Source organism: Plectropomus leopardus, chromosome 18, assembly GCF_026936395.1.
Source record: "Plectropomus leopardus strain MGB_pleo_1.0 chromosome 18, ASM2693639v1, whole genome shotgun sequence".
NCBI classification, from domain to species: domain Eukaryota; kingdom Metazoa; phylum Chordata; class Actinopteri; order Perciformes; family Serranidae; genus Plectropomus; species Plectropomus leopardus.
In genome coordinates, this window is record NC_142193.1 from 5,526,161 (window position 1) to 5,660,000 (window position 133,840).

A 133,840-nucleotide genomic window follows, 5' to 3' on the forward strand; every position below is an offset into this window, starting at 1 on the left:
TACATGAACCAATAATTAATCTAATTATTTCTCATGCAACCACTATAAGTAAAATAGGACTTAATATCAAAATCAAGTGTTTTATTATGAGATATCAAAAAAGTGTTGGGGTTTGGTTTGTCTTTGATTGTTTTTATTATTATAGTTTGAAAAGAGCACCATAAATACAATGTATTGTGTTTTTAAGACCTGAAATCTTTTTTTTGACTGTGTCAGTTTCATTAATAATTTGGATTATTTGTAGTTTTACATTTCAGGGGTAAAATACAAACATTAGTAATTTCCTGTTCACATCAACTAAGTTTTGTTTCAAAAGTTGGTTGAAAAGTCACATGTTCTTCTTTAAATACATAAGTAAAAATAAATGTAAATGCTGTTTCCTGCGATTGACATTTTACATATAGAAAATAACACATTGTTATTAAATTTGTCTTCATGCTTCATATATTGATAGAGTTCTAATTAAATACATTCAAAATGTCTAAAGTGATATAATATTAATACTGTAACCCTAGATAATATTTAGGTTTTTTTGAGACCTCATACTTGATATGTTTTTGTGGGCATCTTTACTAAAAGTATTCTGTCATATCTGGTATTTAAACTTAATATTTATTTTATTTCTTGCTTTTTTCTTTTTTCTTTTTTTTTGTTTGTTTCCTTTTTACCAAAAGTTGAGTGATTTTCAGGTGATAACTTAAGATGCTGTCATATGACATTTCAATCAACTTCTCTTCTGTATCTGTTATTCTCACTGTAATACATAAGGTAAAACTGATAAAATGTATAGTCATTTAATCCTTTTAAATAATTTCTGATAAAAATGAAATTATGCTAACCACTTCTGTTAAAGTGGGTGGGGGGAGTATTAAAAAATATAGTGAATTGAAGGGTCAGCATACTGTATATCTTGTTTTCTACCATGGCAAGTTTTGAGAAGCTGCTGAAATTAACAGGTCACAGCAAATTATATTGCAGAAAATAACTAAAAAAAAAGGTAATATTTCATAGATTTTGACGAGAACTCTATGCTGATGATCCTGTCATTTATGTTGGTCTTCTTTTTAATGTTGAAAGTCGATAATGATGATGACTTTTTCTCTGTTGACTTGCAGCCCAGCCGTCCACAGATCTGAACTCCATCCACCTTCCCTCCAACCTGCTGTCACCTTTGTAAGTTACATTTATTGGAATATTTTCCATATTTGCTAAAGATTTATCAGCAATAGTCAAACAAACCAAGTCAATACTTAATAATACTAAAAGTTGTAGTCAGTTACTGTAGCATCTCTCTTTCTCTCTCTACAAGTCCTTATTTTGGACCTTTGTCTGCTTTACACTTTTATGATACTGCATTTGTATAAATCTCTTATTGGTATTGTTATTATTTATCTTCTCTGTGTCTGTTTGTAAGGCATGTGAGGAAAATATAAAATAAGGAGCCAGGTGGGGGGATAATATTCCATCTGTAGAAATTTCAATTGGATTTCTACAGATGCGTCTCTATGCTCTAGATATTTCCAAGCATTTTCTGGGTTAGTCATAATGTGACAAAAGAACGATAACATTGGCAATATGTGACTTTAATCTTAGAAATTCAGATCTTTCTCTCTTAATATTATCCCCTTCCCCTGACTCAGTTTTTTTTAATGTAAAACAGTAAAATGTCCCTATTACGCTTTCATGTATTTTATCTTTGTGCTGCTGCAACACCTGAATTTCCCCTCAGATAATCAATAAAGATGTGTCTTAAGTCATCCTTAAAATTGCATTTGAATAAAGTACCCAGAAGTACTCAAGTGAAGTACTTGAGTAAATATATTTGGCCACATGGCACCACTGCACAAATCTAAGTAGAGTTAGTATTTTCTAGGAGATGAAAACTTGGACTACAGATAACAGATTTGGACAGAAAATGTGTATAACTGTTAAACATCAGATGTGCTTTTCTTTTGTTTTCACACTCAGCTCACCTTCAGCTGATCCTTTAACTCATCGTAGACAAAGATCCTTCACTCCAACAGAAACTGGTGAGGTTCTGTTTTTCTTGTCACAAGCTTAGTTAATTATGTGCGTCGCTATCCACCGAATTATTGTCCTCAGATATTACTACTTACTACTTTTACGATTAGTACTTTAATCTAAAAATATATTTAACAATCTGCCTTTTCTGGCCCACAGAAAGTAACCCAAGTTATGAGAATCCAGTAGACGGTAAGGTTACGTTTACTTAAACTGCAACAGAAAATGCAACTTTTCCACTGTAATTAGGAAAAGGGACCTTTACTGTCACAATCAGTCATTTAGATGATAGTAACTTACATTGTAATTATTTGAATCTGCACATTTCTAGGTTGAAAATATTATAATGATGAGCTCTGTCTCTTTTTAATGGCTCTGAGAAATATTTGCAAATGTAGAAGGTAAAACCAGTGGACCTGATAGGCATATTGATCTTGTTTGTCTTAACTTGGGACTTGATTGTTGGATAATGATTTTGGATGAGATGTTGATGTGTTGCCTTCTGCAGGTCCTAACTTCACTGAGAGTGATGCAGAGGACCCCGGATACATGTAAGTGTCCTTCTTCAGACAAACCTCTGGTGTTTTGGAGTTTTTGTGGGGTTTTTTTACTTCTTCATTTTTCAACCTGGACTCTATTTTGCCATGTTTTTGTGTCAAACCGACTGATGTGATCAACATTTTTGAAATTCATCCAGTATTAACTGAGACTGCTACAATCACTCAACGCCCAAAATATAACCATAACTATCTATATGTCCAAAGAGGATTATTTTTGTGTCTCAAGTGTTTCTCGACCTTTTGCTTAATTGCTTAATGTACTGTATCTTTTTCCAATGCAATCATCTCATGTGGAGTACCACAAGGCTCCATATTAGGGCCTATTTAATTTTCCTTGTATATGATTCCCTTTGAGTCTGTTTTCAGAAAATATATCTCTTACCTTTTTATGCTGATGACACCTAGCTGTACCTCCCGCTCAAATCTTGCAATCAGTGCATTATAAACTCCCTTTTAAATTTAGAATGTGAAATCCTGGATGGCAAAAAGTATCCTCCAACTTAGCTAAAATAACACAGAGCTCTGAATCTTTGGCCAAGCAGTCGAATCTGCAACCACAATCAGTTCCCCTGGATCTTTGTCTTTTCTTTATATCATCATTATGAAGACATGCCTGACCACACTGCTTGGAGCAACATGTATTTTGTCTTGTTGTTTGTGCAATACAGTTTTTTGTGTTATGGTTGTCAAGATATTGTATGCTCATATTAATTCACTTACATTGTCCTATTTATGCCTGTATTACTTGAACTTGTGTTTTGATTTGATCATGCCTCTGTTTAATGTAATCTCTTTATGAAGCACTTGCTCATTGTTTGTTGTTTTTAAATGTGCTCTATGAATAAATCTGACATGACTTGACTAAGTCTCGCTCAAGGACAAGCTTCGTTCTGAAATCTTACAAGACTTGTACTCTGGTTTAAATAAATAGGGGCGGCCATTGAACTCATTCACATTGTCAAAATGTGTTAAATAATCATCCATGACATTAAACAATTGGACAATATCTGTTCAGGAACACAAAACACAATTTTCTCTCACTCATGTTTTCAGCATTGTCTCCCTGCAACAAGTTATGTCCTGTGAGATTTCAGAACAAGACTTCTTCATGAGTTAGACTTAGTCATAATAACAGACCGCATCAAGCAAGGAAGAGAGAGACTTTTTATTCATTTTTTGGCAATTAACCAAAAAATAAATCACTTTTAATGGACCTATACTGACATTGCACAATTGCCCCATCTGGTTTCACTGCAGTCATTACACGGCTGCAGTTCTCTCGCTAAAAATTTGACCAGTTTCAAAAATTGTTGTTTACTTTAGTCACTGAGACACAAAACAATGAAAAAGACGGTCCAGATAGAAAAATGCCAGGCCTGATTGTCTCTTCTTCTTCTTTGGTTTCTGCAGAATCGTATTGCCCGAAGGAGAGACTCCTCAGACCAATCAGAGCCGAGCCTCAACGCCAAGTTCAGGTACAAGTTTGGGAAACAGAAACAGTAATTCAGGATACAGAGTCACTTGTCAGTAGGGTAAAGAAAAGGATAAGAAAAAAACTATAAACTGGAGAGAACAGGAGAGGATAACTATATCACATAACTTGTATTATGATGCTTTTATAAAGTAATAAAGTATTACCTGTCTTTTCGAGGTCACCTGTAAATTAATCAACTGTGTAGTTTCATCCACAGATGTTCAGCACGATTATGAAAATGTCCCAGAGAAAAAAGGTGAGTTTTTAAAGGAGCATTCTGTGGTTTTATTTTGGTTTTGTCTTTGGTTAAAGTCTTATTTCATGTAACAGCCAAAAACTTCACCACATGTTGTATTTTCCTTTCAAAATATGCAAGAACAGAGTCAGTCATCAGATGTAGACAAAAAACAAAACTCCTTCTGCGGAAACTTAAAACTCCTTTAAATTCTGCAACACTATTTTAAGCACTTCTTATCAATCATTTATTAAGAGTCTTTTAACTCTTTCATTTATCTGTTGGTTTAACGTGATGTCTACGAGGGCCATGATCATGTTCTGTCAAGCGAATTCACTATAATGCCTTCAGGCCAGCACTACAAAGCAGCCCTTAGGAAAACAAATCAGTATATTTAGTCCTTTATTCCTTCTGCTATCAGGCTGCTAAATGTTGATAGCAGTCTTTTTAAATGACTTTTTTTATTTTGTAAGCACATACAGTAGTTGGTGTATTATTGTGTCTATTTTTCTTCACATGGCAGCAAGAACATAAACACTCTATGAATATATTTAAGTAATGTGCAATGCATTAGAATTTACTTAACTTATTTTACTAACTTATGTATTGAAGCATGGAATTATTTTCCTTTAATTTCTTCTGTCTGGTCTGTGTGATGTGAGTCAGTATGCACGAGAACACACCAGGTGCCAGTGTGCATCTGTATATATGTATATTTGCCCGTGTATTGATGTCTCTGACATATTATTACTGCTACTGAGTGCTGTTTGTTCCTGTTTGTCAGTTTTTGTTTGGTGTGGGTAAATTGTAAAATTGAAATAACCTTCTGGGATGAAGAAACTTGTCTAAATCTGAATCTAAACTATGTCCTTTTGATCAGTTATTTGCCTTAATTTTAACATTGCTCATTTGAATATGTATATTTATTGAGCCTCCCAAATAAACACATTTACAAAGCCCTTTATTCATTCTCTAAAAGCCCGCAGTAACTATGTCTTCTGTGTTTTCAGAGGAGAGAGGAGAGGAGAGAGACTATCTGAATGTGGAGCCACGGAACTTTCAAAGTGAGTTTTCGGTTTGTGAGTACTTGCGTGATCCTGGTGGTGTTTCACACAGGAAGCTCTGGGTTTTTTGTGAGGTCACCTGAAGGCCCAGTTTGTGCCTGTCATGTGTCAGCATTACATTCAGTCTCAGAGCTGCTCAGCATCCGCTCTCTGAAACATGCCTCTTTGGTTTAATACTGTTTAGGGCTATGATATGTGTTTTTTTGTCATTTGATTGGACGAGAGGAGTTTCGTGAGTGTTGTGCGGATTATCATTAAACATAATGTGAGGGATGAACTCACTGTGATGTTTACTTTCATGTTTTCCTGCAGGATCAACACCAGACGTGTCGGCTCAGAGCGACAGTGATGACGATGAGGGGAACTATGTTAACGTGATTGAGGGAACACAGACTGAATGACCACAGTGAGCTTTTTTAAAATGCCATCCACACTTCCTCTTCTACCTGTAACTCACGATGGTGTTTATTTAAAAGTGCTGACGGACTGAGAGCTGAAACTGAGGAGGAAGAGGGAGTCTTTCTCTCCATTTCTGTAGGTTCAGCTGAGGGAACATTTCATAAACAGGCAGAGTCTGATTTATCATCAGTGGGGGGGTTAAAACTAATATCCTGCCAGCATAGTTTTATTTCCTAAAACACCATTCAACGGCCAGGGGCAGAAAAATGTGTCTATACTGCTGATGGCAAATTTTAAAAAGCCTTTATTAACCCTTTGAAACCTCAGCAAATTGACTTGATTTCTTTTTAAAAATATGGTAAGAAGGAAATGATCAACAAAAGAAGAAATGACCCAAAAATTAAAATGTGTTTAAAAAAAACAAAACAAAGAAATGACCTGGAAAAAGTTCTAAAAAATTTAAATAATTTTGTAACTTAAAAAAAATTATTTTTGATTTAAGAGTGAACGTTTGTTTCTCTTTAAGGCATATTTAGAGTGCAGATTTTGACCTTATGCTTAATTAAAAGGTACACAAAATGATAGCTGTTACTCTTGAGAAAAACATCGGTGTCTGAACCAAATCCAACCAATTCTTCCCACAGTTTTGAAAAATATTTTAACCTGGATCAGAGACAAAGGCTGCAATGTGTAAATGTGATTGTTAAAAATGATTATATAAAGGAAAATCACCCAAAATCCAGGATGATATAACAGTAGGACAGCTGAGGAAAAACCAAAACCAAAACACAATCATTTCACCTGTCAGTCTTGTCCTGTTTCTCTCCATCTAACATCTAACTAAATCAATCAGAAGAGCTAACCTTTGTAGTTTTTTATATTTTTGTTCTTTTTTTTCCCTCTACAGTATGTCTAACATTATGAGAGGTTTTTACATACATTTCATACAGCTTTACTTTGATTTTACTGACAACTCCTGAGAACGTCTTAATTCACTTTTTTGTTTGTGGTGTATTTATGTGCTGTTACCATGGTTACTGTTGCTGCCTCTGGATCTGTTATATTCTTGTGTGAACTAGATTTTTTTAAGTAACTACAATTCAATTAAACCTTCAGAAGAACTTTCAACTCTAGTAGATCTTATTTCTCATGAGTTACTGCTACTTTCTTTTAACATCCATTTTTTTCTTTTCTACATACTTTAACATTTTATTCTGAGATCATTTAAGATGATTTATTCATTTATTAGGTGGTTGGGCAAAATATTTGTACGAACGCTATAAACTGAATTAGTATTCCACTCATAACTACCCAAATATGAACTTTGTTTGTGTGTGTGTGTGTGTGTGTGTGTGTGTGTGTGTGTGTGTGTGTGCGTGCATGCATGTAAAGGCAGACTATATGTCATAGTATAACATAAAAAAAAATAGCAATTTGTATAGCATGTCAAAAAAAAAAAGAAAAAGAAAAAAATCAAAAAAGTGGAAAAAATGTCACAGTATAGCAAGTCGAAAAATCTGGACAAATGCCATCGTACATCATATTGAAGAAAAATTCATAGCATAACATGTTGAATTTTTTAAAATTTTCATGGTATAGCATGTCAAAAAGAAAGGCATGCATGTTATGTTGAAAAAATCTGGAAAAAATGTTTAAGTAGGCCATATCATATCATATCATATCATATCATATCATATCATAGGCCATATAAAAAAGTCATAAAAGGACCTATAGTATGTCAAAACAATTTGTAGAAAGTATGTCTTTTTTCTTTTACCAACTTTTTTTTTTTTACCTATTTTGACATTATTTTGACAATATTTTCATTATTATTGTAGAATAAAATTAAACCGCATCAACTTTCTGTGGTTGAAAAGATCATTTTCAGAAGATTTTTTGTGTATGAATTGTTTAAGTTTGGATCAGTTTACATACTACATACAGTACCCAGGCGCCCCGTTTAAAACAAATCATCAAATGCAACTGTAACATTGTCGCCTGTGATCAGACCCTCAACAAGCTTTTTCTGGATCCGCCTGTTTACTCCTGTGGGAGAGCACCCTCCATCAGAGACTAACTGAGCTACCTTCCCCGAAAAAAAAGGATCAACACTCAAAAGACTCATTGGCACCTACAAATGCGGCAGTTATAAACATTTTGGCAATATGATACGCACCCAGACATTCACAGCATGTGGATATTTCAACCACCATCAATCCAGCAATGAAACCTTAGAGCAGAAGGAATCAGCACATCAGGCCATCCACAACCGCGTCAAAAACTTCTCCAAAGACAAATATACTGGATTCTCAAACTGGATGCTATGACTTTCCCAGGCTTAAATGAAGAAATTGACTTCTAAACATTTTTATAAAACTTTTTTTTCTCTCCACTGTGGTTTTTGTTTGTTTGTTTTTTTGTTTTTTTGTGTGTGACACATCTTACATGTTACGTGATCACTCAATTAGGAAGCACCTATCTATTTCACACCAGTACAGTACAATGACGCCCTGAAGAAAGCCACTAGGCTGAAAAACATCTGCATTTCTTTTTTCTTTCTGTATACTTTCCTTCGTAACTATCCTCACATACACGAGCGCCTGTGACCGCCCACAGACCACTCCACCACAGCTGGGAGGTAAGCTGGTCCTTGGCTCATTTTAGTCTGTGTTTGCATTTTTTTAAATCCAGACACGTCTCTGTCTAACAGATAAGGGTAAAAATAAGGATGTCTTAATTTATATCAGGAGGGGGGGAATGTTACAAGTTGTTTGTGGAAATTCAGTGGCTTTTCGTCAAAATTTAGGTCAAGTCCAAACACTGAAGGGAACACTGAGTATTTTCAGGCATTTTCAGTGTTTTGGGCCGTTTTTGCAACATCCTATACTATGGAGTGTCTCAGCACACTATTTCATATGGTTTTATGTGGTTTTCAGATGTTTTTTGGACATTCATTCATCTTCCGTAACCGATTGTCCTCACAAGGGTCGCAGGGGGGCTGGAGCCAATCCCAGCTGTAATCGGGCGGAAGGCGGGGTACACCTTGGATAGGCCGCCAGACTATCGCAGGGCCAACACATATAGACAGACAACCATACACGCTCACAGTCACACCTAAGGGCAATTTAGAGTCACCAATCAACCTGAGCTGCATGTCTTTGGACTGTGGGAGGAAGCCGGAGACCCCGGAGAGAACCCACGCAGACACGGGGAGAACATGCAAACTCCACACAGAAGGGCCCCCGACCACGGACCTAACCCTGGCATTTTCTGTCATTTTTTGACATCCTATTTTATGGCGTTTTGGGCAGTTATTGCAACATCCTATGCTATGGTGGGTCTTGGCACACTATTTTATGTGGTTTTCAACTATTTTTTGGACATGTAATATTTTGACATTTTTTGCCAAACTGTAATTTGTCATTTTCGTTTGTTTCTTTGACATATTATTTTATGGTGTTTTTGTCTGTTTTTGCGACATCCTATGTTTGGACGTCTCTTGGCATGCTATTTTATGTGATTTCATGTGGTTTTCAGCTGTTCCTTGGACATGTCATATATTGACATTTTTTGCTATACTATAGTATGGCATTTTTTGGTCATTTTTTCAACATGCTATATTATGGTGTTTTTTGTTGTTTTTGCAACAACCTATGCTATGATGTGTCTCAGCATGCTTTTTTATGTGTTTATCAGCAGTTTTTTGGACATGTCATGTTTTGACATTTTTCATTCATTTCATTTTTCATGGTTTTGGCCGTTTTAATAACATTCTACGTTATGGTGTGTCTTGGCATGCTATTTCATGTGGTCTTAAGTGGTTTTCAGCTGGGGTTTTTTTTGGACATGTCATATTTTAACATTTTTCACAATACTATAGCATCGCATTTTCAGTTGTTTTTTCAACATATTATATTATGGTGTTTTTGGCCATTTTTGCAACATGTCTCGGCTTTCTATTTTATGTGGTTTTCAGTTGTTTTTTGGACATGTGTTATTGTGATATTTTTCGCCATACTATAGTACAGCTTTTTCACTGATGTTTTCAACATGCTATTTTATAGTGTTTTGGGATGTTGTTGCAACATCCTGTGCCATGCCAAGTATCTGCATGTTATTTTAAGTGGATTCATGTGATTTACATGGCCAGACTTTAGACGTGCATTTTCTGTAGTTTTTCGAAAATGCTATTTTATGGTGTTTTCGGCTGTTTTTGCAAAATTCTACGCTATGCCATGCCTCAGCATGCCATTTTTGTGGTTTTATGTGGTTTTCAGCTGGACATGCTTATAATATGTACGATGGAGGATTAGGGCTATGCTATAGCATGCCTTGGTACACTATTTTAGGTTGTTTTCAGCAGTTTTCAGCTGTTTTTGGGAGATGTCATATTTTGACATTTTTGCCAACCTTGCATTTTCGGTCTTGTTTTCGACATGCTATATTATAGTGTTTTTGGCTGTTTTTGCAGCATGCTATGCTATGGCATGCCGTGGCAGAATATTTTAGGTTGTTTTCAGCAGTTCTGAGCCGTTTTTGGGAGATGTCATATGTTGACATTTTTGCCATACTATAGCCTTGCATTTTCGGCCATTTTTTCAACATGCAATATTATAGGGTTTTTGGTTGTTTTGATAACATGCTATGCTATGGCATGCCTTGGCACACTATTTTAGGCTGTTTTTAGCTGTTTTAAGCTGTTTTTGGGATGTGTCATATTTTGACATTTTTGCCATACTATAGCCTTGCATTTTGGGTCATTTTTTCAACATGCTATATTATAGTGTTTTGGGCTCTTTTTGCAGCATGCTATGCTATAGCATGCCTTGGCACACTATTTTAGGTTGTTTTCAGCAGTTTTCAGCTGTTTTGGGGAGTTGTCATATTTTGACATTTTTGCCATAGCCTTGCATTTTCGGTCATTTTTTCAACATGCTATATTATAGTGTTTTTGGTTGTTTTGATAACATGCTATGCTATGGCATGCCTTGGCACACTATTTTAGGCTGTTTTTAGCTGTTTTAAGCTGTTTTTGGGACGTGTCATATTTTGACATTTTTGCCATACTATAGCCTTGCATCTTCGGTCATTTTTTCAACATGCAATATTATAGGGTTTTTGGTTGTTTTGATAACATGCTATGCTATGGCATGCCTTGGCACATTATTTTAGGCTGTTTTTAGCTGTTTTAAGCTGTTTTTGGGACGTGTCATATTTTGACATTTTTGCCATACTATAGCCTTGCATTTTCGGTCAATTTTTCAACATGCTATATTATAGTATTTTTGGCTGTTGTTGCAGCATGCTATGCTATGGCATGCCTTGGCATACTATTTTACGTTGTTTTTAGCTGTTTTCAGCTGTTTTGGGGAGTTGTCATATTTTGACATTTTTGCCATACTATAGCCTTGCATTTTCGGTCTTGTTTTTGACATGCTATATTATAGTGTTTTTGGCTGTTTTTGCAGCATGCTATGCTATGGCATGCCTTGGCATACTATTTTAGGTGGTTTTCAGCAGTTTTCAGCTGTTTTTGGGAGATGTCATATTTTGACATTTTTGCCATACTATAGCCTTGCATTTTCAGTCATTTTTTCAACATGCAATATTATAGGGTTTTTGGCTATTATTGCAGCATGCTATATTATGGCATGCCTTGGCACACTATTTTAGATTGTTATTAGCTGTTTTAAGCTGTTTTTGGGTGATGTCATATTTTGACATTTTTGCCATACTATAGCCTTGCATTTTGGGTCATTTTTTCAACATGTAATATTATAGGGTTTTTGGTTGTTTTGATAACATGCCATGCTATGGCATGCCTTGGCACATTGTTTTAGGCTGTTTTTAGCTGTTTTAAGCTGTTTTTGGGTGATGTCATATTTTGACATTTTTGCCATACTATAGCCTTGCATTTTGGGTCATTTTTTCAACATGCTATATTATAGTGTTTTGGGCTCTTTTTGCAGCATGCTATGCTATAGCATGCCTTGGCACACTATTTTAGGTTGTTTTCAGCAGTTTTAAGCTGTTTTTGGGAGATGTCATATTTTGGCATTTTTGCCATACTATAGCCTTGCATTTTCGGTCATTTTTTCAACATGCTATGTTATAGTGTTTGGGGTTGTTTTGATAACATGCTATGCTATGGCATGCCTTGGCACACTATTTTAGGTGGTTTTCAGCAGTTTTAAGCTGTTTTTGGGAGATGTCATATTTTGACATTTTTGCCATACTATAGCCTTGCATTTTCGGTCTTTTTTTTGACATGCTATATTAGTGTTTTTGGCTGTTTTTGCAGCATGCTATGCTATGCTATGGCGTGCCTTGGCACACTATTTTAGGTGGTTTTCAGCAGTTCTGAGCCGTTTTTGGGAGATGTCATATTTTGACATTTTTGCCATACTATAGCCTTGCATTTTCTGTCATTTTTTCAACATGCAATATTATCGTGTTTTGGGCTCTTTTTGCAGCATGCTATGCTATGGCATGCCTTGGCACACTATTTTAGGTTGTTATTAGCTGTTTTAAGCTGTTTTTTGGGAGATGTCATATTTTGACATTTTTGCCATACTATAGCCTTGCATTTTGGGTCATTTTTTCAACATGTAATATTATAGGGTTTTGGGCTCTTTTTGCAGCATGCTATGCTATAGCATGCTTTGGCATACTATTTTAGGTTGTTTTCAGCAGTTTTCAGCTGTTTTTGGGAGATGTCATATTTTGACATTTTTGCCATACTATAGCCTTGCATCTTCGGTCATTTTTTCAACATGCTATATTATAGTGTTTGGGGTTGTTTTGATAACATGCTATGCTATGGCATGCCTTGGCACATTATTTTAGGCTGTTTTTAGCTGTTGTAAGCTGTTTTGGGGAGATGTCATATTTTGACATTTTTGCCATACTATAGCCTTGCAATTTCGGTCAATTTTTCAACATGCTATATTATAGTATTTTTGGCTGTTGTTGCAGCATGCTATGCTATGGCATGCCTTGGCACACTATTTTACGTTGTTTTCTAGCTGTTTTCAGCTGTTTTGGGGAGTTGTCATATTTTGACATTTTTGCCATACTATAGTCTTGCATTGTCTGTCCTTTTTTCATCATGCAATATTATAGGGGTTTTGGTTGTTTTGATAACATGCTATGCTATGGCATGCCTTGGCACACTATTTAAGGTTGTTTTCAGCAGTTTTCAGCTGTTTTTGGGACTTGTCATATTTTGACATTGTTGCCATACTATAGCCTTGCATTTTCGGTCAATTTTTCAACATGCTATATTATAGTATTTTTGGCTGTTGTTGCAGCATGCTATGCTATGGCATGCCTTGGCACACTATTTTACATTGTTTTTTAGCTGTTTTCAGCTGTTTTGGGGAGTTGTCATATTTTGACATTTTTGCCATACTATAGCCTTGCATTTTCGGTCTTGTTTTTGACATGCTATATTATAGTGTTTTTGGCTGTTTTTGCAGCATGCTATGCTATGGCATGCCTTGGCACATTATTTTAGGTGGTTTTCAGCAGTTCTGAGCCACACTATTTTAGGTTGTTTTTTAGCTGTTTTCAGCTGTTTTGGGGAGTTGTCATATTTTGACATTTTTGCCATAGCCTTGCATTTTCGGTCATTTTTTCAACATGCTATATTATAGTGTTTTTGGTTGTTTTGATAACATGCTATGCTATGGCATGCCTTGGCACACTATTTTAGGCTGTTTTAGCTGTTTTAAGCTGTTTTGGGAGATGTCATTTTTTGGCATTTTTGGCATACTATTGCCTTGCATCTTCGGTCATTTTTTCAACATGCTATATTATAGGGTTTGGGGTTGTTTTGATAACATGCTATGCTATGGCATGCCTTGGCACATTATTTTAGGCTGTTTTTAGCTGTTTTAAGCTGTTTTTGGGACGTGTCATATTTTGACATTTTTGCCATACTATAGCCTTGCATTTTCGGTCAATTTTTCAACATGCTATATTATAGTATTTTTGGCTGTTGTTGCAGCATGCTATGCTATGGCATGCCTTGGCATACTATTTTACGTTGTTTTAGCTGTTTTCAGCTGTTTTTTGGAGTTGTCATATTTTGACATTTTTGCCATACTATAGCCTTGCATCTTCGGTCATTTTTTCAACATCCTATATTATAGGGTTTTTGGTTGTTTTGATAACATGCTATGCTATAGCATGCCTTGGCACACTATTTTAGGTTGTTTTCAGCAGTTTTAAGCTGTTTTTGGGAGATGTCATATTTTGACATTTTGCCATACTATAGCCTTGCATTTTCGGTCATTTTTCAACATGCTATATTATAGTGTTTTTGGTTGTTTTGATAACATGCTATGCTATGGCATGCCTTGGCACACTATTTTAGGTGGTTTTCAGCTGTTTTCAGCTGTTTTGGGGAGATATCATATTTTGACATTTTGCCATACTATAGCCTTGCATCTTCTGTCATTTTTCAACATGCTATATTATAGTGTTTTTGGTTGTTTTGATAACATGCTATGCTATGGCACGCCTTGGAACATTATTTTAGGCTGTTTTTAGCTGTTTTAAGCTGTTTTTGGGACGTGTCATATTTTGACATTTTTGCCAAACTATAGCCTTGCATTTTCGGTCAATTTTTCAACATGCTATATTATAGTATTTTTGGCTGTTGTTGCAGCATGCTATGCTATGGCATGCCTTGGCACACTATTTTACGTTGTTTTTTGCTGTTTTAAGCTGTTTTTGGGAGTTGTCATATTTTGACATTTTTGCCATACTATAGCCTTGCATTTTCGGTCTTGTTTTTGACATGCTATATTATAGTGTTTTTGGTTGTTTTGATAACATGCTATGCTATAGCATGCCTTGGCACACTATTTTAGGTGGTTTTCAGCAGTTCTGAGCCGTTTTTGGGAGATGTCATATTTTGACATTTTTTCCATACTATAGCCTTGCATTTTCGGTCATTTTTTCAACATGCAATATTATAGGGTTTTTGGTTGTTTTGATAACATGCTATGCTATGGCATGCCTTGGCACACTATTTTAGGTTGTTTTCAGCAGTTTTCAGCTGTTTTTGGGAGATGTCATATTTTGACATTTTTGCCATACTATAGCCTTGCATCTTCGGTCATTTTTCAACATGCTATATTATAGTGTTTGGGGTTGTTTTGATAACATGCTATGCTATGGCATGCCTTGGCACATTATTTTAGGCTGTCTTCAGCAGTTTTGAGCAATTTTTGGTAGGTATCATATTTTGACATTTTTGCCATACTATAGCCTTGCATTTTCAGTCATTTTTTCAACATGCTATATTATAGTGTTTTGGGCTGTTGTTGCTGCATGCTATGCTATAGCATGCCTTGGCACACACTATTTTAGGTTGTTTTTGCTGTTTTCAGCTGTTTTGGGGAGTTGTCATATTTTGACATTTTTGCCATCAGCCTTGCATTTTCGGTCTTGTTTTTGACATGCTATATTATAGTGTTTTGGTTGTTGTTGCAGCATGCTATGCTATGGCATGCCTTGGCACACTATTTTAGGTGGTTTTCAGCAGTTTTCAGCTGTTTTTGGGACGTATCATATTTTGACATTTTTGCCATACTATAGCCTTGCATTTTGGTCATTTTTTCAACATGCTATATTATAGTGTTTTTGGTTGTTTTGATAACATGCTATACTATGGCATGCCTTGGCACACTATTTTAGGTTGTTTTCAGCAGTTTTCAGCTGTTTTTGGGAGATATCATATTTTGACATTTTGCCATACTATAGCCTTGCATCTTCTGTCATTTTTTCAACATGCTATATTATAGTGTTTGGGGTTGTTTTGATAGCATGCTATGCTATGGCATGCCTTGGCACACTATTTTAGGTGGTTTTCAGCAGTTTTAAGCTGTTTTTGGGAGATGTCATATTTTGACATTTTTGCCATACTATAGCCTTGCATTTTCGGCCATTTTTCAACATGCTATATTATAGGGTTTTTGGTTGTTTTGATAACATGCTATGCTATGGCATGCCTTGGCACATTATTTTAGGTTGTTTTTAGCTGTTTTAAGCTGTTTTTGGGAGATGTCATATTTTGACATTTTTGCCATACTATAGCCTTGCATTTTCAGCCATTTTTTAACATGCAATATTATAGGGTTTTTGGTTGTTTTGATAACATGCTATGCTATGGCATGCCTTGGCACATTATTTTAGGCTGTTTTTAGCTGTTTTAAGCTGTTTTTGGGACGTGTCATATTTTGACATTTTGCCATACTATAGCCTTGCATTTGGGTCATTTTTCAACATGCAATATTATAGGGTTTTTGGTTGTTTTGATAACATGCTATGCTATGGCATGCCTTGGCACATTATTTTAGGTTGTTATTAGCTGTTTTAAGTTGTTTTGGGGATGTCATATTTTGACATTTTTGCCATACTATAGCCTTGCATTTTCTGTCCTTTTTCAACATGCAATATTATAGGGTTTTTGGCTATTATTGCAGCATGCTATGCTATGGCATGCCTTGGCACACTATTTTAGGTTGTTTTTAGCTGTTTTAAGCTGTTTTTGGGAGATGTCATATTTTGACATTTTGCCATACTATAGCCTTGCATTTTCGGTCTTGTTTTCAACATGCTATATTATAGGGTTTTGGTTGTTTTGATAACATGCTATGCTATGGCATGTCTTGGCACACTATTTTAGGTTGTTTTTTAGCTGTTTTCAGCTGTTTTTGGGAGTTGTCATATTTTGACATTTTGCCATACTATAGCCTTGCATTTTGGTCTTGTTTTGACATGCAATATTATAGTGGTTTTTTGGTTGTTTTGCAGCATGCTATGCTATGGCATGCCTTGGCACACTATTTTAGGTGGTTTTCAGCAGTTCTGTTTTGGGAGATGTCATATTTTGACATTTTTTTTCCATACTATAGCCTTGCATTTTCGGTCATTTTTTCAACATGCAATATTATAGGGTTTTTGGTTGTTTTGATAACATGCTATGCTATAGCATGCCTTGGCACACTATTTTAGGTGGTTTTTAGCAGTTTTAAGCTGTTTTGGGAGATATCATATTTTGACATTTTTGCCATACTATAGCCTTGCATTTTCTGTCAATTTTTCAACATGCTATATTATAGTATTTTTGGTTGTTGCAGCATGCTATGCTATGGCATGCCTTGGCACACTATTTTAGGTGGTTTTAGCAGTTTTAAGCTGTTTTTGGGAGATGTCATATTTTGACATTTTGCCATACTATAGCCTTGCATTGTCGGCCATTTTTTCAACATGCAATATTATAGGGTTTTTTGGTTGTTTTGATAACATGCTATGCTATGGCATGCCTTGGCACATTATTTTAGGCTGTTTTTAGCTGTTTTAAGCTGTTTTTGGGAGATGTCATATTTTGACCTTTTTGCCATACTATAGCCTTGCATTTTGGGTCATTTTTCAACATGCAATATTATAGGGTTTTGGTTGTTTTGATAACATGCTATGCTATGGCATGCCTTGGCACACTATTTTAGGTTGTTATTAGCTGTTTTAAGTTGTTTTTTGGGAGATGTCATATTTTGACATTTTTGCCATACTATAGCCTTGCATCTCGGTCATTTTTTCAACATGCTATATTATAGTGTTTGGGGTTGTTTTGATAACATGCTATGCTATGGCATGCCTTGGCACACTATTTTAGGCTGTTTTCAGCTGTGTTAAGATGTTTTTGGGACGTGTCATATTTTGACATTTTTGCCATACTATAGCCTTGCATTTTCGGTCAATTTTTCAACATGCTATATTATAGTATTTTTGGCTGTTGTTGCAGCATGCTATGCTATGGCATGTCTTGGCACACTATTTTACGTTGTTTTTAGCTGTTTTAAGCTGTTTTGGGGAGTTGTCACATTTTGACATTTTGCCATACTATAGCCTTGCATTTTCGGTCATTTTTTCAACATGCAATATTATAGGGTTTTTGGTTGTTTTGATAACATGCTATGCTATGGCATGCCTTGGCACATTATTTTAGGCTGTTTTTAGCTGTTTTAAGCTGTTTTTGGGACATGTCATATTTTGACATTTTTGCCATACTATAGCCTTGCATTTTGGGTCACTTTTTCAACATGCTATATTATAGTGTTTTGGCTCTTTTGCAGCATGCTATGCTATAGCATGCCTTGGCACACTATTTTACGTTGTTTTTAGCTGTTTTCAGCTGTTTTGAGGAGTTGTCATATTTTGACATTTTTGCCATACTATAGCCTTGCATCTTCGGTCATTTTTTCAACATGCTATATTATAGTGTTTGGGGTTGTTTTGATAACATGCTATGCTATGGCATGCCTTGGCACACTATTTTAGGTGGTTTTCAGCAGTTTTAAGCTGTTTTTGGGAGATGTCATATTTTGACATTTTTGCCATACTATAGCCTTGCATTGTCGGCCATTTTTTCAACATGCAATATTATAGGGTTTTTGGTTGTTTTGATAACATGCTATGCTATGGCATGCCTTGGCACATTATTTTAGGCTGTTGTTAGCTGTTTTAAGCTGTTTTTGGGAGATGTCATATTTTGACATTTTTGCCATACTATAGCCTTGCATTGTCGGCCATTTTTTCAACATGCAATATTATAGGGTTTTTGGTTGTTTTGATAACATGCTATGCTATGGCATGCCTTGGCACATTATTTTAGGCTGTTTTTAGCTGTTTTAAGCTGTTTTTGGGACGTGTCATATTTTGACATTTTTGCCATACTATAGCCTTGCATTGTCGGCCATTTTTTCAACATGCAATATTATAGGGTTTTGGTTGTTTTGATAACATGCTATGCTATGGCATGCCTTGGCACATTATTTTAGGCTGTTTTTAGCTGTTTTAAGCTGTTTTTGGGACGTGTCATATTTTGACATTTTTGCCATACTATAGCCTTGCATTTTCGGTCAATTTTTCAACATGCTATATTATGGTATTTTTGGCTGTTGTTGCAGCATGCTATGCTATGGCATGTCTTGGCACACTATTTTACGTTGTTTTTTTAGCTGTTTTCAGCTGTTTTGGGGAGTTGTCATATTTTGACATTTTTGCCATGCTATAGCCTTGCATTTTCGGTCTTGTTTTTGACATGCTATATTATAGTGGTTTTGGCTGTTTTTGCAGCATGCTATGCTATGGCATGTCTTGGCACACTATTTTACGTTGTTTTTTTAGCTGTTTTCAGCTGTTTTGGGGAGTTGTCATATTTTGACATTTTTGCCATACTATAGCCTTGCATTTTCGGTCTTGTTTTTGACATGCTATATTATAGTGGTTTTGGCTGTTTTTGCAGCATGCTATGCTATGGCATGCCTTGGCACACTATTTTAGGTGGTTTTCAGCAGTTCTGAGCCGTTTTTGGGAGATGTCATATTTTGACATTTTTCCATACTATAGCCTTGCATTTTCGGTCATTTTTTCAACATGCAATATTATAGGGTTTTTGGTTGTTTTGATAACATGCTATGCTATAGCATGCCTTGGCACACTATTTTAGGTGGTTTTCAGCAGTTTTCAGCTGTTTTTGGGAGATATCATATTTTGACATTTTTGCCATACTATAGCCTTGCATTTTCTGTCAATTTTTCAACATGCTATATTATAGTATTTTTGGCTGTTGTTGCAGCATGCTATGCTATGGCATGCCTTGGCACACTATTTTAGGTGGTTTTCAGCAGTTTTAAGCTGTTTTTGGGAGATGTCATATTTTGACATTTTTGCCATACTATAGCCTTGCATTGTCGGCCATTTTTTCAACATGCAATATTATAGGGTTTTTGGTTGTTTTGATAACATGCTATGCTATGGCATGCCTTGGCACATTATTTTAGGCTGTTTTTAGCTGTTTTAAGCTGTTTTTGGGACGTGTCATATTTTGACATTTTTGCCATACTATAGCCTTGCATCGCGGCCATTTTTTCAACATGCAATATTATAGGGTTTTTGGTTGTTTTGATAACATGCTATGCTATGGCATGCCTTGGCACATTATTTTAGGCTGTTTTTAGCTGTTTTAAGCTGTTTTTGGGACGTGTCATATTTTGACATTTTTGCCATACTGTAGCCTTGCATTTTCGGTCAATTTTTCAACATGCTATATTATGGTATTTTTGGCTGTTGTTGCAGCATGCTATGCTATGGCATGTCTTGGCACACTATTTTACGTTGTTTTTTTAGCTGTTTTCAGCTGTTTTGGGGAGTTGTCATATTTTGACATTTTTGCCATACTATAGCCTTGCATTTTCGGTCTTGTTTTTGACATGCTATATTATAGTGGTTTTGGCTGTTTTTGCAGCATGCTATGCTATGGCATGTCTTGGCACACTATTTTACGTTGTTTTTTTAGCTGTTTTCAGCTGTTTTGGGGAGTTGTCATATTTTGACATTTTTGCCATACTATAGCCTTGCATTTTCGGTCAATTTTTCAACATGCTATATTATAGTATTTTTGGCTGTTGTTGCAGCATGCTATGCTATGGCATGCCTTGGCACACTATTTTAGGTGGTTTTCAGCAGTTTTAAGCTGTTTTTGGGAGATGTCATATTTTGACATTTTGCCATACTATAGCCTTGCATTGTCGGCCATTTTTTCAACATGCAATATTATAGGGTTTTTGGTTGTTTTGATAACATGCTATGCTATGGCATGCCTTGGCACATTATTTTAGGCTGTTTTTAGCTGTTTTAAGCTGTTTTTGGGAGATGTCATATTTTGACATTTTTGCCATACTATAGCCTTGCATTGTCGGCCATTTTTTCAACATGCAATATTATAGGGTTTTTGGTTGTTTTGATAACATGCTATGCTATGGCATGCCTTGGCACATTATTTTAGGCTGTTTTTAGCTGTTTTAAGCTGTTTTTGGGACGTGTCATATTTTGACATTTTTGCCATACTATAGCCTTGCATTGTCGGCCATTTTTTTCAACATGCAATATTATAGGGTTTTTGGTTGTTTTGATAACATGCTATGCTATGGCATGCCTTGGCACATTATTTTAGGCTGTTTTTAGCTGTTTTAAGCTGTTTTTGGGACGTGTCATATTTTGACATTTTTGCCATACTATAGCCTTGCATTTTCGGTCAATTTTTCAACATGCTATATTATGGTATTTTTGGCTGTTGTTGCAGCATGCTATGCTATGGCATGTCTTGGCACACTATTTTACGTTGTTTTTTTAGCTGTTTTCAGCTGTTTTGGGGAGTTGTCATATTTTGACATTTTTGCCATACTATAGCCTTGCATTTTCGGTCTTGTTTTTGACATGCTATATTATAGTGGTTTTGGCTGTTTTTGCAGCATGCTATGCTATGGCATGTCTTGGCACACTATTTTACGTTGTTTTTTTAGCTGTTTTCAGCTGTTTTGGGGAGTTGTCATATTTTGACATTTTTGCCATACTATAGCCTTGCATTTTCGGTCTTGTTTTTGACATGCTATATTATAGTGGTTTTGGCTGTTTTTGCAGCATGCTATGCTATGGCATGCCTTGGCACACTATTTTAGGTGGTTTTCAGCAGTTCTGAGCCGTTTTTGGGAGATGTCATATTTTGACATTTTTTCCATACTATAGCCTTGCATTTTCGGTCATTTTTTCAACATGCAATATTATAGGGTTTTTGGTTGTTTTGATAACATGCTATGCTATAGCATGCCTTGGCACACTATTTTAGGTGGTTTTCAGCAGTTTTAAGCTGTTTTTGGGAGATGTCATATTTTGACATTTTTGCCATACTATAGCCTTGCATTGTCGGCCATTTTTTCAACATGCAATATTATAGGGTTTTTGGTTGTTTTGATAACATGCTATGCTATGGCATGCCTTGGCACATTATTTTAGGCTGTTTTTAGCTGTTTTAAGCTGTTTTTGGGAGATGTCATATTTTGACATTTTTGCCATACTATAGCCTTGCATTGTCGGCCATTTTTTCAACATGCAATATTATAGGGTTTTTGGTTGTTTTGATAACATGCTATGCTATGGCATGCCTTGGCACATTATTTTAGGCTGTTTTTAGCTGTTTTAAGCTGTTTTTGGGACGTGTCATATTTTGACATTTTTGCCATACTATAGCCTTGCATTTTCGGTCAAATTTTCAACATGCTATATTATAGTATTTTTGGCTGTTGTTGCAGCATGCTATGCTATGGCATGTCTTGGCACACTATCATACGTTGTTTTTTTAGCTGTTTTCAGCTGTTTTGGGGAGTTGTCATATTTTGACATTTTTGCCATACTATAGCCTTGCATTTTCGGTCTTGTTTTTGACATGCTATATTATAGTGGTTTTGGCTGTTTTTGCAGCATGCTATGCTATGGCATGCCTTGGCACACTATTTTAGGTTGTTTTCAGCAGTTTTCAGCTGTTTTGGGGAGTTGTCATATTTTGACATTTTTGCCATAGCCTTGCATTTTCGGTCATTTTTTCAACATGCTATATTATAGTGTTTTTGGTTGTTTTGATAACATGCTATGCTATGGCATGCCTTGGCACACTATTTTAGGCTGTTTTTAGCTGTTTTAAGCTGTTTTTGGGACGTGTCATATTTTGACATTTTTGCCATACTATAGCCTTGCATCTTCGGTCATTTTTTCAACATGCAATATTATAGGGTTTTTGGTTGTTTTGATAACATGCTATGCTATGGCATGCCTTGGCACATTATTTTAGGCTGTTTTTAGCTGTTTTAAGCTGTTTTTGGGACGTGTCATATTTTGACATTTTTGCCATACTATAGCCTTGCATTTTCGGTCAATTTTTCAACATGCTATATTATAGTATTTTTGGCTGTTGTTGCAGCATGCTATGCTATGGCATGCCTTGGCATACTATTTTACGTTGTTTTTAGCTGTTTTCAGCTGTTTTGGGGAGTTGTCATATTTTGACATTTTTGCCATACTATAGCCTTGCATTTTCGGTCTTGTTTTTGACATGCTATATTATAGTGTTTTTGGCTGTTTTTGCAGCATGCTATGCTATGGCATGCCTTGGCATACTATTTTAGGTGGTTTTCAGCAGTTTTCAGCTGTTTTTGGGAGATGTCATATTTTGACATTTTTGCCATACTATAGCCTTGCATTTTCAGTCATTTTTTCAACATGCAATATTATAGGGTTTTTGGCTATTATTGCAGCATGCTATATTATGGCATGCCTTGGCACACTATTTTAGATTGTTATTAGCTGTTTTAAGCTGTTTTTGGGTGATGTCATATTTTGACATTTTTGCCATACTATAGCCTTGCATTTTGGGTCATTTTTTCAACATGTAATATTATAGGGTTTTTGGTTGTTTTGATAACATGCCATGCTATGGCATGCCTTAGCACATTGTTTTATGCTGTTTTTAGCTGTTTTAAGCTGTTTTTGGGTGATGTCATATTTTGACATTTTTGCCATACTATAGCCTTGCATTTTGGGTCATTTTTTCAACATGCTATATTATAGTGTTTTGGGCTCTTTTTGCAGCATGCTATGCTATAGCATGCCTTGGCACTATTTTAGGTTGTTTTCAGCAGTTTTAAGCTGTTTTTGGGAGATGTCATATTTTGGCATTTTTGCCATACTATAGCCTTGCATTTTCGGTCATTTTTTCAACATGCTATGTTATAGTGTTTGGGGTTGTTTTGATAACATGCTATGCTATGGCATGCCTTGGCACACTATTTTAGGTGGTTTTCAGCAGTTTTAAGCTGTTTTTGGGAGATGTCATATTTTGACATTTTTGCCATACTATAGCCTTGCATTTTCGGTCTTTTTTTTGACATGCTATATTAGTGTTTTTGGCTGTTTTTGCAGCATGCTATGCTATGCTATGGCGTGCCTTGGCACACTATTTTAGGTGGTTTTCAGCAGTTCTGAGCCGTTTTTGGGAGATGTCATATTTTGACATTTTTGCCATACTATAGCCTTGCATTTTCTGTCATTTTCAACATGCAATATTATCGTGTTTTGGGCTCTTTTTGCAGCATGCTATGCTATGGCATGCCTTGGCACACTATTTTAGGTTGTTATTAGCTGTTTTAAGCTGTTTTTTGGGAGATGTCATATTTTGACATTTTTGCCATACTATAGCCTTGCATTTTGGGTCATTTTTTCAACATGTAATATTATAGGGTTTTGGGCTCTTTTTGCAGCATGCTATGCTATAGCATGCTTTGGCATACTATTTTAGGTTGTTTTCAGCAGTTTTCAGCTGTTTTTGGGAGATGTCATATTTTGACATTTTTGCCATACTATAGCCTTGCATCTTCGGTCATTTTTCAACATGCTATATTATAGTGTTTGGGGTTGTTTTGATAACATGCTATGCTATGGCATGCCTTGGCACATTATTTTAGGCTGTTTTTAGCTGTTGTAAGCTGTTTTGGGGAGATGTCATATTTTGACATTTTTGCCATACTATAGCCTTGCAATTTCGGTCAATTTTTCAACATGCTATATTATAGTATTTTTGGCTGTTGTTGCAGCATGCTATGCTATGGCATGCCTTGGCACACTATTTTACGTTGTTTTCTAGCTGTTTTCAGCTGTTTTGGGGAGTTGTCATATTTTGACATTTTTGCCATACTATAGTCTTGCATTGTCTGTCCTTTTTTCATCATGCAATATTATAGGGGTTTTGGTTGTTTTGATAACATGCTATGCTATGGCATGCCTTGGCACACTATTTAAGGTTGTTTTCAGCAGTTTTCAGCTGTTTTTGGGACTTGTCATATTTTGACATTGTTGCCATACTATAGCCTTGCATTTTCGGTCAATTTTTCAACATGCTATATTATAGTATTTTTGGCTGTTGTTGCAGCATGCTATGCTATGGCATGCCTTGGCACACTATTTTACATTGTTTTTTAGCTGTTTTCAGCTGTTTTGGGGAGTTGTCATATTTTGACATTTTTGCCATACTATAGCCTTGCATTTTCGGTCTTGTTTTTGACATGCTATATTATAGTGTTTTTGGCTGTTTTTGCAGCATGCTATGCTATGGCATGCCTTGGCACATTATTTTAGGTGGTTTTCAGCAGTTCTGAGCCACACTATTTTAGGTTGTTTTTTAGCTGTTTTCAGCTGTTTTGGGGAGTTGTCATATTTTGACATTTTTGCCATAGCCTTGCATTTTCGGTCATTTTTTCAACATGCTATATTATAGTGTTTTTGGTTGTTTTGATAACATGCTATGCTATGGCATGCCTTGGCACACTATTTTAGGCTGTTTTTAGCTGTTTTAAGCTGTTTTTGGGACGTGTCATATTTTGACATTTTTGCCATACTATAGCCTTGCATCTTCGGTCATTTTTTCAACATGCAATATTATAGGGTTTTTGGTTGTTTTGATAACATGCTATGCTATGGCATGCCTTGGCACATTATTTTAGGCTGTTTTTAGCTGTTTTAAGCTGTTTTTGGGACGTGTCATATTTTGACATTTTTGCCATACTATAGCCTTGCATTTTCGGTCAATTTTTCAACATGCTATATTATAGTATTTTTGGCTGTTGTTGCAGCATGCTATGCTATGGCATGCCTTGGCATACTATTTTACGTTGTTTTTAGCTGTTTTCAGCTGTTTTGGGGAGTTGTCATATTTTGACATTTTTGCCATACTATAGCCTTGCATCTTCGGTCATTTTTTCAACATCCTATATTATAGGGTTTTTGGTTGTTTTGATAACATGCTATGCTATAGCATGCCTTGGCACACTATTTTAGGTTGTTTTCAGCAGTTTTAAGCTGTTTTTGGGAGATGTCATATTTTGACATTTTTGCCATACTATAGCCTTGCATTTTCGGTCATTTTTTCAACATGCTATATTATAGTGTTTTTGGTTGTTTTGATAACATGCTATGCTATGGCATGCCTTGGCACACTATTTTAGGCTGTTTTTAGCTGTTTTAAGCTGTTTTTGGGACGTGTCATATTTTGACATTTTTGCCATACTATAGCCTTGCATCTTCGGTCATTTTTTCAACATGCTATATTATAGTGTTTGGGGTTGTTTTGATAACATGCTATGCTATGGCATGCCTTGGCACATTATTTTAGGCTGTTTTTAGCTGTTTTAAGCTGTTTTTGGGACGTGTCATATTTTGACATTTTTGCCAAACTATAGCCTTGCATTTTCGGTCAATTTTTCAACATGCTATATTATAGTATTTTTGGCTGTTGTTGCAGCATGCTATGCTATGGCATGCCTTGGCACACTATTTTACGTTGTTTTTTGCTGTTTTCAGCTGTTTTGGGGAGTTGTCATATTTTGACATTTTTGCCATACTATAGCCTTGCATTTTCGGTCTTGTTTTTGACATGCTATATTATAGTGTTTTTGGCTGTTTTTGCAGCATGCTACGCTATAGCATGCCTTGGCACACTATTTTAGGTGGTTTTCAGCAGTTCTGAGCCGTTTTTGGGAGATGTCATATTTTGACATTTTTTCCATGCTATAGCCTTGCATTTTCGGTCATTTTTTCAACATGCAATATTATACGGTTTTTGGTTGTTTTGATAACATGCTATGCTATGGCATTACTTGGCACACTATTTAAGGTTGTTTTCAGCAGTTTTCAGCTGTTTTTGGGAGATGTCATATTTTGACATTTTTGCCATACTATAGCCTTGCATCTTCGGTCATTTTTCAACATGCTATATTATAGTGTTTGGGGTTGTTTTGATAACATGCTATGCTATGGCATGCCTTGGCAACTTTTTTCACCAGTCTTCAGCAGTTTTGAGCAGTTTTTGGTAGGTATCATATTTTGACATTTTTGCCATACTATAGCCTTGCATTTTCAGTCATTTTTTCAACATGCTATATTATAGTGTTTTGGGCTGTTTTTGCTGCATGCTATGCTATAGCATGCCTTGGCACACTATTTTAGGTGGTTTTCAGCAGTTTTCAGCTGTTTTTTGGAGATGTCATATTTTGACATTTTTGCCATCAGCCTTGCATTTTTGGTCATTTTTTCGACATACTATATTATCGTGTTTTGGGTTGTTTTGATAACATGCTATACTATGGCATGCCTTGGCACACTATTTTAGCTGGTTTTCAGCAGTTTTCAGCCGTTTTTGGTAGGTATCATATTTTGACATTTTTGCCATACTATAGCCTTGCATCTTCGGTCATTTTTTCAACATGCTATATTATAGTGTTTTGGGCTCTTTTTGCAGCATGCTATACTATGGCATGCCTTGGTACACTATTTTAGGTGGTTTTCAGCAGTTTTCAGCTGTTTTGGGGAGATATCATATTTTGACATTTTTGCCATACTATAGCCTTGCATTTTCTGTCCTTTTTTCAACATGCAATATTATAGGGTTTTTGGCTATTATTACAGCATGCTATGCTATGGCATGCCTTGGCACACTATTTTAGGTTGTTATTAGCTGTTTTAAGCTGTTTTTGGGAGATGTCATATTTTGACATTTTTGCCATACTATAGCCTTGCATTTTCGGCCATTTTTTCAACATGCTATATTATAGGGTTTTTGGTTGTTTTGATAACATGCTATGCTATGGCATGCCTTGGCACATTATTTTAGGTTGTTTTTAGCTGTTTTAAGCTGTTTTTGGGACGTGTCATATTTTGACATTTTTGCCATACTATAGCCTTGCATTTTCAGCCATTTTTTTAACATGCAATATTATAGGTTTTTTGGTTGTTTTGATAACATGCTATGCTATGGCATGCCTTGGCACATTATTTTAGGCTGTTTTTAGCTGTTTTAAGCTGTTTTTGGGACGTGTCACATTTTGACATTTTTGCCATACTATAGCCTTGCATTTTGGGTCATTTTTTCAACATGCAATATTATAGGGTTTTTGGTTGTTTTGATAACATGCTATGCTATGGCATGCCTTGGCACACTATTTTAGGTTGTTATTAGCTGTTTTAAGTTGTTTTTGGGAGATGTCATATTTTGACATTTTTGCCATACTATAGCCTTGCATTTTCTGTCCTTTTTTCAACATGCAATATTATAGGGTTTTTGGCTATTATTACAGCATGCTATGCTATGGCATGCCTTGGCACACTATTTTAGGTTGTTATTAGCTGTTTTAAGCTGTTTTTGGGAGATGTCATATTTTGACATTTTTGCCATACTATAGCCTTGCATTTTCGGCCATTTTTTCAACATGCTATATTATAGGGTTTTTGGTTGTTTTGATAACATGCTATGCTATGGCATGCCTTGGCACATTATTTTAGGTTGTTTTTAGCTGTTTTAAGCTGTTTTTGGGACGTGTCATATTTTGACATTTTTGCCATACTATAGCCTTGCATTTTCAGCCATTTTTTTAACATGCAATATTATAGGTTTTTTGGTTGTTTTGATAACATGCTATGCTATGGCATGCCTTGGCACATTATTTTAGGCTGTTTTTAGCTGTTTTAAGCTGTTTTTGGGACGTGTCACATTTTGACATTTTTGCCATACTATAGCCTTGCATTTTGGGTCATTTTTTCAACATGCAATATTATAGGGTTTTTGGTTGTTTTGATAACATGCTATGCTATGGCATGCCTTGGCACACTATTTTAGGTTGTTATTAGCTGTTTTAAGTTGTTTTTGGGAGATGTCATATTTTGACATTTTTGCCATACTATAGCCTTGCATCTTCGGTCATTTTTTCAACATGCTATATTATAGTGTTTGGGGTTGTTTTGATAACATGCTATGCTATGGCATGCCTTGGCACATTATTTTAGGCTGTTTTCAGCTGTTTTAAGCTGTTTTTGGGACGTGTCATATTTTGACATTTTTGCCATACTATAGCCTTGCATTTTCGGTCAATTTTTCAACATGCTATATTATAGTATTTTTGGCTGTTGTTGCAGCATGCTATGCTATGGCATGTCTTGGCACACTATTTTACGTTGTTTTTAGCTGTTTTAAGCTGTTTTTGGGACGTGTCACATTTTGACATTTTTGCCATACTATAGCCTTGCATTTTCGGTCATTTTTTCAACATGCAATATTATAGGGTTTTTGGTTGTTTTGATAACATGCTATGCTATGGCATGCCTTGGCACATTATTTTAGGCTGTTTTTAGCTGTTTTAAGCTGTTTTTGGGACATGTCATATTTTGACATTTTTGCCATACTATAGCCTTGCATTTTGGGTCACTTTTTCAACATGCTATATTATAGTGTTTTGGGCTCTTTTTGCAGCACGCTATGCTATAGCATGCCTTGGCACACTATTTTACGTTGTTTTTTAGCTGTTTTCAGCTGTTTTGAGGAGTTGTCATATTTTGACATTTTTGCCATACTATAGCCTTGCATTTTCGGTCTTGTTTTTGACATGCTATATTATAGTGTTTGGGGTTGTTTTGATAACATGCTATGCTATGGCATGCCTTGGCACACTATTTTAGGTGGTTTTCAGCAGTTTTAAGCTGTTTTTGGGAGATGTCATATTTTGACATTTTTGCCATACTATAGCCTTGCATTGTCGGCCATTTTTTCAACATGCAATATTATAGGGTTTTTGGTTGTTTTGATAACATGCTATGCTATGGCATGCCTTGGCACATTATTTTAGGCTGTTTTTAGCTGTTTTAAGCTGTTTTTGGGAGATGTCATATTTTGACATTTTTGCCATACTATAGCCTTGCATTGTCGGCCATTTTTTCAACATGCAATATTATAGGGTTTTTGGTTGTTTTGATAACATGCTATGCTATGGCATGCCTTGGCACATTATTTTAGGCTGTTTTTAGCTGTTTTAAGCTGTTTTTGGGACGTGTCATATTTTGACATTTTTGCCATACTATAGCCTTGCATTGTCGGCCATTTTTTTCAACATGCAATATTATAGGGTTTTTGGTTGTTTTGATAACATGCTATGCTATGGCATGCCTTGGCACATTATTTTAGGCTGTTTTTAGCTGTTTTAAGCTGTTTTTGGGACGTGTCATATTTTGACATTTTTGCCATACTATAGCCTTGCATTTTCGGTCAATTTTTCAACATGCTATATTATGGTATTTTTGGCTGTTGTTGCAGCATGCTATGCTATGGCATGTCTTGGCACACTATTTTACGTTGTTTTTTTAGCTGTTTTCAGCTGTTTTGGGGAGTTGTCATATTTTGACATTTTTGCCATACTATAGCCTTGCATTTTCGGTCTTGTTTTTGACATGCTATATTATAGTGGTTTTGGCTGTTTTGCAGCATGCTATGCTATGGCATGTCTTGGCACACTATTTTACGTTGTTTTTTTAGCTGTTTTCAGCTGTTTTGGGGAGTTGTCATATTTTGACATTTTTGCCATACTATAGCCTTGCATTTTCGGTCTTGTTTTTGACATGCTATATTATAGTGGTTTTGGCTGTTTTTGCAGCATGCTATGCTATGGCATGCCTTGGCACACTATTTTAGGTGGTTTTCAGCAGTTCTGAGCCGTTTTTGGGAGATGTCATATTTTGACATTTTTTCCATACTATAGCCTTGCATTTTCGGTCATTTTTTCAACATGCAATATTATAGGGTTTTTGGTTGTTTTGATAACATGCTATGCTATAGCATGCCTTGGCACACTATTTTAGGTGGTTTTCAGCAGTTTTCAGCTGTTTTTGGGAGATATCATATTTTGACATTTTTGCCATACTATAGCCTTGCATTTTCTGTCAATTTTTCAACATGCTATATTATAGTATTTTTGGCTGTTGTTGCAGCATGCTATGCTATGGCATGCCTTGGCACACTATTTTAGGTGGTTTTCAGCAGTTTTAAGCTGTTTTTGGGAGATGTCATATTTTGACATTTTTGCCATACTATAGCCTTGCATTGTCGGCCATTTTTTCAACATGCAATATTATAGGGTTTTTGGTTGTTTTGATAACATGCTATGCTATGGCATGCCTTGGCACATTATTTTAGGCTGTTTTTAGCTGTTTTAAGCTGTTTTTGGGACGTGTCATATTTTGACATTTTTGCCATACTATAGCCTTGCATTGTCGGCCATTTTTTTCAACATGCAATATTATAGGGTTTTTGGTTGTTTTGATAACATGCTATGCTATGGCATGCCTTGGCACATTATTTTAGGCTGTTTTTAGCTGTTTTAAGCTGTTTTTGGGACGTGTCATATTTTGACATTTTTGCCATACTGTAGCCTTGCATTTTCGGTCAATTTTTCAACATGCTATATTATGGTATTTTTGGCTGTTGTTGCAGCATGCTATGCTATGGCATGTCTTGGCACACTATTTTACGTTGTTTTTTTAGCTGTTTTCAGCTGTTTTGGGGAGTTGTCATATTTTGACATTTTGCCATACTATAGCCTTGCATTTTCGGTCTTGTTTTTGACATGCTATATTATAGTGGTTTTGGCTGTTTTGCAGCATGCTATGCTATGGCATGTCTTGGCACACTATTTTACGTTGTTTTTTTAGCTGTTTTCAGCTGTTTTGGGGAGTTGTCATATTTTGACATTTTTGCCATACTATAGCCTTGCATTTTCGGTCAATTTTTCAACATGCTATATTATAGTATTTTTGGCTGTTGTTGCAGCATGCTATGCTATGGCATGCCTTGGCACACTATTTTAGGTGGTTTTCAGCAGTTTTAAGCTGTTTTTGGGAGATGTCATATTTTGACATTTTTGCCATACTATAGCCTTGCATTGTCGGCCATTTTTTCAACATGCAATATTATAGGGTTTTTGGTTGTTTTGATAACATGCTATGCTATGGCATGCCTTGGCACATTATTTTAGGCTGTTTTTAGCTGTTTTAAGCTGTTTTTGGGAGATGTCATATTTTGACATTTTTGCCATACTATAGCCTTGCATTGTCGACCATTTTTCAACATGCAATATTATAGGGTTTTTGGTTGTTTTGATAACATGCTATGCTATGGCATGCCTTGGCACATTATTTTAGGCTGTTTTTAGCTGTTTTAAGCTGTTTTTGGGACGTGTCATATTTTGACATTTTTGCCATACTATAGCCTTGCGTTTTCAGCCATTTTTTCAACATGCAATATTATAGGGTTTTGGTTGTTTTGATAACATGCTATGCTATGGCATGCCTTGGCACATTATTTTAGGCTGTTTTAGCTGTTTTAAGCTGTTTTTGGGACGTGTCATATTTTGACATTTTGCCATACTATAGCCTTGCATTTTCGGTCAATTTTTCAACATGCTATATTATGGTATTTTTGGCTGTTGTTGCAGCATGCTATGCTATGGCATGTCTTGGCACACTATTTTACGTTGTTTTTAGCTGTTTTCAGCTGTTTTGGGAGTTGTCATATTTTGACATTTTGCCATACTATAGCCTTGCATTTTCGGTCTTGTTTTTGACATGCTATATTATAGTGGTTTTGGCTGTTTTGCAGCATGCTATGCTATGGCATGTCTTGGCACACTATTTTACGTTGTTTTTAGCTGTTTTCAGCTGTTTTGGGGAGTTGTCATATTTTGACATTTTGCCATACTATAGCCTTGCATTTTCGGTCTTGTTTTTGACATGCTATATTATAGTGGTTTTGGCTGTTTTTGCAGCATGCTATGCTATGGCATGCCTTGGCACACTATTTTAGGTGGTTTTCAGCAGTTCTGAGCCGTTTTGGGAGATGTCATATTTTGACATTTTTCCATACTATAGCCTTGCATTTTCGGTCATTTTTCAACATGCAATATTATAGGGTTTTTGGTTGTTTTGATAACATGCTATGCTATAGCATGCCTTGGCACACTATTTTAGGTGGTTTTCAGCAGTTTTAAGCTGTTTTTGGGAGATGTCATATTTTGACATTTTTGCCATACTATAGCCTTGCATTGTCGGCCATTTTTTCAACATGCAATATTATAGGGTTTTTGGTTGTTTTGATAACATGCTATGCTATGGCATGCCTTGGCACATTATTTTAGGCTGTTTTTAGCTGTTTTAAGCTGTTTTTGGGAGATGTCATATTTTGACATTTTTGCCATACTATAGCCTTGCATTGTCGGCCATTTTTTCAACATGCAATATTATAGGGTTTTTGGTTGTTTTGATAACATGCTATGCTATGGCATGCCTTGGCACATTATTTTAGGCTGTTTTAGCTGTTTTAAGCTGTTTTTGGGACGTGTCATATTTTGACATTTTTGCCATACTATAGCCTTGCATTTTCGGTCAAATTTTCAACATGCTATATTATAGTATTTTTGGCTGTTGTTGCAGCATGCTATGCTATGGCATGTCTTGGCACACTATCATACGTTGTTTTTTTAGCTGTTTTCAGCTGTTTTGGGGAGTTGTCATATTTTGACATTTTTGCCATACTATAGCCTTGCATTTTCGGTCTTGTTTTTGACATGCTATATTATAGTGGTTTTATTGTTTTGCAGCATGCTATGCTATGGCATGCCTTGGCACACTATTTTAGGTGGTTTTCAGCGGTTCTGAGCCGTTTTTGGGAGATGTCATATTTTGACATTTTTGCCATACTATAGCCTTGCATTTTCGGTCATTTTTTCAACATGCAATATTATAGGGTTTTTGGTTGTTTTGATAACATGCTATGCTATGGCATGCCTTGGCACATTATTTTAGGCTGTTTTTAGCTGTTTTAAGCTGCTTTTGGGACGTGTCATATTTTGAGTGTGAGTGAGTGAGTGTGTGTGTGTGTGTGTGTTTGTGTGTTTGTGTGTGTGACTGTGTCCTTCTATTTCCAGTCTTGATGCTGAGCTAACCAGCTGTATTCTTATATTCAACAGACATAAATAGTGATGTTGTAATTTCACCCTGCCAGACAGCAAATACATTACCTGTAGTTTACATTTTAAACCAAATACTGAACTTCAGGGACACGGCTTTTTTATTCAGTAGTTTTATTATGAATGAACAGGATTAGTCTGTAAAAGGACAGAGGAGATGAGCCGGGGAGAAAAACTGTTTCCACTGTCGTCGGTCTAAAACTTTCCACCATTTATTGTCTTCACTCCCACTGTGTGAACACAGTCTGTATTTACATTTAAAAATCCAGACACGTCTCTCTGTCTAAAAGATGAGGGTAAAAATAAGGACGTGTTAATTTATAGTGGGAGGGGGGGAATGTTACAAGTTGTTTGGGAAAATTCAGGGGCTTTTCGTCACACAGTAATGCTCGTCTTCCTCGCTCTTGAATCCAATTGTTACTGACCGGGTTCAGTTAGCAGAGGGGTGGAAGGACATCTGCTGGGTGGGGTGAGCCTGAACCTGAACAGCTGAAAGGCACAACACACAGAAAATGTTTCTTAAAATAAGATTTATCTACAGTTTTTTATTGAGACTGTTAATGACAAACAACTTAAATTACACAAGGAAACTTTGGCAGCAAGTTGCAGATTGTTGTATGTATGCACTTCAGTCGATACCACTTAAAAAAGCCATGGTGTAGCACGTCAAAAAATTTGAAAAAAATGTCTTCCTATAGTATGTCATCTAAAATCATACCAAAAAGTCAAAACACTGAAGGGAACACTGAGTATGGCATTTTCGATTGTTATTTCGACGTGGTCGTTTTTGCAACATTATGTGCTATGGAGGGTCTAAGAATAATATTTCATAATGGTTTCAGCGGTTTATTGTAAATATTTTGACATTTTTGCCATACTATAGCCTTGCAATTTCGGTCAATTTTTCAACATGCTATATTATAGTATTTTTGGCTGTTGTTGCAGCATGCTATGCTATGGCATGCCTTGGCACACTATTTTACGTTGTTTTTTAGCTGTTTTCAGCTGTTTTGGGGAGTTGTCATATTTTGACATTTCTGCCATACTATAGCCTTGCATCTTCGGTCATTTTTTCAACATATTATATTATAGTTTTTTGGCTGTTTTTGCAGCATGCTATACTATGGCATGCCTGGGAAAACTATTTTAAATTGTTTTTAGCTGTTTTAAGCTGTTATTGTGACATGTCATATTTTGACATTTTGCCATACTATAGCCTTGCATCTTCGGTCATTTTTTTCAACATGTAATATCATAGTGTTTTTGGTTGTTTTGATAACATGCTATGCTATGGCATGCCTTGGCACACTATTTTAGGTTGTTTTTCAGCTGTTTTCAGCTGTTTTTGGGAGATGTCATATTTTGACATTTTTGCCATACTATAGCCTTTGCATCTTCGGTCATTTTTTCAACATGCTATATTATAGTGTATTTGGTTGTTTTGATAACATGCTGTGATATGGCATGCCTTGGCAACTATTTTAGGTCTTCAGCAGTTTTAAGCTGTTATTGTGACATGTCATATTTTGACATTTCTGCCATACTATAGCCTTGCATCTTCGGTCATTTTTTCGACATGCTATATTATAGTGTTTTTGGCTGTTGTTGCAGCATGCTATGCTATGCCATGCCTTGGCACACTATTCCAGGTTGTTATTAGCTGTTTTAAGCTGTTTTTGGGAGATGTCATATTTTGACATTTTTGCCATACTATAGCCTTGCATTTTCAGTCATTTTTTCAACATGCTATATTATAGTGTTTTGGGCTGTTGTTACAGCATGCTATGCTATGCCATGCCTTGGCACACTATTCTAGGTTGTTATTAGCTGTTTTAAGCTGTTTTTGGGAGATGTCATATTTTGACATTTTTGCCATACTATAGCCTTGCATTTCTGGTCATTTTTCAACATGCTATATTATAGTGTTTTGGGTTGTTTTGCAGCATGCTATGCTATGGCATGCCTTGGAACACTATTTTAGGTGGTTTTCAGCAGTTTTCAGCTGTTTTGGGGAGATGTCATATTTTGACATTTTTGCCATACTATAGCCTTGCATTTTCGGTCATTTTTTCAACATGCTATATTATCGTGTATTTGGTTGTTTTGATAACATGCTATGCTATGGCATGTTTTGTTACACTATTTTCACCGGTCTTCAGCAGTTTTCAGCTGTTTTTGGGACGTGTCATATTTTGACATTTCTGCCATACTATAGCCTTGCATTGTCGGTCATTTCTTCAACATCCTATATTATAGTGTATTTGGTTGTTGTTGCAGCATGCTATGCTATGGCATGCCTTGGCACACTATTTTAAGTTGTTTCAGCTGTTTTCAGCTGTTTTTGTAAATGTCATATTTTGACATTTTTACCATACTATAGCCTTGCATTTTCGGTCATTTTTCAACATGCTATATTATAGTGTTTTTGGCTGTTGTTGCAGCATGCTATGCTATGGCATGCCTTGGCACACTATTTTACATTGTTTTTAGCTGTTTTCAGCTGTTTTTGGGAGGTGTCATTTTGTGATATTTTACCCATACTATAGCCTTGCTTTTTGGCTCATTTTTCGAAATGCTATATTATAGTGTTTTTGGCTGTTGTTACAGCATGCTATGCTATGCCATGCCTTGGCACACTATTTTAGGTTGTTATTAGCTGTTTTAAGCTGTTTTTGGGAGATGTCATATTTTGACATTATTTTGCCATACTATAGCCTTGCATCTTCGTCATTTTTTCAACATGCTATATTATAGTGTTTTGGCTGTTTTGCAGCATGCTATGCTATGGCATGCCTTGGCACACTATTTTAGGTTGTTTTTAGCTGTTTTCAGCTGTTTTTGGAGATGTCATATTTTGACATTTTTGCCATACTATAGCCTTGCATCTTCGGTCATTTTTTCAACATGCTATATTATAGTGTTTTTGGTTGTTTTGATAACATGCTATGCTATGGCATGCCTTGGAACACTATTTTAGGTTGTTTTTAGCTGTTTTAAGCTGTTTTGGGAGATGTCATATTTTGACATTTTGCCATACTATAGCCTTGCATTTTCGGTCAATTTTTCAACATGCTATATTATAGTATTTTTGGCTGTTGTTGCAGCATGCTATGCTATGGCATGCCTTGGCATACTATTTTACGTTGTTTTTAGCTGTTTTTCAGCTGTTTTGGGAGTTGTCATATTTTGACATTTTTGCCATACTATAGCCTTGCATCTTCGGTCATTTTTCAACATGCTATATTATAGTGTTTTTGGTTGTTTTGATAACATGCTATGCTATAGCATGCCTTGGCACACTATTTTAGGTTGTTATTAGCTGTTTTAAGCTGTTTTTGGGAGATGTCATATTTTGACATTTTTGCCATACTATAGCCTTGCATTTTCGGTCATTTTTTCAACATGCTATATTATAGTGTTTTTGGTTGTTTTGATAACATGCTATGCTATGGCATGCCTTGGCACACTATTTTAGGCTGTTATTAGCTGTTTTAAGCTGTTTTTGGAGATGTCATATTTTGACATTTTGCCATACTATAGCCTTGCATCTTCGGTCATTTTTCAACATGCTATATTATAGTGTTTTGGGTTGTTGTTGATAACATGCTATGCTATGGCATGCCTTGGCACACTATTTTCGGTTGTTACTAGCTGTTTTAAGCTGTTTTTGGGAGTTGTCTCATTTTGACATTTTTGCCAAACTATAGCCTTGCATTTTCGGTCAATTTTTCAACATGCTATATTATAGTATTTTTGGCTGTTGTTGCAGCATGCTATGCTATGGCATGCCTTGGCACACTATTTTACGTTGTTTTTGCTGTTTTCAGCTGTTTTGGGAGTTGTCATATTTTGACATTTTTGCCATACTATAGCCTTGCATTTTCGGTCTTTTTTTGACATGCTATATTATAGTGTTTTTGGCTGTTGTTGCAGCATGCTACGCTATAGCATGCCTTGGCACACTATTTTAGGTGGTTTTCAGCAGTTCTGAGCCGTTTTTGGGAGATGTCATATTTTGACATTTTTTCCATGCTATAGCCTTGCATTTTCGGTCATTTTTTCAACATGCAATATTATAGTGTTTTGGTTGTTTTGATAACATGCTATGCTATGGCATTACTTGGCACACTATTTAAGGTTGTTTTCAGCAGTTTTCAGCTGTTTTTGGGAGATGTCATATTTTGACATTTTTGCCATACTATAGCCTTGCATCTTCGGGTCATTTTTCAACATGCTATATTATAGTGTTTTGGGGTTGTTTTGATAACATGCTATGCTATGGCATGCCTTGGCAACTATTTTAGGTTGTCTTCAGCAGTTTTGAGCAATTTTTGGTAGGTATCATATTTTGACATTTTTGCCATACTATAGCCTTGCATTTTCAGTCATTTTTTCAACATGCTATATTATAGTGTTTTGGGCTGTTTTTGCTGCATGCTATGCTATAGCATGCCTTGGCACACTATTTTAGGTGGTTTTCAGCAGTTTTCAGCTGTTTTTGGAGATGTCATATTTTGACATTTTGCCATCAGCCTTGCATTTTTGGTCATTTTTCGACATACTATATTATCGTGTTTTGGGTTGTTTTGATAACATGCTATACTATGGCATGCCTTGGCACACTATTTTAGCTGGTTTTCAGCAGTTTTCAGCCGTTTTTGGTAGGTATCATATTTTGACATTTTTGCCATACTATAGCCTTGCATCTTCGGTCATTTTTTCAACATGCTATATTATAGTGTTTTGGGCTCTTTTTGCAGCATGCTATACTATGGCATGCCTTGGTACACTATTTTAGGTGGTTTTCAGTATTTTGCAGCTGTTTTGGGTATATATCATATTTTGATAATTTGGCCATACTTTAGCCTTGCATTTTCTGTCCTTTGTTAAACATGCAATATTATAGGGTTTTTGGCTATTATTACAGCATGCTATGCTATGGCATGCCTTGGCACACTATTTTAGGTTGTTATTAGCTGTTTTAAGCTGTTTTTTGGGAGATGTCATATTTTGACATTTTTGCCATACTATAGCCTTGCATTTTCGCCATTTTTTCAACATGCTATATTATAGGGTTTTGGTTGTTTTGATAACATGCTATGCTATGGCATGCCTTGGCACATTATTTTAGGTTGTTTTAGCTGTTTTAAGCTGTTTTTTGGGACGTGTCATATTTTGACATTTTTGCCATACTATAGCCTTGCATTTTCAGCCATTTTTTTAACATGCAATATTATAGGTTTTTTGGTTGTTTTGATAACATGCTATGCTATGGCATGCCTTGGCACATTATTTTAGGCTGTTTTTAGCTGTTTTAAGCTGTTTTTGGGACGTGTCACATTTTGACATTTTTGCCATACTATAGCCTTGCATTTTGGGTCATTTTTTCAACATGCAATATTATAGGGTTTTTGGTTGTTTTGATAACATGCTATGCTATGGCATGCCTTGGCACACTATTTTAGGTTGTTATTAGCTGTTTTAAGTTGTTTTTGGGAGATGTCATATTTTGACATTTTTGCCATACTATAGCCTTGCATCTTCGGTCATTTTTTCAACATGCTATATTATAGTGTTTTTGGCTGTTATTACAGCATGCTATGCTATGGCATGCCTTGGCACACTATTTCAGGTTGTTATTAGCTGTTTTAAGCTGTTTTTGGGAGATGTCATATTTTGACATTTTTGCCATACTATAGCCTTGCATTTTCAGTCATTTTTTCAACATGCTATATTATAGTGTTTTTGGTTGTTTTGATAACATGCTATGCTATGGCATGCCTTGGCACATTATTTTAGGTTGTTTTAGCTGTTTTAAGCTGTTTTTGGGAGTTGTCATATTTTGACATTTTTGCCATACTATAGCCTTGCATTTTCAGTCATTTTTTCAACATGCTATATTATAGTTTTTTTGGATGTTTTGATAACATGCTATGCTATGGCATGCCTTGGCACATTATTTTAGGTTGTTTTAGCTGTTTTAAGCTGTTTTTGGGACGATGTCATATTTTGACATTTTTGCCATACTATAGCCTTGCATTTTGGTCATTTTTCAACATGCAATATTATAGTGTTTTTGGTTGTTTTGATAACATGCTATGCTATGGCATGCCTTGGCACACTATTTTAGGTTGTTATTAGCTGTTTTAAGTTGTTTTTGGGAGATGTCATATTTTGACATTTTTGCCATACTATAGCCTTGCATCTTCGGTCATTTTTCAACATGCTATATTATAGTGTTTTGGGGTTGTTTTGATAACATGCTATGCTATGGCATGCCTTGGCACATTATTTTAGGCTGTTTTCAGCTGTTTTAAGCTGTTTTTGGGACGTGTCATATTTTGACATTTTGCCATACTATAGCCTTTGCATTTTTGGTCAATTTTTCAACATGCTATATTATAGTATTTTGGGCTGTTGTTGCAGCATGCTATGCTATGGCATGCCTTGGCACACTATTTTACGTTGTTTTTAGCTGTTTTAAGCTGTTTTGGAGATGTCATATTTTGACATTTTGCCATACTATAGCCTTGCATTTTCGGTCATTTTTCAACATGCAATATTATAGGGTTTTGGTTGTTTTGATAACATGCTATGCTATGGCATGCCTTGGCACATTATTTTAGGCTGTTTTAGCTGTTTTAAGCTGTTTTTGGGACATGTCATATTTTGACATTTTGCCATACTATAGCCTTGCATTTTGGGTCATTTTTCAACATGCTATATTATAGTGTTTTGGGCTCTTTTTGCAGCACGCTATGCTATAGCATGCCTTGGCACACTATTTTACGTTGTTTTTTAGCTGTTTTCAGCTGTTTTGAGGAGTTGTCATATTTTGACATTTTTGCCATACTATAGCCTTGCATTTTCGGTCTTGTTTTTGACATGCTATATTATAGTGTTTGGGGTTGTTTTGATAACATGCTATGCTATGGCATGCCTTGGCACACTATTTTAGGTGGTTTTCAGCAGTTTTAAGCTGTTTTTGGGAGATGTCATATTTTGACATTTTTGCCATACTATAGCCTTGCATTGTCGGCCATTTTTCAACATGCAATATTATAGGTTTTTTGGTTGTTTTGATAACATGCTATGCTATGGCATGCCTTGGCACATTATTTTAGGCTGTTTTTAGCTGTTTTTAGCTGTTTTTGGGAGATGTCATATTTTGACATTTTGCCATACTATAGCCTTGCATTGTCGGCCATTTTTTCAACATGCAATATTATAGGGTTTTTGGTTGTTTTGATAACATGCTATGCTATGGCATGCCTTGGCACATTATTTTAGGCTGTTTTTAGCTGTTTTAAGCTGTTTTTGGGAGATGTCATATTTTGACATTTTTGCCATACTGTTGCCTTGCCTTGTTCGGCCATTTTTTCAACATGCAATATTATAGGGTTTTTGGTTGTTTTGATAACATGCTATGCTATGGCATGCCTTGGCACATTATTTTAGGCTGTTTTTAGCTGTTTTAAGCTGTTTTTGGGACGTGTCATATTTTGACATTTTTGCCATACTATAGCCTTGCATTTTCGGTCAATTTTTCAACATGCTATATTATGGTATTTTTGGCTGTTGTTGCAGCATGCTATGCTATGGCATGTCTTGGCACACTATTTTACGTTGTTTTTAGCTGTTTTCAGCTGTTTTGGGGAGTTGTCATATTTTGACATTTTTGCCATGCTATAGCCTTGCATTTTCGGTCTTGTTTTTGACATGCTATATTATAGTGGTTTTGGCTGTTTTTGCAGCATGCTATGCTATGGCATGTCTTGGCACACTATTTTACGTTGTTTTTAGCTGTTTTAAGCTGTTTTGGGGAGTTGTCATATTTTGACATTTTGCCATACTATAGCCTTGCATTTTCGGTCATTTTTTTGACATGCTATATTATAGTGGTTTTGGCTGTTTTGCAGCATGCTATGCTATGGCATGCCTTGGCACACTATTTTAGGTGGTTTTCAGCAGTTTTGAGCCGTTTTTGGGAGATGTCATATTTTGACATTTTTTCCATACTATAGCCTTGCATTTTCGGTCATTTTTTCAACATGCAATATTATAGGGTTTTTGGTTGTTTTGATAACATGCTATGCTATAGCATGCCTTGGCACACTATTTTAGGTGGTTTTCAGCAGTTTTCAGCTGTTTTTGGGAGATATCATATTTTGACATTTTTGCCATACTATAGCCTTGCATTTTCTGTCAATTTTTCAACATGCTATATTATAGTATTTTTTGGCTGTTGTTGCAGCATGCTATGCTATGGCATGCCTTGGCACACTATTTTAGGTGGTTTTCAGCAGTTTTAAGCTGTTTTTGGGAGATGTCATATTTTGACATTTTTGCCATACTATAGCCTTGCATTGTCGGCCATTTTTTCAACATGCAATATTATAGGGTTTTTGGTTGTTTTGATAACATGCTATGCTATGGCATGCCTTGGCACATTATTTTAGGCTGTTTTAGCTGTTTTAAGCTGTTTTTGGAGACGGTCATATTTTGACATTTTTGCCATACTATAGCCTTGCATTGTCGGCCATTTTTCAACATGCAATATTATAGGGTTTTGGTTGTTTTGATAACATGCTATGCTATGGCATGCCTTGGCACATTATTTTAGGCTGTTTTTAGCTGTTTTAAGCTGTTTTTGGGGACGTGTCATATTTTGACATTTTTGCCATACTATAGCCTTGCATTTTCGGTCAATTTTTCAACATGCTATATTATAGTATTTTTGGCTGTTGTTGCAGCATGCTATGCTATGGCATGCCTTGGCACACTATTTTACGTTGTTTTTTGCTGTTTTCAGCTGTTTTGGGGAGTTGTCATATTTTGACATTTTGCCATACTATAGCCTTGCATTTTCGGTCTTGTTTTGACATGCTATATTATAGTGGTTTTGGCTGTTTTTGCAGCATGCTATGCTATGGCATGTCTTGGCACACTATTTTACGTTGTTTTTTAGCTGTTTTCAGCTGTTTTGGGAGTTGTCATATTTTGACATTTTTGCCATACTATAGCCTTGCATTTTTCGGTCAATTTTTCAACATGCTATATTATAGTATTTTGGCTGTTGTTGCAGCATGCTATGCTATGGCATGCCTTGGCACACTATTTTAGGTGGTTTTCAGCAGTTTTAAGCTGTTTTTGGGAGATGTCATATTTTGACATTTTTGCCATACTATAGCCTTGCATTGTCGGCCATTTTTCAACATGCAATATTATAGGGTTTTTGGTTGTTTTGATAACATGCTATGCTATGGCATGCCTTGGCACATTATTTTAGGCTGTTTTAGCTGTTTTAAGCTGTTTTTGGGAGATGTCATATTTTGACATTTTTGCCATACTATAGCCTTGCATTGTCGGCCATTTTTTCAACATGCAATATTATAGGGTTTTTGGTTGTTTTGATAACATGCTATGCTATGGCATGCCTTGGCACATTATTTTAGGCTGTTGTTAGCTGTTTTAAGCTGTTTTTTGGGAGATGTCATATTTTGACATTTTGCCATACTATAGCCTTGCATTGTCGGCCATTTTTTCAACATGCAATATTATAGGTTTTTGGTTGTTTTGATAACATGCTATGCTATGGCATGCCTTGGCACATTATTTTAGGCTGTTTTAGCTGTTTTAAGCTGTTTTTGGGACGTGTCATATTTTGACATTTTTGCCATACTATAGCCTTGCATTTTCGGTCAATTTTTCAACATGCTATATTATGGTATTTTTGGCTGTTGTTGCAGCATGCTATGCTATGGCATGTCTTGGCACACTATTTTACGTTGTTTTTTTAGCTGTTTTCAGCTGTTTTGGGAGTTGTCATATTTTGACATTTTGCCATACTATAGCCTTGCATTTTCGGTCTTGTTTTTGACATGCTATATTATAGTATTTTTGGCTGTTGTTGCAGCATGCTATGCTATGGCATGTCTTGGCACACTATTTTACGTTGTTTTTTAGCTGTTTTCAGCTGTTTTGGGGAGTTGTCATATTTTGACATTTTGCCATACTATAGCCTTGCATTTTCGGTCTTTGTTTTGACATGCTATATTATAGTGGTTTTGGCTGTTTTTGCAGCATGCTATGCTATGGCATGCCTTGGCACACTATTTTAGGTGGTTTTCAGCAGTTCTGAGCCGTTTTTGGGAGATGTCATATTTTGACATTTTTTCCATACTATAGCCTTGCATTTTCGGGTCATTTTTCAACATGCAATATTATAGGGTTTTTTGGTTGTTTTGATAACATGCTATGCTATAGCATGCCTTGGCACACTATTTTAGGTGGTTTTCAGCAGTTTTAAGCTGTTTTTGGGAGATGTCATATTTTGACATTTTTGCCATACTATAGCCTTGCATTGTCGGCCATTTTTTCAACATGCAATATTATAGGGTTTTTGGTTGTTTTGATAACATGCTATGCTATGGCATGCCTTGGCACATTATTTTAGGCTGGTTTTAGCTGTTTTAAGCTGTTTTTGGGAGATGTCATATTTTGACATTTTTGCCATACTATAGCCTTGCATTGTCGGCCATTTTTTCAACATGCAATATTATAGGGTTTTTGGTTGTTTTGATAACATGCTATGCTATGGCATGCCTTGGCACATTATTTTAGGCTGTTTTTAGCTGTTTTAAGCTGTTTTTGGGACGTGTCATATTTTGACATTTTTGCCATACTATAGCCTTGCATTTTCGGTCAAATTTTCAACATGCTATATTATAGTATTTTTGGCTGTTGTTGCAGCATGCTATGCTATGGCATGTCTTGGCACACTATTTTACGTTGTTTTTTTAACTCTTTTTAGCTGTTTTGGGAGTTGTCATATTTTGACATTTTTGCCATACTATAGCCTTACATTTTCGGTCTTGTTTTTGACATGCTATATTATAGTGGTTTTGGCTGTTTTTGCAGCATGCTATGCTATGGCATGCCTTGGCACACTATTTTAGGTGGTTTTCAGCAGTTCTGAGCCGTTTTTGGGAGATGTCATATTTTGACATTTTTGCCATACTATAGCCTTGCATTTTCGGTCATTTTTTCAACATGCAATATTATAGGGTTTTTGGTTGTTTTGATAACATGCTATGCTATGGCATGCCTTGGCACATTATTTTAGGCTGTTTTTAGCTGTTTTAAGCTGCTTTTGGGACGTGTCATATTTTGAGTGTGAGTGAGTGAGTGTGTGTGTGTGTGTGTGTGTTTGTGTGTTTGTGTGTGTGACTGTGTCCTTCTATTTCCAGTCTTGATGCTGAGCTAACCAGCTGTATTCTTATATTCAACAGACATAAATAGTGATGTTGTAATTTCACCCTGCCAGACAGCAAATACATTACCTGTAGTTTACATTTTAAACCAAATACTGAACTTCAGGGACACGGCTTTTTTATTCAGTAGTTTTATTATGAATGAACAGGATTAGTCTGTAAAAGGACAGAGGAGATGAGCCGGGAGAAAAACTGTTTCCACTGTCGTCGGTCTAAAACTTTCCACCATTTATTGTCTTCACTCCCACTGTGTGAACACAGTCTGTATTTACATTTAAAAATCCAGACACGTCTCTCTGTCTAAAAGATGAGGGTAAAAATAAGGACGTGTTAATTTATAGTGGGAGGGGGGGAATGTTACAAGTTGTTTGGGAAAATTCAGGGGCTTTTCGTCACACAGTAATGCTCGTCTTCCTCGCTCTTGAATCCAATTGTTACTGACCGGGTTCAGTTAGCAGAGGGGTGGAAGGACATCTGCTGGGTGGGGTGAGCCTGAACCTGAACAGCTGAAAGGCACAACACACAGAAAATGTTTCTTAAAATAAGATTTATCTACAGTTTTTTATTGAGACTGTTAATGACAAACAACTTAAATTACACAAGGAAACTTTGGCAGCAAGTTGCAGATTGTTGTATGTATGCACTTCAGTCGATACCACTTAAAAAAGCCATGGTGTAGCACGTCAAAAAATTTGAAAAAAATGTCTTCCTATAGTATGTCATCTAAAATCATACCAAAAAGTCAAAACACTGAAGGGAACACTGAGTATGGCATTTTCGATTGTTATTTCGACGTGGTCGTTTTTGCAACATTATGTGCTATGGAGGGTCTAAGAATAATATTTCATAATGGTTTCAGCGGTTTATTGTAAATATTTTGACATTTTTGCCATACTATAGCCTTGCAATTTCGGTCAATTTTTCAACATGCTATATTATAGTATTTTTGGCTGTTGTTGCAGCATGCTATGCTATGGCATGCCTTGGCACACTATTTTACGTTGTTTTTTAGCTGTTTTCAGCTGTTTTGGGGAGTTGTCATATTTTGACATTTCTGCCATACTATAGCCTTGCATCTTCGGTCATTTTTTCAACATATTATATTATAGTTTTTTGGCTGTTTTTGCAGCATGCTATACTATGGCATGCCTGGGAAAACTATTTTAAATTGTTTTTAGCTGTTTTAAGCTGTTATTGTGACATGTCATATTTTGACATTTTTGCCATACTATAGCCTTGCATCTTCGGTCATTTTTTCGACATGTAATATCAAAGGGTTTTTGGTTGTTTTGATAACATGCTATGCTATGGCATGCCTTGGCACACTATTTTAGGTTGTTTTTCGCTGTTTTCAGCTGTTTTTGGGTGATGTCATATTTTGACATTTTTGCCATACTATAGCCTTGCATCTTCGGTCATTTTTTCAACATGCTATATTATAGTGTATTTGGTTGTTTTGATAACATGCTGTGATATGGCATGCCTTGGCAACTATTTTCACCGGTCTTCAGCAGTTTTCAGCTGTTTTTGGGACTTGTCATATTTTGACATTTCTGCCATACTATAGCCTTGCATCTTCGGTCATTTTTTCGACATGCTATATTATAGTGTTTTTGGCTGTTGTTGCAGCATGCTATGCTATGCCATGCCTTGGCACACTATTCCAGGTTGTTATTAGCTGTTTTAAGCTGTTTTTGGGAGATGTCATATTTTGACATTTTTGCCATACTATAGCCTTGCATTTTCCGTCATTTTTTCAACATGCTATATTATAGTGTTTTGGGCTGTTGTTACAGCATGCTATGCTATGCCATGCCTTGGCACACTATTCTAGATTGTTATTAGCTGTTTTAAGCTGTTTTTGGGAGATGTCATATTTTGACATTTTTGCCATACTATAGCCTTGCATTTCTGGTCATTTTTTCAACATGCTATATTATAGTGTTTTGGGCTGTTTTTGCAGCATGCTATGCTGTGGCATGCCTGGGAACACTATTTTAGGTGGTTTTCAGCAGTTTTCAGCTGTTTTGGGGAGATGTCATATTTTGACGTTTTTGCCATACTATAGCCTTGCATTTTCGGTCATTTTTTCAACATGCTATATTATAGTGTATTTGGTTGTTTTGATAACATGCTATGCTATGGCATGTTTTGTTACACTATTTTCACCGGTCTTCAGCAGTTTTCAGCTGTTTTTGGGACGTGTCATATTTTGACATTTCTGCCATACTATAGCCTTGCATCTTCGGTCATTTTTTCGACATGCCATATTATAGTGTTTTGGCTGTTGTTGCAGCATGCTATGCTATGGCATGCCTTGGCACACTATTTTAAGTTGTTTCTCGCTGTTTTCAGCTGTTTTTTGTAAATGTCATATTTTGACATTTTTACCATACAATAGCCTTGCATTTTCGGTCATTTTTTCAACATGCTATATTATAGTGTTTTGGGCTGTTGTTACAGCATGCTATGCTATGCCATGCCTTGGCACACTATTTTAGGTTGTTATTAGCTGTTTTAAGCTGTTTTTGGGAGATGTCATATTTTGACATTTTTGCCATACTATAGCCTTGCATCTTCGGTCATTTTTTCAACATGCTATATTATAGTGTTTTGGGCTGTTGTTACAGCATGCTATGCTATGCCATGCCTTGGCACACTATTTTAGGTTGTTATTAGCTGTTGTAAGCTGTTTTTGGGAGATGTCATATTTTGACATTGTTGCCATACTATAGCCTAGCATCTTCGGTCATTTTTTCAGCATGCTATATTATAGTGTTTTGGGCTGTTTTTGCAGCATGCTATGCTATGGCATGCCTGGGAACACTATTTTAGGTGGTTTTCAGCAGTTTTCAGCTGTTTTTGGGAGATGTCATATTTTGACATTTTTGCCATACTATAGCCTTGCATCTTCGGTCATTTTTTCAACATGCTATATTATAGTGTTTTGGGCTGTTTTTGCAGCATGCTATGCTATGTCATGCCTGGGAACACTATTCTAGGTTGTTATTAGCAGTTTTAAGCTGGTTTTGGGAGATGTCATATTTTGACATTTTTGCCATACTGTAGCCTTGCATTGTCGGTCATTTCTTCAACATCCTATATTATAGTGTATTTGGTTGTTTTGATAACATGCTATGCTATGGCATGTTTTGGTACACTATTTTAGCTGGTTTTCAGCAGTTTTCAGCTGTTTTTTGTAAATGTCGCATTTTGACATTTTTACCATACTATAGCCTTGCATTTTCGGTCATTTTTTCAACATGCTATATTATAGTGTTTTGGGCTGTTGTTACAGCATGCTATGCTATGGCATGCCTTGGCACACTATTTTAGGTTGTTATTAGCTGTTTTAAGCTGTTTTTGGGAGATGTCATATTTTGACATTTTTGCCATACTATAGCCTTGCATCTTCGGTCATTTTTTCAACATGCTATATTACAGTGTTTTTGGCTGTTTTTGCAGCATGCTATGCTATGGCATGCCATGGCACACTATTCTAGGTTGTTATTAGCTGTTTTAAACTGTTTTTGGGAGATGTCATATTTTGACATTTTTACCATACTATAGCCTTGCATTTTCGGTCATTTTTTCAACATGCTATATTATAGTGTTTTGGGCTGTTGTTACAGCATGCTATGCTATGCCATGCCTTGGCACACTATTTTAGGTTGTTATTAGCTGTTGTAAGCTGTTTTTGGGAAATGTCATATTTTGACATTTTTGCCATACTATAGCCTTGCATCTTCGGTCATTTTTTCAGCATGCTATATTATAGTGTTTTGGGCTGTTTTGCAGCATGCTATGCTATGGCATGCCTGGGAACACTATTTTAGGTGGTTTTCAGCAGTTTTCAGCTGTTTTTGGGAGATGTCATATTTTGACATTTTTGCCATACTATAGCCTTGCATTTTCGGTCATTTTTTCAACATGCTATATTATAGTGGTTTTGGCTGTTGTTGCAGCATGCTATGCTATGGCTAACTTGGCACACTATTCTAGGTTGTTATTAGCTGTTTTAAACTGTTTTTGGGAGATGTCATATTTTGACAGTTTTACCATACTATAGCCTTGCATTTTCGGTCATTTTTTCAACATGCTATATTATAGTGTTTTGGGCTGTTGTTACAGCATGCTATGCTATGCCATGCCTTGGCACACTATTTTAGGTTGTTATTAGCTGTTTTAAGCTGTTTTTGGGAGATGTCATATTTTGACATTTTTGCCATACTATAGCCTTGCATCTTCGGTCATTTTTTCAACATGCTATATTATAGTGTTTTGGGCTGTTTTTGCAGCATGCTATGCTATGGCATGCCATGGCACACTATTCTAGGTTGTTATTAGCTGTTTTAAACTGTTTTTGGGAGATGTCATATTTTGACATTTTTGCCATACTATAGCCTTGCATCTTCGGTCATTTTTTCAGCATGCTATATTATAGTGTTTTGGGCTGTTTTGCAGCATGCTATGCTATGGCATGCCTGGGAACACTATTTTAGGTGCTTTTCAGCAGTTTTCAGCTGTTTTTGGGAGATGTCATATTTTGACATTTTTGCCATACTATAGCCTTGCATTTTCGGTCATTTTTTCAACATGCTATATTATCGTGTATTTGGTTGTTTTGATAACATGCTGTGATATGGCATGCCTTGGCAACTATTTTCACCGGTCTTCAGCAGTTTTCAGCTGTTTTTGGGACTTGTCATATTTTGACATTTCTGCCATACTATAGCCTTGCATCTTAGGTCATTTTTTCGACATGCTATATTATAGTGTTTTGGCTGTTGTTGCAGCATGCTATGCTATGGCATGCCTTGGCACACTATTTTAAGTTGTTTCTCGCTGTTTTAAACTGTTTTTGGGAGATGTCATATTTTGACATTTTTGCCATACTATAGCCTTGCATCTTCGGTCATTTTTTCAGCATGCTATATTATAGTGTTTTGGGCTGTTTTGCAGCATGCTATGCTATGGCATGCCTGGGAACACTATTTTAGGTGCTTTTCAGCAGTTTTCAGCTGTTTTTGGGAGATGTCATATTTTGACATTTTTGCCATACTATAGCCTTGCATTTTCGGTCATTTTTTCAACATGCTATATTATAGTGGTTTTGGCTGTTGTTGCAGCATGCTATGCTATGGCTAACTTGGCACACTATTTTAGGTTGTTATTAGCTGTTTTAAACTGTTTTTGGGAGATGTCATATTTTGACATTTTTGCCATACTATAGCCTTGCATCTTCGGTCATTTTTTCGACATGTAATATCATAGGGTTTTTGGTTGTTTTGATAACATGCTATGCTATGGCATGCCTTGGAACACTATTTTAGGTTGTTTTTCGCTGTTTTCAGCTGTTTTTGGGAGATGTCATATTTTGACATTTTTGCCATACTATAGCCTTGCATCTTCGGTCATTTTTTCAACATGCTATATTATCGTGTATTTGGTTGTTTTGATAACATGCTGTGATATGGCATGCCTTGGCAACTATTTTCACCGGTCTTCAGCAGTTTTCAGCTGTTTTTGGGACTTGTCATATTTTGACATTTCTGCCATACTATAGCCTTGCATCTTAGGTCATTTTTTCGACATGCTATATTATAGTGTTTTTGGCTGTTGTTGCAGCATGCTATGCTATGCCGTGCCTTGGCACACTATTCTAGGTTGTTATTAGCTGTTTTAAGCTGTTTTTGGGAGATGTCATATTTTGACATTTTTGCCATACTATAGCCTTGCATTTTCGGTCATTTTTTCAACATGCTATATTATAGTGTATTTGGTTGTTTTGATAACATGCTATGCTATGGCATGTTTTGTTACACTATTTTCACCGGTCTTCAGCAGTTTTCAGCTGTTTTTGGGACGTGTCATATTTTGACATTTCTGCCATACTATAGCCTTGCATCTTCGGTCATTTTTTCGACATGCCATATTATAGTGTTTTGGCTGTTGTTGCAGCATGCTATGCTATGGCATGCCTTGGCACACTATTTTAAGTTGTTTCTCGCTGTTTTCAGCTGTTTTTGGGACGTGTCATATTTTGACATTTTTGCCATACTATAGCCTTGCATTTTCGGTCAATTTTTCAACATGCTATATTATAGTATTTTTGGCTGTTTTTGCAGCATGCTATGCTGTGGCATGCCTGGGAACACTATTTTAGGTGGTTTTCAGCAGCTTTCAGCTGTTTTGGGGAGATGTCATATTTTGACATTTTTGCCATACTATAGCCTTGCATCTTCGGTCATTTTTTCGACATGCTATATTATATTGTTTTTGGCTGTTGTTGCAGCATGCTATGCTATGCCATGCCTTGGCACACTATTCTAGGTTGTTATTAGCTGTTTTAAGCTGTTTTTGGGAGATGTCATATTTTGACATTTTTGCCATACTGTAGCCTTGCATTGTCGGTCATTTCTTCAACATGCTATATTATAGTGTATTTGGTTGTTTTGATAACATGCTATGCTATGGCATGTTTTGGTACACTATTTTAGCTGGTTTTCAGCAGTTTTCAGCTGTTTTTTGTAAATGTCGCATTTTGACATTTTTACCATACTATAGCCTTGCATTTTCGGTCATTTTTTCAACATGCTATATTATAGTGTTTTGGGCTGTTGTTACAGCATGCTATGCTATGCCATGCCTTGGCACACTATTTTAGGTTGTTATTAGCTGTTTTAAGCTGTTTTTGGGAGATGTCATATTTTGACATTTTTGCCATACTATAGCCTTGCATCTTCGGTCATTTTTTCAACATGCTATATTATAGTGTTTTTGGCTGTTGTTGCAGCATGCTATGCTATGCCATGCCTTGGCACACTATTTTAGGTGGTTTTCAGCAGCTTTCAGCTGTTTTGGGGAGATGTCATATTTTGACATTTTTGCCATACTATAGCCTTGCATCTTCAGTCATTTTTTCGACATGCTATATTATATTGTTTTTGGCTGTTGTTGCAGCATGCTATGCTATGCCATGCCTTGGCACACTATTCTAGGTTGTTATTAGCTGTTTTAAGCTGTTTTTGGGAGATGTCATATTTTGACATTTTTGCCATACCGTAGCCTTGCATTGTCGGTCATTTCTTCAACATCCTATATTATAGTGTATTTGGTTGTTTTGATAACATGCTATGCTATGGCATGTTTTGGTACACTATTTTAGCTGGTTTTCAGCAGTTTTCAGCTGTTTTTTGTAAATGTCGCATTTTGACATTTTTACCATACTATAGCCTTGCATTTTCGGTCATTTTTTCAACATGCTATATTATAGTGTTTTGGGCTGTTGTTACAGCATGCTATGCTATGCCATGCCTTGGCACACTATTTTAGGTTGTTATTAGCTGTTTTAAGCTGTTTTTGGGAGATGTCATATTTTGACATTTTTGCCATACTATAGCCTTGCATCTTCGGTCATTTTTTCAACATGCTATATTATAGTGTTTTTGGCTGTTTTTGCAGCATGCTATGCTATGGCATGCCATGGCACACTATTCTAGGTTGTTATTAGCTGTTTTAAACTGTTTTTGGGAGATGTCATATTTTGACATTTTTACCATACTATAGCCTTGCATTTTCGGTCATTTTTTCAACATGCTATATTATAGTGTTTTTGGCTGTTGTTGCAGCATGCTATGCTATGCCATGCCTTGGCACACTATTTTAGGTGGTTTTCAGCAGCTTTCAGCTGTTTTGGGGAGATGTCATATTTTGACATTTTTGCCATACTATAGCCTTGCATCTTCAGTCATTTTTTCGACATGCTATATTATATTGTTTTTGGCTGTTGTTGCAGCATGCTATGCTATGCCATGCCTTGGCACACTATTCTAGGTTGTTATTAGCTGTTTTAAGCTGTTTTTGGGAGATGTCATATTTTGACATTTTTGCCATACCGTAGCCTTGCATTGTCGGTCATTTCTTCAACATCCTATATTATAGTGTATTTGGTTGTTTTGATAACATGCTATGCTATGGCATGTTTTGGTACACTATTTTAGCTGGTTTTCAGCAGTTTTCAGCTGTTTTTTGTAAATGTCGCATTTTGACATTTTTACCATACTATAGCCTTGCATTTTCGGTCATTTTTTCAACATGCTATATTATAGTGTTTTGGGCTGTTGTTACAGCATGCTATGCTATGCCATGCCTTGGCACACTATTTTAGGTTGTTATTAGCTGTTTTAAGCTGTTTTTGGGAGATGTCATATTTTGACATTTTTGCCATACTATAGCCTTGCATCTTCGGTCATTTTTTCAACATGCTATATTATAGTGTTTTTGGCTGTTTTTGCAGCATGCTATGCTATGGCATGCCATGGCACACTATTCTAGGTTGTTATTAGCTGTTTTAAACTGTTTTTGGGAGATGTCATATTTTGACATTTTTACCATACTATAGCCTTGCATTTTCGGTCATTTTTTCAACATGCTATATTATAGTGTTTTGGGCTGTTGTTACAGCATGCTATGCTATGCCATGCCTTGGCACACTATTTTAGGTTGTTATTAGCTGTTGTAAGCTGTTTTTGGGAAATGTCATATTTTGACATTTTTGCCATACTATAGCCTTGCATCTTCGGTCATTTTTTCAACATGCTATATTATAGTGTTTTGGGCTGTTTTGCAGCATGCTATGCTATGGCATGCCTGGGAACACTATTTTAGGTGGTTTTCAGCAGTTTTCAGCTGTTTTTGGGAGATGTCATATTTTGACATTTTTGCCATACTATAGCCTTGCATTTTCGGTCATTTTTTCAACATGCTATATTATAGTGGTTTTGGCTGTTGTTGCAGCATGCTATGCTATGGCTAACTTGGCACACTATTCTAGGTTGTTATTAGCTGTTTTAAACTGTTTTTGGGAGATGTCATATTTTGACAGTTTTACCATACTATAGCCTTGCATTTTCGGTCATTTTTTCAACATGCTATATTATAGTGTTTTGGGCTGTTGTTACAGCATGCTATGCTATGCCATGCCTTGGCACACTATTTTAGGTTGTTATTAGCTGTTTTAAGCTGTTTTTGGGAGATGTCATATTTTGACATTTTTGCCATACTATAGCCTTGCATCTTCGGTCATTTTTTCAACATGCTATATTATAGTGTTTTTGGCTGTTGTTGCAGCATGCTATGCTATGCCATGCCTTGGCACACTATTTTAGGTGGTTTTCAGCAGCTTTCAGCTGTTTTGGGGAGATGTCATATTTTGACATTTTTGCCATACTATAGCCTTGCATCTTCAGTCATTTTTTCGACATGCTATATTATATTGTTTTTGGCTGTTGTTGCAGCATGCTATGCTATGCCATGCCTTGGCACACTATTCTAGGTTGTTATTAGCTGTTTTAAGCTGTTTTTGGGAGATGTCATATTTTGACATTTTTGCCATACCGTAGCCTTGCATTGTCGGTCATTTCTTCAACATTCTATATTATAGTGTATTTGGTTGTTTTGATAACATGCTATGCTATGGCATGTTTTGGTACACTATTTTAGCTGGTTTTCAGCAGTTTTCAGCTGTTTTTTGTAAATGTCGCATTTTGACATTTTTACCATACTATAGCCTTGCATTTTCGGTCATTTTTTCAACATGCTATATTATAGTGTTTTGGGCTGTTGTTACAGCATGCTATGCTATGCTATGCCATGCCTTGGCACACTATTTTAGGTTGTTATTAGCTGTTTTAAGCTGTTTTTGGGAGATGTCATATTTTGACATTTTTGCCATACTATAGCCTTGCATCTTCGGTCATTTTTTCAACATGCTATATTATAGTGTTTTGGGCTGTTTTTGCAGCATGCTATGCTATGGCATGCCATGGCACACTATTCTAGGTTGTTATTAGCTGTTTTAAACTGTTTTTGGGAGATGTCATATTTTGACATTTTTACCATACTATAGCCTTGCATTTTCGGTCATTTTTTCAACATGCTATATTATAGTGGTTTTGGCTGTTGTTGCAGCATGCTATGCTATGGCTAACTTGGCACACTATTCTAGGTTGTTATTAGCTGTTTTAAACTGTTTTTGGGAGATGTCATATTTTGACAGTTTTACCATACTATAGCCTTGCATTTTCGGTCATTTTTTCAACATGCTATATTATAGTGTTTTGGGCTGTTGTTACAGCATGCTATGCTATGCCATGCCTTGGCACACTATTTTAGGTTGTTATTAGCTGTTTTAAGCTGTTTTTGGGAAATGTCATATTTTGACATTTTTGCCATACTATAGCCTTGCATCTTCGGTCATTTTTTCAGCATGCTATATTATAGTGTTTTGGGCTGTTTTGCAGCATGCTATGCTATGGCATGCCTGGGAACACTATTTTAGGTGGTTTTCAGCAGTTTTCAGCTGTTTTTGGGAGATGTCATATTTTGACATTTTTGCCATACTATAGCCTTGCATTTTCGGTCATTTTTTCAACATGCTATATTATAGTGTTTTGGGCTGTTTTTGCAGCATGCTATGCTATGCCATGCCTGGGAACACTATTTTAGGTTGTTATTAGCTGTTGTAAGCTGTTTTTGGGAAATGTCATATTTTGACATTTTTGCCATACTATAGCCTTGCATCTTCGGTCATTTTTTCAACATGCTATATTATAGTGTTTTGGGCTGTTTTGCAGCATGCTATGCTATGGCATGCCTGGGAACACTATTTTAGGTGGTTTTCAGCAGTTTTCAGCTGTTTTTGGGAGATGTCATATTTTGACATTTTTGCCATACTATAGCCTTGCATCTTCGGTCATTTTTTCAACATGCTATATTATATTGGTTTTGGCTGTTGTTGCAGCATGCAATGCTATGGCATGCCTGGGAACACTATTTTAAATTGTTTTTAGCAGTTTTAAGCTGTTTTTGGGAGATGTCATATTTTGACATTTTTGCCATACTATAGCCTTGCATCTTCGGTCATTTTTTCAACATGCTATATTATAGTGTATTTGGTTATTTTGATAACATGCTGTACAATGGCATGCCTTGGCACACTATTTTAGGTGGTTTTCGACAGTTTTCAGCTGTTTTTGGGAGATGTCATATTTTGACATTTTTGCCATACTATAGCCTTGCATCTTCGGTCATTTTTTCGACATGCTATATTATATTGGTTTTGGCTGTTGTTGCAGTATGCAATGCTATGGCATGCCTGGGAACACTATTTTAAATTGTTTTTAGCAGTTTTAAGCTGTTTTTGGGAGATGTCATATTTTGACATTTTTGCCATACTATAGCCTTGCATCTTCGGTCATTTTTTCAACATGCTATATTATAGTGTTTTGGGCTGTTGTTACAGCATGCTATGCTATGCCATGCCTTGGCACACTATTTTAGGTTGTTATTAGCTGTTTTAAGCTGTTTTTGGGAAATGTCATATTTTGACATTTTTGCCATACTATAGCCTTGCATCTTCGGTCATTTTTTCAGCATGCTATATTATAGTGTTTTGGGCTGTTTTGCAGCATGCTATGCTATGGCATGCCTGGGAACACTATTTTAGGTGGTTTTCAGCAGTTTTCAGCTGTTTTTGGGAGATGTCATATTTTGACATTTTTGCCATACTATAGCCTTGCATCTTCGGTCATTTTTTCAACATGCTATATTATATTGGTTTTGGCTGTTGTTGCAGCATGCAATGCTATGGCATGCCTGGGAAAACTATTTTAGCTGGTTTCCAGCAGTTTTAAGCTGTTTTTGGGAGATGTCATATTTTGACATTTTTGCCATACTATAGCCTTGCATCTTCGGTCATTTTTTCAACATGCTATATTATAGTGTATTTGGTTATTTTGATAACATGCTGTACAATGGCATGCCTTGGCACACTATTTTAGGTGGTTTTTGACAGTTTTCAGCTGTTTTTGGGAGATGTCATATTTTGACATTTTTGCCATACTATAGCCTTGCATCTTCGGTCATTTTTTCGACATGCTATATTATATTGGTTTTGGCTGTTGTTGCAGCATGCAATGCTATGGCATGCCTGGAAACACTATTTTAAATTGTTTTTAGCAGTTTTAAGCTGTTTTTGGGAGATGTCATATTTTGACATTTTTGCCATACTATAGCCTTGCATCTTCGGTCATTTTTTCAACATGCTATATTATAGTGTATTTGGTTATTTTGATAACATGCTGTACAATGGCATGCCTTGGCACACTATTTTAGGTGGTTTTCGGCAGTTTTCAGCTGTTTTTGGGAGATGTCATATTTTGACATTTTTGCCATACTATAGCCTTGCATCTTCGGTCATTTTTTCGACATGCTATATTATATTGGTTTTGGCTGTTGTTGCAGCATGCTATGCTATGGCATGCCTGGGAACACTATTTTAAATTGTTTTTAGCTGTTTTCAGCTGTTTTTGGGAGATGTCATATTTTGACATTTTTGCCATACTATAGCCTTGCATCTTCGGTCATTTTTTCAACATGCTATATTATAGTGTTTTGGGCTGTTGTTACAGCATGCTATGCTATGCCATGCCTTGGCACTCTATTATAGGTTATTAGCTGTTTTAAGCCGTTTTTGGGAGATGTCATATTTTGACATTTTTGCCATACTATAGCCTTGCATCTTCGGTCATTTTTTCGACATGCTATATTATATTGGTTTTGGCTGTTGTTGCAGCATGCTATGCTGTGGCATGCCTGGGAACACTATTTTAGGTGGTTTTCAGCAGCTTTCAGCTGTTTTGGGGAGATGTCATATTTTGACATTTTTGCCATACTATAGCCTTGCATCTTCGGTCATTTTTTCAACATGCTATATTATAGTGTTTTGGGCTCTTTTTGCAACATGCTATGCTGTGGCATGCCTGGGAACACTATTTTAGGTGGTTTTCAGCAGCTTTCAGCTGTTTTGGGGAGATGTCATATTTTGACATTTTTGCCATACTATAGCCTTGCATTTCTGGTCATTTTTTCAACATGCTATATTATAGTGTATTTGGTTGTTTTAATAATATGCTATGCTATGGCATGTTTTGGTACACTATTTTAGCTGGTTTTCAGCAGTTTTCAGCAGTTTTTTGTAAATGTCACATTTTGACATTTTTGCCATACTATAGCCTTGTATCTTCGGTCATTTTTTCAACATGCTATATTATATTGGTTTTGGCTGTTGTTGCAGCATGCTATGCTATGGCATGCCTGGGAACACTATTTTAAATTGTTTTTAGCTGTTTTTGGGAGATGTCATATTTTGACATTTTTGCCATACTATAGCCTTGCATCTTCGGTCATTTTTTCAACATGCTATATTATCGTGTATTTGGTTATTTTGATAACATGCTGTACAATGGCATGCCTTGGCACACTATTTTAGGTGGTTTTCGGCAGTTTTCAGCTGTTTTTGGGAGATGTCATATTTTGACACTGTTGCCATACTATAGCCTTGCATCTTCTGTCATTTTTTCGACATGCTATATTATCTTGTTTTTGGCTGTTGTTGCAGCATGCTATGCTATGGCATGCCTGGGAACACTATTTTAAATTGTTTTTAGCTGTTTTAAGCTGTTTTTGGGAGATGTCATATTTTGACATTTTTGCCATACTATAGCCTTGCATCTTCGGTCATTTTTTCAACATGCTATATTATAGTGTTTTGGGCTGTTGTTACAGCATGCTATGCTATGCCATGCCTTGGCACACTATTTTAGGTTGTTATTAGCTGTTTTAAGCTGTTTTTGGGAAATGTCATATTTTGACATTTTTGCCATACTATAGCCTTGCATCTTCGGTCATTTTTTCAACATGCTATATTATAGTGTTTTGGGCTGTTTTGCAGCATGCTATGCTATGCCATGCCTGGGAACACTATTTTAGGTGGTTTTCAGCAGTTTTCAGCTGTTTTTGGGAGATGTCATATTTTGACATTTTTGCCATACTATAGCCTTGCATCTTCGGTCATTTTTTCAACATGCTATATTATATTGGTTTTGGCTGTTGTTGCAGCATGCAATGCTATGGCATGCCTGGGAACACTATTTTAGCTGGTTTTCAGCAGTTTTAAGCTGTTTTTGGGAGATGTCATATTTTGACATTTTTGCCATACTATAGCCTTGCATCTTCGGTCATTTTTTCAACATGCTATATTATAGTGTATTTGGTTATTTTGATAACATGCTGTACAATGGCATGCCTTGGCACACTATTTTAGGTGGTTTTCGACAGTTTTCAGCTGTTTTTGGGAGATGTCATATTTTGACATTTTTGCCATACTATAGCCTTGCATCTTCGGTCATTTTTTCGACATGCTATATTATATTGGTTTTGGCTGTTGTTGCAGCATGCAATGCTATGGCATGCCTGGGAACACTATTTTAAATTGTTTTTTGCAGTTTTAAGCTGTTTTTGGGAGATGTCATATTTTGACATTTTTGCCATACTATAGCCTTGCATCTTCGGTCATTTTTTCAACATGCTATATTATAGTGTATTTGGTTATTTTGATAACATGCTGTACAATGGCATGCCTTGGCACACTATTTTAGGTGGTTTTCGGCAGTTTTCAGCTGTTTTTGGGAGATGTCATATTTTGACACTGTTGCCATACTATAGCCTTGCATCTTCGGTCATTTTTTCGACATGCTATATTATATTGGTTTTGGCTGTTGTTGCAGCATGCTATGCTATGGCATGCCTGGGAACACTATTTTAAATTGTTTTTAGCTGTTTTCAGCTGTTTTTGGGAGATGTCATATTTTGACATTTTTGCCATACTATAGCCTTGCATCTTCGGTCATTTTTTCAACGTGCTATATTATAGTGTTTTGGGCTGTTGTTACAGCATGCTATGCTATGCCATGCCTTGGCACTCTATTATAGGTTGTTATTTGCTGTTTTAAGCTGTTTTTGGGAGATGTCATATTTTGACATTTTTGCCATACTATAGCCTTGCATCTTCGGTCATTTTTTCAACATACTATATTATAGTGGTTTTGGCTGTTGTTGCAGCATGCTATGCTATGCCATGCCTTGGCACACTATTTTAGGTTGTTATTAGTTGTTTTAAGCTGTTTTTGTAAATGTCATATTTTGACATTTTTGCCATACTATAGCCTTGAATCTTCGGTCATTTTTTCGACATGCTATATTATAGTGTTTTTGGCTGTTGTTACAGCATGCTATGCTATGGCATGCCTTGGCACACTATTTTAGGTTGTTATTAGCTGTTTTCAGCTGTTTTTGTAAATGTCATATTTTGACATTTTTGCCATACTATAGCCTTGAATCTTCGGTCATTTTTTCGACATGCTATATTATAGTGTTTTTGGCTGTTGTTGCAGCATGCTATGCTATGGCATGCCTTGGCACACTATTTTTGGTTGTTATTAGCTGTTTTCAGCTGGTTTTTGTAAATGTCATATTTTGACATTTTTGCCATACTACAGCCTTGCATTTTCGGTCATTTTTTCAACATGCTATATTATAGTGTATTTGGTTGTTTTGATAAAATGCTATGCTATGGCATGCCTTGGCACACTATTTTAGGTTGTTTCTCGCTGTTTTCAGCTGTTTTTGGGACTTGTCATATTTTGACATTTTTGCCATACTATAGCCTTGCATCTTCTGTGATTTTTTCAACATGCTATATTATAGTATTTTGGGCTGTTGTTGCAGCATGCTATACTATGGCATGCCTTGGCACACTATTTTAGGTTGTTTTTAGCTGTTTTCAGCTGTTTTTGGGATTTGTCATATTTTGACATTTTTGCCATACTATAGCCTTGCATCCTCAGTCATTTTTTCAACATGTTATATTATAGTGTATTTGGTTGTTTTGAAAACATGCTGTGAAACGGCATTCCTTGGCACACTATTTTACGTTGTTTTTCGCTGTTTTCAGCTGTTTTTGGGATTTGTCATATTTTGACAAATGCCTGGGAACACTATTTTAGGTTGTTTTTAGCTTTTTTCAGCTGTTTTTGGGATTTGTCATATTTTGACATTTTTGCCATACTATAGCCTTGCATCTTCGGTCATTTTTTCAACATGCTATATTATAGTGTTTTGGGCTGTTTTTGCAGCATGCTATGCAATGGCATGCCTGGGAACACTATTTTAAATTGTTTTTAGCGGTTTAAAGCTGTTTTTGGGAGATGTCATATTTTGACATTTTTGCCATACTATAGCCTTGCATTTTGTATTTGGTTGTTTTGATAAAATGCTATGCTATGGCATGCCTTGGCACACCATTTTAGGTTGTTTTCGGATGTTTTGTATAGTATGTAATTCAAGATTGCACAAAAAAGTCACACTATAGAATGTCAAAAATCACACATAGTACAGTATGTTGTTCAAAATTGAATAAAAATGTCATACTATAGTATGTCTTCAAAAAATCGTACAAAAAAAGTCATAGTATAGTATTTTGTCAAAAATCCCACAAAAAAGTCATACTATAGCATTTTGTTCAAAATCTCACAAAAAAGTCACACTCTGTAATGTCAAAACTTGCACAGTTATAGTTAAGTATGTCTACCATTATTGCACAAAAAACTAGTAAATCATGTTAGAGTTAGTATACTATGTCATCAAAAAAGTCTTAGTATCGCCTATCAAAATAGTTATTGTATAGTATGTCATAAAAAAGTAATCGAAAAAAGTCATACACTAGTATGTGATTAAAATGACAGATACTGCATTTTGCCTGTGCTGAGCAGTAACTTTTCACATCTAAAACATCTGGTTTTTCATGGCCCACAGTCAGTCTGAGACCAGGTGTGTGTTTTACCTTGTGGGTGTCCAATGTAAAAATGTTGTGGTGCTCCCTGCTGGGGGCCGTGTTGGGGGTTGGAGTTGCCGCCCTGCTGAGGGGAGACGTAGTGCAGCATTACGGGCGGCAAGCCATGACCTGCAGAGTGATGAGGGCCTGACATGCCTCCTGTGACATGAGCCTGCACAGGACACACAAGACAACTCATGAGAGACGACAAACTGAGACCACGTCTATAAAACGGACATCGCTTGCGTCCATCTTCCGCCAAGGACATACAGTAGTGCAAGTATTCAGCTCTTTTACTTTGGTAAAAGTAATAGAAAACACATTGTGAAAATACTCCAGTAAAAGTTGCCTGAAGTTCATCTTCACCTGAGTGAGTTGGCTGATGGAGGGGAAGCCGTGGGGCAGAGGCTGGTGGGTGGGGAGGCTGTAACCCTGCATGGTGTAGGAGGCCTGCGGGGAGCTGTGGCCCGGCGGCAGGTTAGGAGGGGTGGGGGCTGATAAACCTCCTGAGTGGAACATGGATTGAGGCTGAGGAGCAGCCTGACTCGACTGAGAGGGAAAACAGGACATATGAGGTTAAAACCCAAAGTTTGATCAAATCGTGTGACAGGAAGAGGCAAAGATTTCACAACTGGACATCACATAGTTTAAAAAGGTTTATTACACTATTGCTAAGATTACTGAGTATGTTTTTATATCATTTTCAGGACGAACAATTTGCAGAATAGCCTTGTATGTTATTTCAAATTGTGACAAATACAATCTAATTATAATATTTTATCTGGTTCTGTCAAAATTTGACTACAAATTGTGTATAAATTAACCAACCATTCAAAATGTATGCAGAAGCTTTTCATAGGGACAACATTTTCCATCATCCAAGCAGCTGTTGATCACCATTAATGTTCGTAAAGTGTTACCTGAGTGTGTCCTGGACTGGGAGCTGTGTGCTGGGGAGGGGGTTGATTCCCAGTGGGAGTGCTGGAGGGCTGAGGATGATGGATGGAGCCCGAATGGTGAGAGAATGACTGAGCTGAGACAATAAAAAATAAATAATGGTGATTATTTAGCAACTTGTCAGTCATTAAAAGCAAAATATTCCTCCAGAAAGCACTACATATAACTTGTAGCTGCTCTGTATGTTCAAAGAAAATGAAGGAAATGTTACCAAAACAAAGGTTGCAGATATCCAAGTCTATATATCATCCAGTATCTTGTCTGCTTTCATATCATTGTACATTTCTAATTTAAAATCCTATATAGATGGAACATTTTAAAAAATCATCTACTGTTAAACGTGGAGCTAGCTATGCATTTTACTAAACATTTGCTCTGCATTGGACACACATTAGTGTAAGGTGTAAGGTTGGGTAATGCTTCATCTAAATTCTTACCTATAACAAAAAAGAGTCCCTTAAGGTTCAATGCTTGGACCACTTCTTTTTTTACATTTTTGTGATAATACTTTACTGTCCATCTTTATACAGATGACATTATACTGTTAAACCAACTCTATACAGCCAAGCTTTAGAAAAGCTGAAACTTTAATCTGCAGATGTACCTATGATAAGTTATTCTGTACCAGTCTTTCATTCTTTTTTTTTTCCCACAGACCTCATTGTCACAGTTAGGGATTTCAACAGGTAACCGGGTAACTGCCGAGAATATTTTTGACTGGTTATACGTTTCTGTCTACAGGTTAATTTTGCTCCCCAGCCAGATCTGATGTGTGGGAGATAGCTAGCGGTGCAGCTAACACCGGCTGAACCAACATTTTGCATGACATCTTTGCTCTCAGAATCCTGAATACGCAGTTGATGACTAATTATAAGGGCTGATCACAACAAACCAAGCTACTGTATATTTTCTTCCCCTTGTGCCTTTCATTAAATTAAAAACGGAAAATTTACTTACCATACATGCCCTGTTGTGGCCCCGGCGGGCCATCACTCTGGCCAGGGTACTGGGGACCAGGAGGACCCATCTGCTGAGGAGGGGCCCCAGACGTCAGCATCCTTGCACCCCCCTGCAGCATCGAGTAAACTGGCTGGAAATCCCAAAAGTAACAGATGAGTTTAAAAAAAAACAGTCATGTAAAAGATTTTATTAACTACTCAAACCATGTATGGTATTTTAATAAACTATAATCTGATGAACATCAATTAGAAGTCAGACTTTAAAAATCTATAAATCTGAAGGGTTCTGACATTATCAGATAATAAACATTAGATCATGTCTATTTAAATTAATAGATATCTAAATTGTGACAAGGAGTTCCAATTGCTTTTTTGAAAGTAGCCATGAACAAGAAAGTTTGGGATCCACTGGTTGAATATATTTCAAAAACTTAAATGTTAAATCACATATTCTTACCTGTCCGTGGTAGTGTGGGGGCAGGGCCTGAAGCACCTGTCCGTACTGCAGGTATGACTGGGGGTAAGGCGATGCTACCAGCGGCGGTCCTGCTGCCGAGGCGGCAGCTGAGATCATGGGGGAGGCCGGGGAGGCGTGGTGCTCCGGACGTTGTCCCACCACGGGGCCTGAAACAGCGGACCAACAGCAGAACACATGCTCAGTCTATTACCTCGGGCGAGCTCTACCTCGATGAGAAGAAATGCCAAAAAATACTGACAGTGTAACACAGAAAAAGTTGATATTTGTTGCTACAGTACTGAATCTTTGTTATTTTTTTGGGATGTAAACAAATGTAGCCATGGAGTTACACTTGTTGATATCACATTTCCACATTTTGTCTCTCTTGATATGTGTTTGTCTAAGTTTGATGGGAGGTATGGGGTTTGTTTGTTTTGTTTATTTCAAATGAACAAACAAGGCAATAAACATACAACATGTGCGAGTCACACTTAAACAAAAAATGTTTCAAGTCTGTGTGTTGACATTTCACTGAATTATGACTCTGAGAAGGAATGTGATTTTTGGTTCGAGTTAAAGCACCTAATCCACTCTATGAACACAGCTACAGCTCCAACTACTAAAAATGATAAGTGGGCCGAGTACATCAAACTACATCGATTAATTTTTACATTTTATAACACCTGCATGCACCTGTCTCTTTCATCTCGCAGTATTTTTGCCTCATATCTCTGAAATTTAAAAAAAATCACAGATGTGTGTTTGTGATTACCTTTGGCTCTGGGGTATTTGCCCTGGTTGACACTTGACATGGTGTACTGATACATCTGAGGAGCCTGGGGTGAAGACAAGGATGATAAATTAAATTACAGCAGCGTAAAGTTTTCTCTGAGATGAATCTCCACTACCATCTGATTAATGAGACAACAATGTAATATATGTATACAATAACACTGTTGGTGATAGACACTAAAGAGACGGATTCAGACCTGGATCTGGTGTCCTTGGATGTGGAGGGGGGAGACATAGGACAGGTAGTGTCCAGGTGGGTTGCTGTAGATGGCACCTCCTCCTGGCTGTCCTGGAGGAGGCAGAACCAAAGAGGGGCTCGGGGGTGTTGGTCGAGGAGGGGTAGGGGTTGGCGCTGGCTTCTGTCAGAAAGAAATATTGTCTTGAGAGGAAAATCTGAAGCTAAATTTAGGAGTTTTTGACAGTTCTACATGAAAGGTTTCTCATAGACCAGCTTGATCATTATCAGTTGTAGAACACGTAAACAAACTATTTGGTATCCATCAAGTGTCAAATCATTCACCAACATCAAAACAGTGATTGAAATGAAAAGGTGAGTGTCTAAGAATCTGTGTGTGTGTGTGTGTGTGTGTGTGTGTGTGTGTGTGTGTGTGTGTGTGTGTGTAAAACGGTCCCAACAAACCCACCTGGACTGCATTTACTTTGATGGGTAGAAATTCTTTTGCATTTGGATTCAATGTTGAGTTTTTCACTTGCCTGTTAAAAAAGAAATCAACAGAAAAATCATTTAATATAAGTTAATCAAAAAAAGACAGCTATAAAATAACGTCCATGCTGTTTTGGGTACAGATGGAATAATGAAGCATGCTTCAAGGAGTCCAGTTTGAATAAAAGATCTGTGGGTTTAAAGGTTTATCAAATGCAAAAAAGAAAAAAAAACAGCACAGATATTTATAAGACTCAGAAAGGATCACTTTTCATCAACAGTTGGAACAACTGCAAAGCAAACAATTACGTGACAAACAACCTTACAAAGTAATCATTCCCTAATAATCCCTTGCATATATCTGATGTTGCACTGTTTTGCATGCTAACCCAGTGGCCTCTGACTTCTTATGCATCTTAGCATTAGGGATGCACAATTATATCATCAACAGTATCGGAAGATAATGGTTTTAAAATGAAATGTTGGCATCAGCCCATAAAGAACTTTTCTGACCATATGACAGGCCAATAAGATGACACTTTAATTTACAATGTTTATGAGTTGAAACAGCTCAAATTTGCACTGGTTTTGACCATCGTCAGGACTGTCTCAAGGAGAACATCATTTCAGCCTGTTAATTTGGTAGGAATTTTACAGTTTTGTTTTAAATTGTTACATGAGAGTAAATATGGCATTTTGTGCATGTAATCTAGGTTAAAGCAGCTTTCTTGTGTTCACCAATAAATGTGTACATATTGAAAAGCATTTTGTCATGTCTGTACCTTGCATCTGTGGGCCCTCACAATAAGAGTAGGCACAATATGTTTATTCCACTACAGGAGAGACTTTTCGTTCTCTGCAGTTAGGAGGAAAAACATAGGTTGCACATATCAATATCGGCATATGCAATCGCTCAAAATGAGACCAAAAATATTTGCAAATATCCAGTATTATACAACCCTACTTAATTTCGGTCTGAGCACAGCCTCAACATTAGACAGTAGGGGTTGACCGGTATCGGTTTTTCAGGGCCAATAGCAATTATAAGTAATTAATGAGACTGATAACTGATATTTGGAACCGATATGCATTTACAATAAAAATTAAACTTTTTTAAATGCCTATGACAAATGTTTAGTCAAAACTGGAACATTCAGCATCATACACAGCAAGCTCCCAGCAACTTTTTTCATAGAGTCAAGTAAAAATTTAAATTAAAAAATGAAAATAGCTCCCTGAGGTTTTAAAAAGAAAGCAATCCTCCCATGCTGACACTTTCTTTGCACTTTTTAACTAATTAATTTTATCAGCGATCATTAAAATAAAATACTAATACAGATCATTGGCAAAATGCCAAATATCAACCCTAATAATTGGCCAGACTGATAATCTGTTGACCCCTATTAGACTGAACATTACTTACGCTGCAGCTGCAGTCACAGCTTCTGGTCGTTCACTGCTCTCTGGACCGCCCTCCTCACTGCCAGGGGCTGACTGGGTCGTTCCTGGTAGCGGCTCCTCTGGCCCTGAAGCCTGGGGGCTGGTAGAAGTGGTGGGGGCAGTGGGGGTGGTGGTGGGAGCAGCTGCCTCTGCTGTCTGCTGCAGATCTTGGGCAGAGGAGGTGAGAGGTTTAGACGGCGCAGGGGAGGAGGAAGACGAGTCGGTGGGGGAGGCGGAGCCGTGCTGAGGAGGATCTGCAGAGGCCGGGCTTGCTGATGGAGACGAGGTGGGCTGCAGCTGAGAGAAAAGAGGAAGAAACCCAAACATTACAAACTGACACCTCAGATCATGTTTTTACATCTGACCTCTGTATGACCCCAGTGTGACCCCTGTATCATCCCTGTAGAATCACATTATTCTCACCCTGAACTCTTTGCCGAACTTGCGGAGCTCCTCCAGCTGAGATCTCTGCTGGACCGAAGGAGCTGCGAGACAGAGAGACAGAGGAGAACATGCATTAATCATCACATACACCTCAGTGGAATTTAAGGCTCACATAAGTAAAACTGTATGTGAATCACAGCAACCTAAAGCCAGTGTTTTAGAAGTAAGAAACAGGGTTCCTACAGCTTAAAGAAAGTTGGATTTCAGAGTTTTTAAGACCCTTTTTAATGCCACTTGTAATGAAATTTAAGACCATTTTACAATCGTCAAAATTAGAGGAAAATAAATCACAAACTGATGTCAATTACTTAAGATACAGGAGAATTTTGCCTTATATCTATTGTGAAGTATTACGTGACTTTTTGGTGAGTAAATTATTATTATTATCATCATTATTATTATTATTTCAAAGTTATCAATTCTTTTACAATGCAATGCAGAAAAACAATTCCAGAAAAATCCTACTTACCATATCTTGGCATTTTTAAGACTTTTGAAAGACTGATTTAAGGCATTTTAGTTCTATTTAAGACCTTTGTTTTAGACAAATAAATGCCTTTTAAGACTTTTTAAGGATCTGCAGGAACCCTGGTTTAAAAGGAACAAGTGTGCACCCCGTAAATGACAGTATTCTACCTTTGCTGGTCTTTCCTTCAGACAGACCTTCAGTTCGCTCTTTAGCTGCTGTGCTGAGGATCTCATTCACTGTGGAGGACAGACACAAACTGAAACCCAACCACCAAGAAAATACTGACATATTTAATAAAGGAGCATTTTGATTCTAAAGTTCTAACAAATCTTAACATCCACGTTTCAATATAAAGGTGAAATTTTATGAAAAATTCACTTTTTCATGGCCTTTCATCATAAATGCATCTCAAGACTGGCACTGGGAAATATATCGATGTGACATAGATATCGTGATATGAAAGCAGATATCGTCTACTGATGTCTTTCTCTGGATTTGAAAGCTGCATTACAGTAAAATGTATTTTTCTGAACAAGGCTGAAAATGTAAAACATGAATGTCTCACCATCGACAGGAAAGAGCGGGGTGGGGCCAGAGGGTTTGGTGGTGGTGGTTGGCGTGGTGACGGAGGAAAAGGAGGAGTCCAAGAAGGCGGGGCCAACCAGGGGGAGGTCCTGGGGAGGTGTGTCTGGTTTGAGGGCACGAGAGACTGGAGAGAAGAGAAAGAGGGACACTGAATCTGTCTTCACGATGGAAGATTAAAGATACACTGATCAGCAGTGTGTGTGTGCATTGTACCTACCTGCAGGTGAAGGCTGGGAGTTTGGGGTCCGCAGGTTTCTGCTGCTCTGAAGTCTCTGGGATTTGGGGGAAGTTCTGGATGTGACTGAGAAACAGAGAGAGAGATTAGAGTCAACACACAAAAACACCACCAACACCTACTGAACAACACTAATATACACTAAACTGGTGGAACGTTTTAAATATGACAACAGGGGATTAAAGGTCCAACACTTATTGTCCACTCACATTTTCATCTTTTACTGCCGAAATTAAAATCTTGACAAATGTCAATAACTTGTGTGAATAAATAAATAAATAAATGAATCATGTCAATTTAACAAATTCAACATTCATCGAACTCTTTCACCCTAACCAGGCCAAGCCAAATATGGAATGTGTAAATCAAGTTGCGTTATGACTGTGAATTGCTTTTCTTGTGCATTACCATGAGCAGATCTGACAAAAAAAGCACATAAATTTTAATCCACTACCTTCATTTTATATCTTTAGTTACTTTGCAAATTTGGATAATACAAAACATAATCAATTATAATGAATTAAACTACCGAGTGATATATAATTAATTAAAATGAACTCCACTGATGAACACAATATTGCATCAATAATTCTAATCTCATAAAAGAATATTTAGAATTCTGAAATGTTCCATTCTGCATATTAGGTCTTATAGGTTTCATATGATTCATTCATTAACTTTCAGGTTCATTCTTGTGTTTTCTACGAGAACATGTTTACATGCTTTTAATGTTCGAAGAAAAAAAATATATATTTTTCTCACACTGTCTGCCTGAAAATACCTGTGTTCACCCTCTGTCTGTAACACTCTGTTTTAGTGTCTGTGACTTTAAGACACCCTACTATAAAAGACCAGTCTGCTTTGAAAGGTCAGTGTTTCCAAAAGAGCCCGACCGATATGGAATTTTTGAGACCGAGACCGAGACAGATTTTATAATGCATGGTAATCAGTGAATTTTTGAGCTGGAATGAAAATAGATCATTTCTACGTGGACTGTGCACTGATTTTCCACCGATATGACTATGCAAAAGTATTAAGAGGGCTACTTTCTTAAACAAACAACTTTTATTTTACAATTTACTTATTGAACATTACACACAAATAATAATAACGAATAAACATCAGTACTGTATGTGTTCAGCATCAGTCTTTGCTGACCATTCAAATAAAGAATATAAAAAAATACACATCAGTACTGTATGGTCTTTGCTGACCATTTCATAAACGAATAAATGCAATAAAATAAATAGCTAAATAAACATCAGTAATGTTCAGTATCAGTCAGTTGCTGACCATTTCTAAACCACCCCAGCATTGTTTTCTGCATAATATGGTCTGTAAAAAAAGTTTTCTTATCGGCGCATATCAGAAAAAATATACACAGATGCCGATATGCTCTGGTATGTCTGTGAAAGGCTCAGATCGGCCGATAATATCGGTCGGCCAATATATCGGTTGGGCTCTAGTTTCCAGGTCTTCCACATCTGCACTTTCAGCTTCTTTGCACCGTCATTGCATCCAGGAAATGACTGTAGCGGCATTGTAGCAGCATTTTTTTTTCCCATTATACTGCATCGTGTACTTGTTACATCACAACATCACAGAAATCCTGACGGCTCATTTTGAGACACAGCTTACAGGCAGCGTGCATTTCTCTGTGGACTGAGTGTTTTAAGACTTTCGTACTATTTATATAGCACCTATACTGCTTTAAAATAAAAAAGACATGGAAATCAGATTTTTAATATGGGACCTGTAAGTGAGATTCTGAATGCAGCACTTTTACTTGTAACAGAGCATTTCTACACTGTGGTGTTACTTGTTTTACTCAAGTAAAAGTCTAAGTACTTCTTTCATCACTGTGTATAATTTACAAATGTAGACTGCTGTTGTTAGCACGCCAGCATCATTAGCTCCTGCAGTTTATGTTTATGTCGTCTCTCTAATTAAACCTGTTTGGGTGGGAGAAGTTTTATCAATATCATTAGTTTGTGAAGTTTGGTGAGCAGAGCAGGTAAGAGAGGGTCCTTATTCAATGTTTTTAAAAAACGTTACTTATATTTATGTTACCTCCGTTTACAGATGAACGGGTTGAGTCAGCCAGCGCCTGGGGGTGAGAAAGGGAGTGCGGGAGGACGTGATTGGTGCAGGGAGGGCTGCTGGCTGCTGGTGGGCTGCTCTGCGATTGGTGAGGAGAATAAGCTGTTCTAATGGACAGCGGGTTGTTCCTTTCAGGGGGCGGTTTGGGGGAAGACGAGCCGGGCGGCGGGTGTCTGGAGGAGTTAGGTGCAGCGTTTCGACCAGAGGCGCCAGTCCTGCCTGACAGGCCGATCTCTCGAGCCCGCTGCGGGAGAGGTATGTATTTACCTTCCCTGGAAAACCAAATGGAGAAAAAGAGGCGGTAAGAAGAATTCTGGGAAGCTGATGGGTTAAAGTTCTGTTTTTAATCAGAGAGGAATTTCTGTGGAGCGGCTAAAAAGGAAGCAAAGCAGACATTTCAAAGGGAACACAGACAGGAAAGAAAGGTTATACTTCTTATGATCAGTGCCACAAACTCAATTCTATTAATATATTCTTAAATGTTTTTTCTTTACATACAAAAAAAGGGTTGTATTACTTAAACAACAACAACGGTTATGTCAGAAAATCTAACATGCAAAAGCAGTGTATAAAGTTCCTCTTGCCTGCCAGCGGAGGTGAACCCCGGGCTCGTCCGGTCCTCCCTGTCTCGGACCACTGAGCTGTATTTGTCCTCCTCGCTCCGGCCCTCTTCATTCTCCAAAGAAACCCGCCTACGGTACTGCAGGCTGCCCTCGATCTCGCTGGCTAACCGGGTGGCTCGTGCTTCCCGCTGTCTGAACACCTCTGAGTTTCCCTTCTCCAAAGGCATGCTGGGAGACCGTACAGGAGACACAAATATGACGAGTAAAACACATGAAAACACATTAAAAATTGCTACAAACTGAACAATGGAACAGCCATTGGAGATTTTCTTATGGGGGTTTTCCATCAGTGGCCTGGTTTGACATTACTCAGTCCGACACTGGCCCGGCGCTGCAGAGATTTGCATTTTCATCACAACAGGGCTAATTGCTTGAAGATGTGTCTTAAAATGATGACAGCTTGCTTAGGGTGATGATGTGTAAAAGCAGCGGGCTAACGACCTTCATTATTTGTGTGTGTATGTTATCCCATCACACAGTAGTCCAGTAAACGAAGTTAACCAGCTGGAGGTGAGCTGTTTACAGAGGTGCGGTAAGAGCCTGTTGTCTGCAGCTCTTCATCTTACCAGGGCTGTTTCTGCTTTTACTTTCCTCCCTGTGGCAATATGCCGCAAAGAAATTGCCATTATTTCGGTGATAAACACTCAACATTTTTTACAACCCCTATGTACAATGCACAACAAAACATCCCTCTTATTTTGTTATACAAAAGCTTTCATTATTAAGTTGCAAAATAAGAAAATTATGTGTTTTCAGCAGCAACTTAACACTCCTGTATACAGCTGAAAGCGAACATGAAACAGTAGAAAAAAGCAGATATCTAAAGTAAAAACTCCAAACCACAGAGATTCAGTTAGAAGCTACAAAAGTACTGAGAGATGAACACAGAGACTTTAAAAACATATTTCTCTCTGTTCTCCTGCACACAGACATGAGTGGAGTCTTGCAATACACACACGCCTATTTCTTGGGGAGAAGGAAAGGAGGGGGTTCTTTCGGGGGTTGGCTGCAGTCAGTGAGACGTCACCACTACCTGCTTGACACAGGCGTTTGTAATTTTGGACCAACTCTGGAGAGGGTCCATCTCGGGCGTGGTTTGGCTTGGCACATCCCTACTAAACTGACAACTTGACCGCCAAAAGCACTGATGGAAAAATAGCATTATCAGAATCCGAAACCAGTTTTATTGCCAAGTACATTTACATATACAAGGAATTTGATTAGGTGTTTTGGTGCAAAACCATTAACATAAAGGAAGAATAAAAACAGTGAATTTAAACAGAATAAGATATAAGATAAATAATATAGAATGAATTTAGAAATATAAAATGAAAAAATAGAATAAAGAATACAAAATGTATGTATGAAAGGTGCAACGGAGGGACTGTACAGTTGTGCAGAAGTTGGAGTTACAGTGCAAAGATCTTCAGTCTAAATTATTTACTTGCAGTGTGCACTTTCACTTTCAAATAATGGGTGAGATATAATAAACTGATTAAACTGAAGGTTTGTTTGATCGCATGGGCTCCTGTTCTGATGCTGCTCTCTGAGCAAGATCTCATCATAACTAATAGGAAAAATCGGAAACTATGAAAATAATTTTAAAAAGTAAACAGAGGAGGAAAAGTTCGGTTTCGTTAATAACGCTGTATACTAATCCTGGACAAATTCACATAAAAGCATTAAACTGTAAATATGAAACGCTGACTCACGTGTACATGGAGAGGCTGGAGTCATAGGTAGATTTGACTCCGTACGTCTCCTCATTAAACTTGAACATCTCGTTGGCGTCCCAGCCATTTGACTGAGAAAAAAAACCACACATACAAACACAGAAATGAAAACAAGAAGGGTGCCCTCTCTCTGCGATTATCTGTATACTGAACACAGTGAAGGCTACACTGTTTCAAAACACTGATCCGACTGCAACACAGTGGTTACCCGTCAGTTTTAACAACAAGATACAAGTTTTACTGCTTTTTAAAACCATTAAAAGGTCAGATTCCTGCCTCTATCCATGATCTGCTAACCTGATCTCTGCTTGAGGTCCTCCTGCACAGAACTTTGGTTTTTTTTTGTTTTCATGTTGTTTTTTTTAACAGTAAAGCACTTTGTTTGTATCATTTATTTATTTAGTTTTTAATTATATTTAATTATTTTATTATTTATTTAGTCATTACTATCCTCCTACAGAGACATTTCATACTGTCTAACAATCCAATACTGTATGAAGTAGATGCACAATTATTGTGTGTCTCTGGTGAAAACAACATAACCAGAATGTTACTCAGGCTTATACCCTGTTTCCACCAAAGTAAGACCATATATACAGATTATCAAAATGCAGAAAAACCTGCTAAACATAGGTGAAAAACTCCTTTTGCCAGCAGACCAGAGCCATGTACAGGGCTCTGCAGTGCATGAGAAAGCTTTTTTTTTTACTGTTGTGTCATGTTCAAGGTCACAAATGCACTGCAAAACAGGGTCAGTGAACAGTAGAGAGCAGGTATGTGTCTTAATGTGTGCGTGTGTGTGTGTGTGTGTGTGTCGCTCACTGTGTCTGCCTCCAGCTCAAAGTTTTCTCCGTTTCCATTTCCGTCCCACCTCTGCAGGACCTTCTCCCGGTGCTCCCCATTCACCCTGGATGAGGTGATGGCCGTGTCTGTGAATGTGTCTAAAACACACACAAACACATGAACAAATACACACAGACAGGTCAACAACAAACCTAACTGAATCTTGAAGAGACTGTCAAACGGCCACCTCCACATTTACACAAAAACATCTTTACTGCTTTTGTGAACTTTGTCTTAAATGTTCACCTTAAATCCAGATTATATTTATGTTTGGCCATTGTCATGTTTGGTAATTACCAGGTTTATGTATGTTGGTATTGGCTTTTTTGCAAGGAGTGTGGTGAAGGTCCACGATGTAAAAGCTAATACTGCAGGTAGCAATAAAATCTGTACAAAATTGGATGAGGTAAAATTTGGAAAGCTAAAATAAATGTCTCAAAATATTACCTAGACCTTAAGATTGCTTTCATGTTTTCATTTGTAACTTAAATGACAACCAAATATATTTTCAGTGAAAGTCTTCGAATAAGTTTTACAGGAAAAGTTCAACTTTTTGGGCAATTCAAATATTTTCCTTTTATCTGAGTGTGACATTAGAATTAACAATCGACAATCCCTATGTGTGTCTGTTTACCTCTGACAGCAAAATTTAGGTCGACATCGCGGCAGGTCATGGTCACCAGGTCGCTGGGGCTGAAGATCATGGTGTCAGTGATATCTTCAATCTTGGGTGTAGAGGACTGGCTTCCTCCTCCTCCTTCCTCGCCTCCTCCTCCTCCATCGCTCTGTCTGTGGACAGCATCCACCGCCAGCTCGCACTGACGATAGAATCAGGAGAGCACAAAGAAAAAACAGTTACTGCAGCAGCCGTGGACTTCTGTTAAAGTGTGGCGCAGTTTAGAGAAGTTTTTTACCTGTGAGCTTAAAGTCTTGAAGATTCCCTCATACGCTGCGCCGTTTTTTACTCTCACATCACAGGTGGAGCCCTGAAACCAGCAGTGAGGGAGGATTCAGTCAGTTTGTGTGTGGTGTTTATGACAAAATCAAGTTTTCTCTACGACTTCAGACAGATATACAAGCACACTACTCACCACGACCGCTGTGAGGAAATGAAGCATTCTGGCATTGTTATAGACGCCTTCAAATACCTGCAGACACAGGTGATGCAGTATGTCAGCATGTTATGAAGAACAAACTGCAGCAATGTGTTTTATAAAGGTGCTGCAACAGAAATTTGTAGCATTCATAACTTTGTTTAATGGGTCTATATGAAATTTGTTTTGACCAACACTGATAGAGGTGGTAATCACCAGAGGCCCCTGATACCATATTATTATTAGTACAATATTATTGCGATTTTAATTATTTTGTGATCTACTGAGTATTGTGATAACATATATTGTGATATACTGTGATTTGTTAACTTTTTTCATCTGCAAATTAAGATTATAGAATTATATAGACATCTTATAGATTTATTAGTATTGATTTTAGTATTTTAGTATTGATGATTTTGTTACCAACAAATTGTAACCAAGATCCATAATGTTTAGGACATTTTACTGCGAAACAAATAAACTTAAAAATAAGCTTGTCGGCACACTCTAGTGGAAAAAATTGCATAGCAGGCACTGATTATACATGGGCAGTTCTTGACAGTTTTATATTTTGGCTTACTGAGATAAATATTTGTCGATACCATCTGCAATCAGTTTAATAGATCAGGCGTTACAGCACATTTAAGTCAAAGTTAAAGATTATATAACAAATTATGCAATTTGTATGTTTTTATCTTTTTTTAACTTAACCCAAACACTACTGCACTCTCATTAATTATTTAACATTTAGCAGTTTGCATTTATAGCATGTTATCTCACAATTTTATTACTGTCAATTCTGCCTGCTCTGTAGTACATTGCATGTTTGTTCATCAACTCTTCCTACGGTTTTTCGCCATAAAAATATTTTTTAAAAATATAAAACACACACACACACACACACACATATATTTATATATACTCTCTTATTTATAATTTCTTTATTTATATTATATATTTTATCTTAGAATCTCATTTTAGATGCATTTTTTTCCTTTTGTTACATATTTAATGAGCACTGTATAAGTTCTTCTGTTCTTTTACTAGTAACTTACTAAGGATTAAAGGAATAAAGGACTTAAAGGATTTCAATACTCCTTCCATAACAGATCCATGCGTCCACCCCTGATCGTTGTCATTAAATTTGGGAGTGACGGCAGTTTTACGGGACACCTTTTTGTTTACCTCTAGTGCACACACTGTGCCTTTTAAGACACCTCAGCAGACTGGTTTGTTATTGTTGCTTGTGAGAACAGCTGAAGAACTGAATGTTTACAGGACGATCTGCAGTTTATTATGCTTCCTAACCACAAAAATTACTTTGATTACAGGTGAATCCTTGATAAACACGAGCACACCTAGCTATAATAAATAATTAATCAGCTTATCATAATAAGTTTGTTTTCTTAATAAATACACAAAGCTGTCATCACTTACTAAGCTGCTTACAGGAGATGACTGTGATGGTGGCTTCATTGTGTTCCTGGTCCTGCAGAAGGGGAGAAAAAAATAAGTAAACAGCGTCAGCCAAAAAGGTATCAGCTCAATTGCTCCATCAGTGAGAACAATAACAGAAGCCTCAAACAGGCAGCACCGCAGCCTTTCTTGCTAGCAAGCGAGCAACGTAAACATTGACATTGCAAGGTTTGGTAGAAACTAAATCAGCTATTACAATATAAACTACTTCTCTTAAAGATAAAGTAGGGAAAGCGGAATGTTGTTGTACAGAATAGTAAAATATCCGCTAGCTAAGTCAGCTAACGCAGCTAGCTTGGCGTAGACGTCGACTTTTAGCAACAGAGACACAAACGAACCGCTAGAAACGACGTCGGCATCACATTAGAAACTGACAGCTGAGCAAGTCTTAGTATTTAGGTTATACTTTTTAGTCATGTGCATCCCTGTTATTCCGGTCTCGTCGTTGCAGTGAAAAGTCACACGGTTTTGACAGGCCAAAACACGATACACCGCTGCAAAACAACAAAACACGGCGACGGGTGCGTTTGATGTGGCAAAACCCGGCAACTGCTGTGTAATGTGATACGAGCTGACTCTGTCAGACAGGCTGGTTCCAGGTGTTAGAAATCAACAAAAATATTCACATTTAATTACAAATGCATTCTTATGCATATTATCACAATTTACCACAATTAAAGTACTCACAAAGTGGCAATATTACCGCATATAAACAGCAAGTCAAGAGCAACCCGGCTCAGCCGAGATAGTGTAACCAACGCACCATTTGTAAACCCCGCCTACTGATAGAATTTACAACCTGATTGAGCAAAACTTTCTGTCAATCATTCCCGACCTTTCCTTTCATTGGTTTAGTTTCATGTCAATCATTTATCCGACGGGCTGTCCTCATCGTGACAGGGGTCATGTAAGGAAACTGATGCTGGGGAATGTCGATTGGCTCTGATGGCAAAGAAAAGACGGATTAAACATTAATTAAAAGGCATTTGAGCTGGATTTTAACAAAATGTTATACCCATAACAAGCAAAAAAATATACATGTACAAAATCTGCTTTTTAAGTTGATGGCTTAAAAGAAATAAAAAACACAACAAAAAAGAAATGAGGCCATATGTGGAAAAATATCAACAAATACAGAAAAAACCTGAATTTTTTTACTATTACTATTAAACCAAATGTTATATATTTTATAATTATCATTATTATTATTATTATTATTATTATTATTATTATTATTATATGTTATATAATTGTGTTAAACTCCACGTTGGCCGACTGTATTATTCATACACATTTTGACAGTCAATGTAATAATGTACCTGCAAAAGTTAAGTACTTCTTCATGTAAACAAGGATAGCTATTCATTTCTAACAATCACCAGCTCCCATGATGACAGGGACTATATTTATTAGGGAATATACATCATACAATAACGGTAGGTCTTCAAAAAGGTCTTTAAATGATGAAAATATTAAAATTAGATTTTGACTCTTAAAGATCAGGTTTATTGATCGTAAAAATTATTAATTCATCTCTGAGGGCCAAACATCAAAAATTCATCTCTAAAAAATATTTGAAATAAACTTTAAGATTTTGTTAGTGAATTTAATAGAAGTTTTCACCTTTTTGTGATTCAGTTAAGACCATGACATGAACTGGGAGGTCTTAGGCGAGTTGCTATGAAATCACCCTTTTACAGTTATTGCCTTCAGCAAGCTTTTTCAATTTCTTCCTCAAACTCAACCTAATCTTTTTTTTTAAAATACATATACATACCGGTAATAAAAAGACTTTAAAGTTACTACATGTATATGTCTAATTAGATTGCATAGATTGTCTTTGGCACAGTCCTATCATTCGTCGTTTGTTCCTGGTTTTAATTAATTAAAATATACACTGTAATTGGTGGAAGAGAAAATTTCCACCCCATGATTTACATAGTTCCTCACTATTACACCACAATAACATCCTGTCCAATGATAGTGCAAAAAACAGTTGACCTCTATGAAGTCAGACATATTAGTGACTTAGTGAAATTAAAGTAAAACCTGATTAAACGCTATTTTGAGTAACTGTCATCTAACAGTGTGGGGACATAAGTTTGACTTATTTAATTCTTCTTCATTTGAGGCCAATACTATTCCAGACTATCCGCCTGGCTGATTATCAGGGCGGAGATTTGGCATCTTGCCGATTATCTGTGCCTCATTTTATTTTAATGATTGCAGATAAAATTAATAATAATAATTAATTAAAAAGTGCAAAGAAAGTGCCATGGTGACATGGGAGGAACTTTGTAAAACCTTAGGGATCTAATTTTATTAATTTATTTTTTATTTAAATTTCCACTCGACTTTATGAAAAAAAGTTGCTGGGAACTTGCTGTATATGATGTTAAAAGTAAAAGTTTTAATTAAACATTTGCCAAAGCAATTAAAATAAAGTTTTATGTTGGCGTTTGTCATTTTCCAAATTATTAATATTGACAGAAAGATTTTCATTTTTATTGCTAACGTATATTGGTTCCAAATACTGGTCATTGGTCTCATCAACTTCTAATAATCTGTATCCGTATCAGCATTGAAAAAACAATATTGGTCGACCCTTAATTTAAATGTAAATGATATATTATGTGTTGGAATTATACTGTCTGTTAAAATAGTTATAATTGAAGGAAAGATATATTTTATGCTGATTCATAACATTCAAACAGTAGTGCATCCCTAACAGTGTATGTGATTTACAAATACTGGCATCTCAATGTTGGAGAGAAGAAAAAAAGGCCCACAACGATGTTGTATGTTTCACTATATTTATATTATATCATTAAATTCAATGTAGTACCTGAAACTAACCACACAGGGTGGACAGACAACACTGCCCGCCCTCAACACACGGTCCCAGCAAAGAGAGAAAAGAGACAGAGAAAGGCACAAAGAGTTTTGAAACCGAGAAAACAACATTGAACATGATGATTAAGCGAGGTTCGGGTGTGGGGGGGTTGAGGTGCATATAGACAAATACATGAGCAAAGAAAAGACTGGTAGAAATGACGGGGTGGGTTATGTGGTGCGTAAAGAAACAGGCAAGCTCTAAAGTGAATGATGAGCGAAGACAGAGCGACACAGATGCAGGCTGATGACGAAGACGACAGACACAGAAAGGCACAAGTAGAAAAAGTAGGTGTTTTCATTGACATTTTCTGCTAATTGTATACTCTTTTTTGTTTTTTTAACCCTTGATGAATGGAGGATGAGGTTGAGGAGGAGAAGACAGCATGAAAAGAGAGTGAGGATACTGTAACCTTGAGAATGAGGCATTATAGCAAATCTTATATATATTTTTTGTTTCCTTCTTTTTATCCCAAAAATAAAAAAAGGCACAAACACATTTTCAATTACAAGATGGAGCCGGAACAACTGTTACATGGAGTAAGCATACAAAATAAAAAGGTGTCTTAAAAACAAAAATAAAATTAATACTATTATTCTGACCGTCATAATTATCATTATTATTATTATTATTATTTCCATCAATATTATTGTTATTGGTATCATCAATAATTTCTCTCCCAGTTTAGTTTTTTTTTCTTAACATCAGAGAGAAACAGAGAGAGAGAGAGAGAAAGAAGAGACATTTACTGAGTGATGCTGCTGAGTGTGACTGAGGTAAATGTTTCCTGCCTGCTCTACTTCATGTGCCACTTAGACCCAAAATATTACTCTGTTGTGTTGAGACGTCAAACCAAACTCCATTGAAAAATATGTCAATTTAATGTTGCCTGGAAATCGTGTTTGTAGATAAACTTTTATACAATTATATCCCTTATAAAAAATTTTAATCTGCCCACAATCTTGTTCCACTAATGAAGCTGCAGCTATTGGTTATTTTGGTTATCAATTAATCCATAGATTTCTTTTTATTTTGTTACTTGTTGGAATATATATACTGTTCGGTTACTGACTGCACCACACTCGCAGCGCAGAGCATACTCTGGGCACAGATGGAGCAGCACATTGGCAGGCACAGTGAAAGTGAAACTGGGGTGAATTTTTGAATAGATTTCTACATATGTACACATTTGTATACTTAATCTGTAGGTGATGGGATAAGATTTTGGTATCCAAAGTTTTCTGGTTTCTGTTTGCAGTCAGTTTGTAGTCCGAGTAGTATTTACTAGTTACATTTGAACAGCAGGTCAACAGTCCATGTGGAGAGGCGTAATGCATTGGCTGAAATGCCATCCCAGAACCCATTGGCTGTCTCACGACGAAGTTTTGATGGACATTTTAAGATTAGTTCAGTCTTGAAACCTTATCCCTTATCAGCTTTTTTTGATAATATATCTGCATTTCAATCAGGGCTTGCTATTATTTGAAAAAAATACTGCTAATTTTAATTCCAACAGAGCACTTCATTCAATACCCATAATGTGACAGGCATGAAGTCTTGTTTAGTAATATTTTTCGAACATTTTGGTGGCATCTCAGCACACTGAACGTCCAACTCTTTCAATTTCACCACACCACAGACTATATGGGTTGTAGCTGCTGTTGTGGGAGTGTGAGCTTCATGCTGGCAACAACTGTGAAAGTCCATCCAGTCACACATACACAGTGACAAGACTAACTGTAAGCATTACATAGCTAACATTACCCAGGGGTTAGTAGTAAAGGCTTTTAACGTCAGAATCAAGCCGTTTTGGTGTCAGTGTGAGTTTGTTGGGAAGTTTAACGGCTTAGAGCTGGATGTTGGGCCTGCCACTCTGTTCCTTCGGCTAAGATGGCAGATGTTTAACTGACCTTTCATATGTAGATATTTCTTTATAGACATAGTTAAAATGACCGCTGCATGGAAAAGGCAGTCTTGGCCAGGATATCTGCTGGCTATACCAGATTAGCCTGATATATTGGCCCTTGCCGCGTCATCAGAAGGATAAGGTTTCAAGACTGAACTAATCTTAAAAGGTCCATCAAAATTAATAACAGAGTTGTAGCTGTAGGTGTAGTCTTCAAAATGTTTCATCCGAAACAAAAGTCTAAAGATATTAAATTTACAATCATGTAAAACAAAGTAAAGCAGCAAATTATCACACTTCAGAATCCTGATCTAGTAAAATGTTGTTCGCTTGATAAATGAAAACATATTTAAATCAATATTAGTGTTCATACTATTATTATACATTCAACAACATAATGTGTTTATTTTAACATTCACATTCACAAGTTGGTTTGGTCTTCCAATCAGACGTGAGTGTCATCTTGTAGTAACATTAATAATAATGTGATAACGTTACATGTAGAACCTCTAAACTTGTATAACCTTTTGAATGGAGGTTGCTGTGACATGATCTCTGTAGAAGAGAGAGTAAAGGTTTTGGGTCTACCTGCCACAGTACAGATGTCTGTAGAGCATGTTTGGCCTCTGGCTAGCGTGTGCTGTCTTGGCAGGACCACTGTGAGGTATCAGGACTGCTGGCTTCACAGCGCTCGAGCTCTCACTGCTGTTCATGTATGAGAAAGAGCCTGCTGCTGTGAGTCGTACCGGCAAAAACAAAGCTTATCTGACTAAAAAATAATAATAATAAAAGAAATGTACCGCTATAGTTAGTGTTGTAAAGCTGCTCTCACCCGTCTCTCCATCTGCTTAGTCTTCTCTCTCTCTCTCGTATAGTGTTAGTACTTTTACACCTCCTCCTCCACCTCCTCCGCTTCTCCTCCACCTTGCTAACAAAAGAAAAATACTGGTTATGAATGGCTATGATGTACGCCGCCTCATCCAATCTCACGTTCGCTCACGCACACACACACTCAAACACAAACACACATACACACTCCGCCTCCCCCTCCTGTTCTTCCCTTCATCAGAAGAAGGAGTACTGGTTGTCGATGGCACGGGGCGCCCTTGCTCCGTCCCTCTCTTCTCCCTCCACAGCTTCTAGTTGGCGGAGAGGAGTGTCCCTGTCCCTCTCCTCCCAGTCCTCCACTCCTCCACCACTACCACCTCCGCTGCCTCCACTTCCTCCTCCTCCTCCTCCTCCTCCTCCTCCTGTTGTCGCCATTGTCACCACAGATGCTCCTGCTGCTCCTCCTCCTGCTCCTGCTCCTGCTCCTGCTCCTCCTGCTGCTCCTCCTCCTCCTGCCTCCATCTCATTTCCTCTCTCCTGGGGAGGAGTCGGGGGCGGCGGCCGGCCCGGCGGCAGCGGAGGAGGCTGAGGAGGGCTACGGGGTCTGCTGGTCAAGTCTGCATGCAGCAGAAACAGAGAGAAAGAGAAAAGAAAGAAAAAAGTGGGGAAACGAGAGAAAAGTGTAAATAAAGGAAGGCAGAAGAGGAGGAGGAGGAGGAAATAAGGCCAAAAGTGTAGTGAAGGAGTGAAGTGACAGCACAGTCGGAGGAGAGGAGGGCGAGAGGCAGGAGAGAAAAAGAGAAAGTGACAGTGAGTGGCTGGTTAGGTGGAAGAAGTCTGCGGTCATGGAGTCCATGGGAGTCATGAAGGCAGTCCAATTCAACAAACACGCACGCACGCACGCACGCACGCACGCACGCACGCACGCACGCACGCACGCACGCACGCACGCACGCACACACACACACTGTTGGGCAATGTGATCTATAGTAGATATGTACACATACAAACCAGAGTAAGGCTGTAACTAATGATTATTTTCTTGATTCATTCACTGTTTTAGCAATGAGATGTCAGAAATGTGACCCTCACAGTTTCCCAGAGCTCTTTGTGACACCTCCAAAGTGATTTGCTTTGTTTAAGCAAAAGTCTTAAATCTGAGAAGACAAACAAAAGCAGCAAATCCTCATTTTTGAAAAGTTGGAACAGGAGATTTTTGGTATTTAAAGTTAAACTTTATTAATTATGAAATAATTCGATAAACTAACAACTTAAGCTTTAATCCAGGGTTTCCTGAAGTGTATTATAATGGACCCCTAAAATAACTAAACTGAAAGTAAAATGAGACGTCAGCCCGGTTACCACACATTACTTAATTGGTGGCAGCCAGCCATGATTAAAACATCTACAACCATGTTTTGCTTTTCTGTTTTTGGAGCTGGGGCATTTATTATAGGCGCTGTTGGAATATATACTACCTTACACCACATTTTTGGAGCACAGAGCATACTCTGGGACCAGATGGAGCAGTAGAATGTCTGATGAAGTTAACCTCTACAGCAGCTGCTCCTCTCATCACTGATCAGCTCTGACCTGATCAACACATCAATTATCCACCCTGCAACTCCTCAAACTGCTGCTAAGGGGAAAAGAGCTCATGATGAGTTCACTGACCCACAAAAATGTCCGAATTTAGAGACAGAACACCGAATGATAAAAAAAAGGGACACAAACAGGAAAAGAACAAACAAAGCGATGCTTTTCCAAAGTAGGTTTCCTTCGACCTAACCTCTTCGACCTCAAACGCCGCCACTTGTTCAAAAAAAATTACATTTGTACATACAAGTGAACATACAAGTACTTTCTTCTGATTAGCATTATTCTAAAGTAAAAGTTGTGGATTTTTTTTCTGTTCACTCTGAGCCTCAGCAGCCTCACATATGTAACAATCTAACCACACTGTGAGGCAGCAAACGTCCTTATTTTTATCCATAATTTCTGCCTATGGTTATCCAAACTGTTATTTCACATCACATTACCTGGTATCGTGATTCTCTATTCACTATTTCACACTGTTGTTCTGTACTATCTGCAGGAAACCCAATTAAAAAGTTAAAAAAAAGAAAAGAATAACATCCCAACTTATTATCCCTTAATTTGCTCACTCAACTTCTGTTCTGCAGAATCAAATAGCAAAACTCAAATGCATATTGTGTTGAAATAATAATTAAATAGCTGACATGAGAGTCCTGAATGCAATAAGAAATGCGTCAATATGTCCAATTTGAATAAGCACATATATTATTCACCCACTCACTCCCAAACACTCTGTCTCTGTCAGCCGAGTCCGGTCTCACTTACACACAGTCAGAGATGGGGGTTGATGGAGAGTCAGGATGGCGCGTGGTGATGGCATCACAGACTGTAGGCCGACTGCCTGCCCTGTCCCGGCCTGCAAGGGATGAGCCAACGGATACAACAGACAACAACAACAGAGAGGTCAGAACAGCGATGGGTGCTGTAACACACGAGCAGATGGAGAGCGCTGCAGGTGAGTGTGAATATTTGTGGTTAAGTTTTTGTCACTAATGATTATTTTTAACACATTTAATACTGTGAGCGTTTGAAAAGGCATTTTGACTTCATAAATAAACTTGATTTTGGCAGATTTTGTTTGAGATCTATGGTTACATGGAAAAGCAAGGAGGACCAAAGGATGACATGAGTGATGAAGGGTTATGATGTGGCTGATGTTTCTGTTTTTAGATGCCATGCAGTATGTGTGTAAAAACAGCTGAGAGAAAGATGTGATAGCATGCATGTGCACACAGATAAAAAACTTTTTTTGATGGATTTAGTTCCAGCACACACACCTTTATGGTGATCTTCCTGGTTTCTACAGGCAGTGTAACACCTTTACACTTGCTCTAAGTAAACAGTGGCTGATAAACAACAACAACTCGTAGGAACCGAATAAATTGTGTATTTGGTCTTGTCAAACCTCTTTCAGACAGATTACATGACACTGCTGGCTTCATCTATCTGTTAAGGTGATGGCATCTTGTCATTCTGACAGGTGTCTATGTAGGGCTATACAGTGACATATGCTGGATGTTGCATGCGCTACAAAAAATAAGTCGGTGCGATAGCTGAAATTACTGCAGTAAAACCTGTGCGAGGCAGCTTTGAGCCAAGTGTGTGTGAGACATACCTATGGCCATGGTTTGTGTTCTTGTTTATGTGTGAGGTGAAGCGATGGAGCATTAATATTCTACTTGGTGTGATTAAAAATCACGTACCTGGTAGGGATGCACAATAATATCAGCACATCATTGTTTTTTTTTCTTCAATGATATAGTAGACATGTACAAGAAATCAACCCTAAGTTGAAGTATTTTTCTTATTCCGCACAATGGTGCTCTATATTTTTGGCTGGTTTTGGCTTTTCTTGCGTCTTCTCTTTTTATATTTGGAGGATGGTGTTCATTTGTACCTGGCTGGCGAACAGCAGTGGCGCCCACAAAGCTGATGAGAGTGACGTCTGAGGCGCCGCCGGACTCCAGGGGGATCGGGTGCACCCGGAAGTGTTCCAACATGTCAAAGATGGACTGGAACCAAAGGTGCTGCACTCTGCACTGACCGTCCTCATTCAGGGACAGGCGGAGGTGCTAATGTAAAAAGAGGACAGTCATGCAAAAGTCAATACTTTTTTCTTACTGAATTTAATGAGAGAAAAAAACTGTATGCTGATCATTCTCTACTTCCAACTTCTCCAGTATAAATAATTGTAAACTGAGTATCTTTTTACTTTTTGGACTGTTAGCGTTGTGGACAAAATTAGACATTTGAAGACCTAGGTCTGTGGACACTGTGAAGGACACTATTTCAGGCAGCAACCAAATAATGCATTTATTAAGTGAGAAAACTGAAAATGTAAATAATCACTTCTTGCATCCAGAAACATGTAATAAGTAGCTCTAGCTGTCAACCTACAGAAACTAGTGTGAAATCTTAACATAGGCCAACAGATGCAACTTAATTAAAGGATCTAACATATACAAAATTTTCTCTATCTAGGAAAACAGGAAATGAATGAGTCTCTCTCACACAAACAGAGCTGAACCCTGACTCACCTTGGCCTTGCCCTGGAAGTTAAAGGTGAGGACATATTCTCCTCGCCGTGTCTCACTCTGGCGAACCAGGAAGACACCGTGGCTCGCAGGGCCTCCAGCTAACACCAGCTGAGCAGCTTTGAGACGGGACAGTGTGCCGTGGAACCACTGACACTCGCTGAGCGGGTGCTCTACAGCCTCTGCGGTCGTCACCTCCGAGAACAGGAAGGATCCTGGATGGGTGAATGGTACATATGATACTTTAGTGCTTCAGAGTTAAAAAGATGGTATATGTAATACTTTCAAAGCACAAAGTACACATATCTTCATTGCAGATTTCACAAAACTTAAACAATATCGTTGAAATGTCGATAAAACAAAATTGCGAGATGACTGCGTTTCCAAGAAGCATGGTAATGGCTGTTCAAAATATTAGCAGGTTTACTTTGATTGCATCCACTGCACTAGCCGTCATTACTCCAATCCAAGGCAATGTAGGCGTGTTATACGAGCCATTATGGAAAGGCGAGCCCCTCATACGTCGGAGCAGCCACGTATGAGGGATTTCTGGGAGGTGATAGTCCATGATTTCATGGAGGAATTGTGGATTCAAAACTTCCGGATGTTACGCTCAACTTTTAAAGTTATGTGATGCAATAACACCTCTCATAGCTCCTGCTGCATCATGAGGGAGCCAGTTCCTACCAACACACACATAGCCATAGCACCACGTGACCTACAAAAGCCAAAAAAGTGTTTTCATTGCAGTTTTGTAAAATATGTCTTTTTCAAATCACCTGAAATACCACCTCATGTAAGCGTAAAACTTTTTTGAGATAAATGTTTTTTTAAACTGGTGTGTTTCCATTTGGCGTATTTTATATACACAATTTCAATTTGCGTAATTTCAGCATTCATGGAAACCCGCCTTCTGTCTTTGTGGACAGAAAAGACAAAACTGGAAGACTCTTTGCTGCAGCCCAAACACAGTTTTGATTTAATTTCTAAATATTGATGGTTTTAAGGGGACAGTTCACCCAAAATCAATAACTAATATTTTTCCTCTTCCTGGTAATGCTATTTATCGATCTAGATAGTGTTGGTGTGAGTTGCCGTGTGTTGGAAACATTGGCAGCAGAGATGTCAACCTTCTGTCTCATATAATGGAATTAGATGGCACTCAGCTCCTCCCGCACTACACCCGCCAACTAAATCACCCTGCAGAAGGAAGCATACAACAACTGCTAGGTCACCAAGCACCACTGAGCCAGCTAACATTACAGCACAGCCAAGGAGGACGCCATTAATGTTTACGAATCGTGCTGCCATTAGCACGGGCCTCTCGTCCATGTGTAGATGCACGCTTCCTTCTACGCATTGATACGATTGGCGGGTATCGTTCGGGAGAAAAAAAATTGTCCATACATGAAACTCAGTCATGATTTCTGAAAGACACATTGCTGCTGAGTTTTTCAAATGTATTCTTTTGGCACTTTAAGCACCACAAGCCAAGTACCATCTAGTTTCCAAATACTTGAGAGAAGGAAGACATATCTACAGTCGATATCTCCAACACTCTGCAACTCACATTAAAACTATCTAGACTTTTAAGTAGAAGAAAAATGTTTTTTTTACTTTGGGTTTGACTGTCCCTTTAAATAAAAATATTTCATATGCACCTGTGGCGTCTGGCGTCTCAGCAAAAGGTGTGCCCAGACTAGCGCCGCCTCCGCCAAGGATCCGACTGTCTGGTTCATCGAGAGGGGCTCGAGGGGGCAGCTCCGGTGGGAGAGGATCCATTAGAGGTGAGGAGCCTCCGATTCCTCCATAACACACTGAAACGAGGAAAAAGAACCGGACAGAGGCGACAACTGAGTTATAAAGTAGATAACTGTTCAACAGTTTGCTTGGCTTTTTGTCTGTTGTCAGATTGCGTCTCTTTTGATTTTACTGTCATCTGTGGTGTAATGTGGTTTTATGTTGTCGTAATAGTCAGAAAATTGCCTTCGGGCCAACACTGGCACATTTACAGTGACGCTGGTCAATGTGCATTGTCTCTGAAAATAAATAAATACAAAATTACAATTCCAAACCAGGCTAAAATCACTTTAAATTGCAAGTGTCACAACCAGGGCTCATAGAAACAGAGCTGGGAATTTAAAAGGACAAAAGACACTTAAAACTGATCAATAATGACTGCTGCCGGCTATAACTTACAGATCTTTCAAAGTGTCATTGGCTGCACCCTCACAAATCTGCTTTCATGATGCGAATCTTCTCTTATACAGCCATTGATGTAAACACAAACATCTCAGAGAGAACTCCTTGTTTTAATTTACAAGGAGAAAACTTCACACAAATTATAGCACTACAATGTTAGTGCTCAATTCAGATTTTTTCTAGATATGATTTTTTGAATGTAGCTGTTCACATCGTCGTTTAAAATATGGCCGATATCAGAATCTAATGTGAACTGGTCATAGCCCTGATGTGGCCTGAGTGCCCAGAAGAATAACAAAACCTCACACACAGCACGTTGTGTATATGGAAGTAAACAAGAAGAAGAGGTCCATAACAAACATGGAAGCTACTGATGTGACCATTTATGGTTTCATTTTTAAGTTATTGTGCAGTGACTCCACGGGCAGAAGACGAGGCAAGTCAACATTATTTATTTCTATAAGTATTTCTATACAAAACAGGCACGGGCAGTGGGTGAATGATACGAAGGGCTTCATCACTCTTTACCTATGGCCATTCTCAATGCCCATGCGCAATTTCAGATTGATTTGGCAAAATTAAGGGTAGAAAAATGGATGGATTCTTCTTTTTATAGCAGGATGTCAATCTAGAGTGATGTAAATGCACTGGATTCCTCTGAGGTCGCATCTCAAAAAATCAGATCTGTGTCTGATTTAGAACCACATAAGAAAGTGGCCCAAATCTGATATAAAAAGATCAGATTCCATGTGATTTGTACTGTTCACGCTGTCATAAACAATCACATCTGGGTCACATGGGGGGATCAGATTCAAGCCACTTGTGCCTACAGTGCGAATGTAGCTTAAGAACTGTTGGCAAAATTACTATTTTATGTTGAGGTCAGATGTAACCTAGAAGTTTCCTTACTCTTCAAACACTGCAGCCCCACTGCACTGCAACACACTGTAAAGCTCTCAGTATCACAGACATACCTTGTGAAAGACGGTCAACTATCTCGGGCGTCCCACTGATATCCAACGGGCCAACACACACACCTTCAGTATCTTCCTGTTCACTGCGGGAGAGAGAAAATAGGTAGTTAACTCATGCTGTTGCACACATTGCCTGTCACCATACGTTAAAGTCGGTTTGTGCCCCTGTTCACTCACTCATTACCTAAGACAGATGCCATTCCTGATGTCACTCAGCCAGGCCCTCATCTGTACGGCATCACGAGTCTCGATCACGTACTGCGCCGACCCTTCCAGCTGGGACGGAATAAAAGAAGAAGACAAAGATGAGGGGTCAAGTTTCATATTGGTCACTGGACAGTCAATCACTAAACAAATGCACTGAGCCCAGAAACTCTTCACAAGCACTCCCAGTGTGAATTTTCCCTTTAGAGACTAATCAGCGAAGAAAAGATGGAGGGATGAGGGAGTGACTACCTGCAGCAGAAAGGTGTTCTCCTTGTCAGGGACCTCCAGCGCTGTGGTGCTTCTCACATCCACGATTGAGCAACAAGGGACTGTGAGCCGGGGCTTCGATGACTGGGGAGGCAAACCAAGCAATATCAGTTACTGCTGTTTCTCTATCACAGGTTACTACATAGCCATCAATACAAAAACTGAAACATAAAAAAACGTAGCTGTTGCACAGGCGGTCATTGGCTCGAATATTTCTTGTCCCGGCTGCCAGCTAAGAAATAGTCTATTGCATAACCCTTTTTACAATCAGAATTTTGCGATTTTGCTTTTAATACAGTTAAACAAACCAGTTAATTCCCCATTTCCAGTCTTCATGCTGCTGGCCGTAGCTTTTTATTTTAAGTACAGACAAAACAGTGGTTTCAATCTTGACATCTAACTCTAAGCAATAAAGCAAATTTGTAAAATGATTTTCTCATGTAATGGTTTTATCTATAAAAAGTCAGAGAATATTTTAAAAAAAAAAAACAGCTTTCACAAGATCACAGAGTCAGAGGTTGCAACTTCAATTTTTTTCTTGTATTGAACCATCAGAGCTGGGTCGATCCCTGGTCAAGTGTACCAGTGTCCACCAGTTTGATTTTGTGCAAACCGGCTGAACCGGCATTTGTCATTATGGAACGTTCTGGACAATTGAAAGCAGCCTACGTCAGCAACCTCTGCTGATGGCATCATGGTGCTTGCACTGCATTAGTAATAAGCAATATGTCATGACAATGTGATTAACATATTAGTATATTTTTTTATAAAGTAACTAGCAAAGCCACTAGTGTGTGACAGGCTGTGCACATTTACAGATGAACTGAGGCCTGCAACAGCAAAGCCCTCTGTCTCTGTCTGCCTGTCTATCTGTGTGCATGTGTGTGTGCATCTATTTATCTCTTTGTTTAAACACAACTGACAAATATGTGGAATAAATGCGTTACTTCAGTAACAAATGTGATTTTGTGTACTGTCATTTTTGCTTTCAAATGATACGTAAATAGCATATTAATTTTAATTGTGACTTAAATCATGCTTAAATAAATGGAAAATCAGGCCACATGTTTTTATTACATTTTAATTGTCAAATTTCAGGATTAAACTAACAATGTCCACAGTGCAGTATGAGTTTGAAAATTACATTTCAAACACCTTGTCCTTTTCGTTCTAATATGGTTATAATATGCCCATAGGAGTGTGAAAATGGAACTGCAAAAGCAGGCAGACATCTCTGTATTATTGCATTTTCATTTCAATTTTTACCCAAAAAACATATGTGTGGAGAATTATAAAGTTATTGTGGAATTAAATTTCCATCTTCAAGTTTACATTTTTATCTCAATCAAGTCCCCTTGGGGCTTCCATAACCTCACGCCCTTTTTGTATTGAATATTTTTATTGCAGCATCCTTTAATACTCACGTTATTAAAACTTTAAAAAGTATTATTCAAATTTAGAGTACATAGTATTTACAGTGTTTTTTTTTACTTTTTGTTTTAGTTTAATTTTTTATGTAGAAGTATTTTGGACAGTAGATACTAATAATGTTTCCTAATCCTAATTTTTTAAGTCACAAATAATAGAAAGACAACTGAAATGAGAATTTTTACTGGCTCAACTGAAAACAAACAAACAACAAACAAAATTGTCCCAACGATAAAAGGCATGTTTTGATGTTTCACACTTACTTTAGGTGGAATGAAGAATTCCAAGTAGTACTCCTCTCCTCGCTCACCACCTTCTCTGTCCCTCTCTCTGAGGACCAGGCGACACTTGTGCCAGCGTCCTCCTCTCCATGGCACGTTCCCTCCGCTGGCCAGAGGCTGCACCTGACCTGCCTGAGCCGCAGCAGATGACGCTGAGGCGGCGTTGTTGTTGTCTGTACCGTGATGTAGTAGACCGAACGAGAAGCCGGAAAAGCCGTGGCTTCCGCTCAACTCATCACTGGATGAGCTAACAGTCACCCCGCCCTCCCGCACCAGCCGGCCCACCTTCCTTGGAGGTCCCATGGCTGCTGCGGCAGCGCTGCTTGGAGGCAGCGTGGAGGAGGCGGAGTGAGGGCCGGTGGTGGTCGGGGTGAGGACAGGAGGAGGGGATCGTGACAGTCTGAGTTTTTCCAGACGATGGCTCCACTTCTCCTTCTCACCTCCTTCACCATTGCTCCGCCGGCGATCCCGAGCGGCCTCCGAAAGAGACAGCGAGGTGGCGCTGCTTGAAGATGAGGGGGGCAGTGAGGAGGAGGAGGAGTGGGGAAGGGAGAGGGGCATGGACAGGGATACAGGCATGGAGGAGGTGGGTGTGGGAGGCTGTGTACCAGAGTTCCTCTTTGAGGTTGAAACCAAGGTGGCGTCCTGCACACCCATAGTGTAGCTGTAGCTAGAGGGCAGCTGGCTCTGGGCCGAGTCACTGGAGGAGCTTCGCCAGTGCAGGATGCCCCTGACACTCCCCCGCACACTACGACCCACACTCCGCAGAGAGAAGCGCTTCTTGAGTTTGTTTTTGGAGGAGTTGGGCGTACTGTTACCTTTGGAGTCGGGCGGAGGAGTGACCGAGGAAGAGGAGGGTGGAATCTGAGGAGTGTAGGAGGGGTCGGCACTGTCCACCTCTGCAGACTCTGCTTCCTGCTCCTCTGGCTCAACGTCTTCCCCCACAGACGCTACCCCTAACCAGCTGTCCTCCTCTTCCTCAACCGGTGCTTCCCCATTCCCAGGGACAATCATGGCCCCCCTCTCCTCACGTCTCCCATTGTTTCCTCCGACTGAGGAGCAGCATGACGACGATGAGGATGGAGGCAGGACTTGGCTGTGGGCGTAAGAATCCTGAAACCTGTCCCCACTGCGGTTCTCCAACACCAGCCGTGCCGGCGCAGGCTTGGATAAGGCCCGTGTAGTGTTAATCGGGGGACATGGGAGGACAGCTCCCCCAGACACTGACAGGGGTGAGACTGCTTCCTCTTCCAGGGAAGTCGCGTCTGACTGGGGAGCCCAGCTCGCCATGTCCTCCCTCCCAGAAGCACAGCTCGGCGGGAGCGCCCCCTCCAACTCACTCTGGAAGTGACGAACGAAACGGTCAGTGAAGCGCCGGCAGAAGGCAGCCGCTGAATCTGGGGAGTAGTGGGGGTTTTCCAGGAGAAAAGCCCGAAAGTGGCGTGCAAAGTCACCGGCTGCAACGCGGGCATGGAGCTCACAGAATTCGGTCCAGCTCAGGCAAGGCGATGGGGACGGTGTGGGGGTGTCTGACAGGGAAGATGGGTGAGCCTGGGGGGGAGGGCTCACCAGAGGGGGCAGAGGGGGTGGCCGGGGGGAGAGCGGCAGCAAAGAGGGAGATGGAGGGGAAGGAGACGGAGAGGGTGAGGGAGGTAAAGGAGAGGAGTTTGCTGCCCGCGGGCTGGGCGGGGTTAAAAGAGAGCCGTTCATTCTGATGGACTTGATGGTCTATCAAATCACTTCAAACATACAACAGAAAGCTGAAGTGATTGCACAGCTGGGATAACTGACTGGGGGCAAACACGGCACATTGGTCTAATAATTTACAACTGAGTGTGAACTTAAGTGTTGTGCTCAGCCCCATCCAAAATGAAGACTGAAAATGCACCGGACCCATGCAAGATGGGGTTAAAAGAGGTCAAATATCTCCAAGGCTAAGCTTTTTGCTACATTATTTTGTGAATTTAAATACTTAATCATCTCAAGAGGAAAATATTGGATTCAGACAGCCAGTCGATGGATGGGTTGAGGAGGTTTGATGTGTGGGATTCACAAAGTCTGCCCCGTCTTCACCGTCTGCCGTACATCCAGAGAGACTTGGCCACATCCTGTGAAAACACAAAAACAAACTTAAATCAACTTTAAATGATTTATACTGCAAAACACCCGAACGATCTCTGGGTTAATATGTTATAATATAAACATAAGAAAAACACAGGAAACATGAGGTAGATAACATCAGGATGCGGGTAAAGAAATTAAGAAAGGTATTAAAACAACAATACAAAAAGAAAACAACAATAGAAAACAGATGGGTTTTTAATCTGAAAATCTCAACACAGCTCCCTGTATTTGCAATGGGGGTTTACTCCAAAGGCTCTAGCCCCCAAAAGCTTTTTATTAAATCTAGGGACCAGTTTAATAATCTGTATCAAGAGAGCAAAATGCCAGCAACAGGGCCTTGGAGAATTTTAAAATCAGTTGGCTTGTTGTACACCACCGTCTGAGATCTTGTGAGGACTCTCACAGTGGCATTTTTGACCAATGAAGACCCGTTTTTGCTGTCATGGGACGGCAACAAAAAAAGTTTCTAATATCTACAAGAATTTCAGCATCTGTCATAGATAAATAGGACAAAGTTTGGCTATGTTACATAAATGGAACAGCAGATTTTTTTTAACATTCTCCCTGATATGTGGTTTAAGAGAGAAACCAGAAACTATTCCCAGACTCTTCACTGTGTGGCTCTGCGAAGAAGAAATGCAGCCATCAAGATTGACAGAAACATCCACAAAAACTGTTCTCTGCCTGACTGAAAAACTAGTACATTTACATAAGTACTGTACCTAAGTACAATTTTGAGGTACTTCTTTAAACTTCTACTCCATTACATTAGTAAGGGAGATATTGTACATGCTACTCTATTCATTTAACAGCTATAGTTTGTGTTTCTAACGGAATTTGAATCTTTGTGTGGGGATAGCTGACTCTCCTCTCTAAATTTCTAAAGTCAGATGTTTTTGCGTGTCTGTGAATGCAGCACAGGTGGAACTCGTCCTGAGTTCTTTTTTCCTCATCAGTAGTTTGAGGAGTTTGAGTCGTGGGGGGATAATTGATATGTCGATGTGATCATGGCTGATCAGATGGATAGATGAGAGGAGCAGCTGCTGCAATATTTTAGACCCAGCTCAATCAACTGTTAAGTTTCACTTTTGCTGCGCCTGATGTTCTACTGCTCCGTCTGTGCCCAGAGTAATCTCTGCACTCCAAGAGTGTGGTACAATCAGTAAGCGAAAATAATATATATTGTGTAATAGCAATCCTAAATATGTTTTAATCATGGCATTCCACCACAAGTAAATGAATGTGTAAGAAACCATGAGGTAGATGTTAGCTTACTTTGCAGACTAACAAAATATCATCAAAGGCTCAACAAAACAGATTGCTTACTTGGCCAGGGCAAGTAAAATGTCACGTCGGGCTCGCAAACCTAGCATCTAAAAAATAATGTAACACATTGTTACCAATGCTGATGAAGGAAATAGCTAGAGAGTGAGCTGTCTTGCTTCCATCTCATCCCAGTTGAGATGTGCACATACACAATACTTATCCGGCAGTCTAACCACCTACAAATGAGGCCATTTATAAAGCAGCAAGTAAAAACTGACGTTGGGCAAGTAGATTACTGACACTAAGACTGAACCCTGGGATCACCTCGCAGTTATCAAGCATTACTATAAATTTACTACCCAGTAGTATATGAATAAACTAAATGATATAAGCACCAACTCCATCAGCTACAAACAATTAAACTATTCTTACATGTTTATGTATAAATAATTATATGGAATAGAGGGGTTTTTCTGCTGCATCAACAACTCTTCTCAGACTCCATGCATGATTTTAAGGTCAGATGAACTTTTACTGATCCCTAGATGGGAAACTTGGGTGTTGTGGCAGCACACAACACAAATAAAAACATATAAATATAGAAAGGTAGAAAATAAAATAAGAAAAGAATACAATAGAAGCTATAAAAGAGCTATTAGACTGAGCATTTTGATTATGATACTTTTACCTAAGCAGGATTCTTTTGGACTTTGAATTTAATATTTTTATACTTTTACATACACATTTCCATAGGGAACATACATACATTTCCATAGGGAAAACCTGCAATACCACATTTGTTATTTTTGAAGATTAAACATTTAAGTTAAATCACACCTAGTTAACTTAACTTTTCATCATTATTAATCATTATATTTGTGATGGTTATCAGATGAGGTATGTGGATAGTTTGCATACTCTGTTGTAACATGTCATAATTAACTCAAATTCGGAACAAATTTGAAGTAGTTTAGTGTTTTCTTCTTTATACACTTTTTCATTAAACTTCACTACAACTCAGAGGGAAATACTGTACTTTGTATTACACTAAATTAATGTGACAGCTTTAGTTACTTTATAAATTAATATTTTAGTTAAAAAACATATGAATATATACAAACAGAACTGAAACATTTAGTTGACTGACAGAAAAATAATTGGACACTATTTTGTTGGTTAAAGTCATTTTCATGTAAAAACATTTCATGGTTCCAGCTTCATTAAAGCTGGAACCATGCAACAACTGTGATGCATTAGAAATTATGTTGAGGTTTATACTGTTGTTTCTACAAAAACATTATGATGATGCCATTTTGGGCTCTGGGTAATTGTGACGGCATTTGTCATTATGTTCACTATTCTTTACAAACCAAGCAAGCTATCAATTAATGGAGAAAATAATCAGCAGATGAATACATAATGAAAACAATCACTAGGTAACAGTTCAAAATGAGCTCCACCTCAACCAACTGCAGCAGTATACCCTGCTTTTACATTAATGCGTGAGTTATAATAATCGAATGATACAATGTATAATAGTGTAACAGTCACAGAATACCTTTTTCTACTTTTAATACGTTCGGAACATGTTTCTGTTTGTACTTACACACTTTTACTGAAGTAAAATCTTAAATACAAGACTTCTACTTGAAATCAAGTATTTGTACGGTGTGGTATTACTACTATTACTGAAGAAAAGGCTCTGAACACTCCCTCCACGACTGTTCAACAGACTGATGATTGCTAACTAAAAGTAATGTGCCTTAATATCACATCCTCACTCGCTAGCCTGCTAACATGAAATAGCAATGTGTGACTCTTGCTCATTCAGCTTTCTCTAAAGACGTGTAACGTTCGCTAGCTAACAATAGCTAACTAACGTCAGCTTGAGCAGAACCTGCTCTTAATTACCATCTTTATTTACAACTAGTGGTTACATATAGATTGTATTTTGAGGTGGCTACTGTAACTTGTCGCTGTGACGGCCACAAATTGAATCATCCAGCAAGCAAGCGGCTATCACGAAAGATTCTTTGCGAGCTAAGCTAACCGTTAGCCAGTTAGCTTAGCTATTAATAAACCAGTTAGCTAGCTATCAATATTGCTTCACCAGTGTTGTGTGTGTTTGCCCTACCTGTACATCACAGTCCAGTGTTTTCAGCCGTGTCTTTTTGATTAAACATGGCACACATTTCATCATTCTTTTAGTCTACATAACGGAAAAAAACATCCTTGGTAAAGGTTGTTGTTGTTGTTGCTAAATATGAATATTGCTATGCCTTTTGCCTGGACCCGTTCTTCTCGCACTAACCCTGGTTCTCGCGAGAGTTCATTCGTTAGGTTGGTGTCCGTTCGTTGACAGCTACTGTTGAAGAATTAAAAAACAGAAGAAAGAAAAAGAAAGAGAAAGAAACAAAGAAAAGAAAAAAAGCGCTAAATTTACACGGATCAGTCGCTTCCCCCAAAATGTAACGGTAAATAAAAAAGGAAGACCGGGGGGAAACAGAGAAGTAGACTAACCAATACATCCATGAGAACGACACCTTCTATCGGATTTTAACCCCTCACTGTCAAACAAATAATCAAACAAACAATAGTCATGGAGGAAGTAATCCGAACCCTTTACTGCAGTAAAAGTACTAATGCCACTCTGTGAAAATACTGTTGTAAGTAAAAGACTGCATTGAAACTAATCAAAAGTATGTTAGGGACTGTTCCGTACTTGTTAAATGGGAGGAGGGGGGGGGCTTATTTTTATTTTTATTTTTATTGTAACCCTGAAGCTAAATTTTTTTTGATGTGTCCACCATTACCTCCTTTATACACTTACCCTTTTATGTTTGAAAGTTAAAGTTGAAGACGAAATCTTGCGGTTGAAAAAAATCTCGATTATTCACGCCATTTAAGAGTGCCGATTAGTTTGTGCACATAATTTATTTTTGGAAAATTTTTAAATAAGTAAGTTAATAAGTAAATGAGTCACAGAATAACATGATTTTGATGAAATATCACTTTTTTTAAGCTTAGATGTGTTTGTTTTTTTCTGACAAGCGTTTGTCGCACGTGTCCAAGGACCGCTGGGAATTTAAAAATCCAATGCTAATTTCTGTTTTTACAGTTTCTTGCTATGATAAATATTGTAATTTAACCACTTTTTTTAAACAGAAAATATGCCTTTCAAACCAGTATGTTTTTTTGTTAATAATTAAAAAAAAATCAGCAGTAAAATAAATACAAAACACAGCCATTTAAAGTTTTACACCCCTCCCCTATGCCAAAAAAAGTCCCTTCCCTATGTTTAAAAATTATTTCACATGCCTCCTCCTTTTTGTACCACCCCTCCCTCCTCATAAATAATGAACATTCCCTAAACATGATCAGGAAGTGTACTTTAAGTATCAGTGAAATAGTCAGAATTACCCAGAGCCCAAAGTGACGCTTTCACCATGTTTGTTTACAGAAGTCACACCCCAGCCACCCCCTACTCTTACAAATAAAGTACAGTCCCGACAGAAACTAAAGCTAAATATACAGAGTTACATTCACATGTCTGAGTGCTTCAGAACAGTATAACACAAAGACAAGTGTATTTAAGGTACTTTAAAGGATTTAATTAATCATTAAAACAGTATAATTAATGTTCTTCACTAATCTTATTGTCTTGAGAAAAAAATTAAATCTGAAATTATTATTTGTATTATTGAGTTAGTCATCTGAGTTAATTAATATCATTAAGGGGCATTTTAAATATCCACTTTGTAATCACAAATTGTCCTGAAATGAATAAATCTTTTTTAAACAACCAAAATCACATCATTTTGTTTTCACTGATATAAATCACAAAGTATTGATCCAATGATCAAAACCAGTTTTTGGGAGAGAGACCTGCACTCTGTGTTGACATGTCAACACAAACGTGATTAAAAGTCTGATTTCTCTCCGTTCCTCACCTGGTGAAAGTTGTTTGGGATGAACTTTTAATGTTCTTCATTTCAGTCATCAGTCAGACTTTCTCTGACTTTTTCCATTTGAGACGGCTGCTTCACTGTCACCCTTTATTCACCTCTCCCTCCTTTCGTTCAACTCTTGTCTTACACTCACCGCTTCTGATTCTGAGGAGAAGCACCCCCTGTGCAGTACACATTTGCAGTGTCAGCTGTTTAGGCTCATTTACTTCCTGTTCTCATCTTCAGTGTCAGTCTGTGTGTCTGTCCTCCTGATGAGACCTGCAGCCGTTCAGGCAGCCATCATGCTCGGCCTTAAGTGACGATTTTGAGCGCCCTGCGGTGGACAGGCGTAGAGCTCCTCTGCAGATCAGTGTGAACCAGTAGAGCTGGAGGGGCCACAGCAGAGCGGCCCCCAGGTTGCACTGCCACGGGGCCACCAGGGGCACTGTGTACAGCGGGATAGATGCGTACCTGGAAGACAAAGTAGAGGCTGTCAGAGCCAAACAGAGACATCAGAGACACTGATGGGTTCCTCAAATTAGCAACCTCAAACCTACCCAAAAAATGGCAAGACATTAGTTTAAAAATAAATAAATAAAGAAAATTACTACTACTAAATAGTTTTTAAAAGAGAAGAAAAAACAACAGACAAACAAAAAAATGAACAACCGAGAAAGAAAAAGGGGGTTGGAAGGAACTGAAAAAAAGAGTATAACCATTTTGTAAAAGAATTTTAAGTATATAAATTTATCTCTTAGGAAATCATTTCCTAAATCTACTAATTTCTTGCAATTTGCAGGACATTTCTTGCCAAGTTAGTCATTATTTTTTCTCCCCATGTTTTAAAAGGAAACCGAACCAATTGGCTCAGGGTTAAAAAGTTTAAATTCTTGTTAGAGGCATCTGAAGGCAGCAGAATTCAAAGGGTTAAGTTCAGTGCTTGAGTCAGTGTACTCAGTTACCTGCTGTAAGCGTAGTACAGGTAAGGGAAGAGCAACACTCGACAGCAGAAGAAGGTGAGCAGCATGAGGACTCCGTTGACTTTGTGCAGCAGAGTGTGCTGCTGTTTGTACTGAGGAGAGAAGACAGTCCAGAAGGAGTGAAGGAGACACTACAGAGGCTGAGAGGGGACAAATTTCATACCCTTATCTCAGGATCACAAGCTGATTTTGTTGTTGTTGATTGGACATTATTTTCCATCTTTGGTTTTCAAAATGAAAAGTTCTAAAACACCTAACTTGATCAAGTTGGCTTTCAAAATTAAATATTTCAACTCTAGTATTGGAGTTGGAACTGTTGCATTTGAATTTAAACATGAAACATTTAGTTGATTGTAAGATTTTGACAGTGTTTTGCCTCCATACATGTCAATAACCACGAAAACAGAGAAACAACGCATATTTTAGAATATTAGCATTTTACCTGGATCAGGACTTTTCCCAGACAGACGCACGGTGTGCTGAGCTCAGCCAGAAACAAAACACCCTGGAAGAAATCACCTTTCCCCTGCCTCCACAGCTGACACACACACACACGCACACACACACATAAGCACGCACAAACACACACATACACACGTACACACACACATACGCACGCACAAACGCACACACACACGCACGAATAAAGGCATTCTTAATATTAAAGTCTCAAGAAGGGGCTGCAGGCAAAGTGAAGAATTAGCAAATCTGTAACAGGAGAATTTACTCTAAACCTTTAGAACCTGAAAAACAAAAGAACAAAAACATACAGAGAAATGACAAAAAAAGTGCTTTAAAATGATAATAATTCTGCCACGTGATTTTAAATATGTTATATTCCATCCATCCATTATTATAAATATAGTTTTCTTAACATTTTTCCCTTGCTTTTAAGGAAATAATTAATTATTACCTAAATTTACAAAATCTTGCAATTTGCAGGACATTCCTTTTCAAGTTGCCTTTTTTCATATTTCTGAAGAAAAAAATCAAACCAATTTGCATAGTGTATAATATTTTTCAAAGCTTGATTTTGAAAAGCACATTATGTGTGCAGAGTGATATGAGTGTGTGTAATATTAAAGCAGGTCCTAAGGGTTTAATATAATGTTTATTTTTTTTACAGTTGAACTTTAATGTAAAACAAATGTGACATCTTGGTAACTAACCTCTGAATTATTAGATTGCAAAACAGTCTTATAATTAATTAACACGAATATTATAACCTTCATAAAGGAGGTTGTTTTCATAGGAGTTTTGGATTAGACTGCATTAGAATTAGCAGGAGTACCTAATAAACTGGTCACTTAGTGTATATAGTAAAAATAAGTCTGAACACTGCAGCCTCTACTGGACAATAACAGTACTGGAGTTTTTTGTAGTCTTTGATTGTAGGTCCAATACAGTAATTCAGTAGTTAGTTGCCAAAATGTCACTTTTTTCCTGACACATTAAAGTTCACCTGCAGAGTTTTATTGTAAACCATCATTTATATGCAGTTTTTATTGAAAATGTAGATAAAGGACCTCAAACAATAAAAATTGTCACTGTTGCTATAGTTACCAGTGAGGCGGGGAAGCAGAAGGCCACCATGAAGACATGATGCAGCACCATGAGCATCTCTCTACGCAGATAACCGGCCACAGCGCCTCCCTTCGACCTGACACCTTCCGCCTTCTCCTCATGACCTTTGACCTGCAGCTTGTGCCAGTAGCACAGAAACATGGCGTAGATGTCATAGGCAAAGTACGGCGTGGCAAACAGGATGTAGGTGTTGGTCAGCCAATGACTGAGGAGGAAACAGGAGGAGAGTCAGAGCTGACCAAAGATGCACTTTGATTAAATTAACATATTTTAACAGTATATAACAGGATTTTGAAATTTTTTTTACTGTCTTCTGACTGCACCCGAGGCTAGATCACTATCTGGGCCAAACGAGCAAATTACTCTATCTGGTCCCCACAAAGCTCCAGTCTGACTGTGGGCCAACTCATTTTTTGTGTGACTTTATTTATTTGCATTGTGCTAAAGTATCTGCTGACATGATTAGAACCTTAAAGTGGCTCCTGCCTAATAAATGATCTAAAACAGAGTATGAAGACCTTCATTATTTTTATTTTATACTTTTGAGATTCCTCTATGTTAATGTGTTTAAGATTAAACTTTATTGTTAAACAGCAGCTGCTCCCAGAGTTCCTCACTGCAGTTCACTGTGTGTGTGTGTGTGTGTGTGTGTGTGTGTGTGTGTGTGTGTGTGTGTGTGTGTGTGTGTGTGTGTGTGGTGTGATTTGATAAACAAATGTCTCTTAGACAAACCTCCTCCCTACTTTGACTGGGAAATGAAGGAGCTGACAGAGGAAATTTAGGATTTATTGAAACACCAGCATCCCCAAACACAGACACACACACACACACACACACACACACACACACACACACTTCTTCATTGTTTCATCTCCCATCACCCTCCGTGTGCAGGATTAGGCCAGTGATTTCTGTGAGCGTCTTAAAGACTGAAATAGCTGTGCTGCTGCAGATTGTTAATTAGATTACACACTGACTGAGGCTTGCTTTATACACAGGCAGCTCCAGTGTGACATTTTTTTGTGTTAATACTGATATCTTTTTTTTTTCAGAAGTACAAAACTCAAGCTTTCAACTGTATTATCTGTAAATAAATTAAACATGATCACAAAACATTGATAGAGCTGTCCTGGGCAGAAAAAAAGAATGAGATGTATTTCTATTTAAAGGTCCCATATTGCAAAAAGTCACACTTCGATGTATGTTTAAGAAAGAAAGCTCAAAGACAGTTATTATTCATGTGACTCGCGTAGTTCTGAGGAAGCTACAGGCCAAACGTACTGCTCGATATGAATAAAGTCACAGTAAAGTTCTTCAGTGTGCAGTGGTTGATTTAGTTTTTCTTCAGGTGTTTGGATCATTGCGCTAAACGAAAAGTCAGGGGATTACTAAAGTTATTACAGTTCATCCTGCGGGGAATATGAATGTCTGAGCAACATTTAATCACAATACATCCTATAGTTGTTGGCATGTGCGACTCCAAACGAAACATGAACCTCATGATGGCGCCACGGGAAAAGTCTGAGGATCACTAAAGTCAGAGGCATTCATCCTCTGAGGAAGATGAACGCCTGAACATCAATTCATTTTAACCCATCAAATAGTTGTTGAGATATTTTAACCCGGGACATCAGATGCAAGTGGTGAAGCTAAAGGACAGAACTATTTTATATTGACAGCATAGGTGGGGCAGAGTAAAACGACATGTCACCCAGACCTGATGTGTTTTAATAGTTTTTGGACAATAATGGAAAAAAGAAAGAAAAAAATCTGAAAGTTGAAAGAAAAAGTCCTCACGTGTCCTCCACGACGTCCCTGCAGGACGAGGCAATGATGCATCCGGCTGACGAGGCCATGACGGCCTGGATGGACGACACCAGACTGAGAAAACATAAATAATCTGTTGAACAAACAAGGCTGTGTGTGCTTTCATTCAGGACATCAAAAAGTGTTTGTTAAAGTGCCGGGGAGGGACAGCTCAGTCTTCACTCAACGTTCACTCTGAGCCTGGATCCACATCAGTTTTCTTGTGCTGCTTTTAGACGCATTTCTCAAGCTGTGTGAGCCTTTGACACCCAGGCAAATTTTTTTTCCTTTGAAAACGAGGAAAAACTTGGCAAAATAAAGACCCACAAATTGCAAGAAATTAGTTAAAGGTTATAAGAAAATGCCCTAACAATTAGTTGAGGGGAGGATTATTGTATTTTTTTAAAGGGAATAATGTCCAGAAAACTATATTTATAATTAGAATGATTTTAGATAGAAAATAATTTTTAAAATATGTCACAGGAAGAAAATAAAATCTATAAAATGAACATGTATATATTTTTTTATTTTCAGCAATTATTTTTGCTTATTTTCAGGTCATTTTCTTGTAACAAATTTTTTGGGCCATGTGCTTGTTGCCTTCTCTCCTTTTATTTATTTCTTTCTTTTAAAGTAATCAAACCAACTTGCTCGGGTTTTATAGGGTTAACAAATCTCAAGCTATTTAACAAACCTTACATTGTTTGAAAGCACTAAGTTTAATGTTCTGCCTGCGTTGACCCGCTTTTATACAGTGGTCCTGAGAGCTCAATGTTATGAAAAACAAGCAAATAAAATGTTGGGCTTCATTGCGACAGCATTTCTCACAATTTTTTTAAAAACCAAACAATCAAATAATTTTTGGAAAAAAAAATCAACAGATTAATTCCATAATTACAATAATAACTGTACTTCAAAAGGAGCTCCACCTCAACCAGCTACAACATGAAAATCCTGCTTTTACATTATTGCACAAGTAATAATCATATTCTAATGATATAATGTATAGTATAACAATCATATTTTTAAGTACTTTACTTGATCACTTTAATCACTTTAAGTACATTTTCCTGATCATATATACAAATCTTTATTAACCCTTTGAAATCTGGACAGACATCACTTGTCTTGTGCTGGTTTCAGTTTTTCAGTTGCTCTCACAATATTTCAACCTTTGACCCCTGAGCTAATTGATGCGATTCCTTTCACAAACATAGGGTGGGGGGGGATAAGCAACTTGATAAGAAATGTGCCACAAATTGTAAGAAATAAGTATGTTTAGAAAATTATTTTAAAAAATCTGGGGGAAAAGGAAAAATGTGTAGGGAAAATTTTTACTTATAATCATCATAATTACAAATATGTTACAAAAGTATTTCAAGGGCTTTCCCAGTTTTTAGCAATTTTCTTGTACTTTTCACTAATTTCTTTGTTAATTCGTCTTTCATTGCTTACTGCCTTCTGTCTGTGTTTAAAAAATAAATAAAAAAGAGGACAGTTCTCTCAGCTTTTAAGGGGTTATGCAAGTTAACATTTAAAAAAAGGAGAAACAAACAAACAAAACACATTCCTTCTGTGTTTGACCTGCAGTGTTCATTGTTTTCCATTTTTCAACTGCAAATTGCTGATGATTTTCTTTACCTTTTTGTGTGTTGTATCTTTTCATGGTAGTTCATTAGCAAAATAAATGCACAAATGAACCCTTCGCGTGTTTTTTTTTTTTTTTTAAACTTGCAGCATGTTGAGCTCTCAGGGCCACCGTACTTTTATGATTCCAGAGCAACAGAGACAGGTTGCTTGTTTGTAGCAGGAGTCAAAAACGGTAAAAAGCACTATAAAATTGAAATTAAATAATAAAGACATTATTGTTCTGTAATTCATTTTCAGTGTCACTGTGAAGTGTGACTTTTTGATAATAAACTACAAATTCTCATCTTTCATTTGAGACCAGGTTCAGAACTGTGATCAAGAGTTAAAGAACAGTAAACTGTTAAGTCATTTTCAGGTTTGTGCAGATTTCATGATGAAGATTCACAATAAAAATGTCCCACAAGGTTAGAGAGAGTGCAGGGCATTAGTGTAAGTCAGTGTGTGTGTGTGTGTGTGTGTGTGTGTTCTTACCGTGTAGAGACAATGGCAGCGTCCCCCTCGCTCCATCCCATCATGTGTTTGAGGGTCTGTTTGGACAGCAGGAAGAGTCCCGGGAAAAAGACGGAGCCAGCAGCCATGAGGGCCAACATGATTCACCTGTGTGTGTGTATTTTTGTGTGTTTGAATATGTGTGTCTGTGTGTGTGTGTGTGTGTGTGTGTGTGTGTGTGTGGGTGTGTGCGGTGAGTGTTAACTGAGGACAGGTTTGCAGGAGCTCAGAGAGGAGGATCAGCTGGGAGGAGCAGCCACCTGTCAGCAGAGGTGCGGTGAGGGGGGCGGGACACACTGATCTGTGGACAGTAAAGTTACTCAAGTACAAATACTTAAGTAGAATTTTGAAGTACTAACAACTTATGCACCTAAGTATTTTCCACTTTATGTTACTTACTTCTTCTACTCCACTACATCTGGGTAGGAAATATTCTTCTTTTTTTTTTTTTTTTTTACTGAATTATAGTTAATAACATCAGATGAAAAAAATTAACCCTTTGAAACTTGGAGCAATATCACTTTTTTTTACGATTCTTTCTGATGCCTTTCACAGGTACCCAGAGAATACTGGTGCAATTTCATTCAAAAACATAGGTTAAAAGGCAACAATCCACTTGGTAACAAATGTCTAACTTATTGCAAAAAATTTATAATTCAGAAAAATATTTTTAAAAAGCAAGGTTACTGCTTGGGGAAACGGGGAAGAAAGGGGAAATGTATCATAATAATATATTTAAAATTATTTTACATAATTATTTATTTTTAATTATTATTTTTATACACTATTCCCACTCATTTCACTTTTTTCAATGTATTTTCTTTTTTTAATTAATTCATTAGTTTATTTGATTTTCAATAATTGTCACTCAATTTTCATGTACTTTTTTTTCTAATTTCTTGTAAATTTTTGGGTCATTTCTTCTTTGTTGCTCATTGCCTTTTTTCCATGTTTTTGGAAAAAAATCAAGCCAGTTTGCCCAGGTTTCAAAGAGTTAACCAATACGGTAGTAAAGATACAGTACAGATACAGTATAGATTAAGCTACCAAGTATTATATTCAGGGTTCCCACACATTTTCTAGGACAACATTTCTTTCTACTACTTTTCCATGACTTTTCGAGAATTAATAACAGTAATTCAGTAATACACACTAATCTGAAATTGGACAATCAGATTCAATCAAATGTGAGTCTTTAAAACGAAGTACACGTGACAGCTTTGTGTGAGGTGAATATAAGCTCAAAATCCAATTTGAAGTTGGCTGAATTTTGTTTAGAAATTATAAAATAAAGCGTCTGGATGCATAGGACTCTGTAAACTTGTGAAAAAAAACATTTGCATGTTATGAAAACAAGTTGTCAATGTGCCAAAAAGATGCTTTCACAGCCGAAAATGTGTTTTTATCAAGAACCAAACATCTTTTCAGCACATCCACTATGTCTTCTCACAGATTTTAAAGGCTCTATTTCCAACCACATCCTTTGAAATTCAATCCAAACCTCCCCCCCTCCACTCCTTTTCTGGGCCGATCGATTAAAAAAAATTTAGGTCAAGTTGACAAAAGAAGCGATGTGTGAACATTAGAGGAATATTATCCAGTGTCCATTTATTTATTTATCATTCACTACTTTAACTCTAAACATTTTTTTTAAGAAATTCAAGTATTTGTTGGGAACACAAGTCAAAAAACAAACAAAAAACTTTTTTTTGTTGCTAAAACGAAGACAAAACATCAGTTTCATATTTATAATAATAAAAACATCAAGTTTCTTTTCATAGAAGAAAAACGAATCTAATTTCTAAAGATGACCAGCCGTCTCTCTGTCCGTCCGTCCGTCCGTCCGTCCCGCTCTGCTTTGATCGTCTACAGACGCGAGCTGAAACAAAGACTTGTTCACTCATCAGCTGATCTCTGAGCAGTGTTCAGGGAGGTCATCTAGTTTAAAAACAGTTTCTCACCTGAAGGATCTCTACTCAACACAACAACAGAAATAAAGAAAGAAAAGGGAAAGTCCAGAGGGGGAAACATTTTGAATAATTGTTCCCTGAAGAAGGACATCTGAGCTTCAACTTGACAAATCCCGAGCCCAGATCCGCATTTCTATCATAAATGTATTTGTTTTGTTGTATTAAGTATTTATTTTATACAGAAAAAACACTATTTAGTTATTGGACAAAACGTTTATTTATTTTAAGTTATTTTTTAAGCAAAAATCTAATATTTTATTTTATGTAATTTGCTTTCAGTCAACTGATGATATCTTTGGGATTATCCGAGGAAATTAAGTAATTTAAAGACATCTCTGTGAAGCTGCAACAGATTTTCTTTTTTAATTTCATAACATTTTAAGATTAACAAATGTTCAAAATAATTTTATGAGCTTATCTGAGAAGTTGCAAAATATGCAGACAGAATGCAGCCTCTGAATGTCTGAAGACGACATTATTCTATAAATTTTGTTCTAACTGGAGCTTCGTCAATGCTGTTTTTAATGGTTCAGTTTAGGCACTCAGAACTCTTCGGTGGTGAAAGATGGTGGCCGCAAAGAAATTTCAGACAGGTTGGTTATATTTTAACTGAAACCATCACATTCCCCAAACCTTTAAAGTGCTATTGTTCCCTAAAAATCTGACCACAGATGAATGTTGTGCACATTTTTTCGTAGAGATTAAAACATTAAAAAAAAAAAAAAATGGTTGCCAGATCTGATCCAGGCAGCAATAATGTTTAGGGAACTAATTCAGCAGTTTAAGAGAATGAAGTTGTAACCTGAATCTACAGTTAACTCTTTACTGTTACGCATATTTCTGGGAACAATGTTTCTGTTATATATGATCAAAAACAAATCAGTGGTGACGGTGTGCTGAGTTTTATTCGCTTTTTTTTTGTTTTTTATTTATGCTTTTAGGGAACAATTATCAAAATGTCCTCCCGCCTCTGCTTCTGTAAAAATCTAATCAGATCACAACAAACAAAAACAAAACTTCTAATAAAAATCACTTCCTAAAGATGAATTAAATTTTTTAAAAAAATTACCACAAAATGTACGTTTTCGTCATCGCCGACAAACTCAACCAATTGCACAGCATTCAAACCCAAATGCTCTCCATGGGATAATAAATATACACATGCAGATATACAAGTCGGCCTCAGTGAGGAGCTGCTCACAGAGACGCGCTGTGTTCCTGTAGAAGAGGAGCTGAGGTTTCAGGGGTTAGAAATCAGGAAACTGTGAGGGACCGACAAAGACGCTTCAGGGGGGCCCGGAGGCTCAGGGGCCCCGCCTGCTGGAGGTACAGGACATGTACAAGACTCCTTGCGACTGATGAGCCACGCGAACTAAACCAGGAGGTTCCTTCAGTGTTCTCTGGAGCTTCAAATAAACCAAATGTGGATTAAAAAGCAAACTCAAAGGTGACAGAGGTGTATTTCAGCACGTGATGAGACAAACTGAGGTGAATGTTGAAGTGGCCAGCCATCAGCTGACCAACATTGTTTAAGTTCCATTAAAAAAAAAAAAAAAAAAAAGGTTTCTGTAAATGTTCCTGCAGTCACAAGAAACGAAAAACTCACAGGGGGGCACCAGAAACCAGGAGATCGTACTGATGGATTTACATGTTTCACAGCTTTATCTACACTTTACGTTACTCCTCAACTTTTGTCAAAACATGGACTTCACTTTAAGTTTGAAAAGAAACTTGCACAGATTGGTATGTTTCTGCAGATGTTTGTATTATGGTTGCATGTTTTTTGTAGAAGGATGTTGACCGAAATAGCTTATTATTAGCTGAGTCAACATGAGAAAATAGCGGGGGAACTTTGTTTTGCATGATTTAATTTGTGAAAGCAACAACACAACACGTTTTCGTGATGTTTTGAGGCTAACAACGCGAATCGCTGCTTTAAGGCTGAAAAGGCTAAAATCAAAATTAGAAAAAAAAGACAAGTTCTTCATATCCTGATTTTGTTTTCCATTCTTACATTGAAAGTTTTTTTCAAATCTGACAGGGAGAGAGAAACAGTTGTTTTCAATGTTCCCCTTTAAAGGTCCAGTGTGTATGATTTAAAGGGATAAACTGGCAGAAAATGATATTTACAACTATGTGTGTTTGTTTTTTAAATTAGTTAACAATCACCTGAAAATAAGAACCACTGAGTTTTGGTTACCTTAGAACGAGTTATTTATATCTACATACAGAGTGGGTCCACCATGTTTTTCTACAGTAGCCCAGAATGGACAAATCAGTCAGTGGGTCTAGATGGAGCCTTTTGCATTCTTGTGTTGGTTCTTCCGTGAGCTTAGTTTCAGTTGACTGCATTCTGCAAGCTCATCACTAGATGCCACTAAATCCAACATATTAGTGCTTTGCCCTCCTGCCATTTTGCTTTGATTTATTCACACAGTTTTATTTTCAGTGCTGTGTCTGTGACGTTTGTAGCTTCATTGTGGATGGATGCTGCTTACAGTCTGACATCTGATAGCCACCCTCTTTTAAAAGTCCAAACCTCACCTAAACACTGTACCCCAGAACATCCCGATCACAGCAACCAAAAGAAAAAAATGAATAAATACCCTCAAGTGGGTGGTATGAAAGGATTGAGAGGGATTACTTTGAATGAGTCTATACATTTTTTAAAAGAAAAATCCTGTTTAGTGTATCTTTGACTTCAAAATATGCTTCTGGTTTTATTATGGTTGACCTCAAGTTATTCTGGATTTCCATATTAGAAAAAGAAAAATTCATTTATAACTTCTTTAAATCTGAATATTCTCTTGATGTTAACGTAATACTTTGGGGTTTTGGACGGCTGGACCAAACTATTAATTGATAAGAAAAAAATATATAAAAAATGTTGACATTGATGAATTATCAATCAATCTGCAGAAAGTTTCTCATCTTTGCGCGATTCACTGAACTCAAACCAAACTTTCAGGACGATTTAGTAAGTTGCAGTTAAAAAGTTAAACATGTAAAAACCATCAGAGTTCACTTTGGATTTCACGGTGACACAAGAAAAAAAGGAACCCAATCAGATGGTAGATTATTTAGACACCTTGGCATTTGACCCTAAAGTCAGTTTGTCGTCACAGGACAGAAATCTATTCAGATGTAATTCGCATCTTCCACTGAACATCTTACAGTGCAGAATCTGATACGGCTCTTTACTGATAATTCAAATCACGAGGATCAATACTGGTGCGTCCTTATGTGGCTTTGTACATTTCATAGTCTATAAAACGGGACACCTGAGCCTTAAAATAAAACAGGAAGTAAAAAAACGACAAACTAAAAGAACAAAAAACAGCAGCATTTCACCGACAACATCCTTCTCTCAAAAACCTCACACTGATTCTGAGCGGCGGAGCTAGGGGCGAGGAGCGAGCACGAGGTAAAAGAGGAAGTAGTCACTGAATGTGGAGGAATGACGTTAAAGGTGTGACGGAGGGTTTCACTTTACAGATATGCACATATCAGTTCTTTTTGTCTTTCAGGGGAGGTCTGAGGTAACAGAGATGCTAAAAGGGTGAGGACACACACTCTTCAACAAACACTCAATAAATTAAGAAATTTAGAAGAAAAAAAAAGTCATTTCCTGTTTCTCTCTCCACTGGTGGGACAAAATGTCAAAGCCGAGGAGGTCTGCAGGAAAGTAAAAACCACGTGGTGTGTTAAAATAATACATGTAGAGCTGGGAAAGAGAAAACAAAAAAGGGAAAAAGAGGTGCCAAATATTTTTGGCATCTTTCTATCCGTGGAACACCTCTTCAGTCACACTTTCCTGTCGTAACTTTCAAAATAAAAGAGTTTGTGATCGCACAGACTTTAAAAACTGTGGGGGAATGAGTTTTTTTTTCTCTCCTGCTGAATGAGCCAAGTTCCTAAAGGTAAAACAACACTGATCCAAGACCAGACAACTCATCGAGAGGAAACAGAAGCTGCGGTAAAAAACACAACAACAACAAAGCTAACTGTATGTGGAGGAACACCGGGGAACTCTGACTGTGGTCAAAACCTGCTACATCTGTTAGATTGCATTATTAACGCCGTGTCGAGGCGTGTCGAAAACACAGTGAGTGATGTGTTTAAATGCATTTCCGAGAGAAAAGAGAAAAAAAAGGAAAACCTTGGCGGTGTCTGGCGGTTAATCGTGTCGTATTATTTGGCGGGTCGTGTTTGGGGCATCTGACCCAGTCATTAAGTGAGTTTCCAAAAAATCCGGTTGGCAAGCAAGCACGCTCAGGGTGTTTTACCGCTTGTTTAAATTAAACCATATTGCACAGGGTTGGAATGACTTCAAAAATCAACTAAGCAACAATTCTACCAAACAATTAAAACCATTATTTCTCAATGTCTCCGCTAACATCGATGGAAAGTCCAATCTAGTACCAAGTTCCTCTTTCTTATTCCTCCTCAAGCACTTCAGCAGCATTTTTTTATATTCAGCACCGGAAACGCTTCGAGCATCAGCTGTTTGGGTCGTTAAAAAAAAGTGAAGCGGTAGTTTTCATATTCTGGTAACCTTGTAGATTTGTAAGTGAAAAAAAAAAGGTTGAGGATTTTTTGGAGGCGCTCAGGTGGGTCAGCTGTTTTCCCCCTCTTTTGTTGGGAGTGTTGTTTTCTCTTTGCATCTCGCCAGGTATAAAAAAAAAAACAAAAAAAAAAAAGAAAAAGAAGAAAAAGACCCAATTCTTCAGTATTTTCTCGGCCAGTAAATCCTCTCTTAAACTCAGCTGTCGACTCTCAAAAGGAGGAGGACCGTTCATCTCTCCTCCTTCCTGGACACCTTGGAGGAGTGCCATGCAGTGGACCTGAGGACACAAAAACACATTACAGTCATCCATCTGTTGAAGTGCAGCATCTTAAATGTTGTTATTCATAACGGATTAATTCAGAAATGCCTTGATATAACAATGTTGCCTTAAAAGTGAACTTTAGTAAAGCAGGCGACTGTTTCGATTTATTATTTAGAGCCAACAGATGCAATTTAAACCAACTGTTTTCTGACTGACTAAAGTAACAGCCTCAAACAGAACACTCATTCATTATGGGATCAGACTCTTCCTCTTCCCTCCGCTCCCTCACCTGATGAAGGTCTTGAAGGCGGCACTCTGAGGGTTGATGCACAGCGGCACCCGTTTGCCCTGCTGATGCTCCGTGATGAAGCGATGGATTAACTCTAGTGTTGGGACACAAAAGGACACCAGCAGTCAGGATTTACAAGCGCAGAAATGTAGAGGTTCCCAGCTGGTGGGTCACGGGTCCAATCTGAATGGACCGCAAGTGACTCGCATCCATGTCAAGTTTGTGAAAAAGATGCTTTATTTTGAAAAATTTGAAAATTTGTAAATTTGCAGCACAGAGATTTGTGGTCTCCCTGTAGTGTGAGTGAGGTCATTGCCCTGTTCTTAGTATTATGTGACCATTTTTTCCCAAAAAAAAGAACAGGCCTAAGATACTGTTACTTATTTATCAGAGGAGGTGGGAGTTGAGTGACTCAGGGAAAATGCATTAAGCTTTAGTTGCACACGATGCATTAAAGGACCATCAGAACTTTTAAATTCCAATGATAATTTCTGTTTTTACAGTTTATGGCTGTGATAAATAGCTTCATTTTGGCAATGTTGGTGGGCCAACAGGTTTCATTAAAAAAAAAAATCACCCAAAATCTTAAAATTAAAAAAAAAAAAAAGAGCCTAAAATTTTTCATTGAAAAAGATAATCTCCCTTAAAGAAAAAAAAAAAACAAAAATCACCAAAAAATTCTAGGAAAAAGAAAACTGCAAAGTTTTTAAAAAATCACAATACAGCACAATTCACATTTGTGTACCTTTTCCCTGCCACACGGATAGCAGACTGTTCTCGTAGCTGTGACTGAACGGCCGCTCGGCGACCGGCTCAAAGTCTCGTGTGTAGACTCGCCCGCTGGGAACAGAGTAGCAGCACTGACACATGCAGGTGTGGTAACGCAGACGTCCTTCGTCCAGGTATGGGTGAGAGAGAGCGTCGCTGCCAGAGATTCGTTTAGCCTGGAGAGAAAATACAAGAAAGTTACCAACATGTTATTTCAATTACATGAGAGGTAAACAAAAACACCAACGTGTAATACAACAGTCTCCGTCAGTCGGTATCGTCTGAACTCACCGGATCAAAGACCAACATCCGACAGAGCAGGTGCACCGCCTCATGCGTGGCTCCATCAGACAGCATGTAGAGCACCGACAGCGACGGCTGAAATAATTTAGAAATAAAAGGTTTCTTTCATCAGTCTGCTGCTGAACTGGACAGTATCACCATTACCAGCAAATAACCTGTGTCAATTTTTCAGCCATTAATTTTCCAGAAAAGGTTTACAGTTTACAGCTATGTAATCCCAGTGGGATTAACATCAATCCTGCAGCTTTACTGAGCTTTCTAATTGTTTTTTCTACTTGAAGTGTTTGTATGTGTGGATATTTTTTCATTCATAGTGGACCCAAATAAGCTGGAGATATGCAGCTGACTGTGCATCTGTCAGCTTGATTTTGTGCTTTTCTGCCACCTAGTGGACAAAATAAATAAAGCAGCTTCAAGTGTTTGTCTGAAAAAATGAATGTATGATGTATTTATACATACACACACACATATCTGCCTTGCCTATATATATATATATATATATATATATATATATATATGCAAGGCAGATTTAAGACAATTTATACTTTTTAATGCCACTCAGAACTCAGTTTAAGGCCAATAACTAAACTTGAAGGACAATTTTGTTTTTGCTGTAATGTTTATTGTAAAATAAAACAATAAAAAAAAACAACCCTTTTAAGAGTGGAACACATGGAAGACAATGAACATATAATATTGTCATAAAAGTATCTATTTAGTTTACCAGTACAAGTGGGAAAGATCTAGCATTTCTGGCCAACTTTCTGGGCAATTTTGTGTTTCTCAATCTGCATGTGAGAGTCTGCTGTTTGGATTCCCATCATGCAAACTTTAAGAAAAGGAATTTATTATTTTATTTAACAAAAAATAACTGTTACCAATCATATTGAGACTTTTCACTGCAACGTCAGAAAAAAACCAACTCATACGACCTTTCTTCCCATGTGTGAGCATTTTTAAGACTTTTGAAAGATTAATTTAAGCCAATTTAATCCCACTCCAGACTTTATTTTCTGATTAATAAATTCAGTGCCTTTTATGACTTTTTAGGAATCTTCTGGAACCGCGATATTGTTATCATATTATTTAAACCATTAAACATTGTAATGGGCTTCACAAGTCCTATATTGATCATGCTGTAGTGACTGCATGCTACAAACTTATAAAGATAACAGATTTTTTAAAAAATGATTACAACTGCCTGACACTTATTGGGAGCTTCAGTTACTTGCAGATGTTTACAGCTAAACCTATTTTAGATTCAAACAACAGAATAATTTCTGTAGTGTCTCCTCAGTGGAACATTTTGGTAAAAGAGAGCTTTTATTGGTGTTGGTGGATTCAGTGTGAGCAGACCACACAGTCACGTACCGGTTTGTGCGGCCCCCTCAGGATGTGGGCTCTGGCTCCTTCGCAGGCCGACGCCAGGGCTGACAGAGGAGGCGTTCCCAGCAGGTCTGTGATCAGATCGAGCTGCAGGACAGAACACGTGTTAAACAAAGAGCTGCACAAAAACTGTTTCAGTGTTTAGACTTTTGGTTGTTATGGAAAGTGATCCAATTTGACATTTTATAAAATGATTAATCATTTTAAATGATTATCAATTGCAGGTAGGGTTGAGCTGATGGAATTGAGAAACTTGAGTAACTGGATTATTTAAAATTTGTTGTTTAAAACAAAACAAAAAAAAAACACTGTGTTGGACTGAGGGTTAATACTGAGGCACATTGACTTACACTGTTGACACATGATGTGAAGAAGACAACCGTGGACAAAAGACAGGCCAGACAAAATGATTCTGAGTGTCCAAAATTTTGGACCATCTCCAGTGCATCTACTGTAAAAGCAGACTATCTTAACACAAAGCATAACATCTATACTGCAGCATCTCAGCAGGTGGTACCCAGTTGAGCACACTCAGGCCACTGAGGCCAATTTACTTTCTAGAGATAACGTGCTGTTGTTTTTCCACAAATGGACCAATCAATTGGTCAAAGGGTTGGCAGAGTTTCAGTTTTCGACAATTTTCTTTAATATATTCCTAGTTGAGTGTTAGTGCAGCAGTCATTTCAGGAGGAGTCCGTCAGCCTTTTAGTGCATTTGTGCGAGCCACAGCAGGAACAATTCATGAGCACTCATTTTAAATATGCACCTCTCCAAAGCAAATAAGGCAGAATTGCTGTTCTTTTGTAATGAGATTGGATACATGCCTGAATCGAGATAGTCATCTTTTAAAAGATGAATGATGCAGCCCTTCAAAAAGGTACCGAGTATTCACAAAAATAAGAGCATAATATACTTTTCCTTTCCTCTAAAATGATTTTCTTCCTCCGTACCTACATCCAAGCTAGCAGGTTTTGGTTCTAAAAATGTTCTGAGAATGGTACAGTGCAACCAATGCAATATTTTAGCACCGTTTTCAGTGGCCCTGAATGTTCCTAAAGTTAGAGTGACATTCTCTTTACTCTTTAACATTTTTGTTAACGTTTTTGTTAACATCTCACATTACATGTTCATTAAAAAATGGTCCGTTATCTCAGGCTTCAAAAACATGGTGTGAATGTCACTTTGAAAATGTTCTTCCTTTGTTCTCATTTAACATTGTGGCAATGTTTCATAAGGGAACATTCTTTATCTGTCACCTCTCAACATCACCAAAACATCCTTATAATGTTGCAGTTAAAATGTTACGTCTTATTCGGCTTTTCATCTTACGGGACCATAATTTGAAATGGTAAACATCCTTAAAATGTTCTTTGAAGATTATAATGTTTCTTTTAAAAAAATTACTGCAACTTGTAGGTAACATTAGCCAATGTTGTGAAAATGTTCCGTGCTTGCTGGGATGATACCAGGACGTGCCATAATGAGGCAAAATATCTATGATGGGCCACACAGTAAAAAAAATTAAAATGCTCCATGGTGGCACTGGAGTTGTTTTTCCTAAATCTTGTATTTACTGAAAGTACGGTTGGTTCCAGCAACACGTTGCTCAACGATGAGTCAGCAGGTACACTTAAATGGATGGATGTCACCTGATCTCACCTGCTGAATGGGGCTCTGAGCCTGGAAGAGGATGCGTCGTCCCAGCAGCTCTGCGAAGATGCAGCCCACCGACCAGACGTCGATGGCTGAGCCGTAGTGTCTGCAGCCCATCAGCACCTCCGGCGCTCTGTAGTACTGCGTCACCACTTCCTGGGTCATGTGACGGGACGGGTCAGGCTCCTCCACCCGCGCCAAGCCAAAGTCACAAATCTAAACAGAGAAAATGGGATGTGTGGGATAATGATCGAATTGGGTACTCGGTCCAAGCAACATTTGACACTCTATCAAACTCTCAAAGAACAGACAGACAATATCCAGGTTTACCTTGAGGAGACAGTTGCTGTTGACCAACAGGTTTCCAGGTTTGATGTCCCTGTGCAGGATCCCAGCAGAGTGCAGGTACTTCAAACCTGAGCGACAAAACGACAATCGTCAATAGTTTATTCTCATGTAACACCTACCTATTGCCCACGATAATGCTCTATATGAACTGTAAAATACAGTTTATCTACATTCACCCTGTCCTCTCCCTTTTTACCCTTCCTGTTAAATGAGGCTGTATCCCACTTAGAATTCTGCCAGTCCAATCAGATTTGGCCTTTAAATACAAATATTAAACAATTAAGCTTAAAGTAACTGTTTGTTGGCCTTTTTTGTTGTTGTTGTTGTTGTTGTTTTTACATCCTGAGCATGAGGGGGGCTTCCGCTAATAGTTGCGATCAGATCTGAACTCTGGGCTGGTAGCCTGAGAGCCCTGCTACTTAAAAATCCTTTGCTTTCAGTATAAAAAAAAAAAGAAAACTGATGCTGCCTTGGATGATTTGATGAAGCATAATTCTAACGTTTGCCGTTCCAATGTTCAAAATCAACCCAGCTATGTGCTTTGCTCATTAGATGAAGCGTTATCTTTAATACTGCTTATAACTATAGCCAAAACAATTTGTCAAACTAATCCATAAATTAATAGAAAATTAACATGCAATTATTTTGTCAGTGGATGAAATGTCTTTTGATTGAGAAAAAACTGCCGTCGACATTCTCTGGTTCTAGTTTTTCTGACTTTTTTCAGATATTCTACAGACCAAACAACTGATGGGAAATTTAAAGAATAACAATCTGTGTAAGTTGCAGCCCTACACACAAATAAGAATATCAATTTATAACCATAAAAACTGTCAATCGTCTCTTCTTTAAAAGTGTAATCAGCGACTACAGCAGCTTAGCTAACACTCCACCTCTGTTGGACTCAAACTTTCCGCTCACCTCGAAGGATCTGATAGAGGAAGACCTTGATGTGGTCGGTGGTGAGAGGCTGAGGAGACACGATCACTTTGTGGAGGTCGCTCTGCATCAGCTCTGTTATCACGTAGCTGCGGGGCGGTTTGCTGTCAAGGCAAATAAACGCTCACACACGGACTGACCTCCGCCTACATCAACATGATGCATCTCTGAGAACAGGTCTCGCTTTTTTTGGGTTGCTGAACAAGCGTCAATAAACAAAACAAGAAATGAGTCAACAACCTGTATTAAACATTCACTAGTGGCCAGCCTCACATCTGCAGTGATGAGCTGCATTTAGACCAGAGTGTGAGAGGGTGAGCGGCTAAATTAAGTGGAGGAAAAGGAGGACATGATAAACGATTTAAAGAAGAGAAACTGGGACAGAAGGCGTGAGGAAGTAAATTATGCTGAAAATGAAAGTGAACACTGTCCATATGATGGTTAATATACATTAGAAATAAATATATCTTAAATGAAAGGATACATTTCCTCGAAGCAGTCAATTTGTGGAGGCTGCAAAATGTCCAGAGCTGACAAAACCTGCAAAAACAGAAAAAAAAACATTTAGTCCATCTTGAATACCAACTAACACAAACAAGAAGCCCCCGCGTCTCATCATTACATTGTCATGCTTGAAGAAGCACAGCATCCTCAGCTCTCTGAAGACCCTCTTACAGGAGACCAGGTTCTGGAAGACATTAGGCATCTTCTTCAAAGCCACCTTACGACCATCACGTGGATCAGTTACAGACCTGAAAGATATTGAGAGGTAGTTTAGACACAAATAACCCCTGTGAAAAAGTATGTTATTTGGTATTTCAGCTAGTTTGATGAGACTGTTTTGTAGGCTTAGCTCTCCTGTAGTTTGACATGCTGTCAATAAAACTGCAGCAGTGAACAAATCAGCGAACAAAGTTGATAATTACCTGTTTGTGGTATTTTCATGCACAAAAATCAAACCTTCACTGGTTCAATCAAAATGAATGTGAAAATTTGCTGCTTTTCTTTGTCTTATAGGGTAAACTGAATATTTATTGAGTTTCGAACTGTTGGTCAGACAAAACAAGTATTTTGTAGACATCACATAGAGCTCTGCGAACTTGTGAAGAAAATTATGTGATTAATTGAGAAAATAATTCACTTTTGTAACGATTTCTATGTGTTTTGCCCACTAACTACACATTTTTCATTGCTTGTTATAATTTTTAAAGAATATTTGAGTATTCTGAGTTGGCTTGGTCCATCATCCAGATAACCACCTGTTTCCAGTCACACCAATACAAAGGTTCAATCTATTTATAGAGATTTCACACTCAGATTATGTGTGTGGTAATGTAGTTCAAAGTGTAGACTGATTTAAAAAGGACTTTTCTCAATACCAGACATCAATGAGCCACGGTGTTTACTAAGATGGACAACTTGTTTCATGAAGAAGAAGTCAAGAAGTCTTAACTCTCTAAAAAAAAACAAAACAAAAAGGGCCGCCAACAACAAAATGTTTAAAGGCAGTCATGGTCACCAGTAGTGCAGATTATGCATTTTTAGTATTCAAAACAGTATGTTTACCAGACAACACCAAATGCGCCATAACCAATAGGACGGTCTGGCTCCATCTCTGCAGGGCTGGGCACCTCACTGGCCGGGTTGCTGTAGGGCTGAGGCACTGCCGCTCCGCCGCCAGTGCTCCCTCCAAGGGCTGTGGGGTGACGAGGGGTCCCGGCTGGGGCAGTGGGTCCAGTCAGGCACGGAGTAGCGCTGAGGCCCGTGGAGGGGGCTCCACAGGAGGAGTTGACACAGAAATACTTGTGGCCCAGCTCAGAGCCCGGAAACAAATCTCCACAAACGGTCTGCCGGCCTGCGCCGTGAAATGCCATCCCTCCTCTCACCAAACCCCAGAAACAGTCCACTTTGTCTGCACCAAGCTCCTGCTGCGGCTGCTAGGCACGGGGGAAACAGGGCTCCTCACTCGGCATGATTTCTTAGTTTCCTGTGTATGCATACAAGGAAGACAAACACAGTTAGTGTGGACACATTCAGCTTAAAAAAGTGTTGTCCTGTGAGAGCTAAGGCTAGTACCAGGACATAGTTTAGCAGACTAAATCATATGCTGAGAGCTCTACTGGATGACAAACTGTAAGTACAGCTGTAGCACAGAATTCATCTGCAGCTTAAGCTTCTCCAAATACAAATACCATAAATCTGCTATTTTGATTATTTTGAAACATGACGATTTGCTGCTTTTTGTTGTTTAATGCATTACTAAACTGAGTTTATTTAGATTTTGAACTGATGATCATACTAAACAAGTATTTCAAAAGGCATCTTGGGCTGTGGGAACCTTATATGGACAAATCAGTCAAGAAAAATAACTGGTCAATGACGAAAATTATAATTAATCACAGTCCTAGGTTGTAGAAAATGAAAACCTTTTTGCGTTTTTCCTCTACAAATCACAGGATTTTCTTGCCTTTTTAAAGCATGTTTACATGTTTGAGTATTGTGAGTTGTTTTGGACCATCAACCAGGTTTCCTGTCATGCTAATACACTGATTAAGTCAAATTACAGACATTTTACATTAATGTAATGTATAGTTTTGCAGTTTAAAGTGTTGATTGATTTGAAAGGAAGTCAACATCAATGCAAAATGTGATGACATGACGCTCACCGTGATGGATAACTTGTTTATAGTCTCCTCAGAAATTAAAGAAAACCAACGACTGACTGCCCTATGATGTAGAAAATTATTTATTTGTATTATGTTTTACCTCAAATCACACTTCTTATCGATTAAACATGCCAGTGTATCGACGTCCATGTAAACATGCAAGATGAAGAATGTGTTAACACTGCAGACGCACAGAGGTTTCATTAAACGTTAGCATGTACAAACAAACGCATGCAGATCCTGAACCATGTCCGTTAAAGCTCAAATAAGTTCACAAAACGCTGTGATGAATGTGTGCGAGCACAAACGCCGATGAACACACTTTAAATCAGCTAGCTTGGTTGTTTTTTTGTTTGCTCTTACCTGTTTAGTTAGTGAAGCCGCTCGGTTAACTGAGCTAACAGGATCCGGCGAGCTAGCCAAGTTAGCTAACGATGGTCCAGCGACGACTCCACAATATGGAAAAAAATAAATGCTCCACTCGATGCTAACCTCAGCCACAGAAGCTGCAGAGTAACCCTCGTTAACATAAGCATGTGCATTAACGTTATTGCCTTTTTGTTTTAAATGACTGACCAAAAAATCCACAACCAGCTAGCTACCGTGCTAACCAGCTGTTCTTGCTAATAGGTTAACCCGATGATGACCCACATAACTATCATTGGTCGGGTACAGTGACCTACATATTTCAAAAAGAAAGCCTTTCCCTTGATAAATTCATTTAATGAACGCACAGACAAAAGCTCGGTTAGAATAAAGATGGCATGGCACGGAAACTAATTTCAAAAGAGACGAAGAAGGCAGAGTTGGATGCGGGGGTCCGGAGCTCCAACCCCGGCTAGCCCACCAGCTAGCTGCAGCTAGCTTAAGACTGCTCGCTAGCTGGCCATCGCGTCGAAATATCCACCGAACAAGCGTCCCATAAAGACAGTTGGTTGTGTTTTCTGGATGAATGTGTCTCATCCAGGAGGCCCTCTATAGTATCTTACAGATTTCTGTCCGCTTTTACAGCGGCTAGCTGGCTAGCTTGTCAAGTAGGAGGAGCTGGTAAAGCCGGGTGGGGGAGGGTTGATGCTTCTCACCCCGCTGTAAACAATGCTAACGTTAAGTTAGCTTCAGACAGAGCTGGAGGAAGTACTCAGATTACTTTTTGAAGTAAAGTTACTTTACCGCTCTGAAATTTTTTAAAAATAAATAATACATTTGTGGATACATAAATAAATGAAAAAAAAAACTAATTACAACTGAAAGACATGCATTAAAAATATCACTAAAGTAAAAGTTTAAAAAAAAGTTTAAGTATTAAAAGTAGAAAAAAAATATGCACACACGACACACACGTATACATATATATTCTACTTTTAATACTTAAAGCATGTTTTCGACACATTTACTCATATATGATATTATGATAAATATAATGAATTTTACAATAAATAAATAATGAATAATAATAAAATGATAAGAAATATTTTATATAAAAGTAAAGAAACAGAAAAAAAGGGATTTTGATGAAATATCACTATTTTGAGCTCACATTTGGTGTGTTTTAAATTCTATGGCTTCTTCTTATGGCTCCCTTGACCCAAAATACAATACACATAAGTCCCATGCCAGGGCTTAAAAAATATCTGACGTCTCCCCCTTTTTGTACCACCCCTACCCTCTCATAATTGACGAACTGTCTTTTAGTGAAGCTGGAACCATGAAATGTTTTCACATGTAAAATTATGTCAGCCATCAAAAATTAATTTTCTGTGTCAGCTAACTGATTGATCATTTCAGCTGTATTTGTATAATCTGTTGGGAAATTTAATTTATGGAAAAAACATAATTTTTTAAAATAAACTCCTATGTATAAAATGTTTTGTTTAAAAATTATAGTTGTCAGATAAATGAAGTGCAGTAAAAAGTAAAATTTTTCCCTTTTACGTGGAGTGGATTAGAAGTATAAAATGGCATGTAATTAAAAGACTCAAGTAAAGTAAAAGTACTTCAAATGTGTACTTAAGTCCATTACTTGAGTAATTTTACTTAGTTACATTGCACCACTGGTTTCAGGCTATGAAAATCTGGATTAAGTGTGTAGTCACCCAGACACTCATGAAGATCATTTCAACTTAAATCCACACATGCATTTTACTGCTTTTTTAATACAGTAGTAACGAGGCGCTATGCACTATGCATCAAGTACAATCAATATGCACAGCCACAGAAAAATGTGTCACCAAGGTAGCTACAAATTACATGGCAATTTACCTTTTTCAAGAATTACAAATCAGCATCCAGAGACAGAGCAAAGACCATATGAAGCAGAGAAGTTATGCACATTCAGTGTTCATGGGGGGGAATATACACAAACAACTATTAGTTTGCCTTTATCAGCTATAGAAAAGTGTATATACATGATGGCCCTTCTGAAACCGCTGATCTTGTGTCCTGTTCGGTGTCCCTGCTCTGAAGAATCTGACAAAGGCAAACTTGAGACTGTTTAGTAATAAATTAAGGGAGAAACTGAGATAAGTATGTCTTAAGGTCAATTTCCTCATTATAAACAAACACTGATATCATGGAATATAAATTATCTAAAAACATCAACGGCTTTACAAAATCATGACAGGCTGTGCAAGTTAGTCGACAATTAAAACAATGACATGATGGCAAATAGAAACAGCTAATCGCTAAGCCACATGAATAAAAATACACATTAATTTTCCTCTTTCATGAATGAGCAGTGTTTTTCTAATCGTCTCATCCGCACTCTATTCCCTGGCTTTGACTCATCTGAATGCAAAGACACTGTACAGTTTGCAGTGTGTGTCTCTGAATGTTGGTGGCAGGTTGGCTGTTTAACACTGCTGATGGAGCTGGAGAAAAAAGGTCCATAGAGTCCTTAGGAAACCACGAGGGACGCTGGGGAGGAATGATGACTTCCGTGGCAGCTTTTCCCGGTCTGAGTCCACCTCTGGCAGTCTGGCAAGTGAAGATAAAAGCAGTTCATGCAAATGTCACACAGAGTTATTCATATACCAACACTGCTTTATGCTTTTTATTTAGTAAGTTACAGTTAGCTAGTGGTCTTCAAGGTATCTGCACAAGCTACACTTCTGCATACTGTGGTGAAAGTATGTTTAGATCAGACAGCAGGCGATAGTGCTACAGATGTGTTTGAGGAACTTTACAAGACTGCTGGGATGATTTTATTTAGCCTGTAACATTTGAATCATTTTTAATCTTTATAATTTGAAGCTGCAGTTCTACGGCAGATACCCATATGTATATAAAAGGGGCCCTATTATGCTCATTTTAATTGTATTTTGCAGGTCGACTAGAATAGGTTTACGTACTTTAATGTTCAAAAAACACATCATGTGTCTCATACTGCCCTTTGCTGCAGCACTCTGTCTGCAACAGCCTGTCTAAGGTTATGTCTCACCTCAAGAGAGGCCCAGTCTGCTCTGATTGGCCAGGTGTCCCCCTGGTGTCTGCCTGCAGTATAGGTCCATGTTAGTGAATGGATATGGGCCAAAACAAAAACTCAAAGTGTGCGCCAAATACATTTTTCCAAAAGATAGTTTCGTTCACTGAGGTAGTTCTCATCACCCTAATGTCTATTCAAGTGTTTATTTTTATGATAAGTTCGGTTTTAATGAGTTATTCAGTTATACAAGAGGGGGCTTTTCCTCCATGATTGACAGCAGTGACAGCCAATCCCTAATGCGCAGATGCGGGCTCTGAATGACATCACACTCGAAAGATGGCAACGTCCGTATCACAGATATTTTACCCTCACTGAAGCGTAGTGGGCGTAAGTGGGGGTGTGTCGTCCATTTTAATACACAGTCTATATTTGTTACGTTGTGATGTCACATTGTTAACAAAGTTAATGCTGAAACTCAAACAAGCTGTTTCAGGCATCTTAAGAGCAGTGTCTTTTTAGGGAGAGTGAGCTCTTTTATAAGAACTTAATGTTATACAAAACAATAAAGAAAATGGCAAAACCCAAAAAAGCATAATAGGGCCCCTTTAAAAGGAATGTGACATACATAAAAGAATACTCTATAGATTTATCAATACACTCCTATAACACTGTTGAATACACAATGGCTAGTTTAAAACAAATGGATCCAAATCAATGCTGCAAAACCAGATGTTGTGTCTCTTATTCCTCACATTATTCTTCCTTTGATGAAATCTGGTTCCTACATTACCCACAATGCAACTTGACAGTTATGTATGACATTGTTGCTAATGTAGCGTGGATCCTCCAGCCTGCAGCCAAAATGAGCAGCAGGCTACAGTGGTCTTAATTCTCTCAAACTCCACACCTCCAGATATTTTTCATTTTCAAACTTGTCATCATCAGTATGATGCTGACTCAAGTGACATCATCTTAGGACATTTATCGGACTTCATGCAGACATTAAACGCTTCGTGCAACATGTAAAAACACACGCTGATGTGTTCTCCTTTAAGAGATTCACTTGAAATTAACCCTTTGAAACCTAAGTAAATTGGTTTGATTTCTTTCAAAAACATGGGGAGAAGGCAACAAGCTACTTAGAAGGACACGGCCCAAAAATTTGCAAAAAATAAAAAAAATGTAAAAACGTCACAAGAAAATGACTTGAAAATAAGCGGTGGGGAAAAAAAACAGCAAAAACAAACAAGAAAATTATCTTTTAAAAAATGCTGAAAATGAAAATATATACATGTACTAATTTTATATATTTTATTTATTTATTTTTTCCTACATAATTTTAAATAAAAATCATTACAATTACAAACATAGCTTCCTAGACATTTTCCCCAAATTTTAAAAAATAAACCTCTTGTCTTTTTTCAAATTAATTTTCAGGCAACTTTCTAGTCACTTTTTTAATAATTTCTTGCAATTTTGTGGGAGATTTCTTGCCAAGCTGGCCATTGCCTTTTTCCCCATGTTTCTGAAAGAAATCAAACCAGTTTGCTCAGGTTTCAAAGGATCTGAACACAGCACAAGAAAACCAGTGTCTATGCAGGTTCAAAGGGTTAATAAAATGTAGTAGAAAATGTTTATAGATGACTGATTCACACACCTGGATTGGATGTTGTCTTTCGGCTCCTCTCCTCCACGAGTCCTCGTTTGCCTCCACTCAACCAACTCCCCCCTACCCCATCCCCAGCCCCACCCTTCCCACCCCCAGCTCCCCGACCCCGCGCTCCCAGCGTGCTAGCTGTGGGGCTGGGGCGCAATACTGGAGCAGTCAGTTACCAGCAGTCCCACTGCGCTAGCACTGGACACAGTGACGGCCACACTGGTGGTGCCCACGGGACCAGCGCTTGTGGGGTCGGGGACTGGGTCGCCCTGGTTGGCGTGGGTGCCCATGTGCCCCTGGAGCTGTGTTGCCGTCTTGCACTGCACCCCGCACAGCTGGCAGAGCAGCACCCCGCCGGCCCCCGTCCCACCGAAACCCCCCCGTGCCCCGCCGCTCTCCTTCCACTCCTGACCGTGGTGCTTCTGAGCGTGGACACGCAGGTAGGTGAGGGTGGTGAAGCCTGGAAAAAAAAACAAAAAAACACACACACACACACACACACACACACACACACACACACACACCTCCTGAATACATATCTGCCTTAAAAAAAACATACTCATACATTCATTCAGTATCGAAATATTGTCATTTACTATCTATTATTATTGTGTAATATTTTTCACATATTGCAGAAACACATTTGATTGTATCACTGTCATTGTGGCCAAGTGTTTTGAATCCGTGTATCATTTGTTTTTTACTTAATGAAACCAAAAATAAAAAACAACAACCAGTAACTTCTGTTTTTAATATTCATTTCCAAAACCGAATCGAAAGAGTTGGATAATGACTCTGTTTTCCAATTTTTGATTTTGTGCTAACATAAAAAAATGAAAAAAAACGGATCAATTCAACTTTCCATATCAAAAAGGAAAAATTGTAATTACACATTGATTTGATAAATGAAAAGTTAAGACTGGCATCTGACAGTACGAACAGGAATGCTGGAGTGAAACTAAAATCAAAACCACAGACGTTCAGCTGGAAACTTCAAAAGCACTAAGAGCTGAACACAGAAACCTCTAAGACAGAGCTTTTTCTCTGGTCAGCAGCACAGACACACAAGTTGAGCCTTTTCATTACAGTGAGACGCAGCTTTGGTTGAACTCGTGACGTTTCCTGCGACTTACTGCGGTTGCAGAGGTGACAGGCGTGGTGCTGCGACTGGTTGTGGACCCTCATGTGGTCGGTGATGTACGCAGCAGACAACAGCTTCCCACAGATGTGACACGGCACCTTCTCCTCGTGGCGGACCAGGTGAGCACGGAGACGATCCCGCGTGGCAAACGCTGACGTGCACGTCTATGAAAAAAAAATATATATATACATATATATATATACAGTATATATATATATTCTATCATTTTAAAGGTAATACTTTAATGTTATCTATCATGATGTAGTAAATGAAATGCAAATTCAATTGGAAATGATTTATAGACAAAATCAACAGATAAAGAAATCTGTTTTTGGCTACCCAAAAGAATGAAATACCTGAAAATGAGGAATTTAACATCTGGTAAAAACTGTTTTTGTTAACTCTGTGTTAAGCGCTTTGGTGCAAACTCTGTTTTGCTTTTTTTTAAAGTGCTATACAAATGAAATAAACTTGAAATAGTATTGCCATTGAGCAGTTCATTGATTTGCCCACCATGACCTCATGAGACCACAGATAGAATAAGATAAATGCTTTGATATACACAAATATTTGATATTTTTAGCGCCTAAACAACGCAGTTTCATATTGATGTGTAACATTTAAGGGTAGGTGAAAGGTAGATTATGATTATCAAAATCACAAACGTTATCCAAATTATCATTATTATCCAGTGTTTCATGGTCTATATGATTCACAAACCCATATTAGCTGAACTCCAGTAAACAGACAGACGTTACCGTGCACTTGAACGGTCTCTCTGTAGAGTGCACCTGTCGGACGTGGCTGTTGAGGTGGTCTGGTCTGAAAAAAAAAACAAAACACATCATTACAAACTACAAGGTATTTTATCTTCACAAACGTTTGTAAAGTCCTGCTGCCAAAGTTTGTTTGGGTCCAGGCTGACGTCTGACTGAACTACATTTTGGATGCTTCGAGGTTGTGGAAAGTCTGTATGAGGAAAACAAAACGCTGGACAATGATTTGACTAGACTGATAACTGAAAGTAGTTAGTTGTAGTTAATGTATTAGCTGTGCTGATGGGTTATGTGTATGTGCTCCATTTATGTTTGATATAACTATGTGCTTGTTTGTTATATTGTCATGTTAAGGAGAGAATTACCGTTTTATTACTGTAGGTTTTACTAGAAGCCCCTTCAGGTTTCTGAACCTTTTTTGCACAGTTATGTGTTGTATGTTATGTCTGCCATTATCTACTTGTGTTTATCTAATCTTGAGTGATTTCAAAAAATATAAAAATACGTAAATAAAAAACTAAAGGGGTGCCCAGTATCTCAGTTGGTGGAGTGGGCACCCCATGTACAGAGGCTATGTCCTTGCTGCAGCGGGCGTGGGTTCGATTCCAACCTCGGCCCTTTGCTGCATGTCATCTCCTCTCTCTCCCCCTTTCAAGCTTTATGTGTCCTATCAAATAAAGGCAAAAAGACCAAAAAATAATCTTTAAAAAATAAAAAAGAATAAATAAAATAAAATAAAGAGATCGCGACATCACTTTTAGCAACAGTTCAATAAGAAGAGACAAAATCAGCATCACTGGAAGCTTAGCATTGAAATGTGTGCAGATTTAAAAACAGAGCACCAATCTAAGGTTAGCACTGTTTAAATATCAGCTGAACATGCTACAGACTGACAAATTACAGTTTAAAGGAACAGTTCATCACAAATCAGAAACACATAGTTTACTCCTACCTGTAGAGCTACTTATCGATCTAGTTTTAGCGTTAGTTGCCAAGTGTTGGAGATATTGGCTGTAGAGATGTCTGCCTTCTCTCATATAAAGCCCAAGGTTAAAGCTACTTTATGAGGAAACCTGTCCAAGATGTAACGTCTCCTCTTATCTACGTTCGTACCGAGAGAAGGCCTTGGCGCAGTGAGGACAGACGTAGGGTTTCTCCACGCCGCCTTGGTGTGAGCGCACATGGTAGCTCATCCTGTCTTTCCTCTTGAAGCGCTGCTGGCAGATCGGGCAGGAGTACGGCTTCTCGTCCGAGTGGGACAGCCGGTGACGGTTGAGGTGATAGACGTCTCTGAAGGCCTTCCCGCAGGCCTCACAGGCGTGGTTCTTCCTCACCTGGTTAGTGTTGGGATTGGGAGTTGGATTCTGTGGGGAAGCAGCGCAGAAGTTAAAAAATTATATTGCAGTACACATATAAAATACTACTATAATATACTTTTTAAAAAAGTATATTGCAGTACACATATAAAATACTACTGGAAGCCATCATATGAAACACATTAACTCATATTTAAGAACACAGAACTAGAGAATGTTTGCATTTTTTTGCTTTAAAAATGATTTGCAAAAATGTATTAATCAATAACATCGTACCTGATAAATAGTCTGTCAATAAGCTAATCAATTAATCATCACAGTTTTATTATATACTACATGATGTGGATCCGGATTCAAACAAATTACACTCTTTTTGGGTCTTTTTGGTTAACACAAACACTGGCAAACAGTGTGTTGTTTGTGGAACTGAGAATGAGTAATAAGTATAGGAAGGCATCAAAGGTAACTGTGATACAGGTAGTATTTTCTCAATATTTCTAAATTGATTTATCAATTTTAATGCACATCTATTGTAGGCTAAAAAGCAGAAATAAAGATGTTTGAGTAAAATTAAATAAATTGATTTTTAAATAAATCTAAATACTATATACAAATTACATAATAATATTAAATAAACTGACATCTAAATGTGGTAATACAGGTAGTAATGTTTTTAATATTTCTAAGTTGACGTATTAAGTTTATTGCACACCTGTCATGGGCTAAAATGAACAAATAAACAATCAGATTAACAACTGAAATTAAATAAATCAATACTCAAAACATGTATAAATCATTTAGAGTGTATGTAATATTAGTAATTAATCAATATAAATATTAGATTATTTTTTTAAGAGGCTTTTGCCTTAATTTGAGACAGGACAGATATAGTGTGAAAGGGGGAGAGAGAGTGGGAATGACATGCAGCAAAGGGCCGGGGCCGGAATCAAACCCACAGCCACTGCAGGTAGGACACAGCCTCTGTACATGGGACGTCCGCCCTATCAATTGAGCTACTGGGTGCCCTATAAATATTAGAATTATTATAAATACAAAATGTGGTCAAGAGACAGCTCACTATGCATTCGATCAATACGAATTAACAATGTACAGCTCTTTCTTTATAAAACTTTTTTTTAACATGTTTTTATGGTAAATTTGTATTCTTTCTGTTTTACGTGTATGCTTCTTAACTTGCAGTAACATATTTACACATCTCTTTTCTCTTACTATGTTTATTGTTACCTTATGTACCAAAAAACAAAGGCAAATTGTATGTTGCAAATGTAATTGTCAATAAACCCTGATCTTGTCATAGTTATGCAAACGTGCTAAATAACCAGGCTGATGTTCAAAATCATATTTAAAACTATCATAAAATGAGTAAGGATAAAATTTCTAATACAAGGGACATTTTATGAGTTGCTGATGATGTGGCACAGACTAGATGTTGAGTTAGGTTTGTTTAGATGAAAATTAAAAAAAAAACAAAAACTAAACTAAATGATATTTGGAGGGCTGGTGGTGTCTCTGTGGACGCTGCTTGCAGATGCTGTTGGCAGAAAATAAAACACAGAACTGTCCTTTAATCCCAGTCCGCTCCCCTCACTAACCTCCCTGCATACATATCAAACTCACTCATTGGCTTCTCTCCCAGCGAACCCACCTGCTCCATGGAGCCCACAACAACAACAGCTGCCTGGATGGGTTGAGGCGGTGCAGCCATGGTTACGGTTGCCGGGGCGATGGACACAGAGACCGGCTGGCTCTCTTGGTTGGCGAGCTGACCGGGCTGGGGGAGGGTCTCCGGGGCAGCAGCAGAGGCGTTGGGGGGAAGGGGAGGAGGAGGTGGCTGCGGGGGCAGGGTGAGGTGGAGGAGAGAGAGAGGGACCGTCTGCTTCTCCACCCGGCCTCCTTTCCCCGCGTCCTCCTTCTCTCGGGCGGCTCGGTCCTTCATCTTGATGCCCGTGTGCACCGACTGGTGCCGCCGCAGGTTGTAGCTGTTCTTGAACTCTTTGTTGCAGGTGGCGCAGATGTGGGCCGGCCGGCTCGGCTTGGTGAGCGGTTTGACTGACAGACACAGCAGAGGGTCAAGAAGAACATTTAGATTTTTAGTGAAACACACAGTTTTTAACATGAACCATCATGTGCACTCCATGCAAATCCTACATGTAGTATAGACTGTATATAGACGTGTATATATATGCATCCATATACTGCACACAGCCAGTCACTCAATACTTGTGGTGTATTCAAGTGAATACAGGCAAGGTTTTTGCAAATCATTGCACTCACAATGTCACTTTACACACATTTTTCAGAGCTGGGTTGTATTTTTGGTTGTATTACAAGGCAACATTAGAAAAAAAAGGATCCATAACATCTTCCTTCCCATGTCTGAGCATTTTTAGGCTTTTGAAAGATTAATTTAAGTCAATTTAATACCATTTAAGACCTTATTTTAGATCGATGAATTCTATGCCTTTTAAGACTTTTTAAGGATCTGCAGGAACCCTGGACACCAAGTGTGAATGTTAAAGACCCCCATCCCCTCCTCCCTCACCAGGTATCGGCTCCTCGCTCAGGGCAGCCGTGTCGACTGTGGAAGGCGGCGTGACGATGTGTTCAGCTGGAGGACTCTGAGCCGGGCCGGTGAGCTCCGGCAGCAGCTCAGCCTGAAGCGGCGTCTCAGGTTGGCTCTGAGTCGACGGCGTCTACCAGAATTAAACAGGAAAACATGTCTGAATCCTACAGAACACCATTAATCTGCAAAGTGTTTGATCCATTCTGTTTGACCACAACATGTTTTTGGTCTGTTGAACAATTTATTCATCTAACCAAGAGAAGAAAAAGTGTTACGAAAGCCCACCAATCAATATATATTTTTAATTTGGGGAGAACTGTTCCTTTAAATAACAGTAGTAATACCACAGTGTAGAAATACTCAGCAATCAAAAAAAGTATAAAAGTATTAGCATCAAAATACACTTTGACATTTCAGAACATTATTGGTAATAGTGGAATGTTACTAAGCATATTTACTAGTACTGTAATATAGTGTCGTCATAAATAGGCTATTATTTGAGTATTTTCATTTCATGCTACTTTCTACTTCTACTTCACTAAATGACAGAGGGCAATGCTGCACTTGTTACTTCATTGACAGCTTTAGGTACTTTGTGGAACTAGATTATTAATCTAAAAAAATATAATTAATATATACATTATGATATTATTATAGGTTAAGCTACCCATCAGTATATAAAGTAATTAAAATGAGTTCCACATTTACCAGCTGCAACATTAAACACATTACACATTTAACACATGAACACATTAATGCATCAATAATTATAATCAATTAATCATGGGCCTAAAATGGGCCATAATTACTTTTACTGTTTGTACTTTTGGTACATTTTAATGCCAATACTTTTGGTAAATTAAGTAAAATTTAAATCAAGGACATTTAACTGTAACAGAGTATTTTTTACACATTGGTATTATTACTTTTACTTAATTGAAACATCAGAGTACTTATTCCATCACTGATTACTGAATTATAATTGCTGATGCATCAGTGGGTTCATGTTAACTACTTTATATACTGCAGGGTCTCTTAACCCCTTGAAATCGCAGCAAATTGGTTTGAAAAAAACATGGGATGAAGGCCATTTATCAAAAATTAAAATAAATTATTAAAAGAAAGAAAACATGAAAATTACCTTGTAAAATAGCAAAAAAAACTCATAAAATGTTGTTTTTTTAGTTAAAAAGAAATTAACAATAATAAAAAAATCTTTTTTGTTTTTTGGACATTTTTCCCTGGCTTTTTAACAATAATTTTCTACTCATTTCTTGCATTATGCAAAACATTTCTTGCCAAGCTGCGCATTGCATTTCCTCTGGTGTTTTCCAGATAAAGCAAGCCAATTTGCTCAGAGTTCAAAGGTTCAAATACTTGTGAAAGGTGTTTGAATGCAGCACAGGAAAAAGATGTCTACACAGGTTTCAAAGGATTAAACTATTATGATACACAATATTTTATGTGCTGAATGTATTTTGTATGGGAATCCACAAAGTAACTAAAGTTATCAAATAAATGTGGTGGTGAAAAAGTACAATATTTACTTCTGAAATTCAGTTGAGTACAAGTATAATGTAGCATAGCATGGAAATGTTCAAATAAAGTGGAAGTACCTTAATAATTGCAATTTAGTTAAGTACTTGAGTAAATGTACTTCGTTACTTTCCACCACTGGACAGAGAACATGTCTGTGTGTTTACATGTGATCCAACCTGCCAGCTGGGGAGGGCCATCCCAAAAGCCAGCCTCACCCTGACCCCTCTTTGACCCCCCCTCCCTCTGTAACCCCATGCAGAAATGTCAAACAACCCCCTCCTCCTACTTCTCCTCCTCTTTTCCCCTCCCCAAAAAACATCCAAAACCACAAAGCAGCTCCAGCATGCAGTAAGACTTACCTGAAAGAGGAAATTACTCCAGGAGGTATCCATCGTGAACACTGCAGCCGGGGACTAACAGCTAGCAGCTCGGGAGCAAAGAGGGGAGGGAGGAGGGGAACGGAGCCGCGGAAGAAACGCTCAAACTGCTGCTATGAAAACAATATCTGAGGCCTTTATCTCCGCTCCACCTGCCCGGGTTAATTCATGGAAAATATAGAATGACAACGGACGATATTTAGCTTAAATCGGCTAACACTTATGAGTCATTCGGCTGCTATGAGTTATGAATTAATATGGCAATCTCTTGGCGTTAAACAGGCACTGACAAGATGCTTTTTGTAAATGCGACAAAATGGTTCATGCTTGCTTTAATGGTGCATTTTTTCATATCATTTGCTTATGTCTACTGTAATAAAATTTGGTGAATTGCATGCAAAAATAGAGACTATTTTATACAGAAGAGGATGTAGTGCTAATCATAGCAGGTGCTCAGGAGTCATTTATTTTTGCGATAGCTCCGGGAGAGAAAAAAAAGGCCGCAGCGTCGGGTCCCAAGCCTCGGCGTTGCGTACAGCT

General features: G+C 37.7%; 6 protein-coding genes across 17 annotated transcripts in view; 1 reads left to right on the forward strand and 5 right to left on the reverse strand.

The window, feature by feature from the left end:
- Window positions 1-6,887, forward strand: part of lat (linker for activation of T cells) — a 15,950-nt gene extending 9,063 nt beyond the window's left edge. For 2 of the 4 annotated variants that reach the window (XM_042504585.2, XM_042504586.2), the window contains exons 6-13: window positions 1,116-1,173; window positions 1,969-2,030; window positions 2,182-2,214; window positions 2,531-2,573; window positions 3,993-4,057; window positions 4,262-4,312; window positions 5,302-5,355; window positions 5,668-6,887. In XM_042504585.2, the coding sequence (XP_042360519.1) occupies window positions 1,116-1,173; window positions 1,969-2,030; window positions 2,182-2,214; window positions 2,531-2,573; window positions 3,993-4,057; window positions 4,262-4,312; window positions 5,302-5,355; window positions 5,668-5,756 (455 nt within the window). In that variant the 3' untranslated portion in view covers window positions 5,757-6,887. The remainder of the gene's footprint in view (window positions 1-1,115; window positions 1,174-1,968; window positions 2,031-2,181; window positions 2,215-2,530; window positions 2,574-3,992; window positions 4,058-4,261; window positions 4,313-5,301; window positions 5,356-5,667) is intronic. The other 2 variants (XM_042504587.2, XM_042504588.2) reach the window with 2 other exon arrangements.
- Window positions 6,888-45,150: 38,263 nt separating this feature from the next.
- Window positions 45,151-77,099, reverse strand: atxn2l (ataxin 2-like). Of its 6 annotated transcripts, none has more exons than XM_088069211.1 (23): window positions 77,080-77,099; window positions 76,350-76,389; window positions 74,895-74,951; window positions 74,718-74,789; window positions 74,438-74,621; window positions 73,783-73,901; window positions 72,940-73,031; window positions 71,189-71,395; window positions 70,575-70,876; window positions 68,487-68,570; window positions 68,250-68,393; window positions 67,852-67,920; window positions 67,195-67,256; window positions 66,755-67,068; window positions 65,312-65,381; window positions 64,865-65,026; window positions 64,648-64,711; window positions 63,876-64,042; window positions 63,417-63,549; window positions 62,423-62,535; window positions 61,869-62,051; window positions 61,512-61,674; window positions 45,151-45,273 (listed from the first exon to the last, which is right to left on the reverse strand). In XM_088069211.1, exons 1-23 carry the CDS (start codon window positions 77,082-77,084, stop codon window positions 45,215-45,217), a joined length of 2,865 nt encoding a protein of 954 aa, XP_087925337.1. In that variant the 5' UTR covers window positions 77,085-77,099; the 3' UTR covers window positions 45,151-45,214. The 6 variants fall into 6 exon arrangements, with proteins under 6 accessions (XP_087925337.1, XP_087925335.1, XP_087925336.1 ...); XM_088069209.1 differs by having other exon boundaries at window positions 76,338-76,389; XM_088069210.1 differs by lacking the exon at window positions 77,080-77,099 and adding an exon at window positions 76,783-76,916.
- A 2,073-nt stretch (window positions 77,100-79,172) lies between these two features.
- sh2b1 (SH2B adaptor protein 1) lies at window positions 79,173-97,201 on the reverse strand. 3 transcript variants are annotated; one of them, XR_015779605.1, is made up of 10 exons: window positions 97,017-97,201; window positions 91,475-93,600; window positions 89,766-89,867; window positions 89,494-89,585; window positions 89,310-89,392; window positions 87,795-87,950; window positions 86,137-86,348; window positions 85,497-85,671; window positions 82,008-82,620; window positions 79,173-81,880 (listed from the first exon to the last, which is right to left on the reverse strand). XR_015779605.1 is itself a non-coding variant. In XM_042504505.2 (10 exons), the coding sequence occupies exons 2-10, from the start codon at window positions 93,200-93,202 to the stop codon at window positions 82,599-82,601; spliced, it is 2,661 nt and encodes an 886-aa protein (XP_042360439.1). In that variant the 5' UTR covers window positions 93,203-93,600; window positions 97,017-97,201; the 3' UTR covers window positions 82,459-82,598. The 3 variants fall into 3 exon arrangements, 2 of the variants coding, with proteins under 2 accessions (XP_042360440.2, XP_042360439.1); XM_042504505.2 differs by lacking the exon at window positions 79,173-81,880 and adding an exon at window positions 84,365-84,455 and having other exon boundaries at window positions 82,459-82,620; XM_042504506.2 differs by having other exon boundaries at window positions 79,173-82,620.
- Window positions 97,202-97,362: 161 nt separating this feature from the next.
- On the reverse strand, window positions 97,363-106,814 carry LOC121956202 (ceramide synthase-like). Its single transcript, XM_042504337.2, has 6 exons — window positions 105,321-106,814; window positions 103,191-103,274; window positions 101,373-101,598; window positions 100,252-100,347; window positions 99,792-99,901; window positions 97,363-99,300 (listed from the first exon to the last, which is right to left on the reverse strand). The coding sequence occupies exons 1-6, from the start codon at window positions 105,437-105,439 to the stop codon at window positions 99,078-99,080; spliced, it is 858 nt and encodes a 285-aa protein (XP_042360271.2). The 5' UTR covers window positions 105,440-106,814; the 3' UTR covers window positions 97,363-99,077.
- Window positions 106,815-106,927: 113 nt separating this feature from the next.
- nlk1 (nemo-like kinase, type 1) lies at window positions 106,928-121,577 on the reverse strand. Its single transcript, XM_042504535.2, has 12 exons — window positions 120,853-121,577; window positions 119,390-119,810; window positions 118,446-118,575; window positions 118,308-118,363; window positions 117,806-117,912; window positions 116,867-116,952; window positions 116,543-116,752; window positions 114,869-114,970; window positions 113,486-113,572; window positions 113,172-113,370; window positions 112,427-112,520; window positions 106,928-112,152 (listed from the first exon to the last, which is right to left on the reverse strand). The coding sequence occupies exons 2-12, from the start codon at window positions 119,695-119,697 to the stop codon at window positions 112,104-112,106; spliced, it is 1,428 nt and encodes a 475-aa protein (XP_042360469.1). The 5' UTR covers window positions 119,698-119,810; window positions 120,853-121,577; the 3' UTR covers window positions 106,928-112,103.
- A 1,045-nt stretch (window positions 121,578-122,622) lies between these two features.
- Window positions 122,623-133,840, reverse strand: part of maza (MYC-associated zinc finger protein a (purine-binding transcription factor)) — an 11,690-nt gene continuing 472 nt past the window's right edge. The window contains exons 1-9 of one of the 2 annotated variants that reach the window (XM_088091300.1): window positions 133,283-133,840; window positions 131,364-131,514; window positions 130,467-130,870; window positions 128,598-128,848; window positions 127,467-127,530; window positions 126,701-126,872; window positions 125,568-126,027; window positions 123,926-123,978; window positions 122,623-123,462 (exon numbers count right to left, since the gene is read on the reverse strand). The exon at window positions 133,283-133,840 is cut by the window's right edge and continues 472 nt beyond it. In XM_088091300.1, the coding sequence (XP_087947426.1) occupies window positions 125,702-126,027; window positions 126,701-126,872; window positions 127,467-127,530; window positions 128,598-128,848; window positions 130,467-130,870; window positions 131,364-131,514; window positions 133,283-133,315 (1,401 nt within the window). In that variant the 5' untranslated portion in view covers window positions 133,316-133,840 and the 3' untranslated portion in view covers window positions 122,623-123,462; window positions 123,926-123,978; window positions 125,568-125,701. The remainder of the gene's footprint in view (window positions 123,463-123,925; window positions 123,979-125,567; window positions 126,028-126,700; window positions 126,873-127,466; window positions 127,531-128,597; window positions 128,849-130,466; window positions 130,871-131,363; window positions 131,515-133,282) is intronic. The other variant, XM_042504537.2, reaches the window with a different exon arrangement.

What these genes read in the sequence shown, in the direction of transcription:
- LOC121956202 (XM_042504337.2), bottom strand. Translation starts at nt 105,439, where the DNA reads ATGTTGGCCCTCATGGCTGCTGGCTCCGTCTTTTTCCCGGGACTCTTC. An exon ending in GCTGCCATTGTCTCTACACG is followed by an intron (nt 103,275 to 105,320) that starts GTAAGAACACAC and finishes ATGTTTTCTCAG; the next exon opens with TCTGGTGTCGTCCATCCAGG. An exon ending in CTGTACTACGCTTACAGCAG is followed by an intron (nt 99,301 to 99,791) that starts GTAACTGAGTAC and finishes TTTGTCTTCCAG; the next exon opens with GTACGCATCTATCCCGCTGT.
- nlk1 (XM_042504535.2), bottom strand. Translation starts at nt 119,697, where the DNA reads ATGGCATTTCACGGCGCAGGCCGGCAGACCGTTTGTGGAGATTTGTTT. An exon ending in GGCGCATTTGGTGTTGTCTG is followed by an intron (nt 118,576 to 119,389) that starts GTAAACATACTG and finishes AATATCTTTCAG; the next exon opens with GTCTGTAACTGATCCACGTG. An exon ending in CTCAGAGCCCCATTCAGCAG is followed by an intron (nt 114,971 to 116,542) that starts GTGAGATCAGGT and finishes TCTGTCCTGCAG; the next exon opens with CTCGATCTGATCACAGACCT.
- atxn2l (XM_088069208.1), bottom strand. An exon ending in CATCTCCTGTAAGCAGCTTA is followed by an intron (nt 74,952 to 76,337) that starts GTAAGTGATGAC and finishes CTGTGTCTGCAG; the next exon opens with GTATTTGAAGGCGTCTATAA. An exon ending in AGTTCGGCAAAGAGTTCAGG is followed by an intron (nt 67,069 to 67,194) that starts GTGAGAATAATG and finishes CTTTTCTCTCAG; the next exon opens with CTGCAGCCCACCTCGTCTCC.
- sh2b1 (XM_042504506.2), bottom strand. Translation starts at nt 93,202, where the DNA reads ATGAACGGCTCTCTTTTAACCCCGCCCAGCCCGCGGGCAGCAAACTCC. An exon ending in AATTCTTCATTCCACCTAAA is followed by an intron (nt 89,868 to 91,474) that starts GTAAGTGTGAAA and finishes TTGCCTCCCCAG; the next exon opens with TCATCGAAGCCCCGGCTCAC. An exon ending in CACTGCTGTTCGCCAGCCAG is followed by an intron (nt 82,621 to 85,496) that starts GTACAAATGAAC and finishes TGCTGCATGCAG; the next exon opens with ACTTGACCAGCAGACCCCGT.